Below are 112,850 nucleotides of genomic sequence, written 5' to 3'. Positions count from 1 at the left end.
AAATGAAAGAGTGGCCACGGCACTTAATTAGCCATCGCAAAGCCATCTTTATAGTCAGCCCCAGAGCCAAGTGTGACGCTCTGGAGCTGACTATAAAAAAGGATAAAGCCCCACAGGGGACTTTATCCTTTTTATTGATTTGTCTCATCTTTTAGTTTCTTTTCATTTTTGCCTGATATTCACTGAATGGAAGAGCCTTATTCAGTACATGTTTTTACTTGTATACCTCATATGTTTTAAAATGTCCATGTCATCATGCATTTCTTTTTACACAAATGTATACTATTTTATGTACATAAAAACAAATCAGAGATCTAATTATGTAAATTTGTCATTTGTGTATTTATGGAATCACTCTCCAGTGACTTTTTTTGTTGTTGTTCCGTGTTTTTTTTTTTCTCTTCGGTAAAACTTTATATTTTTCACTTTTTTTGTTGATTTGAATCTGTTTTCTTGCATCAAATAATTTGCTTGTTGATTTTTAAAAGCAATAGCATGCAGAAAATGGTATATAGCACAATCGTATATATGTTGTTTAAAATCAGTGATGGGAAATATCAAACACTTCTGTCGATAAATAGCCGTAATATAATTTGTCAGAGGGTTTACAACCACAGTACCGTGTCCAGACGTGCATGTTATGTGCAGATGCATAAGAGCATGTAGACAGGTACGAACACACACACAGACACACACTCTCTCTCTCTCTATCTCCTGCAAACACATACGCACACACATATGCACACACACACACACACACACACACACACACACTCTCTCTTTGCACCCTTGTTACACTTCAGAGCCAAGGTTAATTGTGTTCTCCACCGAATCGACCTGTTAACCTCCTGCTGATTAATGAGGTTACAAATTCACCACCGAGATGATCTCACTAACAAGCTGGGCCCACTGCCTCTATTTGTGCAAACACACACACACACACACACACACACACACACATACACACACACACACACACACACACAGATATAGGAGAGGATGAAAGCAATTATCAATTCAAATGTTCTATGCAATGACTCATTTTGAACCTGGAAGTGATTCTGCCTAAAACAGTTTATTATCATCACTGTATTCACAAGAAAAACAACAAAATTATGAACTAAAATAGTAAAAAAAAAAAAAAAAAAAAAACTAAAAAAAAAAAAGGTCATGAAAATGTTTTTACTTAGCAGCTTGTCTGTATGGATTTGAATATTGAATATTGAACTAGTTTTTATTTTCGTGGCATGTTTTGACCCCTCACTCCCCACACCAGGGGACTCGTTGCCAAAGGGTAAACTGTGTAGACTGTCGGTTTTTTGAATGTCCACCATCATGTTGCTTTGAAGCATGGGTTTGCTTGGCTTTGTCTGGCTGTTTGTAAGCCCTCATTCAGTTTTTGTGCGTTTTTTGGCTGACCTGGGCTCCTCAGTGTTTGGCTTGCAGTGACTGTCCGTGCTGCTATAAAAACCTGTGATACAGATGGTCAGCACTTCTCATTAATACTTGTCAATGTACATATTGGGTGTCAGTATAACCTGTGGGGTGAATGGAATGCTTCTATTGGATATTTCATCGTTGATTAAACCACTCAGCAGCCAAGCCATCGGAAAGGTGCATGATTAGAAATTATATTCTTGGAAGTTGTACCTGAATTTAAAAAAAAAAAAAAAAACATAAGAGAGGTAAGGCATGATTTCACCAAGGTTTGCCTAACGGACCTTGACTTTCACAGGCCAATGTAGAGAACATTGATGAGTAAAAATGTTCAGCCAGTCATTCACAAATCAGGGCATGTCATTTTGAAAGCACAAGCCTGACTGGTAGCACTTGCTGCTCGATGAAACGCAGAATCATGGAGGTTGCGTAACAGCGCCTCTGACTGAACCGTGTAAGATCTATATCAAAAACAAGAGGCGGAGATGCTATCTGGTCGATATGAGGTGCACGAGACAAAACAGCCTTCGGTGCAGCCGTGCAATTGACAGAAAGGCAGACAGACACACATTCTTACTGTAAATACGACTTCATTCTTCTGTACAGCTTTTGAGTTTTGAGTACGGCTGTCATGTGCATCCCTATGCCGTATTTGCTGCCAACTTTTGTTCATAAAAAAAAAACATTTATTACCACAATAATGAAGATGATGATGAAACTAATGATGATGATGATGATTATTATTATTATTATTATTATTATTATTATTGCATAAGCATAGTGTATGTGGCTGACTTGTATTGACTGTTTACAACAGTGGAACAAAACTCGTATTCAAAAACATATCCAGTCCGTGTATAGTTTCTATACATATTGTGTTTGTAAAACAAGCAGAAAGAACCTCCTCAGCAACTGCAGAGTAGAACGCCTTTGCCAGATGATCAGGAGGTCTTTGAGCTGATGGTTGTGATCTGCAAGGTGATGAGCAGCGGGTGAAAAAATTAAAACAAAACATCTGGAAAAATGTCATTCACTGTTGTAAGTGCAATGGGCAAAACGTCAGTCGTGTATCCATTGTGAAACCTTGTGTTCTATTCAGTGTATTCCTGTAAACAGATAGAGTAAATTTTGGTGCATCATGTCAAGTAATGTGATTAATAAAAATATTGACCCTGCAATTTCCAAACAGAGAGAAGAATAAAAAGAAAAGGAATATATTGTGGTTATTGTCCTCGGTCTCTGTGTGTGTGTGTGTGTGTGTGTGTGTGTGTGTGTGTGTGTGTGTGTGTGTGTGTGTGTGTGTGTGTGTGTGTGTGTGTGTGTGTGTGTGTGTGTGTGTGTGTGTGTGTGTGTGTGTGTCACCTTCTTTGAGATAAGATAAAGAGTATAAGACCTCGAAGCCAACGAGACTGTTCGGATAAGACCAGGCTTTACTCGCTGAAGCAGTGATGAGTTATGCCAGTGTGTGGGTGGTGGAGAGGCAGGAGCAGCGAGAGAAGTGTGTGCCAATGCATAGAGAGAGATGGAGGTGTGAGTGTATGAGAAGGTGTGACTGAGTCTGCATGTTTGTATCAGGAATAAAGAGAGAGAACCGAATTAATATGTACTGCTGATATCTATCTATCCTATCTCTAATCTATTTACAGATACAGCTGCAACTGGAATTGCCGAAGGGTCCATAAATGATTTAAGTCACACTGTAAGATATAATGAAGCAGTAACTTTGACACTCTTAACAGAATTTGATTTATTGCCGAGTAGGATTCCACATACAAGGAATTTGCTTTGGTGTATTGGTGCATTACATAAACATAGTTCCAAGTTTTCAAAATTCAAGAAAAAAAAAAAAAGAAGGAAGGAAATATATATATATATATATATATATATATATATATATATATATATATATTTAAAATCCTTACCTATGGTAATGCTAAGAGCTGTTTGGTACAGCACATTTTGATTCACTACATCTTATTAAAAATGTTGCACTGAACTCGACCAGTTTGAGCCATCTCTATCATTCAATTTAGGTGACAGATTTAGGTAACTTTATACAAAACATAAAAGTCTAACAAAGGTTAAATAATAATTTTTAAAACCATGCTCTACCAAAGTGTTAATTTGTCCTTTTATGGTAATGCTAAGATAATAATTTCACAATTTTTATAAAATAAAAAAGGGTGAATATTTATTGTTGTTAATACTATACATTTTATGTTATTCCAGCATATAAACCAGCAGAATTCAGATATATAGCTCAGGAAACTTTGTTTACTTAAGTTACTTAAACTTAGAAAGATTGATGAAATTAAAGCTGGCATTTTAAAGTTGCAACAACTTCACAAATTGAAGTAAATACAACTAAATTTTAAGTAAACTTAACCATTAGATATAAAGTAAAGATTAATTAAGATTATTAGTGATATTTATTCAGGTTTTTCAAGGTAATCGATCCTAGATTTATTTCTTTTTTGTATAATCAGCATGTCAGATTTTACAGAGTAGGCTCACTTCCTTTAAACTCCTTTTCATTGTCAATCTTGTGGTCTTTTCGGGGCTTTTTAGCCCCAACTGACGCTGACTCCAGTGAGGTAATTTGTCAGATTTAATGCAGATCCTTGTGGAGCCATAAATGGCTTCAGACAACTTTTCTTTTTTTTCACATTGGCGGTAGTGGACCTGTTTGATGTGTATTATCTGTGGACTGTCTGCAAGTGTGCATCACTATCCCCATTTGTACAGTTCATCACGGCTCACCACTCTTTATGGCACCAGAGTTTTTACTTTGCATTTAAATGTAGCCATTTACCAAGATGTATAGACATTTAGGTGTTAGGTGTGGTTAGATGACCAATTGTATATCCCAGATATTTATTTTAAAAGAAAACTGAAACCTTTACTTGTGGGGCGTTATGAACGATCATATATCACACAAATTAAGGTGTTTAAGTATCTGAAACCTGAGAAAATTTGCTTGATTTCTTTCAAATCATGGGAGGAAGGCAATGGGCACAGAAAGAAGAAATGATCAAAATATTAGCAAGAAATTAATAAAAAAAGTACACACAAATACCTGAGAAGTAGAATGAATGAATGAATAAATGAATGAATGAATAAATAAATAAATAAATAAATGAGTGAATGAGTGATTTTTAAACAAGGAAATCTCCTGCAAAAGTGCTTGAAAAATATTATAATTTTTTTTTGCCTAGATATTCTCTTGCTTTTGAAAAAATAATCTACTAAGTCTGAACATGAGAAACTGGCTTGTCTACTATGTGCCATGTGCTTCCTCAGTGGTTGCTTCATTATATATAGATCTGTGTATTCTTATGTTTTACATTCACGCTGACACAGCAAAGCAGCTCTGGTATCAACTTACCAGCAGACTGTGTCCACAGGTTTCTGTATTGTGCTTGAACTTGTGGCACAGAGCGGAGCGCTGCTCTGCTGTAACAGAGATGAATGAGCCATCAGGTTACTATGAAACCACAGCTCCTCCTGCCGCTCCTCCCTCCACAGAGCAGAGCACGACAGTCACATCTGCAGATCTTGGCTGCCCTCATCTGGGTAGGAACAGAAATGGAAGAAAAGTAGACCAAATCATTTTTATCTTTACAAAACAAAAAGCCAGTAAAGTTACAGTCTACATCTTTATCTATCCAGGCACATCTTTGTCTATCCAGACACACTTTCAGGGAATTTAATGAGAAAGTATTAGTATATTTTTTGGTGAGAAATGTCCCACACGCACCCGTCTTCATCCCAGCAGCACAGAAGATTTATACAATCAGCACAGTTTCAAGGTACCAAGATAAGTGTCACCAACTCAGTGTCTGAGCAAATATCCTACCTTCTCTTGTTATGATAACGGCCAGAAAAGTGTTTTTCAAGAACATTATGATGTCACAGGAAAGTTGACCTTTGACCTATTGGATATAAATTGTCATCACTTCATCTTTTTATTCTTTTACACATTTATGTGAAATTTTGTCAAAATTAACGTGTGAATTCTCAAGTTATGACCATAAAGTGTTTTATAAGGTCACATTGACACTTTGAGTACCAAATTCTTATCAGTTCATCCTTCGGTCCAAGTGGACATTTCTGCCACATTTGAAGAAATTCCCGAAAGATCTTGTGTAGGCTGACTCACCCATGACTCACCCATGACTCACCCATGACTCAGTCCATGATCAGCCCCAACCTCTTGGTCTGGAAGCAGAAGCCCTAATTGAGGTGATAATTTAGCATCGGGGGCTTAGCCCAGATATTTTTTTTTTTTGATAAAAAAAACAGGAATGTTTTCTGGAAAAAAATAAATAAATAAATAAATAAAAAGTTTTCTTTTTTTTTCTTTTAATTTTTTGGTGTCTTTTTTCCCTAAACCTTTGGTTTTTTTTCTTTAATTTTTTTCTCTAAATCTTTTTGGCATTTTTTTTTCTCTAAAACCTTAAAAAGTGAAATTGTCATAGGATTTCAATTTTTCTGACAGTCATTGAACAGATCAAACTTTTTTTCACAAACTTGACATGGTCACAAGTCACCTGCGCTTCATTCAGAATGGACCTACTACCCACTTTTGGACCGCTAGTTGGGAGCCACTGTCCTAGGCGTCCCTGAAATACTGAAATTATCAGAAGGGGATGAAAGTGAAGTCATAGTGACCTCAACCTTTGACCTCCAAAGTCTTATCACTTCATTCTTGAGTCTAAGCGGATGTTTGAGCCAAATTTTAAGAAAGTCCCTCAGGGTGTTTCTGAGATAATGTTCTCATGAGAATGTGAATGATGATGCTTTCAGCTGTTAAACGTCACATTTTATACTGTTATTGTAGCAAAATGAGTCAAAGAGTGAAACAAAGTGAGCTCTTTCTACCTGTTCATCAAAAGTAAAGACTCTCCCAAAATGTTTTGCAGCTGAAATCATGTTGGTTCGCAAAATCTCAAACTGAAACAAGATAAAGTGTTTGGCTGATGATGGGGTGGAGATGCCTTGGTGAATAATATCTACGCATTCAGTCATTTGCTTTTACTAGTCAATTATATATATAGTATATAAGCATATTGTCAGAATGGCAAAAGGAGAAAATATCTCTCAATAAATGGAAGAATGTAAATGCAAAACAGGATGACAGTGAATTTTAAGCGCTGCGTCCTTGATGCTAATCCTGAATCTGAAGTGGTCAATTATAATTGCATGCTCTACATATTCGAAGACTACACTAAGATGTGAAAGGATTAAACTGAACTTTCGCCCGATTCTGCAGCTAAAGGAAGGTCACTGGTTTCTTTAATGAGGTCGGTGTCTGTAATACGATCTTTTGATTCATAAAAGCTTGAAACATCTCAAAAGCCTCAGATATGAGCAGAGTCTCGGAGAGGAGAACGTGTCTTTTGGGGATTTAAAAGATATAAATTCTTTTTTTTTACATGTGAGGTTGAACTGTGAGTAACAAAATGGAAAGTGTCAGTGTTGAGAGAGTGACTGACCCTGCTGTACCGTAACCAATTTATCCTTTGATGAGGATGATCGTGATATAGGTCCACAAAGGTTAAAACACCACTAAAATTTCTCTATTAGCTGATATGACCTGTCAATGAAAGTGTCGTGAAGCTGTAAGTGCTCAATCTCTGCTCTAACTGGGATTTATTGTCAGACCCAGCAGCCAAATCTACAGCGCTGGTGTCTAACCTTTTTCTAATGGAGAGTATTAAACACCATAAAGATATATATATATAAAACTGCTGAGCGACCCTCCTCATACACTGGTGGAGGTCACTTACTGACTCCAGGCTGTATTACTTAAAGGAATACACGCCCCCACCCCAAATTATTAATTATATATCAGTTACTCACCTCACGTTATGTATAATTTGTGAGGAAAATTTTTGATGAATTGAAATCATTGGGGTCCAACAATAGCAAAACTATATCATAACATCTGTTTACAAACTCTCACACAACTGGTGCCGTATAGTCAGTGGTGAAATGGAACTATGTACATTTACTCAAATACTGTACATATGTACAAATTTAAGGTACTTGTACTTTACTTGAGTTTATTCTTTTCGTGCCACTTTACACTTCTACTGTGCTACATTTATCTGACAGCTTTAGTTACTTCACAAATTCAGATTTTTGCATAAAAAGCATTTGATGGGTTTATAAAATATCTTTTAATATAAATTAAATTACCAAAGATTTTACAAAAGAACAGCTGCAACAGTTGTTCATTAATCAATCAGTCAATTAACAGAAAATTAACTGCTAATCATTTTTGATAAACATTTAAGTCTTTCTCTATTTTTAAAATTATTTCAAGTTTTAGGGGGTGTCATCTTCAATTTTGTAAATAATTTTGAGGGTTTTAGTCGATTAATCATTTTGCTGATACACTTAGAATTATTTGGCAACATTTTTTAAGGAATATATTTGTTATTTTTCAGATACAAGAGAAAAAATTACATGAAAAATTACTAGCTAAAATTAAGAAAATAAAAATAGTGGTTATTATATCCCTGCCCAACCCCATACTTACTTGCTTCACTTAAGTAACATTTTCAATGCAGGACATTAACTTATAGCAGAGTATTTCTACAGTTTGGTATAAGTATTTTACTTAAATAAAGAATCTGAATGCTTTGTCCACCAATGAATATGATCCAAGAATTGAGCATTCGAGTGGATAAATGAGACTTAATGACTAAATGAGATTATTTTGCACTGGTTGTGTGAGAGTTTGTTAACAGATGTTTTGATGTCGTTTCACTGCAGTTGAATACGGTCCCCCTTTACTTCAATTAATCAAGAACTCTCCTTTTTTGGATTCTTCGCTCACTGTGGAGGTATGCAAGAAAAACAACATTCACAAATTCAGTGTAACACCAGGTGATTACTTGATATGCAGCTGGTCATTTGGGGGTGAAGTATTCCTCTAATAGGCATTTTTCTGTTTGTGTTTTGTCTTTGGCAGCAGCGATCTCTGAGCCGTTTCCCCCCTCCCACTGCAGAGCAGGTGAATGCTTATATACAGCAGCTGATTAATGGTTTGTCATTACCGTCCTCAGTTATATGTCACTTGACCTGATCGTCCTCTTATTAAGGGCATAAATGTAAATCATTAAACCATAATTGGGATGCTTGCATTCATCCATTTCCTGAAAGTTGTGAGGGGAGCCTCAGCCTCTGAGGAATAACTGCTTATTTCCATCAGCGATGACCTCAGAGGAGCATTTTGTGACTCAACCTGGAGTGATGGGAAATGTGCCACACAGAGGTAGAGGAACTGTAGAGGCAGAGAGTGACCAGAAGCAAAGACCGCTCATTCTGAAAAATTAATTATTAGCAATCTGTCATTGCTGCAGCCAAAGCGTGTGTGCACATTACCGTAATTGAGCCTATTTCTTAAGATTAAGCTGATTCTGAAGGGAAACTGGCTTCTTGGGTTTTCCTCCTTTGCCTGTCACTCACAACCTTAATCTGCTTAGTTGCCAGTCCTACAGACTGCATAATCAATACACTACACTTCAATAATTAAACCATCCCTCCCCAGGCCTTTATGCTTTCTAAAGGGCTCGTCTGTTTGATCACTGCTGTCTCACCTCAAAAAAGATGAAACCTGAAATCACTGTCATGACTCAGAAAAAGAAAAATAACCTGATTCAGTGATTTCACATATCAAACAGGTTTTTAACTTCAGCTACTTGTGATTGTCCTTGTGAGCTCAGTTTAGAGCTGTTAGGCTACTTTATCCCTTAATGTGAGCCTATACCTGTACACCTGCTGGCAACAGAAAACAATGTGGTTTCAGTGGTAATTTAAAAATAATCTAGATTTATGCATGACACCCTGCTGAAAAAACATCAACTAGTACTTCTTGACCAGTTTGTTTGACCAGCTCAGGGTATGTTTTCACATAACTATTGGTGGTTGAGCTGGTCACACCAGCTTGTGGTGATTGTCCATTGACTTTTCTGTAAAACTGAAGCCAAATAAACAGCCTTGAAATAACAGTGTCATGAGGGGGAAGTATGAAAAGCAAAGGGCATAAATCAGTTCCTGTTATGGGATATGCATAAAGATAAATGACAGACTGGCCACACCAGCATGTCTGGACTTTGGCCCACCCAGCTAACCCATCAAAGACCAGCAAGAACTGGGTCAAGACCATCTAAAACCACCATCGACTGGCTAAAACCAACTAAAACCAGCTACCGGCATAAGTTGTTTTTTAAGCTGTTTTTTTTCCCAGCAGTGATAAAACACTGTTGGTTGATCTGTGTATTTTCTTTCCATTCTGGATTGTCTGCCCCGCCCTGATCAGTTTCACCTGTTGCCGCTCCTTCTGCTCAGTGACTCCCTCTATATACCAGCTGAGGGCTTCTGTTCCTGGTCAGTTTGTTGTTTGTGTTTATTCCAATGAGTGCTAGTTTCAGTTTGTGCTAGAGTTTAGATTTTTCCAGGTGTTTATATTCCTGGGATTGGGATCTACCTGTTACATGCCCGCCTTGAAGCTCCCGTTTGTAAACACTTTTTCCTAATCCAGCTTTTGAACTCTTCATGCTGCCTTATCAGAATAAGATAAAAATTACAGAAAAAAATCAAACAGCTTAGGTGGAATGTAACTCAGTGCATTTACTCAAGTACTTTAGTATAAGTTTAAGGTACTTGTACTTTATTTGAGTATTTTATTTTCATGTCATTTCAGACATTTAACTGACCACTTAAGTTACTTTACAAATTAAGCATTATGTATAAAAAAAACAACATAAATTACATAATTTACATAATTTTAAGGGTTTTGGGATGTTTTTTCTGGGGTTTTTTAAATGAATTTTTAATTTTCTGGACGTTTTTTTTTAAAAAAAAAAAAAACAAACAACAAATTTATATAAGTTTGGTGGTTTTTAGGTGTTTTTTGTCGAATCATTTTTTTCTAATGATTTTAAGGGTAAGATTTTTCTACATTAGGTACTTGATTCTTGATACTTCAAGTATATTTTTCTGATTATACTTACTTTTACTCAAGAAACATTTTCAGTGCAGGACTTTTACTTGTAGCAGAGTATTTTCCACCACTGCCTGTTATTGGGATCTCATCATGGAAATGTAGGTAGAACACAGAGGAAATAAGTATTCAATCAACTGGAGCAAACAAGGGCTTCTTATTTCTTCTCTTTCCTGTTCATATATTGTATGTGTGCAAGAGCAAAGAAAGAGGGACTCTGCGTGTTTGTGTTCAGGACGCAGAAATGCTGATGCCTCTCCTTTGGGCCCTGTCAAGCACACTTAGTGTCAGTGTTTACAATGCAAAATGGGAGAAAGTCCCTGTAATTCCAGGCGGCCTGAAGGCAGGCGGGAGCAGGAGGAAGCCAGGAGCCAGGGGGACATTGTTTTAGTTTTGGAAAAGCCTGCAGAGCTGTCTGTTCAAACACTTCTGAAGGACGTACTCACCTCATGGTGAAGTCACAGTGTGTGAAGTCACGAGTTTAGATTGATTCACGCTGCGACAGAAGTGCCTCTGTCAGAGCCGCTCACTATGGGAAACCTCAGGCTAATGTGATTTATAATGTTGAGCCGCCACATTCTGTTATAAAAGACACCAGAGTACGTCACGGCTTTACTTTGCTGGTTGTGTCATTTCTCCTCCAACTGTTTGACGTAAAACCACAGACCACCGGTCTCAGTTCAGCTCACACTTCAAACTAGATGGAATAGTTTGACATTTTGGGGAAATGCGCTTACTCACTTTCTTGGCAAAAGCTGGATGAGAAGACTACTCTCGTATCTATAGGCCTATTGCTGTACTATAACCGCCCCCCCCATCATTTACACAACAGTGTGTAACAAAAATCAAGTATACAATTTAATATATACAAACAAAACAGTAACAAAAAGCAAGGGGGATATTACATTAGATAAAAATATTATAAGGCATACAAATATCAAAGTGCCTTTAGTGCCTTTTTGTAAGTTGAATCAGTGAGTACTTTCATATAAAATTTAATAAAATCAGAAAACTGGCGATGTTGTTTTTCATTGTTAAACTTACATTTATGTATGAGGTGCTTTGGTAAAATCATTAATAAATTAATTGGAAAATGTGCATTGCCTTCTTTTTGGGGGTAATTTAGAAAGCCAAATACCAAAATAATCCCATAATAATTTCCTAAAATTATTGTTTGTTGTAAATTTTTAAAGATATGGTCCATGATGTATCTGCAAATGTCCTTCTAGTATTTCTTAGTGTAAGACCAATGCCAAAAAGGTGTAAAACAAGAGTGTTCATCACAAAAAGAGCAGTTTTGTATATATATATGTATATGTACCTCCACCATGATCTTGCCATCCAGCTCCCTGCAAGAAAGCAAGTCTCTCCATTTGGTGCGTGCTTTTATTTCATCTGTCTCTGCACACTTGATCCAGTTTAATGCAAGCGGTGTTGGAGGTAATTCTGTTTCTGCTGTTCAGCCAATAAGAATTAAGTGGATCAGATGTGCAAGAGTTGTGAAGGAGGAAGAAATTAGCCTACAGGATAGATGACAGATGAAGATAAAAAGAATTTTATTTCCCCCAGCGTTCGGCCTGTCAGGCACACAAATCCCCTCCCTTCCTTGTTGGGATTAGCAGAGTCCTGTCGCTTGGTATTATTTAACCTACAGCATTAAATAAAAATGGTTTCATAAGGGTCAGTGCTGGACCCAGCAAACAGGGTGCACTAGGCAAGTTTCAACTGCCGTTGTTGTTATTACTAATATGTGCAGTGAAAATTTTGTGTTATGATTTAGGAAAGATGTTCTATGCTTTTAATAATTTATATTCTCCTTTATAACTGTTTTTCTTTCTTTTTTAAAAAATAATTCCTGTGTTTTATTTGATCATGGCTCTGTTTTTTCTGTCTTTGTGGAGCACTGTGCTATTGTTATTATTATTATTAACAACATTATCATAATTATTGTGTTTATTAGTAGAACAAGAGCAAATGAGGAATCAGCATAAATAACAAAAATAACAAACAATAACAGAACAAGGTATGTGCAAATTTCTTGTTGTCTTATTGTCACAATTTTTTTTCTGTGCTCGGGATGGCTTTTGCCTTTTCATTTTCAGTTACTCTGATGCTCTCCTAATTTGTTCTCCACGATTTCTCTTTTTTTTTCTTTCAAGTGCAAAAAAATGATATAATTAAGGATGCAGGATATTTGATGTTTTGCTGACATCCGATATATAATGACTCATTTGGCTGATAACTGATAAAGATATTGATATACACAGTTTTTTAGTGATTATCAAATCTCTTCTGTAGTGGATGAATATCATATCATGCATACTCTTACTGTGATGGCCCGCCAGCAGATGGAGACATAAAATACAGTGCTTTTCCATATTTGTCATATTCATTCATTGTGCAAAATCAGAAAAATACTTCAACCTATGGCTGATGTTTTGTACCTGTTCACTTTGCCAAAAATTAAAACATTTCAGTTTGTGATATTGGTAGAAATCAGCATGTTGGCTGATTCTGCAATTTCATTTTAAAGCCAATATCTCCTGATGTGGATATTGATGTGCAGATATTGTTATGCATCCCCCCCATAGACTGTATATAAAGATGGAGAACATGACAGCTCCCCCAAAGTGTAACATTTCAATCTCGATCGCCCCCTGGTGTCTGTCTGCAGTATAGGTCATAAAGCCCGTCCCTCCATGTTACCGAATGGGACACAGGCCGAACTAAAAACTAAAAGTACACAAAGGAAGTTCTCATCAGCATGATGATTGTTCAAGTGTTGTTATGATAGGTTTGGTTTTAGTGAGCTAATTATATAAAAGGGGATTTTTCTGCCATGATTGACAGCTGCAACAGCCAATTCATGTGCTCGCATCCAACGTCGCTGTTTGCTTTTGGTCAGAAGGGTGTTTTGGCGGGAACTACCCTACCGCAGACATCACTACTGTGCAGACTCTGGCTCACAATGACATCACCATTGCAAGATGGCAACGCCCCTATCTTGGATATTTTAACCTCACTTAAGCATGGGGGGGTCGTGGGGGCGACCCCTAATTTTTTTTTTTTTTTAAAGATTATTTTTTGGGCTTTTATTGCCTTCAATCGACAGGACAGTGTGAGCGTGAAAATGGTAGAGAGAGAGGTGGAGACATGCAGCAAAAGGCTGAGGCCAGACTCAAACCCACGGCCGTTGCGGCGAGGATGCAGCCTCTGTACATGGGGCGCCGCTCTATCCACTGAGCCACCAGGCACCCCAATCCATCTCTATATACAGTCTATGATCCCACCATATAATAATAATAATGATAATAATAATGGGGGCTGGGGGCATAAATGTCAGTCACCTATAGAAAGGTCCGCCACTGATGTTGGCAGTTTACAGTGTGGGAGAGAGAGCTGCCTAACAGTCAAGACTAAGGGTAAAAAATGCTCTCATTAAAAAAGCACTGCTTTTGGCTCTACTCACAGATTTGACTGCTGATCCAAGCCACACATCTAATTTAGAAATAGGTCCACCTCCTCTGAAATGTACAGTAACTACAGTATTTCCGGTCACTTGTAAACCTCGGTGATTGATGGAAAACAAAATCCAACAAGATCTCGAATTAAAAACTAAAAAAAAAATCTTCAACTAATGTGAGCGACCGCGGCCAATGATCATCGTTCAGTACCAAGATGATGTGAAATTCAGTGCAGGCCGCTCACCGCATCTCATCCGCCCATCCCCTCCTGCCAGCTGCCACTTGCAGTAGTGGTGATGCTGCTCCCTGGTGTGTAGAGGAGGAGAGAGAGCGTGTCCGCTGCCCAATGACAGCGCAGGATGCTGAGAGAGGCTGCTGGGGTGAATGGAGGCGACAAGATGCCGTCTAAAGCGGCGAAGGAGAGGAATTAACATCGATCAAGGTACATTTTCATCTTTTATTCTGCACCCACTTCATCCGCGTGGCGTTATCGAACTAATGACACGTGCGTCCTGTCGTTTTCGCGTTTTGTGCGCGATCTGGCGGAATTAGGAACCGGCTATGTGCGTTTAAAAAAAAAAACCAAAAAACATTCGTTGATTGCATGAACACAGTCAATCACTTGATAACCTGTGAGTCTGCATTTAAAATCGAGACTATTTAAGCAGCGCCGTATTTCAAAATAAAAGGTTTTCAGTCGACTAATGTTTCATTGGTGTGTTCAGGTGCTCGACGCAAACCACGCCGGAGCTATCGAAAATGTAGGCCCAATGAGCTGTCAATTGCTCGGTCGTGCTTCCTATGCTGCATCAACTAACTGAACCTGCACATCAGCCTGCAGACATTATGATAAACATTTGAATTGAAAACCGAAGCCTGTGTGGTAAGGATAAACATCGTGTTATCCCAGTCATTTTTGCATTCACCAGCCATTTCTAAGCCGGCTCGAGATCCCGGAGGATGATCAGGCCATTTGGACTCGCACATTTACATTTTCTCATCCAATCAACCAACCATGGAAGTCAGTGGGAAGCACGGGGGCGTTAATACTGTGTAGTAGAATACGTGATGAGGAGGCTGCATGTGTTGCTCAAGTAGCACTGCACCGCACTGAAGGAGCTTCTTTTCACATTCAATTCCTTTATTATTAACCCATTGTAAAGGCTATTTATAGCAAAAAAATGTCCTTTATCCGCCCCAGACATGCGCTCTGACCTCAAAAGCACGTCCTCGCAGTCAAAGATTCCTGCTTTTTAGTCTTATTCAGTGCAGCTTTGAGGAGGAACAAAATGCCTGCATGCTGGCTTCAAAATGTCACGATCGCCTCGTAGAAAAAGGGTCTCCCTGACCCCACAGATACACTCATCATCGCCTGTGGTGAAATCTTTCTGTCAGAACATCTGTATCCTCCCCGCTGTTAACACATCACTGATCTTTGAATTGCCAGTCATAATTTCTTCAGAGGTCTGTGCTGGCATTTGCTGAAAGGTTTTCAGGTCCTGGTGTCTGTAATTGCTCAGTAATACCTGGGCAGTGTGGCAATGACGTCAGCTCAGAAATGGAAGTGACAGCATGGCCACGTGTGTCAAAAATCTGCATGAAAAAGACCATATATTAAACTGTAACAGCCTTAAGTGGTTATTCATAGTGTATTTATGCATCTTCTGTTTGTTGTAAAGATAAATGCATAGCAGTAGCCGATGAAGTATTCAGATCCATTACTTAAATAAAAGTACTATTGACACCCTGTGAAAATTCTCTGTTACAAGTAAAGGTCAAGCACAAGTAAATATAATCATTAAAATGTACTAAAGTGTTAAAAGTACAAGTAAAAAACAGAAAAACAAACAAACTATTATTAAAAGAATTATTTAAAAAGACACTAAAAAACATCCCGAAGCCAAAATTATATATATAAAAAAGGAGAAAAAATACACCCAAAACTTCAAAATAAAAACTAGAATAAAACATTAAAAAACTCAATATTAGAAAAAAAATTTGAAATGTCACCCTAAAAGTCAAAATTATTCAATATAGGAGAAAAAAAACCCATACCTCCCCTCAAAATTATAAACAAAATTGAAAATACTTAAAATCATTTAAAAAAAGAAAAAGACTTAAATGTTTATCAAAATAATTGGCAATTAATTTTTTGTCAATCGTCTAATTGATTAATCAACTCGTCATTGCAGCTGTACTCGATTTTATTAAAACAAATTTTAGAAACTCTTATGTTTTTTTATGTCACATAAATGTAGTGAAGGAAAAAGTACAACATTTCTCTCTGAAATGTGGTGAAGTAAATGTATAAAGTGACATGAAAATAAAATACTCAAGTAAAGTTCAAGTACCTCAAATTAATACTGAAGTACAGCACTTGAGTAAATGTACTTACAGTCCACCACTGCTGTATCGTGGGGGTGGGGTGAAGGATTATTGGCCTTCTCAGCTGGAATCCCTGGCGGCACTCAAGTATTATCACTGTTTCTGCAATAATATGATACTCTGTTATTGCACTTGGGTCATTTCCCTCTGCACAGCCCACTGAGAGATGTGCCTTTTGGTGCTGTGTTTATTTGTGAGTGTGTGTGTGGGGGGCGGGAATCCGTCACCGTATTTTGTTTTTGATTGGATATAAAGTGGTGTACAACATTCCAGGGATTTGAGATTTCTACAAAACTTATTCATCATTTGACTTAAATGTTCATTATACGTATACTTGCAGATAGAATTAGTCAATTGATTTATTAGTCAATCAACAAAACGATGCATATTTAAGCCATGTATCAAACAAAACACCAAAGATTCATTGATATCAGCATCTAAAATGAGAGGATGTACAGTTTGTTCTCTGTTTTATATTGTTGTAATCTGAAAATCTTTCGGTTTCTGACTGCCAAGGACAGTAACATCATTTCAGTATGCAAAATTGGATATTTTTTCTATTATCTGCACTAAATAATGAATAGACTAATTAAAAAAAAACCAAACAAACCAACAAACAGCCTAATACTGAACACTTGATCAAACCCATCAGTATTCTCAAACTACTGCAAATTAATCTTGTCACATATTGAACATCAATAGATAGATTAGATTAGATAGATTAGATTAGATAATAGATTTCGAGGTAATGTACTGAGGTCAGAAATTCTAGCTCCTCACAACACTACTGTAAAGATGAAAGCAATCACTGTGAAATGTGTGACTGTGGCACTCCTATGTTAAAGACTGTGTGCAGCATTTAATTTAAGATGTTTGTTCAGTGTGATTATTTTTGAGGTATACGTCTGTAGTGTTAAGCATTTCTTTCAAGCAGTGTTTTCCTCCATTTGGCATATGTAATCAGGATTTTTTTAAAGTGAATATTCCTGGCATACAGTATTATTAAATAGCTGACAGTGAAGATTGGCAGGAAACATGATGAGCGAGGGGGAGGACATGCAACAAAAATGGAGCTGGAATCAAAGCATGGAAGTTGCGTTCACATGGCACATGTCCCAGATCACTGGCTCATCAGCGCGGCACAGTTGGCATAATTTTTAAAAACTTTTCCACACATCACATTACATAGTTTTCCTGTAATTCACAAATACAACGGCAGCTTTGCATAAGACAATCACAGCTGAAGTTGAATACCAGAGTGTCAGCTTTAGTAAGATGGCTGACAAACTTTTTATATAGAAGTGTTCAAGTTAAGATAAGCAACTTAAAGGGATAGTTTATTTCAAAATTATGAATACAAATTTGTCCTCCCACCTGTCGTAGAGATCGTACAGATGTCCGCCCTGTCTTGAATACAATGGAACTATATGGCACTCGGCTTGTGGTGCTGAAAGAGCCAAAAAAACATTTTGTGACCCGCTTACCCAAGATAATCCACAGACCTTGTTGTGAGCAGTTTCATGTGAAACAATTTTCTTTCAACAGAACTACAACCGCCAACAATATCACTGCACAGAAGGAAGTGTGCATCAATTGCTAGCTCTCTAACATTACAGGTCTGCTGAAAAGGACGACATTAATGTTTACATCTCCACTGTCATGAGCACAAGTCTCTCATCCATGAGTAGATGCATGCTTACTTTTACACTGTGATACAGCTGGTGGGTGTAGTAAAGAGAAAATAGTTCCTACACTTACACCAAAACAGTCCAGATTGATAAATAACTACAGGTAAAAATATGTATTATTTTTAATTTTGTGGTGAAATGTCCCAGTAAAGAGTTACAAACAAGCCAGAAAATTGCTGACTGAATCACGATAACAACATTTAAGATGTGGAAAAAGTCTAAAAAATTATAACAGCATATGCCAAAAAAACAACTCTAAGAGAAACAGTGATTACATGTAGATCCTAACAACCTCTGACTGAAAGATGCTTCACAGGACGTTTTGCTTTACGCCGCAAACCACAGTCAGGCCTCAAAAATGAGTTGAATCATCCACACTAACAGTTTCACCAAAAAACAAACACGCTGAGCCTCAACAGACTAGACATACAGCAGGTCAGTTCTAATTTATTACAAGATGTTTTTGTTGTTTTTCTCTTCTGCCTAATGCTGAATGCTGTTTTTGCTCTTAAAACATTTCCTGACCAGACTTCACAGACCGGCTGTAGCAGGCTGACCACTGTAGATAAGAGCTGCAGTGTTTGTTGTTGCATATGTCTGCATATTTAAATTGTGAGTTTAATTTGCCAGTGTCTCTCAGAGGGACAAAGATGAAAAAAGGAGCCTTTTAACAAATTGTGGTTGATTTGCTCTTTATATTAGTTCATTTCCATCCTATTTGTAGACACCTTTTGCTTAGTATTACTAACAGAGATGACGGTGTGCTGTCTGACCTCCTGTGCCAGGCTGCAGTGACAGCCGCCCCCCCGCCCAGTGTTTCCACACAGATGATGCTTCAGTGAGTCCTGCCATCCAAAATCTCACTGGATTTCAGGAGACCTGTTGACACATGGTTTTCTGTGCCATGCCATTTCATCCGTCCCTCAAAAGAAAAAGAAAAACTTTGGATTGTTAGAAAGAGAGCTCGTATAAAGCCTGTCATATCACCTTGGCACTGCCGCAAAACTCACCATCTACATCCGACCACCGTTTTTTTGAAAACTCATGTCCCCGTTATACGTCAGAAGACTGAGGTGCTTTATCTCCGTTAGTCCAGGCATTGTCACCATGGCAACTGGGTCTGAGCAGCAAGTGTCACCAGAGGAGAGAAAGTACCGTAGTTCGCTTTGATGGAAGAGTCTAATTTTTTGTCTCACAGACGGTCCGGTGTTATTCATCACCAGACAGCCTGTGACATTAACAACCGTCTCTCAGCGTCTTTGTTGTTAAACGCCTCTCTGTATTTTACCCCAAAAGATATCTACCATAATGTAATAATGACCATTATGTGTCATCTCGAGCTTAAATATATCATAGACTGTGATATATCTTGTGCTATATTGAAGCTGGAGGTGGTATGAATCGGCAAAACCATTATTACCACATTAAAAATTAAGCCCCCCCCCCCATATCCCTCTCTCCTTGTTAGCCAGCAAGCTCTGTGGTATTTAAATTTCCTTTGATTTATGCAATTTTAATTAAAATTGTGGCTGGAAAATCTATACAGCATATTGTGAATTGCACAACATCAGTGGTTATAAAATCATTGCACGTCCCTTGTCTGTTTTAAATTGTAGGTTTTATGTGTTTATGAGACAATACAATCCAGCAGAGGATTGTTTAATGTCACATGCCATGGGCCTGATTATGTTAGCTGTCTTTTATAATTGAGTTGGGGACATTGTATTGATTTGTATTGTTGGATTCAACACAGTGGTGTATGGCGGTGTACTCTGGTGCTCTTTATAGAGTAACAGCTGCTGTGTTTCTGTGTATTTGTGATAGCCTGTAGTCTATCAGTGTGGTTCAGCCGTGTTATTACAGTAATAAACATGGTATGAAAACATCACTCTGTTCTCTACAGAAAATATAAGAAGAGCTGATCAAGTAGAGCCAAATATCACACTCACTTAAGTGCTACTTTGGTCTTAACAGCAGAATCATTGCTTGTTATTTTTTCCTTTTAGAAACTAATAAACACAAATCTAAAAAAAAACCAAACAAACATAAAAAAAACCTGTAGCATTTGAAATAATAAACCCAGACTTTTTGTGGGAGATTATTTTGTCATTAGGCTACCTCAGTTTTCCTCACAAATATCATCTGTGGTTATTAAAATAAAACAAAACGAAATAAGGTAAAATAAAACAAAAGAGTTTGGTCCACGCATATAATATAGTCAGTCAGTCAGTCATTTTCTGTAACCGCTTATCCTCGTAAGGGTCGCGGGGGGGCTGGAGCCAATCCCAGCTGTCATCGGGCGGAAGGCGGGGTACACCCTGGACAGTTCGCCAGACTATGCATATAATATAAAATATGTAAAATTTATATTTCACAAAAGAGAGAAGCGGGGGTTAGAAGAGGAAATATTAAAAGTATACTAAATATTTTTTAAAAATGCATAAAATATAAATACAAAAGGCATTTTTTTTTTCAATAGAATTATGTCAGTGTTTCAAGTAAAACAAGTACTAAAATAACTGAACTGGTTCGTAAAAGAAAACAATAAAGTTGTAAGTGTGTAATAAGTATGAAACCATTAAAAAAAAAGTTTGGCTTAGGTCAGGTTTAGACAAGCGGAAACACATTTCAACGAGGAAACAGTTTTTGACACAACACGGAGCCGCAGTGAGCCTGAGCACCGCATTTTAAAGCGCTGTCCACTTAGAGGAGCTGAAATGTTAATGTCTGCGTTGTAAATGTGGATGATTTAATTATTTTCTCAGCTGTCTTTGCTGACAAACAGCCGGCTAACCGCGTTAGCATGCAAAAACACCGTATCGACTGCCCACCCTCCGGTCTCCACCGGTTAGCTAACGTTAGCCTTGGTCGCTCCGACCTGCGCACCACACGGGGATGGTGAGAGCTAGGCTAGCTAGCACCGGTGCTAATTTGGCGATTACAGCCGGAAATGCCGTCCGAGTGTCGGGGCAGCGTTGATGCCGCAACATGCTGGCAACCCTTCTGTGTCCTCCATAGGTAGCCCCGGTGAGTACGCGACTTTATGTTGAACTATGCTAACGGGACTAACATGGTCAACTGTCAAAACTGTTGTCGGCGGTTAACCAGTTAACAGTTAACGGTTGATATCCCGACTTCATGGGTATCATAATTTAGAGTAATTTAAAATAATTCACTATCTTGTATGAGAACAGACAGATCTGATATACCTGATCAGGTACTTTATACATATTTATCTGGGTAATGCAGCTGCACAATGCACACTTTAAATATTATAAAATTATTAAAATCAATCCATTGTATATGCTTGATGATGTAATGTAGCTTTACAATACGATACAAGAAAAATGTACGCACCCAAAAAGTTTCTGGTTTGTTTTTCATTGTATTTTTTTTTACAAAATAAAGTAAACAAAATAAAAATATTTTTATAAGGCTCATATAACAATTTAACTTACTGCTGCATTTGTATTTTACAACAAAACTATTAAAAAAACCTGAAACATTTCTTCAGAAATTGCTCTCAAATCCACTTAGTGTAGCATGTAAAAAAAAACCGTACAGAACACTATAATTAAGTAATATCACAATTACACTTGAAAGTAGTGTTATAGCTTAACCTAAACATTCCCAGTCACAATAACAGAAATTTGGCCTATTACAGCATTATAGTAAAACTAGTTCACTAAGAATGAACCACAAAAATGTCAATTTTACTTAAAGTGGTGTTGTAGCTTAAGTTGAACGTAAAAAAAAGAAATTCATTATTTCAATAAAACCTGAATATCTGCTACAAATTGAGCTCTCCGTTTACAACACCTGTGTGACGGGTACATAAACAAGGCATCAGGCCGGATGTGTGCTCAAAATAACCAATCCTGATCAACTGATACTTCCAATCTGATCGAGACATCCCTATCTGATATAAGATAACAATATTTTATTGTGTGTTCTAATGATTAATAAGCCAGTGTACTGTGTGGTTATGAAGCTGTTTTCCATGCCTGTATTAGCAACATTAATGGGATGTAGATACATTTTGGCTAGTGGGAAATCCAGGATGATGCTGGGAAATTTCTGTGGGCCATTTGAAAAAAAGAGCCACATAAAAAATGACAGTTTGTCAGTATGCTGATTTTGACTAATACAGCCTTAAAACTAACACAGCTATCTATTTCCTCACCTGTAGCATCTTTCAGGTCATATCTGTTTGTTTTACCTTGTAGTACCGTTTGTATTTAATGAAAGTGTATGCATTTCTCTCTGTCTTTCATCTGACACACACAAACATCATCTAACAGGTGCTTCTCTCCCGTTTCCTCAGATCTGACTTTGAAGTACTCCCCCCATTAAGACATGAAATAAATCACCCATGTGCGCTTCAGAGGGTCAGAGCAGTCTCATTTCAGCGTGCTCCTGTTAAGGACCCTCTGGTGGCTACACCGCCGATTCACAGGACATGTACGGCAGTGCCAGAGCTGTAGGGCATATAGAGAGCAGCCCCGCACGGTCCCCGCGCCTGCCAAGGTCCCCCAGACTGGGCCATCGGAGGGCCAACAGCGGGGGCGGGGGTGGTGCGGGGGGAAAGACGCTCTCCATGGAGAACATCCAGTCACTCAACGCTGCCTATGCTACGTCGGGGCCCATGTACCTGAGTGACCACGAGGGCGTGGGCTCCACTGCCACCTACCCAAAAGGCACTATGACTCTGGGTCGCGCCACCAGCCGGGCCATGTACGGGGGCCGCGTCACAGCCATGGGCAGCAGTCCCAACATTGCTTCAGTGGGGCTGCCCCATGCTGACCTTCTGTCTTACAGTGACCTGGGCTCCCTCTCCATGCTGCACCACCACCACCACCACCAGGGGGTGCCCTCCGCTCTGCTGAGGCAGGCGGTGCGGGGCAGTGGTGGGGAGCTGCTGGAGATGCAAGCCCAGCTCAGGGATATGCAGAGGGAGAATGAGCTGCTGCGCCGAGAGCTCGACCTCAAGGACAGTAAGTTGGGGTCCTCCACCAACAGCATCAAGAGCTTCTGGAGTCCTGAGCTGAAGAAGGAGAGGATAATGAGGAAAGAGGAGGCGGCTCGCACATCAATCCTTAAAGAGCAGATGAGAGTCACTCATGAGGAGAACCAGGTGAGAGCAGCCCCCTCAACTGTCATAATCTACTCAGTACTGCACTGAATTTCAGCCTGCTGTCTTTCTACTTTCCTCTTTGATCTGCGTGTCTCTGCTTTCCATTCTCTTGTCTGCAATAGACCACTGTCACGCTCACTCCAAGAGTTCAGAGAAATATGCAGTCAGTCATGTTTTTCAGTACTTGTGGAAACCTTTCTGGAAAGAGTTCTTTGTGCACATAAATATTTAACACGCACTCTCCTCACATAGTACTCCAGTACGGAATCAATGTCAGAGAGACCACTTGAGCCACAGGAAATACAAAACCCTGCAATAATCTAGTTTTTGAAACATGAGCTGATACACTGAGCATTATGCAGTATATGAAAACATTTTATATTTCATAACTTTGACAATGAAAACTCATTCTTAGTTATTTAATAATTAGGTAAAAAGCCCGATGACACTGCCAGCAGATGAATTCTGTATGCAGCCACAATTTTATTATTTTTTTCTAAGGTTATTATCAGATTGGCACAAGAGTGTGAGATGTCAAAAGGTGTTTTTCTTGCTTCAGTGTGGGGGTGTAGTCATGGCCCAGTTAAATCAGTACTTGACAACAGTAGGCACAAGGCCCAGAGACAAATGTCAAGGATGCTTAAACACTCTCCCTCTCTCTTGCCATTTCCTCTGTCTTCCCTTTACTTACTTTGACTTTGATCATCTCTCACTGCCGACCTCTGTTCATCTAGCCTTCAGTTTTATATTTTCAGATACATAACAGTCTGTTTTTTGATTGCTAAATGTAGAAATTAGCAACTAAACTCTTATTTTTAATCACCTAATTGCCCCTTGTGTATTTTTCTTACAGCCAAGAGAAAATACTATAAATGGAAATAATAAACATATGAAAACAAACAAACATTACTTACAGCACTTACATTTAATAATAGTTTCTGTTTACAGACAGAACTTTGGTTTTGTTTGATATTTCAGCTGCAAGGAAAACTGCATGACACACAAGAGTAGATTGTGGAAGAGGTCAGCGTATTGCTTGACTAGCTAGGTGTTTTTGAGGCAGTTCTGTGGCATGATGCAGCGGATTGTGCGACCACCCGAGCAACATAAAGGCTGAATTTTGCCAGCTGGTTGTGGTCTTCGTGGCAGTCTGTCTGCGTTTCCGTCAGTCTGGTTGAATGATGCTGTCAGACGCTGAGCAGCCAGTGGACCACTCATTACTCAACACTGTTCACCCTTCAAGGTCACAGCAGGATACCATGAGTGTGACCCTTAAATGAGACTGTCTTTGTGCATGTCTGCCTGCATTTGTGCGCGCCAATGTTCCCATTTAAAACGAATCATTCGTGACTTACCTGATTTGACTGGAGGTTAAAGAGGCTGCAGTTTGCCACTCATCCCTGAAGCAGTGCCATGCTGCTGAGGGGAAGGATGTGGAGCGCTCTGCCTCGCAGTTTTACCTGCTGGTGATCCCTAGAGCAAAGCCAGAGGCACTTTGATTCTTTTATATCCTTATGATTCATGAAAATGTAAAGGGGACAGTGTTTGGGAGTAAGGCTAGGTGAAATGTAGAAAATCAAATATCACAATATTTTTTACCAGATACCTTTATATCGCTATTGCGATGACCTTGTAGGTTGACTATTGGTCAGGGTTCCCGCGTATCCTTAAAAAATCTGAAAAGGCATTGAATTTATTAATCTAAAAATAAGGCCTTAATTGGTATTAAAATTACTTAAATTCTTAAAAATGCTCAGACACTGGATTAAGAATTTTATGAATCGTTCTGACGTTGCATTGTAAAATTTCAAAATAATTGGTAACATGTCTTTTTTGTTAAATAATTTAATAACTTCCTCTTTCTAAATTTGTCATGATGGGAATCCAAGCAGCTGAATCTCACAAAAACACAAAACCGCAAAGAAAATCAGACAGAAGTGCCAGATATTTCCCTCTTCACTTGGTAAACCCAAAAGATACTTTTATGATAATATAATATATTAATTGTCTTCCATGAGTTTCGCTGAAAAAAGGTTGTTTTTTTCCTTCAACATTTGATGCATATAATCTACCTTTTTCACTGGACCAAAGACGTTTCACATTTTATGTCATGCTAAACATTTGGGGGGAAAGAAAAATTGTTGTTCAATTTTGATGATGAGAAAATTTGGCTTAAAATTAATTAAAGTGGCAATAAAAAAAGTCTGAAATCTATCTTGCTTTAAGCTGCAGGAATCCTGTTTTTGCTTTCACAAAATATTTGCACAATGAGATTTTTGACAAATAATCCTCAGTAATGTTGATGTAATGATTAAGCAGCTAAAGACTAGGGCTGCAACTTGAATCTGTTGATTATTTTCCTGATTAAATGATTAGTGTTTGGTCACAAAAAAAAGTCATAAAATGGTGAAAAATGTCGTTCAGTGTTCCCCAAAGCCCAAGATGATGTTCTCAAATTTCTTGTTTTGTCTAAACCGAAAGATATCAGTTTGCTGTAATGGAAGAATAGAGAAACCAAAAAATATTTTAATTTAAGAGGCTGGAATCTGTTTTTCCGAGGAAGTACTCAAACTGATCAATGATCAATTATGAAATTATTCATTAAATTAGTTACCACTTGATTATTAGTTGCAGCCCAAGTAAAGGCAAATAATAACAATCTAGTAAATTCATAAAAAATGTACACAATTTTATTGTAATACAGCCTTTAAAACCAGGAAAAGACAATACTTACAATACTGCAATATCAAATATCTAAGATGATGATGAAGATGATGATTATATTGATATATTGCCAAGACCCATTTGGGAGGAGAATGTGCCGGTTTGAGCTAAAGCAGCACTGCCACTGACAGCGCCCGAGCCATTCATCATTTCACTTATTCCTTATGCTTGGTACGATTAAATACTCAGCGTGACTCCTTGTTTATATTTTTAGCCTGCCTTCACACTCTGTAGGAGCTGAATGTGTCCGGCAGAATATGAAAGCTGTACAGTGTGGGCTTTCATGCCTTTTGTGCTCGATACAAAGAAAAGACTTTTTTCTTTTCATAGTCAGCCTGTCGTGTCCATCATTGTACGCTCTGACTCCGCATTGAATGATATTTTTATCCCTCCTGGTTGGGTTCATTAATGAAGTATGTCGGCTAATAAAAGGCAGATGTGCCTTGTTACTATAATTGGGATTTTCTATCATGATTTCTGGGCTGTGAGGCGTCCTTACGTAAGTGTATACTTACGGTGGGATGGTTTGAGAGGCTGAGTGAGGAGCAAATTGCCTCTTTAATAATGGAGTAATTTCGGGCCAATCATTACATCTGGCTTGCACCCTTTGCAATTGCATCAGGTGCCTTAGGTCTCTATTAGCTTGAGCAAATGCTGTGCATTATTTATTTTGTGAAAAATAAGATCTGGGAATATTTGATTCTTTTTTACCATGTCTTAGGAAAAGAAGAAAGCCATTCAGGCATTAGTTTGTCTTCCATGTGTTTTGTAAAGCAAAGACTCTACTGTGAGTGAAATACCAGCCGTAGCCTGCAGAGCTTCAATCAAGACAGTCGATGGTCATGACTAGAGGTAATGATTAGCCCAGGACTATTTTGTGAGGCGCATTTTTAATGTACTGCGTAACCAGCTCCGGCTGTTATAACGTTAATCCGTTTGAGTCGAATTCAGCAGAATGTTTTGTCGTGCTGAAGCTGGACGAGAGCTGCTGGAGGCAAGTGTGTGAGCTAGAGCGGACCATATCTGACTCAGTCATGACCACTGCTGCTCAGCCACCCAGTCAGCCCTTATCAACGCAATCCCCAAAATGGAGGCTGAGCTTCCCATATCACACTGCCCTGTCTGTGCATGGATACCATGTAACCAGACATAACATGTTTTGTTTTTTTTCCCCCACTGCGAGCTACCAATTGTTACATGTTACAGAGCAGTGTGTGAACATGCGCAGCTTAGATTGTCACTGCTAAATTGGCACCAGATTTCGGTAATGACACAAAAAGAGATTTTTTTTTTGTTAAAATAAACATAACCATGTGTTAAAATATTATATTAAAAATATATATTAATACTGAAATGTAAGTTTTCTACATAACAGTGTGCAGGTGTGGTTTGCAGAAACGTACAATGCCAACATTCTGCTGATTGTGTTGCAATAAATGTGCATGTGGATGCATATAGTACATTATGTTTGTGTATGTGTACGGGGATGTTTGCATTTGTGATTAGAGGTTTCTTCCCTTTGTAGTTGCAGCAGCTGGTAATGTGTGCAGAGGTTTAGTCATCACCGCCAGTCTGTGTTCTGTGTGGGAGAGGTATAGTCACAATTAGTCGTTTGCACGTATGATTCATGTATACGGTGATGCAGCAGGTGTGAACCCCACACACTGTACACTGCGTCAGTGTGTTGAGTTAATATTAAGCTCTGCTCAGGCACATATACGTGATGAGCAAAGGTATTGATGTTTTTAGCCATTTCATGAGCTCAAGTTGACACAGGAAGTATCATGTGAGTCAAAAGAGCTCATGGATTCTTCCTGTGGCAACCACCTCCCCCAGTGTCAGCACATAAGATGGCTGCTGCGTCATCCAGAGGACAAGAAGGTGAAGAAATGAGGAGTCTCTCAACATTTACAGCAGGGAAACATTTACAGAGAGTGAGGCTGGTGAGATTAAGATGGGAGTGGAGGATGGAAGAACAAAGCTAAGGGGATAAGACATGTTACAGTCTGCTGGTGTCTTTTTCTCCAGAACAGCACGGCTTTAGATTAGATCAGAGCAGTGTCAACAGTGCAAAAATGTCCATCTCAAGTGAGAATCCAATAATAAGGATGTATTCTCTAAAAAGAATTGGACAAAACAATTAATTCCACTCTTTTCCACTGAAATTTTACTTCTTTGTACGGGGGACTGTGGCTCAAGAAGTATTCCACTCTGCAGTATTGTAGTACTCAAAATCGGTCTGGGTCTTGTGACCACTTTTTGAAGGTCTTGTCTTGGAATTGGCTGCACTTTTGCTCAGTCTTGTCTCATTCTTAGACAAAGAGGACTAGATTTTTTCAAGACCATAAATGCAGGTATATCACCAAATTTGGGGGCTGGTGTGTTTCCTTGCACCACTTTTCCTTCTTCTCATCCTCCTTTTAGTCTGTCATCATGCATGACAGGTTCGGCAAGCCGAGTCCCTTGGTGCACCACGTATGCACGGCGATTTATGGTGATGCAGCACGCAGATGATTATTAGCACTCTCCACTGCATGTTACAAACATCGCTCCCACTGCTGGGGAGGCAGAGGCAAACACTGCCATTTCCCATCCTTCTCTCACATATGCGCTCTCCCTCTCTCTCTCTCTCTCTCTCTCTCTCTCTCTCTCTCTATCTCTATCTCTATCTCTCTCTATCTCTCTCTCTATCTCTCTATCTCTCTCTATCTCTCTCTTTTCCTCTTGATTCACTCCATTACAGCTCCAGCCAAAATGCCATTTAAGCACAAGACAGTTCACCACATGTTCATTTAAAAATAATAAATAAATAAATGTTAAATTGGTGAGAACTTGACCAGATTCAAGCCAGAGGGAAAAGTGAGAAGTTGCAGTCCTGCCTGGCCTGAACCCGGCGAGTTGGGTCAGGCCTAATCGAGCTCCATCAGAGAATCACACCTCTAGGTAGTCCACTAGTTTCAGGTTTGGCAGTTTGATCCTTGGCACCTCGTGTCCACATATCAAAGATAGTTTTCTATGCTCGCTGACATTTTATAGGTAGAAAAAGAATAAGTGAAGCAATCTGATTTATATCTTTGTAACTAGTAGACAAGATATGCAGCAATGATAGAGTGAAAGAAGTGATGCTGTAAAAAAAGGAAAAGTGCTCTGACAAGATGGGTATAGTTGTTACTGATGGCTTAGTGTATCTTGCCTGATGTTTGCAGTATTAAACTCCACATACATGCATGTAGCAGCTGATGAAGGATCACTGCTTTTTCTCTACATCGCATGGTTTAGGGCTCTAAGTGACTCTCCGTTGTCCCACTTTATGCACACAAATAGGAAGAAAGCATTGCTTAAACCAAAGAGTGTATCCCAAGCATTATTTTGAATCAAAACTGAGAATGAGAATGGTTTTGTAATTTGAAAGGGCATTAAATTCGTTGACATCACTGTAGATGAACGTCCACCTTTATATCTGTTTGAATGGTTTATTGATTGCCTGCAATGGCAGGCTGGCTGTCTGGCTTTCATGCAAAATCCCTGTGAAATTATACAGCTTCACTTCATTACTGAGAGGCTGTGTATCATTTTTGCATCAGTGTGAAGCCAAAGATTTAATACATAATAAACCACAGAGCTTAGAACATATGCTACAGCCTAACAGATGTTCCAGTGCATGTGCAGCTGTCCAGTATTGTCCTCTTCCAGTTGATGATATACTGTATACAGAAGGTTGCTATCCCTCTTCTTTAAATTGGATCTTATCCTATCGGATTCTTGATGGATAGTTAAAAATTTTACAAAAATTAAAGGAGCAGAACTATAGATGTATCGACTTTCAACAAAACAAAATGTGTAAACAAGCCACTGAGAGGCAAACAGATGAACTTTCCTCCGGTTGCATATTCTGTGCTTGAAATAAACCAGTGTCCAGTGTGTAGTATCGCTTTGGATTTGGCGATCCATTTATTCTCAGTGTCACATTTGGCTTCTCACCATAACACAGATAGGCAACAGAATTATCAATCATTCAAACCATTATTCAATTCAGCAAACTTCTCATTTCTTTATTTTATGTGTGTGTTTGTGTGTGTGTGTGTGTGTGTGTGTGTGTGTGTCCCTTTTTGTGATTCTTGTAAACTTTTAGACCTAGCACAAATAATGATTTAGTTTCAGTTTCGCTGCATGCGTCCAGCGTTTTGCTTGTCTGTCTGTGTGAAGCAGCAGAAGGCTCTGCACTCAGAGAGTGTGGTGCAGTGCATAAACGAACTGTATATAAATAACTCTCCTAATGAAGTCATGACAAATATATACACAAGTACATGAATATGTGGGTAACGTGGTAAACAGGCTTTATGTGTAATAGCAGTAGAGCTTCTTTTTTGAAGAAAAAGTATACCTTTCCTAGATATGTATACTCAAAGTGCAGAGAGCCTATTTTTTGAGCAATATTTTCATAATGTTATTATAGTAAAATGTATTATCATAAGTGTTATTGGTTAGATTTTGCAACCTTTAGAGACGTGTGTGTGTATACTTCATATTATCATTTATTTTACAGTGACACTCAGTAAAGTAAAGGAAGAATGCATGGGGTCTTTGGCTTTATCAAACTAAACAATGATCCAGGATTGTCATTTAACAGAAGAGTGGGATGTTCTGTTAAATGAGGAGAACTATCTGTGCAGGCACATTTTTTACTCCTAAGATGATAAACAGGAATATGAATAAAATATTTTAAATGGCCCTCTGAACACTGGCTGAACACTTGTAAACACTGTTAAAAAAACATGATTCGTAATTTAGTGTCACTGAACTCATGTTGTCCTTACTCAGATTTCTGTCTTCTCCACGATCTGTACTTTTCTTTTCGCTGATTGTAGAGGAATAAATGCCACGTCTGCTGGCGTGCTGTGTAATTGTATATTGTCAGCCATCACGACATACAACACAGAGATTAGGAATGTAGTGAGCAGTAGGTTGCTCCGACTCAGCACTTTGGAGCTGTCCATCTGTCAGATACAAACACCCACTCTCTCTCAACACATACATATGCTCTATAGCGCACATATAGCTGCTCGTGCCTGTGCCACCTGTTAAAAGAACTGCATGTCACTAGCTTCAAGTATCAATCTATGTACAAAATAGCTTAGGGGTTTCAGTTGGTTGGTTACTTCACCACTTTGTTTTAGACTGAAGTATCTCAAAAACTATTAGATTAATTTCCAGGAATTTTAGTCTAGATGTTTATGATCCCCAGAGGATGAAGCCTGCTGACCTGGTGGTTGACAGTTTTGTTTCTTAGTGAGATATCTTAACAACCAATGGATTGATTGCTATTCTTTCAGACATTCAGAGTACCCAGAGGACTCCTGGTGACTTTCGTCATTAAAGACTGCAGATTTCTTTCTTTAGCTCCTCTATGAGGTATGCATTTATGGTTTCAAGAGAAATGCCTCAACTATAGGATGATTTCTCAGGAGTTTTAGGACAGAATGCATGATGATCATGATGTGTCAGCTGTACTTTTTGTTAATGGGAACATTTGTGACTAAGTGATACAACCTGCAAGTATCTAAGTGGGTGGTATAATTAGAGCGGGGTGAATTCTCTAAATGCTAAAGAAAGGTGCTTCAGTGCTTCCTCTCTGGTCTCCTTTGCCATAAGATTGACTGGCACATCCTTTACATGGGGAAAGGAGATTGTGCTGTCTTGCAATTCCTTACAGTAGCAACATTTAAAGCAATGCACCGTTCGGCTGTTCATAAAAATAAAGTCATATTTTTCACTGGGCTGTAGCCCGCATCAAACAACATTGTTCCATTGCACAAGGCAAAGTTTCTAAGATAACAATAATATTGATAATAATAATCTTTATAGAACACTTTTCAGAATCCACATTTCAATGTTTTTCACAAAGGCAACAAATTAAAACAGACAAGTAAAAAAAATCATCAGGTATATTTTAAAAAAAAAACATATTTATAAAAAAGAAAAACAGCAAAAATATTTTGATTTGTAATGACAGAAAAGATGTGCTTTTAGTCATCTATCTTCAGAATATTGTAGTTTCACCAGGGCAGACCCATGTCAGTAACATCCGCCGTCACATATCCTTAATCTTGTTAATTTACAGTTTTACCCAGGTGACAAAACAAACACTGTGAAAGATCTAACCTGAAATATACCTTTGCATGTGTAATTAACTTGCATGTAAGCACATAAAGCTTTTTGGCATTTTTAGAGAGGTTTTGGTCAAAAATGACTGAATCCAATTTCTTGTCTATTGTAGCTCTCCAAAGGATTTTGTGTTTCTGCACAGAAGGATTTATGACAGCCAGTTACCCCTGGCTGCCCCAGGTGTCAGTTAGAGAGCGTTGCACTGTAGCTCACCATCTCTCCCTGACTCTGTGAAACCTCTGGAAGCTCATTTTCAGGATATGCAGCGAAAGAGAAGCCTTCTCTTGAGGTATGATGACCACAACGCAAATATCCGCTGAGTCATGACTGACTCCCAGGAACTGGTACAGTTCTGCCGTAGACGTTGGGAGAAACAGCCATACAGTCATTTTAACCCACAGTGCAATTATGCAAATGGAGTCACTGGGCTGCTTCCTGCAGTTTAGTTCCAAGACGGCAGGTTATTGATCAGGGCAGAGAAAGGGAGTACTGATGAGGAGGGGAGAGAGAGCAGTGTCAGGTGAGGTTAGAGAGAGAAGTTATGAGAAGAGAGAAAAAGGTTTTGTTTTAACAGTTTGAATATTGCTCTGGGCCTTATTGAATGCATTAAGTAAAAGCAGTGTAGCAACAAATCAATATTTGCTGGGTTTCATTTCTTAAAGGCTCCAAAGATATGGCCAGCGAACCAGAACCGGCCCACCAAATGAACCAATCTGGCCCACTGGATGACTTTGCTTACCTAATATTGATGTACTTATGAAGGCTAAGAGGTGCCAGTTTTTAGTTTAACACTGAGTACTATGCTATAATAACAAGAATCAATGTTTAATTTTTTAAACACATCATTTTTTAAATATAGGCCAAGAACAAATGGGATGGTCATTCATGGTAATGGTAAAACAGAGGAAAAAAACAAAATTACAAATCATTTACTGTAGTTTCAATCATTTACTGTTACTTTAGTATACCAACATTTATCAATTTGTTACCATGGAATCGGTAGTATTACCAGCACTAGCATTATTTCCACGCCTATTTACCAATACAGTACTTTGAAAACTTTATGAAAATGACACTGACTTAATTTCTTTCACCAAATATATAGTGGACTAACATTAAAGATTTGGTATTAACAGCATCTTAAAAAGATGTAAATTATTGTCGTAGCATCACTACTTTTACCATAAAAGGCCAGCTCAACAATTTGGTAAAACATGGTTTTGGTGAAAAATCACACTTACGATTTCTTTTTCACCGTATATATAATGGATAACACTAAATGTGTCTTTTAACAACAGTGAATGAAGTTCATTTATATCTTAGCAAATAGTCAATTTTAATTTCATTAGTGTAGTTTCAATTCCTTTACCATAGAAGGCCAAATCAACTGTTCAGTAGAGCATGCTTTTAAAAAATTATTTTACCCTTGTGCAATTTTTATGAACCACTACTCATAAAGAAAAGCAGTCATTCCTATATTATTTATTCCTGCATGTATTTATTTATGGTTAAGAAGAGGTAATTTAAGGTATTTCCTATCCATAGTAGGATTTATATTTTATTTTATTAAGGGCTATTCCATGTGTATGAGGAAGAAGACCTCTGTATTTGAACTTATTTGCCAGTAAAAAAAAAAAAAAAAAAAAAAAGGACAGTGTACAGATCTTTTTTTTAATGTAAATTATATAAGTATAGTAAGTATATAGGTATATATAAATGAAAGTAGCAATGTCAATGTGTAAATGAATAAGACTACTTTAGTGTAAAGTCTGAGATGTAATAGCAGGTTTCTGTTGCCGGACCAAATGGCACTGACTCACATAAGGGAGTGTGACCAAAACTGTTGAAGATGGCAGCAGGCCTGCAGTTACCAGAAAAAATGATCAGCTCCTTTTGATAACACAAACACTGCCCCCCGATGGTGGGAAGAGCTCATGCTTCACGTGCTTAGAGTATCCTATGTGTTCTGTTTAAAGTGAGTCAACAAGGAATGTAAAATGGTTGATTTTTATCTTTCAGTCATGTTGATTAAAGCACAGATTTTTTTTTCATAATGCTTTACTAATACCGTCCATACATTTTCTTGATTGGTTGTTGGTCTGTAATTGTCAGAAAAATTGTCATCACAGTATTCCAAAGCCCAAGTTGACATCTTTAAGTGTCTTTTTTTGGCAGGCCAACAATTGAGAACCAAAAGATATTCAATTTAAAATCACATAAGCAAAAATAGCAAATATTTATGTTTGAGAGGCTGGAACAACAAATGCATATTTTTACACTGTACACCATTTTTGCTTGAATAATGAAATAATCAGTTCAGTAAAATAAGTGGCAGATTTATTTACTGCCAGTCATCTTACTGATTAATCAAGTTATCATTTCATTTAAGTTTTAGCTCCTCAATAAATTAATTTAAACACTAGTAATACCTCATCTTATCATTACCTGATCACTGCTAAACTACCACAACATTATTTGTACTGCTACTACCACTAGACTAGCACTTTGAATTACGGCTAGGTCATTATTATATTGCTATTGTGATATGAGATATTATGAGATATTAGATTTTGGATATCATAATATTGAAAGGCTGCATCACAATAAAGTGTGTCATTTCCTGAACTTACCACCCAACCACACTGTTTTGCTGTTGTTGTTGTTTATCATATATTTGCTAATTATTTATTCAAATTTCATAGTGTAAATATTTTGTGACCAGTACCAGTAGTCAACACTACAGTATCGTCACAATATCAATATTTGGTCAAAAATATTTTGATACTGGATTTTCTCTGTATTGTCAAGTCCTTCTTAAAATATCCCTATGGTTCACAGAGAACTTGACAAAAAAGCTGTTAAATTTGCCGTCCTTACAGAAGGACCTGAAACTGTCTGAGCTGATCACTGTGGGGGAATTTAATCACTTTTAAATAGTAAAGAAAATAGAGCTCTTGGTCAATGTGACTGCTACTCTAATGTTAACTGAAATTGATAATTGCACATTTTTATGTATTTGATTGTTCTGCTTTGCATTTTAACTCACTCAAAGGTTGTGCTCACTCTTTGTATTGTGTGATAGGTGTATTTGTTTGTATTTATTGTTGTAACTATGTGTTAAGCTGCCCTCTTAGCCAGATCACTCTTGGAAAAGAGATTTTAAATCTCAATGAGTCTTTTACATGGTTAAATAAAGGATATGTAAATGACAGAATAAAACCAAACCAGACTTTTAAATAAATAACACTACTATTTATATAAATAAATATTAGACCCATCTAAGATCCGTGAATGTAAAATCATTGTGGTTGATTTGAACCAATATTACAGCCATTTTAAAATCTGTTTTTTAAATCTCTTTCCAGAAAGGTAATCTCAACAAGTCATTTTTTTCTGTCTGTATGTTATGATTATGATTGAGTGCTTAAGGCTGATAAACAGACAGCCAGACCGACTGATGGGCGTCTCTCATTTGAAATCTCTGGCCGGTTTGTGTTGATCATCCGTCTCTGTTGCATCATGCTCTGACGCTCTGTTTTTACCATACATTTGTTTTTCTGTTCATTCTGCCCATGCTCTGCAGCTGCTGGATGCCAGGAGAACCAAGGTTTGTCCCTATGTTTGCACCACGTGTTGTGTGCACAACATAGAGTCACCTTCAGTGTGGCGTGTTTTTCCAGACACCTGGCAATCCCTTTGCACCATTGCAACCTTTTCTCCTCTAAACCTCAGAACAAAGTGAATTATTTCCAACAGCTCACCCTGTTCCCTTCTCCTGTGAACCCTCATATGTTCCCTTATGAACACTGTAAAACTATAAAGAATTATTAGTTTTTTCAATTGTGTTAATGCAAACGTGTCTGGTGCTCCATCCCCCTGTAGTACCACAAACCTTACAACCCCAAACTGCCTGTAAAGTCTTAGAATCTGTTTCCTCTCCTCTAAATCCTGATTGGGCCATTTTCTGGACATAGACTGATCTCTCTCTAGAGGCATCTGCTGGAGGGAAACGCTAACAGGCAACACCAAGCCTGAGTCATCTGTGACAGAAACTCGGCCCTAAACCCAGAACCAACACCCCTGCACAGACAGAAATACAGTACGGAGTGTGTTTTATTTTATTTTATTCTGGACACACAAATTCACAAATGACCATGGTATCAGCACATTAGAATAAGAATAACCACTCATTCTTTTCATAGATGATGCTCAATTAGCGCACAGACCCCTTTTCATTATAGTCTCTGAGGTTTAAAGAGCAATATTTGTATAGAGGCCTGACAGCAAAGACCCCCTCTGCACTGTAGGGAAGCAGCAGGGCGGTCTTCTGCTTGATTAGCACATTAACAACCCTTGTAAATTCTGCTCGTGTGTCGAAAAACAGAACAACCTACATTAATAAATTAATAGGTTTGACAGCTGTAATTTATTTCAAGAATTATTCTTTTTTTTTTTTTTAAAAAAAGCTTACTGTGATTCCAAAGGACTCAAATTTGATTCTTCTTCCAGAATAAAGAAAAAAAAATCTTCCTCTCTCACATTTTTCCTTAAATAAGCCAAACTGTCTTTGCGCTATACATATTTGTGGATGTCTAAAGTTTGGTAAGTGATATGCTCCCCCTGTTTGACCTGCTATAGCACACAGAACTGTGTGCAACAGCAATTCAGAAGAGTGTTTGTATGTTGTTACCCTCATGTGTAGTGTTGTCATGAAAAACATTTTGTGTGTTTATTCCTAAAATTAATTTTAATAATTGTTGAGTCTCTCTTTCAGCATCTCCAGATGACCATCCAGGCTCTGCAGGATGAGCTGCGCACACAGCGAGACCTGAACCACCTGCTGCAGCAGGAGAGCGGCAACCGCTCCGCCTCCGACCACTTCACCACCATCGAGCTGACGGAGGAGAACTTCCGTCGGCTGCAGGCCGAACACGACAGGCAGGCCAAGGAGCTCTTCTTGCTGAGAAAAACCCTTGAGGAGATGGAGCTGAGGATCGAGACCCAGAAACAGACGCTGGGTGCCAGGGACGAGTCCATCAAGAAGCTGCTGGAGATGCTGCAGAGTAAAGGGCTGCCCCCGGGGCCGGGCAGGGCGTCTGAGGAGGAGGAGCAGGAGAGAGCGAGGCGCATTGCTGAGGCAGAAGCCCAACTCGGACACCTGGAGGTCATTCTGGATCAAAAGGAGAAGGAGAACATCCATCTGCGAGAGGTACTTTGAATGTGTTGATATTAGAACTGCAATGATTAATCGATTAGTTGCCAACTGTTGTTGTCAATCACTAATTTGAAGTTATCGTTTAAAATATGGTCAAAATTTTCTTATTCGGGCTTCAAAAATATGAATATCTTCTGGTTTCTTTATTCCTCTTTGACAGTAATCTTAATATCTTTGGGTTGTGGACGCAACAAGAAATTTGAAAACGTCATCTTGGGGCTTTGATTACCATTTTTCTCCATTTTCTGACATGTTATAGACCAAACAAGTAACTTATTTATCAAGAAGCTAATCGGCAGATTAATCAGCAGTTTTAGTTTATATTGAATATATTGGATTCACTGCACAGGAGTGAAAATCAACTGTTTTTTTTAGTTTGTGTCACTAGAGGGCAGTGCCAAGTCTCTCATAATCAATATACTCTGTTATGCAGCATATATTGTGGCATATTGATTATGTAATGAAAAAACCTGAAAACTGCAGAGCCCAGCACTTGCACTAAACACTTTATATGTGTAAAGATAAACTTTATATGCGTGTTTTTGATGTGGGTTTATTTTAGTTGTGTAATCCTGCGTTCAGTGGAGATTACAATAGATTCTGCTGCACTAGTGCCACATAATATATATTATTGTATCTTTTTTGAAAGGAACTGCACAGAAGAAATCAGCTGCATCAGGATCCAAGCAAAACCAAGGCCCTTCAGACCATCATCGAGATGAAAGTAAGAGCCTGATTCGCATTATACAGCCTGACCATAGGCTCACACAGCAGTCACTATTAAAAAAAACAATCTTTAAGTAATTATTCTTAAAATGAATACTTCATGTCATAATTAATATGTTGTCAGTTTGTTTTATCAAGCTACAATTTTTATATGAAGATTTAGACTATACAAACAAACATACTAATCATGGAGAGTCTGTCTAAAACAAGGGGCCCAGTTAATCTTAACCCCAGTTAATCAAACTTTATCTGGATCAAAATTATCCAGATTTGGGAATCCAATGTTTTGCCATCCAGAATCAGCTAATCCATCTTACTTACCTGTTTTTCAAAGCGACATTAGACTAGATCAGTCTGATCCAGATGCAGTTTTTTCAAGATTACCAAATCCAGATTACCAGTGATCTAAATGGGGTCCATTTCAACAAGTAGGCTATTAACTATGTAAAGAACACAGACATTTTATCTGAAGTGACAGAAAAAACCTACAATAAAAAATACAAACATCCCCTTCCATTTTTAATTTCTGTTAACAGTGAGACCCCTCGTCTAATCTATATAGCTATATCTGTAACTATCCATACATACATACAGTGTACATACATACATACACAAATCATGGAAATTATGGATTATGGATATTTTGAACTTTTGATTGCATAATTTTTATTAATATAAAGTGATTAATGAAAATTACATTCAAATGAAACACATTTTGATATTTTTCCCTTTTTGGTGACAAAATCGTTTATTATTTTTCTGTACTGTACTGAAAGACTTAATAGGTAGCATAATGTCCTCTTTATCTACTTTATTACAGTAACACTTAAACAAATCAGTACAAAATATAAATACCTGTGTATATACTACATGATTATATGGACCAGTTTAAAAGTTCTATTACACACTGGAATCAGGAGAATCCAGATTTTTTTTTTTTTTAATCAAGGTCAGGTACTCCAATCCCACTAAAAAGTTTTGACCAACACAAACTGCTTTCTGTGATCTAATCTGATTTCAAAATCCTTTTTTTTCTTATTTTAAACAACCCATTTTTAAGATTTGATCCAATCTGATAGCTGAAATCCAATCAGATTACTTTTGAACAACTGGGCCCAGATGTCATAAGACAGATGTTTTGTTAATATGTTTATGTCACATGACATTTCCAGGCCTTGTATTATGTACACTGCTGCATGTGTAAACAGAGGCTCACACTGCTGTGTGTTCCACTGAATCTATTGTTGTTATTGTGATCATCAGCAGCTGAGTCATTAGTAAACACACTGACACATCTCTCTCTCTCTCTCTCACACACACACACACACACACACACACACACACACACACACACACACACAGACACACTGTGTCTGCTCACAAAGCAGTTGTGTAAACATCAATAAGAATCAATATTTCTGTTCAACATTACAGCTGTTGTGGCTCGCTGTAGAGGTGCAGCAGCCGGTCATGCCAAGCTGCCTCACACTTGTTTCATGACCAGCGATGGTGTGTTTAATTTCAATAATTCTTCAGCATCACAGACAGCAGGTCCATCATTTCAGCTTAATTTTGCGCAGATGAGAAATGTTGAAAATTGCAGGGTTTTGTTTAAAACTTTCACTCAAAAGTTCTTTAAGACATCATATATGTCAAGCTGAATTATAGCAAAATGTGTATCAAATGATGCACTAGAAATTAGATATTTTCAATTGGATATAAGCTGGTTGTGCAGGTCTAAATATGGCATCTTGGATTTGAGTAATTCACCCATGATATAACAGAAGAGAACAAATATGTATGGCATGTTTTATGTAACTTTAGAGCTTTAGGGGAAACTTAAGGGACATTTAAATATAGGACAAATATTCATAATATTTAAAAAAATATTTAAGAGTATAGTATGCAGTTTTAGGGACCCCACCCATAAATCACCATCAAGTGTGATTGCCTTCAGCTAAAGCAAATGACATTTTACATAAATCCTTATTACATTGTTTAAAACTGATGCAGCTGTAAAATGCAAATATATGACATGCAAATATGCTTATATAAAAATGTCTACTCAGATCAGCACTTGTTGTGCGGCCGTACCGTACAACAAGTGTTGTACCGCTGTAGACTCCACCAGCCTCACTGCAGAGGCCTGACATCACTTCCTCAAAATAAATCATGACATCATCGCTGAGCTGACACAGCCCCTCTCACTCGGCTGGATCGGCGCTGTGCAGGCCCCAGCCTTCCCCCGATGCGGTCATGTGACATCTGTGCTCTGGGATCCTGTTGATATGCGTACAGAGCGAGGGGAAGACCCGCCTCCTCCTCCTCCTCCTCCTCCTCCTCCTCCCTCTCCCCCTCCTCCTACTGTGCCGTGCAGGAAGACCCTGCATCTCTCCCCTCTCCTCTCTCCCTCTGCTGTGTTGATGCTGATGCTGAAGCACGAATAATCCTCCCTCCCTGTCTCCCCTACATCCCTCCCGCCCTCTCCTCCTCACTCACCAGAGACAGTGCACGGTATATAGCCTGCCTGCTGCTACCATGGAAACAGGTGTGGTTGTTTATGACAGCGATAGGCCAGTATGCAGGGAGATAGATCGAAAGAGAGACACACAGAGGCAGGGAAAGAGAGATAAAGAGCAAGATTTACTGACCAGGTCGATGTGCCAGTGTTACATGTGGATGGAATAAAATCTCCCTCCTTTTGAAGGTACGCTGTCTTGTATCTATTGCGCCGATGTTAGTTCATTGATGTTCATCTCGTAACATGAAGACTGACGAGAGATGCAGTGGCAGGGCGAAGTGCATGTACATGTGCAGCGCTCATGCATTAACTGCTCAGATCCTTCACGTTTAGTCTATCATTCCTCATTACGATACATTTCCCATGTTCCTCTGCAGCGGGCTGTGACTGACCCTGCTAACGGCCACAAGTTCATAAGTTCAGAGCCACTAGGAGGAGAGAAGGAGAGACACAAAAAGAGAGAAAGACAGGAAGAAACAAGGTTGCTCTATGCTCTGCTGGAGAGGGAGATGGACCATGGCTAATCTTGAAGACGTTGTATTATTTATTTAAAAAGCCGTGAAGCTAAAGCTGCACTCACAGTCGCAGTCCAGAGACTGGATTCTGCATTGATCTGCAAGCAACTACAGCAAAAGCTACGGCTTATTACTTTTCTTCCTCTCCCTCCACACGTTTCTCTCTGGGTCCTGGCTGATCTCTCCGTGCTGGATGTGTGCTCAATATTTCCCAATGGTGATTAGTCCTCTGAGCCGCTGCAAAGAGCTGGGTAGAAAGCTTCTGATTTCACCGACAGATACTGCAGTTGCTCTCAGCTACACCAGAGAGCTTCTTCCAGTCTCTCTTTATCATGCTGCATCCCTCTCTCTCTCCCACTTTTTTAAGCCTCTATATCTTTTTTGTCAGTCTTTCTGTCTGTTCTGGACTCTTGCCTCTAGCTCAGGTTCATTTTGCAGCATGCAACTTGTGGACATGCCAGTCCAGCATTTGAGGTGTGTCTCCTCTGCATGTTTGTGTGCAGGACACCAAAATTGCCTCTCTGGAGCGCAACATTCGGGATCTGGAGGATGAGATCCAAATGCTGAAGGCGAACGGCTTACTGAACACAGAGGACAGAGAGGAGGAGATCAAACAGATGGAGGTCTACAAGAACCACTCTAAGTTTATGAAGACCAAGGTAGATACCGTCTGCACTGTGCACGAAATACTGTGAAAACATGACATGATTGAGTGGTTCGCGGACAGAACTTTGCAGAAAGGAGAATACCAAAGAAAGCTGACGTGTCTCTTAAATTAGCTGCTTTAGAATTTAGTGTCATCAGCAAAGTGTCCTGTTGGCAACTATCTGAGAGGCGCTGCTGCTGCTTTTTAAAGAGCTCAGTGTCAAGAATAGCCAAAAAAAGGCAAATTCAGCAAGTGCATGCTGTGGCATAATAAAATACTTAACTTTTCTTCTTTAATTATGTATGCAAGCTATGTTATTCTGCTGCCAACAGATAATTGTGATTTATGTTATGTTCAAAGAGTGAGCTCAGTGAGAGTGATAGATTCATTTTAAATAAACTGATTTCACCTGCTTTATGTGGTGTGTTTCTATCTGCCCATGCTCCATGATGACATGATAACTTGTGTTTTAGTTGTTAGAGCTACACTGCAAAGACGCCAGCCGAGCTACCTGAAATCTGTGATCGTTTCCAGGTGTATTTGTCCGTGCGCTCTCATATGTCTCTCCGGAGCTTTGACTCTGTGTTTACATACCGCTCCTCTCGTTAGTCGACCAGGCGTACATCAGCCACAGTTTTGTTATTCTATTTTTAGAGCTCTTTTCATCAATCATGAATAGAGATGATGTATAATATATGATGAATGCAGGGGAGTCAGTCCCAAATGCATTTTTAATGAGGGAGCGCGTTGATGAAAATAGTGCAAAAGCCGTGCTGACTGCTGGAGCTTGGCGTTCAGTAAAAAGAGGCTTTCTGCTCTTTATCTGTGTCTCACACACACACACACACACACAGTAATGGTGAAACATTACATTGCTTATGTAAAATGGTTATTTTACATGTCTGCAGATTGACCAGCTGAAGCAGGAGTTGTCAAAGAAGGAGTCGGAGCTGCTGGCTCTGCAGACAAAACTAGAGACCCTCAACAACCAGAACTCAGACTGCAAACAGCATATCGAGGTGCTCAAAGAGTCTCTCACTGCCAAGGAGCAACGTGCTGCCATCTTGCAAACAGAGGTAATGGGGAAAAAAAACTTAACTTGTTTGTACACATATAGTAAATCAAACCTAACAATACACTGCCTCACAAACATTTTCATACTCTGAGCCAAACTGAGCAAATAATAGGCTCGCCCTGAGCCTGAGGCTTATTACTGTAAGTCATATCAGCACTTTATTTACTTTGGGATTTCAAACTAACTGTGACTCGGGGCACCACTAAAGAAATGTAATGCTCAGTGTACTGTCACAGCACATCTAATAAACATCCAAAACATCAAATAGCTACACGAGGAAATAAATAACAGTGGGCGCATTACGTTTACTTTTATGCACAAACTGAAGATTATCACCACGCTAATAAATGCTCGCTCAGCACTGGTAGTCCTTTGCAGCTGCATGGAGATTAAGTTAAGTTGGGTAACTACTTAAAAGCTGACACCATAACGGTTTTAGGTCTGCAAATTGTGTGTGTCTAATAACTCAATTTTACTTAGCTACAGTCAAGTCCACATTATGTAAGATTTTTATTTTTCATTTCTATTTATTGAGGTTCCTGTAACAATTACATATACTCCCAGTTCCTAATGTATTCTGAAGCAATTTTTTCGTTATCTTTGAGCTACCTTAAAGATATACTGTGCAGTATATAAAAAAAACAACAACAACAATGTACAGACTCATACAGAAGAATTCACTCTAGAACCCACTAGAACTGTTATTTGAAGTATTTTTCTTCAGAGACTCTACCCTCTGCCCGTGTTTTCTTCTTATCTTCTGTGTATGGGACATTTAATGGTGTGTTCCCCTTTACAGCGCTCATTTTAAGTCAGCGCTTTATAAAAAGGGAGCGACCAGGTGCCGATTGTGATATAGTGACCCAAAACACAAAACTAGAGTGAATCTTGGGTCGGCTCTAACTTTCACTTTCATTGGCGAGTGTGTTATAAACAGTCATTACCTTTAATAACACACAAAAACAGGTGTCATACAAGACAAAACAAAACACAAGACCAAGATATGCGGTAGCCAGTTCCAGTGGTAGTAATTAGATGAAACAGAGTCCTATCCATGTGGGTCCCTGAAAGACTGGTTGGCATATCTTAATAAATTCCTCGACATTCTCCAGATCTTTTATTCAAGTAGACTCACTACAGTGTGTGTTTTTGGCGGCTTCAGGTGGATGCTCTACGCCTGCGTCTGGAGGAGAAAGAGTCCTTCCTGAACAAAAAAACCAAGCAGCTGCAGGACCTCACAGAGGAGAAGGGCACTCTCGCAGGAGAAATCAGGGACATGAAGGACATGCTGGAGGTCAAAGAACGGAAGATCAATGTCCTGCAGAAGAAGGTGAGGATCAGAATTGAAAACCTCGTTATTTAAGATGTATGACGGGATGAAAAGAGGTTTAAATTTAAACGGTAGGAATACCAATGGGGGGTAAATGTTGGAAATCTTTCGCTAACTGCTCTCTGAGTTATTGTTACATTATTTATCAGTTACATCGAACTATGGTGAGTAGGCAGAGGTCTGTGTTGGCGTACTCCAGCTGTTATTTGAAATGAGCGATGAGTGGAGCGCTTTGTGTCGTCACGCTCTTGTGTCCTGAACTAAACCAGTCACTCTGTGAAAATACAAAGCAGAGTGGATACTCTCTCCATTAAGAGTGAGAGAGTCTCTGTTGCTCTCAGGGGGAAAGTGTCCATAGAAAGACAAGCAAGAAGATATTTCTGCCCCACTGGATCTTGTGTGTGTGTGTGTGTGTGCGCTATAAATACTCTCAGAGTGTTACTCCCTCTCTCACCCATTCCCGTTGCTTTATCTCTCTCCTGTCTTGTTCTCTCACACCTCCTCTCCCTCATCCATCCACTTTTCTCTCTCTTTCTCATCTCTCATGATTTCTGAATCTTTGTTTTCTCCTGATGTGGTTATTTAGTTTGGTTTCTCTGTTGTGTGTCAGTCATATACTGTAGTATATTAGATCACAGCATTTATTTTACTGTCTATAAGTAGTTTTGGTTTTACATTAGTTTTAATGCACCATTTATATTTTCTCACAGATGGCAGCTTGGTTTATATTCTGTTCTCCTCTTTAATCTACTTCTCAAACTCTTTTTTTCTTATGTGTTTCTTGAAATGGAAATGCTTGGTTGTAAAGCCTTAGCACATTTCAAACCATGAACATGACGTTGTCTGTGGATGGTGTTAATCTTCAAAGACTTTTGTAATCTGCAAGTCCAGCTACACCAACTTTAAATTCTTCTCCCTGCTTCTCTGCTTTTTTCCCATCCTCCTGTTTTCCTCCTCCTCCTCTTTGTGTCAGATTGAGAACCTGCAGGAGCAGTTGCGAGACAAAGACAAGCAGCTGGGGAACCTGAAGGACAGAGTCAAGTCTCTGCAGACCGACTCCAGTAACACAGACACCGCCCTTGCCACCCTGGAGGAAGCTCTGTCAGAGAAGGTATGGAAAAACACTGTAGCATCAGTGAGGAAGCAGTGAGAGTTCACGGTTTGGGATGTGAGCAGCTGGTTGACTAAAAAATGTTTCCTCTTTGGGTGGTCATTATACGAGAGCATACAGTCGGTGACTGTCCCGCTCACACCAATTAGTATGATTTTTTATTTATTTATTTATTTTTTCCTCCTTTGGACAGAGAAGTGTTAGCAGTATGCTAACCACGGTAAGCCAGCTGCTGGTGGTTGCTTCATGCTTATGTACTGTACATGACTGGTATCAATCTTCTCATCTGACTCTCACCAAGTAAGCTAATAAGCATATTTCTCAAAATGTTCCTTTTTGTAGAAGATAAAATAATCATTCTTGTTTGATCACACTGGCAAATTTAAGCTTTCTGTTTATGACATTTCATAAAACGTACAGTAAAGCTTTTACCTCTAAAGCTGCTCTTAAAGCTTACTCTTGCGCTCTTACTGTACACGCTGCAAGTCACTTTAGAAATGTGTCTTTCTACTCACAGTTTAGCGTAGAGACTTTTTAAACTCCTAAGTTGACTCTTCAGAACATTCTTTAGGGATAATTCTTCTAATGCTGTTTTTGCATGTATGTGTTTCAGGAGAGGATTATTGAGCGCTTAAAGGACCAAAGGGAGAGAGAAGACAGAGAACGTCTGGAAGAAGTGGATTCCTATAAGAAGGAGAACAAGGATCTGAAGGAGAAGGTCAACAGCCTGCAGATAGAATTAACAGAGAAAGAGGTCAGTGAATATGCATGGAGCAAAGATATTTTCTTTATTGTGTGAGGGTGTATGAGGTGTGTCCACTTGGCTGCATATTGTAAACATGCTGCGTCTTTATGTTTCTCTACTCGGCTGCACTGTACAGCAGTGGTTCCCTACTGGTCCAACCACTAGGTCGTGATTTCTCCTTTGTCATAAGTTTGAGGTCCACACAAAAGATAAATTACGACAGTTTCATTTCACAAAATGTGAACAACACGTGAGCTTAGAACACAATGAAATAAAACATAGTGCAAGAATTACTTGCAGTTACTTGAAACTTTATGATCAGAAACATAAAAATGCTGCAAAGGCACAACATGCTAACCCTTTGAAACATGAACAAAGTGGCCGTATTCCTTTCAAGAACATGCGAAGAAAGCAAAGAGCAACTTTAAAAGAACTGACCCAAAAATTGCCAAGAACTAAAGGTTCCAAGAAATTTCCTGAAAATAAGCAAAAAAAGAAAAGTAAAGACATACTTTGAAATATATAATTATAATAATATAATTTTTGTTTTTTTGACAGTTTTCCGCAGTTTTTGATTAGCTTCTAGTGATTCTCTCTCTTTTACTAATTTTTTGCAATTTGCGGAACATTTCTTGCCAAAGTTGCTCGTTGCGTTTTTTTCCATGTTTTCGAAGGAAATGAAACCAATTTGCTCAGGTTTCAAATTTTTTAAATACTTGTGAGAGGTGACTGAATGCAGCACATACAAACTAATATAAGTCCAGGTTTTAAAGGGTTGATAGGTCATATAATATTGAGAACAGGGAAATAAAATAGTTGCTATACTGGAAAAAAAACAGGTTTGTGTGATAAATGAGGCCCTTAACAAAGTCTGTACTTTTTTTACAAGCCTCACACGAGTCACATATGGTCCATTCAGAATGGACCTGTGACCCACTTTTGGACTGCAACCCATCAGTTAGGAACCACTGGTGTACATCATATATTTTACCTCTTTTTGCTGAAGCTTCAGGCACTTTGGCCTGTTGGGTCTCCTGGTTTGAGCCTGTGCTAACTGTCTGTGCTGTCTGTCCTCCTGCAGTCCAGTCTCATCGATCTAAAGGAACATGCTTCATCCCTGGCGTCCTCTGGCCTAAAGAAAGACTCAAAGCTCAAGTCACTAGAGATTGCCATTGAGCAGAAAAAAGAGGAGTGTAGTAAGTTGGAGACGCAGTTGCAGAAGGTAGGCTTGCTTTTCACATAATTACTCATCAGACTAATGTGTAGTTTTGCATTTGATTTTAGGAAACAGGTCATTTAACCTAGGTTATTTATCTTTAGATGTAAATAATTCACAAATTGTACATCAATTATTAATTTTTTTTCTACAAGATTTTTTTTACATAAGTTATGGAGTATTCTTCATTTTAACCCCTCCTTTTTCTTTAGTTTGGACTCACAGCTCATCATTCTATCAACACTTTTGTTGCAGTTAAAGATAAAGAAATCTGCAGTCCCAGTTCAGGACTAAAAAAGCTCCAAAGTTTAGTAAACCTAACATAATACCACAGCAGTCTATGGTGGGAAATGCATGGTCATAATCTAATCTAATCTAATTTACCATTAGTTACAATAAACACTGACTTCATAATTAATATCCCACAAACATTTTTAAGTTATATTTATGGGTGTTTCAGAAATAACACAACATATTAAGATAGAAAAGTCTATACTCATTAAAAATACATACAATAAAACCCTGCAATTTTGTTGTAGCTGTAATGCTCATTAGTATTACGTTATCTTTATGCATTACAACATTCTCTTTTCAAGTTCTTAGCAAACATCTTAGTTACTTTCAAATTCTCCCCAAAGCTTTTAAAACATTTAGGAGTTTGTTTTAAAAGCTCCAACTGTGTCTGACTGCGTCAGTGCTTTTTCAGCCAGTTACAATACAGTATGTAGCCTGAAAAGAGTATGAAGGGATTATTTTTTTTATTTGCACCTGACAGTCTTAACTAAATGAAAAAGGGCAGACAGGCAACCCAGTAAAGAAAATAACAGATGTCATTTCTATAAGATTTTCCAAGATCTTTTTCAAATTTTAGGGCAGCAAAGGCAATGGAAAATTCATCCATATACATCTAATCAAAAATACAGAGAAGACATGTAAGCATCTCTGCTTTTGGTCTGTACCAAAAGTAGCCCTTATGCCCTATAAAAAACATAGAATATATACATATATATGTGTGTGTATATATCTATATCTATATATCTATATATCTATCTGTCAGTGTTGACACGTTAATCGCGATGCTGGGTCCATACATAGCGCGTAATTTTTTTGCCGGCCGTCATTCCTGTCTTTTAGAGGCTGTACCGGGCTGAGTTTTAAAGCAAGAGTGATGATACCGGTAACATTATAAAATAAGATCTAAGGAATCTAGCAGTACCAACAATGTCATGCTAATTTCTTAGAAAGAGGGGTAAATAACACTCAAAAGTTAGGCTAAATTTTTGTCAATGGAAAACCAGAATTTTCACAGGGGTCCCTTGATCTATGACCACAAAATAACGTGAAGGATGTCTTAGAGACATGCCGACTTTATGCTAGTCCCATGTGTTTTTTTTTAGAACTGGTTTACCTTATCAACATGGACCTCTTAACTGTTTTGAAATTGAAATGCATAATAATGGAATAACTGAAAACCCATAATCCTTCATTAAGGTAATTCCTGTTTTGTAATATTATTGCAATCCGGACTGAACCAGAAACGTGAACCTGCCTTATATAAAACACAGTTAATTAGTATAATGGCCATCATCATGCTTTCTTTCCTGTTACGGGCTGCACTGCTTTGTTAGGTCGCTGCAGAGAGCAGACAGTCCATTAAATACCTCCCTCCGCCTCCTCCATAATCCACAGACTGTCCCCGTGTCTGTTTTTCCACATTTGTCCGTGATGTGTTGCCCTTGACCTGTAACAACATGTGCTGTACTGAGACGATGTTACTGCTTTGTCAAACATGTATTGTAACATGTCTGATCCTGCTGTTCTCTCCTTTGGCTCAAATGAATCCTAACACTTGCTCTCCCGCCCCGCTCCCATCGTCAACCCCTCCGTTTGCAATATAGCAAGCTGAGCAGCTATTCAGTCACATGAACAATCCTGTAAGTCCCTCTCTTTAGCTCTCTGAGGCACATATTGAAAGCATGAGGACCACTGATAACTTCTTTGAAACATGCTAGAAGGTGATCATGCCAGACCCCCCAGCACAGGTTCTGCTTTCACCCACCGAGCCACCCAGATGCATGTTGCTCATCGCACTGTACTGATAAAATGAGCTTTATATTGCACTCAGAGTCCTGTGCAGCGTTCTCATTCTGCAACAGTTTGTGTTTGTGACACTGGTGCTACACATACAGCGTTTAAAGTTCACTTTATTTGGTCAGTTGGAATTATACAGTACCGATATATCTAGTTATTTTGAACAATTTCAATTGTGGCTCAGGAGTTGGTTTATCTATAATTCCTTTGTTTAACCCTTTGAAACGTGGATCAGCATCAATTTTCTTGCGCTGTGTTCAGATGCCTTTCATAAGTATTTAAATCTTTCAACCCTGAGCAAATGGGTTTGATTTCTCTCAAAAACATGATATAGAGGCAAAGAGCAACTTAGCAAGAAATGTCCCTAAAATTGCAAGAAATTAGTAGATTTAGAGAAAAAAATTTAAAGCTAGGGGAAAATGTCAGTGTCCATTCCACTATAATTATAATTATCATAATTATGTATTTAAAATGTCAGATTTGACAGAATTATTATTATTGCTTAAGCACTTTTTTCAGGTCATTTTCTTAGCCATTTTTAACTTTCCTTTTTTTTGGCAGTTTTTTAGGTATATAAGAAGGAAAAGTTTGTGTTTATTTTAAAGGTTTATCAAGCAGGAACTATTGGTTACAGTTTGTAAACAAAACATTCATGCTTGGCCCTCCCTCTCACAAAATGTACATACACTGAAAGATTCTGTGTGATTGTAGAAATGTTAACGTCACCTAACCGTCCAACAGAAAACAGGCCAACTCTGCGTTGCTCACCAAAAGAAGTCTAAGCCAGCCCAGTTTCACTTTTTTATGGAACAATCTTTGTCTGCCTGGTGTTTTACTTGGCTTTATTTGCGTTCTTTCAGTGCTGTGTATGCAAACACAGCAAAACAAAGAGAAAATAAGAAAATACAGGCAGGGGGCAGAGTCTCTACAGATAAATATACCAATAGTTCCCTACTGGTCCAGCCACTGGGTCCAGATTTCTCCTTAGTCATTAGTTCTAGGTCGGCAAATAAGAGAAATTACGACATATTCAAATTAATTTGACAAAATGTAAATAACACGTGGGCTTAAAAGACAATGAAGAAAAACATATTGTAAGAATAAAGTTCAATTAGTTATTTTTTTGCATTTGAAGACATTGAGGGCTTAGCCTGGACCACTGCAGAAAAACAAAATCACCAGAATTAAAAAAAAAATTTTAAAATCCCACAGGCCTGTAGGTTTAAAACATTTTTGTCGATTTCTCTTTTTTTTTTATTTTGTCATTTGAAGTTTTTGGTGATGTTTTTTCCCCTTTTAACATTTTTGGTGCTTTAAAAAAAAACATTGGCTTTATTTAAAAATTCTTTTACCTTTTTTCTTTAAATTTTTTTGAGGCAATGTTTTTCTTTTTCTTCCTTTATTTTGGTGCAATATTTCTGGGTTTTTTTTGTCACTTAAAACTTTTGGCAATGTTTTTTTCCTTTAAACTTTTGGTTCTTTTTAAACTTTTTCCTTAAATGGCATGCCATGTCATGCCAAAATGAAACTATTTATCACATCCAGACACTTTAAAAACAAAACTCATTGTTGGATTTTCAAATTTACAGTGGTCCTTGAACACATCATGTGGGATGGCTCAAGAAAAAATATTTTTAGCTTTGGGTAGGGTTAAAAAAAACAAAAAAACAGCCACATAATACCAATAAGAGGGCAATAAAATAGTTATTGTTCTGTAAAAAAAAAAAAACGCAGTTCAAAATAATAGCTCTGTACTACAAGTTCACTGTACTTCAAAATAAGGTGTGTTTTTCACAAACAAGACATGGTTGCAAGTCACTTGCAGTCCATTTAGAATAGACTGTAAACCCAGTTTTGGACCTCGACCCACCAGTTGGGAAGCACTGAAACACACCATCCCACACTTCTAGTGGGTCATAAGTGATGACTTAAAGGGATTGCATCTGTATGAGTCTACATTGTTATTCAGGAAAGTCCTGCATAATATATCTTCTAACAGTTTTCATGGATGCACTGATTAAACTTTTTAGATCTGATATCAACAATTGAAATTTTTTAACTTGTATAAGTGACACATTTTATGGAGCTCGGTCAAACCACAGGGTAAGATGCAGTTATCCTGAGGTCATTTTTTTCCATGATACTTTTCTGCTTTTATAAATAAATATAATATCACAGAAACAGGGGACAAATCAATATAGAAAGACATCTGGAAAATATTGTTAATACAACAGCCATTATAAGGTGTTCCTGAAACCCTCAAATGCATCATCAAAACCCACCTTTAGCATAACACTCAAATTAAAATCCATGTTTAAACCGACAGGCTGAGTGGAGCCTTACCTGCGTGTCCAATTAAGTTATTTTGACAAAGTATTTTTGATATTCATTGATTAGTGGATCTAAGAAAACTTAATGTATATTTCACAATTTGAATCATTGGGTAAAAATCTCCCACAAGTTACGTCCTAACATCGCTCCTCATGCTTAAAATATGAATCTTGCTGTTAGCTGACAGACTTTTTATTGGTCCCTGTTGCTTCTGTTTCTCCATTCTTTTGACTGACAATCACAAAGACTGTGCAGCTTCGTTGGGTTTGCATGACCTGGTCGACCTTGTTGCATGTTGTCACTGTCAGTGTTGCCACGCTTTTCTCTCGTCTCAGTGTGGTGCGGTTAGCTGAGGTATCGGCCGTGGTTGGAGATCACTGCAGTGTTTTGGTGGATGCTCTCTGGCTCTGTGCGACTCTTGCACTTTTGCGACCTGTGTGGACATGTGTGGCTGCATATTGTCTCAAGGGTGATGTGTACCGCTGTAATGAACTTCATGGAGAGTTACAAACTGTTGCAATTATAGTGAGATTAGTCCATATTGAGCAATAAGCAGAGGTCTGATTAGTTTGTGACAGATAACCAAAGAGCTGGATCATGATTTAGCATTTCACTGCCACTGATTTGTTTTTGATTGTTAAAGTGCTGCACACATGCACACACAAATACACAGTCTTGCATTCTGCATACTCACCAAGTGTGCAAAGTGAATGGGAGTCTCAGAGGGCTGTTAAATGGAGCTAAATAATAGCTCTGTTAAAGCTAATGAGCCAGCACCAGTAATGATGCCCTTGTCTACAACATTGTATTCAGCTTGAGTCATTCAGAAAGAGAGAGAGAGAGCAAGGGGAGTAGTTAATATAACACTCTGATGGACTGCAATGTGCTGTATGTATCTCTCTTCCATGGGCAGTAAATCACTCTGTGCTGCATGGTTGTGTTAGTGTTATAATGTTAACTGAGTGTATCTCTGGGTGTGTGCATGTGTGCATGTTTGTTTGTTTACGTCTTCCCCCTGGCATGTGGATGCAGAAGGCCCATGAGGTGGAGCAGCAGTCTGGCCCAAGAGGGAACCCAGAGTACGTGGACCGGGTGAAGCTGCTGGAGAAGGAGGTGAGCTACTACAAGGATGAGGCCAACAAGGCACAGACGGAGGTGGAGAGACTCCTGGACATCCTGCGAGAGGTGGAGACAGAAAAGAATGACAAGGACAAGAAGATCGCCGAGTTGGAAAGGTAATCATTTCTTACTGTCTAGACAACGTAAAGTATTCAAAGACATCTTACCGGTGTTTCTGTGGCTAGTCCATGAACGATTACAATTACAATTTTTGGCATTTTAAAAATTGTCACCGCTTTCCAGATGAACTTTAGTTCAGAGAAGATCGGGTTCAGAGATTTTTTTACATTAACCTGTTACCTAATAACATTGCCAATATATTTTGACATCAGTTTACATGCTGCAGCCATACAGTTTTGGTTTCATCTGCTGAACTTTGTTAAATTTGGTCTCCCAGGTTTCAGCCTGTCTGTGAGCATCACAAACAGAATCCCTTTCATGTCCAGATCAATCTCCGAACCATCAGCTAACAGTCTGCCTCGGTCTGACAACGATAAAGCCAATATTTCGAGCTAATCTGGTGTATCCAGCAGATATACAGTGGAGCTGTCAGTGGGCAGAAAAACCGACCCCTGTGTGTCAAAGCCTGAACCTGGCCTGTCTGACATCATCACAGAAAACACTGAGGCCAACCCGACCCCCTCAAAAAGCACTAGTCGGCTTCTGAATCACATGACACACTGTCTGTGTGGCGGCACAAGCCACCTCCAAACCAAATGTTATTTTGTAATTTGGGTGAACTGACCATTTTGTGTCATTTTCGTTGACTGTACATTATGTTACCATTCATTCTGGAATTTCAAGGTTTAAAGTTCAAATTGTAAATAGTCCTTTGTCAACTTTAAAGTGCTCTGTTCTATGTTCGTCATTTTCTAAGTGAACTTCCATGTGTGTTTGTATGGTGCACTGTCATTGTCTGGTTGTAATGTGACGTTTTGAGTTTGTGTCATCCGTTGCACTGGGCCCAGTTGTGGACTCGTTTATCACATTCAAAAATGCACCTTTGGATGCACCATAGCTGCAGCTTCATGCTGAGATACACCCAGGAGGCTCTTTGTAAAAGTTGTGACGCTATGTTAGATGTGAAATTAGAACACAAAGTGCCACTCAGTCACTCCCTTAATGGAGGAGGTCAAACTGATTCAGCTAATGGACCATATAAATAAGGCTGGTGGCCTCATCAGCTCTTGGCTCACCTCTCAGTGCTGTACGTAGTCCAGAGTGTCCGCACAGGAAGCAGCTTTTGGCTTCAGTTCAGCTGATGGAGGAGAACATCGTCATTCACCTGGACTGGAATTTAAAGTGATTGGATGGACTGCATGAGAACGACACATGAGCACTGTCTGCCAATGACAGCCCCTCGCCCCTGCCACTTAAGAGTCCCACTCCCACCACTCAGTGTTAGAATATATTTTTTCCTCCCAGTTATTGACATTTTGTTTCTGTGTCATGCTAATTTATTAGTGGTGTTTGATTAATTGAGTGTTCTTGTCCTTTTTTTGCCATTTTACCCACTTTTTTCTGTCCCTTTCCTCTTTCTATCTTCCGTTTCATGCCCACCTGTCTCTCTCTTCGCCCTCTGCCATTGATCATTTTCAACGTTGGTCTCAAACCTCCTTTTCCCAAAATTCTTTGTTGAATCCGATTCTTTTTTTTTTAAAACCTATTCTCCATCTCCCATGCAACTCCTTTTCTGTTGTGCCCCCTCGACACCAGCCCCCCTTCCTCTGCCCCTCGCCCCACCCCTCGTCCCGGTGGCAGAGCTCCCCCTGACCCGCTCCCTTCTGTGTCCGCTGCCCCCCAGCAGATAGGGGGCATGGTGTGGGATTTCCTGGGAAAGTGAGTGCTCTGCCCTGGCACTTCAGCTCGGCTGCGTGGTTAAAGTCTCCGACTGCGACTGCTGCAACTGCATCTGGTTTCACCTGTGTGGCCGGAGTCTGCCTGCTGTCCGAAAGATTCACACATCTTTGTATCAGAGTGACAGGTTTTTAGTCTGTAATGTTTTGCTGTGCCTGTACACATGATACAAAGATCCCTGGATTCATTTTTGTTTTTATTTCTTCAGCATGTGTTTGCTCAGTGGTATGTGCCATGAATGGTTTTTGATCAGCGTGTGGGTGGGTGTGTGTGAGAGAGACTTTACGCTGCATGATTTTTATTTCAAACTGCATGTGGTATTAAAAGCCATCTTTGTCTGTACTTATGACAGAAAGGGGAATTAGGTCAACATAGATTTTGTTGTCGCATTACATGGACAAATCAGCAAATTAAACATCACGCCATAGAGCAGGGATACTCAACTTGTTTTGCTTGGGGGCCACTCTTGCAAAATGACAGGAGGCCAGGGGCCAGTAGCAGCAGTCCCAACATATTTCTAGGATTTAAGGAGTTTTTAGGATGTTTTTCAAGGATTTTAGGACCGTGGGCCGTAAGTTGAGTATCACTGCCATTGAGTATGACCAGTTGCTCATTGGCTCAGACCTTGTATGTCTTAATAATGAAAATTAATATAAAGATCAAGCTTTGAAGTTTAAAGTAAAAACAGACAACTTTTTCAACTTTTCTCTCCCCAGCGTATTCAAATGGTTTTGTTGGCACTGCTATCACAAACCAACCAGATCGCCTTTTATTTTCTCAGAGCCCATTATTTCCACAGTTTATTTGCTTGTTCTACTGTCTCTAAATCGTCAGTCTCCCAGTCTTGAATTTGTTCCACTGTGTGCTGGATCGATCAGGCCTGATCCAAAACGGTTGTTTGATTTAAAACCATGGATGCTGAGGTGGATGAAGTAACACTGGGCATAGCAGATGCCTGCCCAGAAATACTAAGTGTAACTGTACAGCAGTCATTAGACCAAATAGTGATAACAAAACAAAAAACAAAACCGTAGTCTGTCATTGCTGTTGTTGTTTATGGTACATGCTCACTTCACAAAGTAACAGTGGGCATCTTTGAATTGAGGAGATGACGCCATTGTTTCCTGATTGCTCTGTTTTACTTGTCAACATAGATACAAAGTAGCTGGACGTAACCAAGATTCTTTTACTGCGTTGCATATTTCTTGGCCTCAAATGTGTCCAGGAACACGTTTTAGCTTACAGTACGGCTGCCATTTTTATGCTGCGTTTAAATGTAACTCATTAGCTCATAGTTACGACATGGGGAGTCGTGTAAAAGACATGCTTGACATGTCAAGAATTATGGAGGAATTTTCTCTGGTCATGTAGCACCAACCTGAAAAGTTTTTGCATCTTTGTACTGCATAGACGGCATAGTGTAACAGCCTTATGTATATCAGTGAAATACTTACTTAAAGCAAAAAACTTTTTTACTTTAAGATTTGAACCTCAGCCAAATCACAAGAACAAAACTTCAGGTCATCATTTTGCAATAAAACTCCAGGCGTGGTGTTTATTTGGGTGGGGTTAGATATTTAGTAAAAAGCAATACTCTAAATACTACACTAAATACTGCATGAAAAGCTGATTTCTTGATGTGTTTTGCCCAACTGCTCCTGCTTTTTTCATCCATTTTAGTTGACTATACTGTGCTTTTTGTCCCTCAGTGTCCTTTGTAAAGTCTTAGAGCACATAGACACTTGCAGACACACACACACGCACACTTTTTTGTGTCGTTTTGTGGCTGTTTGTTAAAGCTTATGTTGTAAGTTTCTGTCCGTAAAGCCGAGGCCTTCTCCTGCCATGAGCACGCTTCCCCTGCTCATTCCATCCACCCATCTGCCCACCTCACCCTGTCACCCTCACCCTCTTCTAATCCTCCCAGTAACATCACCTGACGGCCCCTCTCTCTTCCAGTGGTCTTTCCTGGTGCCCACCTTCCTGCTCTCCTTCCCACCCTGTCCCTTCCCCACCTCCACCCTGCCTAGCTTGCTCCACCAGACACTAAGGGAAATGATCAGGTCTGCATGAATAGAGCTGCTGTGCTCCAGGTCTACACGCGCTCTGTGAGTGAGGTGCTGTAGTAGGTAGGGTCCAGACTGAACCCTCCATCTTGAAGTGTGTCAGTCTAGTCGGGTCTCTTCTGTCTCAACAACCCCGCATCCATAACTAATTCTCTCACTAGCTCACTCCTCGTCTCGGTCAAACCACTGTCGGCTTCCCCTCCTTTTGCTCGGCACTCAGACCCGTCCTTCTTTTGCCCTGCTGACTCTTGCCTGTCTGACTGCATGTCTGCCACTCCCAGGCTTGGCAGCAGATGCACACGGTTCCATGTTTTCAGAAAAGGTGCATCCTGCATTAGCTCTGTCAGGCTGCAGAGCAGCGGCTGTCACAGGCGCCTCCGTAATCTCCCATGTTGTTTGACAATGAACACACTGTGATCTCCTCTGGGTCCTCTGTATTGTTCTTTTTTGTGGTTCTTGTTCTAATGTCTCCTTTTTTTTTTTTCTTTTTTTTCCTTTTTCCTTTGTGTGCTCTCGTCTGCTGCTTCCAATGTCTACTCCACTTGTTCCATCATCTCCTTCTCTTCCACCTCTTCCTATCCCCATCTACAGTCTAGCTCCCAGGTAAGTAATACCCCTCCCCCTCATTGTGGACCCATCTCTGCCTATATCCATCTCAACTCTGGTGCTTAACCCTTTGAAACCTGAAGTGACATCACTTTTCTTATGCTGCTTTCAGACACTTCACAATTATTTAAATGTTTGAACCCTGAGCAAATTGATGCAATTACTTTCAAAAACATGGGGAAAAAGGCAATGCAACTTGGTAGAAAATGTTCCACAAATTGCAAGAAATTAGTAGATTTTTAAGAAATTATTAAAAGAACTAAATCTTTCATTTAAGCTAGGATAAAATGTCAAGGGGAAAACAGTGAAAAACTATACTTATAATTATCATAATTATATTATTAATTATTATATGTATTTATTCAACTTTCTTTCTTTGTTCTGTTTTTTTCTCAATTCATTTTTTGGTAATTTTCTTGTACCTTGTACCAATTTCCTGCTAATTTTTTGAACAATTTATTCTTTCATTGCTCATTGCCTTGCTCCCATGTTTTTTGAAAGATGTCAAGCCAATTTGCTCAGGTTTTAAAGGGTTAAACCTGTGAGTCTTTTCAGCAATGTCAAGCTACCAGTTCATCTGTGTTGCTCATGTCTTGTTGCTGTCTTGGTGATCTCATGATCGGTACTATTTGAAACGAGATCCATTCAAAATGTACCTGACATGATTTTTTCTGTTACTTTGAACTTGTTCTTCTAGTTTTGTTTATTTTTTATTTTTTTGTTGTGAATATATTGTACTCTACTCACACATCTACTTACTTATTATTCACACATCTGTTTACTTCTTGATACGATTGCCTTAATGATGTATTTTTTTGCATTTCCTCATAGATTTACAAAAATGAAGCTGATTTAAGTAGATAAATAACAAGAACATACAATGTTATTCATATAGCACTCTTAACAATATTACATTTAGAAAAGGAAATATAGCCAGAGAAGACCAAAGAGCACATAGGAAGTATACAATAGAGTAAATGATATTAAAGGAATAAAAACTTTATGAATAAAACTATCAAACATTTTTAAAAGTTTTAATGGTTACAGCAACTGCAGAATGGAATTCAGAAAAATGACTGGTATGGAAATGCTCTTATTTTTTATTTTAAATATAATTTTACAGACAAGGAGTCAAAGACCTCACCAAGAAGGGTCCAAATATCAAACTGGGACCACAAGGGGACAAGAAGGGCTTAGGACAAGACCCTCGTAAAGACGGCTCCATGGACAGTACCCACCACTTAAAGGTGCGGATTTTCTCTTAAGCAAACGATCAGTTGCCAATTTGTTGCAGCCTTTATGAAGACAGCTTCTGGGGTTCTTCTCTTGGCCTCATGTTTTATTATTGTTAGTATTATTATTATAATTGTGGCATGACATCAAATGTAGCAGATTTCAAGTCAAATGAAGATGCACCAAATCATAAAACTTCTCTCAGGACACTTTTTATATAAAGCAGGTCAAGGCCACACTTTTTTTTTTTTAATTTACAGAAACCCACCAAAAGCAAGCACTTATTATTTAAAATCTTACTTTGTCAGCTCAGCATTCATTCTGTGAATACTACTATTGCATAGTAAAACAAAAATAGGTTCAAAGATAAGTCATGTTGTTTATTCCAATGTAGAAACCTTCTTATTTTATCTAGCTTTAGAAAAGTAACAGTGTTTTTAGGTAGCAGGATTAAAAATTAGTCATCCTCAACTTTTGTTGTGTTGTATGTTCTGAATAATGAAGACAGTTTGAAAACAATTAGATAAAAAACAATATGTGTGCTCTACAGTTGGCCAGAGCAGTAAAACCAACTATTTTTTTTACAATAAAAATTATTTTTATGGCTGTATGTAGTCAGAGATGTCCTCAAATAAAATGCATCAATTTATGTCAGAAATGATCTATTTCATTTTTATTTCCAGCAGCCCAAAAATATTTTGCCATTTTCCTCACAATTTAGTTGTATTTACTTTTAATTTATAAGGAATATTGATCATTTGTTTTATACTTAATTTAATGACTTCTATGAAATTTTCACGCTTTGCAAGTAGAGGGTTGGATTTGACCCTTTGGCTGACCAGTTGTGGCCTGCAGGCGATATGTTTTGACACACCTGCTTTACCCTTTGTTTTTCTTTGAAAAAGGATTTACAGATTTTTAGGTATTGTATAATCTCTACTGGCTTGAAAAATGAGCATATAGCTGCCATAAACAGAGCAAAAAAATCTTCCTGCGTAAGCAAGCCCCTGGACCTCTCTAGATTTGTCCCGAATGTTTACAGTGTTTGGCTCCGCCCCTGTTTTAGGACTATTGAATTAGACTGCCTTGGTTTGACCTAAATCTATTTACCAATAGTGTGGTTTAGTACTTTATTAATGAAACGTGATGAAACATGTAAAACGTGATGACTGTCTGTGTGTCTTATTTGCACATTTGGTTTGGATTCCCATATGATGCAGCTGGAGGAGCTGATGAACACGTTGGAAAGGACGAGACAGGAGCTGGATTCCACCAAGCAGCGTCTCTCCTCCACACAGCAGTCGCTGCAGGAGAGGGACGGCCACCTCACCAACATGAGACAGGAGCGCAGGAAACAGCTGGAGGAGATACTGGAGATGAAGTTAGTGCCATCATGACATTTTAAGTCTGCCTCGCAGAGGCAGCCCATTAGTTCACTTCTCTTTTGGTGCTTTCACACCTGTTGTTTGGTTCATTTGGTCCAGACCAAGGAGAAAAAAAAACGATACATTGTTGCATTTTAGTTCTTGTTTGCTTCCTGTTCGCACAGACTTTTGGCAGACAAACCAAAAGAAGTAAACATGAGGTTCTACTGCCTGACAGGGAACTCATTGATTGGACAGTTTTAGCGTTTGTCATCTTGCATCATCAGTGCATCATCAGGAGCCTCGTGGGGAAATCAAATGATGTGACTGACAGAAGTTCATGCAGCCCTGTGATGCTTCTAAAGTGTTTATATTGATGATCTTTGGTGTTGCATTGAGCTCATAGAGAAACAGCTGATTGTAAGCATTATTAGTCAATTAGACTGCAAATCAGTGGTATGTTATCAGGTCTGCTGCTGGCCATGTGGGTGCTCTCAGCATATTGCTTCATTGTTATGCTCACGGAATACAGAGGAAAATTCACAAAACTTAATAAACTCTGCATATATGTTCCACTACAGAAGAACCACAGAACAGGTTTTTTTAGCAGCTGCTGGAGGCTATGTTCTGATAGGCTCAAGTTTAGAAAAACTTAACTCAGCAGAGGCAACTGACTGTATTAATGACTGTAATAATAACTGTAATGGGCCTATTAATGTAAAAGAGCACTTGTGCTGCGCTGATGCACATGCCTGTAGCGGCGGCGCTGGACTTTATCAGGGTCAATTGTGAGACTGTGGATAGATTTCAAAATCCACAGATGGTTTTATTGTCAGTTTAGCTGTTGAAATCATGCTAAAATCACATTTCTTCTATCATAAAATCCTGTGGTTGGTTTATTTTCATTCACACCACAAACAAGCTGCACTGGAGTCCGTTTGGAAGCAGACCAGGACCCACCTTTTAAGACGGTCTTGGTTCAGTTGTGTGGTGTGCATAAGGGTTCGATTGACAGCTGTCACAGCAGCCCAAAAATACAGTAATTCTCCCTGGACTATAGACCAAAATAACAACTACTACTTTTTAAAGTTCTGGCCCAACAGTGAGTGTGAGCTGTGAGGCTGATTTTATGCCATCATACAGGAGAACAAAGCAGTCACATTTTTGAGTGACTTGACTTGTACCATTGATCATCTTATTTACCTATGCACCATCCCTAATCCGTAGAATATAAGTGCTGATGACATAATGTTGTTTTTCTTCTTCAGGCAACAAGCTCTGCTGGCAGCCATCAGTGAGAAAGATGCTAATATTGCACTGCTTGAACTGTCTGCCTCCAATAAAAAGAAGACCCAGGAGGAGGTGCTGGCCCTCAAGAGGGAGCGGGACAAACTGATGCACCAGCTCAAACAACACGTTAGTACTGCACAATGTCAAGGAAATGTCTGTCTGCACTGTAGCTGGTTGCCAGGGCAACGTTAATCAAAATGAAATATGTTGCTGCACAAGGCAACTAGCCATTTTTTCCATTTCATCCACAGGAGATAGTACATATGCATGGCAACTGATCCTCTTTGCTAGTTCAGTTTTTTCTCTAAAATCTGTCTCATTTTGCTGTGTGACTCAGCTGTTCAAGTCTCAAGTCATTTCGCACAAGTCCGAGTCAAGTTACACATTCTCACTTGCAAGTTGCAGGTCAACTGCAACTCTTTCAACTCGTTTCTGGCCATTAACATAACATTTCATTTAAGCTTTGATTGTTTACCATCAAAGCTGTGGTTATTTGCATAGCTGAGGTCAAAACCACTCAGTGCATAGGCCCAATAATGTAATATTCAAGGTGTGTTTACCAGGTCCAAACCTGAGTCTAAAATGTTTTTGCTTTCAAGCCTCAAGTCATGTCAGGTCTTCAAGGAGTCAAGTCTCAAGTAAGTAGTCTTGCAGCATCCAAGTCCAAGTCAAGTCTGAGGTCTTTAACTTGACTCTCACTTAAAATTAAAGGTGCTCGTATGAAATGTACACCAGGAATTCAGGCAGCGACAGTATGACCTCCTTGTGTCTTTGTAAGGTGCTCGTAGTTACAGAAATGATTCTCATAAATTCTAATCTTTACATGATGAAAGGAGAGTGGATTCATAGGAGAAATAGTGGTTACTCACAGACCCACATCAACAGTGTAACAGTGATAGACACTTAAATTTACAGTTGATGACTTCTATGAAAATAACTGTCATGTTTCCTGCAACTCTCACTACATGCTGAAAGAAGAACATTTGAAGGATAATCTTTGGAAAAAAAAATCATGTCCCTCCTCCCCTTCTTTCTGCTTCCAGTGGCATTTGCAAGAATCAGACCGCAGCACACCAAAAACAACCAATCAGCGTCAAGGAGTCTCTTTTGCAGCTGTCAATCATGTCAATCACTGCTATCTCTGTCATCAAACTAAGCAGCACTGATCAAATATCAATCACGATTCTGTTACTGCATTGTCTATTTCTGACCTCACATGTTTTCAGAAACATGTTTTAGTGTACTGTTTAGCTTTTAAATGAGAAAGTTTTTTAGTACCGCCCACTGGAAGGGTCACAAACTTTCTCATATCATTTTACAGCTAAACATTTGCCTAAAATATGTTTCAGAAGGCAATTGAGGCAAGAGATAGGCAATGCAGTCGCAGAAACTTGACTGATATGTCATTAGCGCTGCATAGACTGACAGTTTGACCACAGTTCACGAGCCATGACTGACATGATTGACAGCTGCGTTAGAGCCTCTCAGGTCTGATTGGTTGCGTTTGCTGACATGCAGTAATGCCATTAGAAGCATTACAAAGGTAGCGTAGCCTGAGGAGTATGATTCTTTTCAGCAAATATGAAAACAACATTTTGGGAAATAACACTCTCAGTGTTCAGATTGCTATCAGTTTTATTTACTTGGCAAGACAGTGAATCAGCGTATATACCAAAAATTTTAAACTTTTCCTTCAATTGTGTATTTTTTTAAGGCTGTCATATGATTATTTTAGTTATTATTTTAGCAGTTAATCAGAGAATTTCAATAGGTAATTACTATTAATGGCATTTTTCACATGTTTTTAATTCCGTTGTTCTGCATTTCAAAACAGTTATAAAGTCCATATTGAAAAGGTAAAATGATTCTTACTGGACTGTCTTAATTAGAAATCTAATGACAGCAAAAAAAAAAAAAAAAATGTTTTGGACATAAATAAAGTGGACATGCTTTTAAATGGGACACTCATGGGTACCCCTAGAACCTATCGTCATTCATACATCTTGAGGTCAGAGGTCAAGGGACCCCTGTCAAATGGCCATGCTGTTTTTCCATCGTGCCAAAATTTAGTCTAACTTTAAAGCGTTATTCAACCATCTTTCTGAGTAGCTAAGATGACATGGTACCAGTAGATTCCTCAGGTCCTCTGTTTCATGTGACACCAGTATCATAACTCTAGCTGTAAAACTCAGCCTCTTCAAGACAGGAATGTCAGCTGGCCATAAACATGATAAGAAAGAAATAAAAATAAAAATAAATTTAATGGTAAGTTGCAGCTCAAAGTGCTTCACAATAAAAAATACATCACCAGTTATTATCACCATCACAGATTATTTATGAACCCTAATTGCAATGCAGTTAATGTAATAACACTGTATTTTGGAAACAAAATCACAATGACCTTTTAAAATGACTACAAAGATGAAGCAACAGCTCAAGTCTGACAAAAAAGTATCAGCCTCAGTGTTACGTGACTGGTTATATCACTGTATTGCAGTAGTGTTCCTGTTTTTATGCCAACACACATATATTAAAAATATGTGCTCTGTCCAGTCATGAACTCATTTGATGTTCATTGTGAAGTAATAATGTTACATAACAGCATATCATCATGCACTAACCAGTTTCCTCTTTCTGCAGACACAAAGCAGAATGAAGCTGATAGCCGACAACTACGAAGACGAGCAATACCATCCACACGGTCCTCACCACCCCCAGCCGCAGCCCCCACACGCTCAGCCGCAGCCACAGCCGCAGTACCCGCACGCTCCCCACGCCCAGCAGACTCCTTATCCACACGCCATGCATCCACAACACCCGCAACACCCGCAGCACCCACAGGCCCCCCAACAGCACCCACACCCACAGCAGCCACAACCCCAGTACCCTCATCCGCAACACCCCCAGCACCCCCAGCAGCATGCTCAGCACCCCCAGCCACCTCCCCAACACCAACAGCACCCACGCCCCCCACAGCCCCAACACCCCCTCACCAACAGCACCCACAGCCTCCCCCACAGCACCCGCACGGACATCCCCCTCCGCAGCACCCTCACCAACAGCACCCACACGGCCCTCCCCAACAAGGACCCCACCCCCAACATCCACATCCCCAGCACCCTCAACACCCACAACACCCTCAGCACCCACAGCACCCGCACCACGCCCAGCATCCACGTCACCCATCGCCCCATCATCGCGGAGGGCCGGCCCGAGGACCCCCGCATGCTGGTCACCGTCCTGCCCAGGACCAGGTCAGATCTCAGCTGTGCTGTTTTAAAATCCAATTTACTGATCAAAGTGTAGCCCTGTGAAATCATAACCAAAAGCAGGACTGCAGCTACGTAGCACGTTACAGAAGCGCTCCAATGAAAGTCAAGTTTTTAATCTTGTTAACCAGGTTAAAAAATAGATACACTGCAACAACATATTATGAGTAAAATAGTTAGTCAGTGCCACAGGTGAGCATTTCTGTCTCGGAACTACACCAATGTCAGGTTTGAAAACATGGATTCATACAGCCAAGGTTTCATATGTCACCCCTGACACACCAAGCAGATGGTCAGTCGTTGGTCAAAGTCTGTCTCCCAAGTTTTTGTGGGTTGTCCCGCACCAGTAGAACTAATCAGACCTTGTCGGCCCTCAAAGAGATTTTTTTTTCCCGGCCCATAACCCTGCAACCCTGCAACTGGCTTAATATCGTCTTGAATCTGTCCTGCTGGTCTTCCAGATTTTCTTTTTGAATAATTAATATAGAAGACCCCCGCCTGCATCTATGGAGATTGATTTCCTCTCAGGCGGGACTCAGAGCACACATGCTAGTTGGCTATAGTCTTTGCAGCATGTTCAAGTGCAACTTTTTGCCTGAGACACGGGCGACGCAAAGCGAGGGCTCATGTTTTCTGCTACCGCTACATTTCTTACATTGTAGAGAGCGATGAGCAGAGTCAAAGGTGAGCAGGTACACTCCAGCTGCAGGCATATTGCATATTCAGTATTTCCTACATAATAAATGAGACAAAGGGTCAGACTAACATCCAAGCCATTTAATGACATATAGGGTTTTTTTTTCTCCACGGAAAATGCCTCTAAATAATTAATTTTAAATAACAGAGGTGAGATTTAGGGGTTTAGTCGATGCCAGGAGGCTTCAAAAATTCTTTGATACTTTTCCTTTGTTAATGTTTAAAATGCTTATTTTTCCGTGACCCTGCCTGCTGTGCCAGTGATGTCTTTTGATCAGCAGTTACTCCACTTTCTGTCTCCTCTCCTCCCTTTATGCACATCGCTGCTGTTTGCCTGTTTGCCATGCTCCCATTAACAGGATGACGACGAGGGCATTTGGGCATAATCTTTGCTGTGACAACCAAAGCTCTATTGTTGTTTTGAGGGGTGAGATATATTTAAGACTTTCCCACTTTATGATTATGCATTTCCTCTTTTGCCTACTCTGTGTGCCTTATATTTTTTTATCTCTCACGTTCAGATGATTCAGTCACTACTGGAGGAGCACAGCCATGCCATGATGTTGAAACACTACCCGACCAAACATTTATTACCTCCACTCAGTCAACACTCAGCAGTGGGACCTTTGTTTATTATCCGAGGGAGAGGAGGGGGCACTCAGGTGTGCAGGTCATGCAGGGAGACTGACAGCTGAGCAGGTAAATTTATTCCATATCAAGACACACACACTGTGTTATAGCACACAAAATGAATTTATTCAGTTAAAGGTCCAGTGTGTAGGATTTAGGGGGGATAAATATTAGCAGAAAGTGAATGTAACATAATGAGTATGTTTTCTTTAATGTATGAATGTATAACCTTAGAATAAGCCATTTACATGACTCGATTTTAACATTTTACTGATCACTTTTAAAACTCTGGGTTTAAAGCCTCCTGGCCCCAAGTTTCATAACAGAAATGTTGATTCCATATGAGCCAGTTCGCAGCCTTAGATCCTCAGATGAGCCCTTGTGGTCGTTCCAAAGTCGAGGTTTAAAACTAGAGGTGACCGTGCCTTTGTCATCAGGGCCCCTCGGCTTTTGAACGACCTGCGTGAGAAGATAAGGCTCAAAAATTCAGAGACATCTTTTAAAAAACTTCTTAAAATCCACTTTTATAGACTTGCTTTTATGTTATGTCATCTTCGTATTTATTTTTATTTGTGTTTTATTTGTTTTAATTCATTTTACCGTTGTTTTATAGCTGTTATTGCTCTTGTTTTTGGTCTATTTGTTTGTGTTATTTTATTTTGACGTTTCACCCTGCATCTTGCATTTTTTGTCCTCTTATTTTCATTTTATCCTAATTTTCCCCTAGCTTTGTGCCACTTGACTGTTTGACTTTCTGTTGTTCTTTTGTTTGTAAAAGCACTTCGCAAACTGTTTTTAAAAGTGCTATTATTGTGTGTTATTATTACTATTGTTATTATTAAATGCTTTATTATTATTCAAGACTATTCAACTTCCTGAACATCTTTATCCTAAGAAAGGTTAGCACACATTAGGAGGTTCTGGGCTAATTTTTAAGGTAAAACTGCTTCATTCAGTGTTTTTACTGGTTTTAATTACCTGGTTTGTTTGTTTTGGAGAGAGAGAGACTTTTGCAGATAGTTTGGCTCTTGGTAAAAACCTCATGAGCAATGAACACAGAGGGCAGTCTAACCTGGGGAAGTTTCAGCTGGTTGCAATCTGTCAGTCCTCACCGCTAGACGCCACTAAATCTCCCTAAATCTCTTCCACACAGTTCCTTTCATAAAAATACATTTCCAAACAGCGGCTCACACTGTGTTCTTCTTCATTTCCGGCTCAAGGTGACCTGGGACCTCTTTCTTTGTGTGAACAGGAGCAGACGTCATCCTCTCTTACCGCACCACATCACAGATCCGAGACTGAAGTGGGAGGACTGAGACGGATGTGGACGCCGATGGAGGGACAGATGTGCTCTGCTTCAGAGTCTGTGATCAACTTGGCACCCTGCGTCAGAGGTCTCCCAGAGGTCACCTCACCTGTCTGTCACCTGCTGAACGCTGCACCTCGTCAGGCCAACAACGCCCTCTTGATCCTCCCTGCAGAGATCTCACGACTGTCCGCCCGCCCAGTATTTGTTCCCTGTTCTCCTTCCCGTCATTGATTCGAGATCATGGTTGTCTTGCTGTCTGTTTCACCTGCCTGACTGACTCCTCTGGCTCTGGTTGGCTCTCCCATCTGACTCTGTCATGGTTTCTTGATCCTCACTGCCCTGCTGACCCACCTGGTGACATCTGACCCCTCTGCCTGGCTGTCATGACCCTCATGACTCTTCTGTAGTTTTAATCATCTGATCGTGTTGACGAGCGGTTTTACCTTTTGTGGCACACGGTGACCTCTTTTCTACCTTTATACATGTCCACACACACACACCTCTAGAGAAGCTCGCGTTCAGCATTTCTAAAAGTGATGTTGTGTCTCTGTATTTGCTTTTCCCACACACAAGAGGCCAGATGCATAAATGATGTGTGCGCACAAAAACCATGCGTACGCCTTTTCCATCACATAAATTGGTATTTCAAAAGGTAGAAAGTGTGATGAGAATGAGCGAACTTCACACACTGTTCACACCAGGTGTGCACAAAGTTTTAGGTGAGATAGCTGCGGGTCATATCATAAGGACGAGGTTAGATAGATGTTGAGAGATTTTTTTTTCTTTTTTTGGTTGTTAGCCAATTTTTACTGTTTGTGTTAGTGTTTTTAAGCTTACAAGGCATTTTATAAAATGTCAAAGTCTCATTTTTAAACTTACTTTTAAATGATTTATTTTGAATTTCATAATTATTTTATTTGCATTATTTTTAATGATCGTTGACTGCTATTGTTGTGAAGCACTTTATAAAGTCAGTGTGAGCTCTATGAATGAATCATTGATCATCCTTTAATAATAATAATGGTTGAGATTTTTCCGTGATCATGGTTTGAAGAAATGTATTGACTGATAGCTACGCTCCAAATATCTACAGCTGTTTGTACATTTCATTAGGTTTAAATGTATGCATATTTTTTGAGAGACAGACTGTCTGCGAGGCGTCACTACAGTCTATCAGTCACATACACGCGTCGATCTTCCGCAGCTCCAACCTCTCGTCAAAATATGGTCGCTTCTGGCGCCAAAAAAACAAGGTGGCGACCTGGAGGCTTTTAAACAGGAGTTGACAAAGCGCTTTTATACAGTCAATGTGTTTCTCATTGATGGTCGAATGAAATGTAGACGGGCACAAGTATCGATATGCAAACGGATGTTTAAGAATGTTTTTACATCCACATTTATAGCACTGTGGGTGTGGGACTGGGGGTCATGCATGTGCGCCCACAGCTACAGTGATATTTATTTATTGATGTAAATTATTTTATAGGACTTTTTGCCTCTATTTTAGCACTGCTGAAGAGTGACAAGAAAAGGGGGAGGGAGGTGTAGCATGCAGCAAAGGAATCAAACCCAGGCTGCTGCAAAGGCTTATGTTGGGTGTGGCTTTATAAAACTGACAAAAAAGAATGCATATTTCTGCCTTTGTGCGTACTCACTGTTTAAGCCCTGAATCTACACAGAGTTTTATGCATCTGGCCTCAGATTTGAGTGATTTCAGTTTTTATGTTGTCATTCTTGTTGGTAAAAGGACGAGCATCGAGCTCACTGTTAGTACGCCTTTAGCCTTGCCTGCAGCATCGGGGGGTCTCCTTGGCTGCACGAGCAGGGCCCTCCAGCCTCGAGGCTGCAGGTGCCAACGGTGTTTCTCTTCATGTTACCTCATTTTAATCAAAAGTAGTCAAAAAAAATCAATCTATGCAGATGTCAATATAGAGTGAGTGCATTTTTATTTCCCCATCCTAACTCAAATTTCTCAATCGAAGTGTAATTAACCATCCAATCAGAGCGGCCAAGAGAGCGGTCAGAAAAGATTCATACGTCCACTTATTTTGAGTTTCCGAGACTATGCACCTATGCACCTCCTCCGTGTTGCAGGAATTTTTACTAATGGTGCTTCTGCTGGTGCTCAAACTAAATGGTGTCAGAAGACCTGGTCAAGAGCATCTTTTAGTCCTTTTACAGTCGAGGGACTCGATCCCAAAATGGGCTTCACAAACGACTGTAAAAGACTGCTTTGTACATACGATTTGACCTGAGGGGGCTATGTGAGCAACAATCACTTTGAGACCCAAACAGGGTTGATAACCCTCCATGAATACTGCTACTATAAATACATTATAGATGACAAAGTGGAGGATGTTCAATAGATGTTTTCCCTGCAGGTCTGTTTGTACCATTGACAGCCCAGTCTCTGACCTACAGTATGCTCCTGCTTCCCTCTCCCTTGTATTTCTCCTCTTCCAGCAGTAGTCTGTGTGACCTCCCCCGAACATAGTGACTTGTTTTCTCCTTCTCAACAAGGTGGCCTGTGCCTCGTAAAAACTGTACACATATATGATAGATATGCATATATTATACATATAGAGAGAAATCTATAGTGTGTCTATACGTGGTCAGAAAATCGTTTCAAACTGACAAGATAATATATGTTTTCTTCTTCATGGTTATTTTTCTAACTGGCTGGAGGTCGGAGAGCGATGTCTTATTTCGAGTGTTGAGTGGTGTGATTTTCCTCTGATTTGTGCATTGTGAGAAAACCCCTCAGCAGCAAGTAACATTCCCTGTCTGAAAACACAGGACAGCCCGAAAAAGAAGAAAAAAAAAGAGCTTTTATGGGAAATAGAGATATCCAAATCTATGTAGAAGTGTAGAAAAGATGACATTATTACATTCCTTTCTTCGGTGTGAAAACATTTGAACACCACTTGGCCTGTGGTGGAAAAAAAGACTGAATTTTGCAGCTCACTAAAGTAGCAATGAGATTACGTCTGCTGCACTCAGCAGTCAGAAACTTGCACTTGTGAGTGAGGACTATCATGTTTAACATCCAAGTGGAGGTTTGAGTGACTCTGTCGGGATGCATTTTCTTTTGTCGTAGTCGTCGTCTTGTAAACAGAAGTGGTGACATATACGTGACAGCTGATTAAGTAGAAACACACATTGTTGAAGTTATAGTGGAAAATTTGAATTAGACTGTTACAATCCCCTCTCCCTCCCCTCATGGTGCCCGTGTGTCTCACGTATATGGCCAAGTGTCGAGTGTTGTATATAAGCGTCTCTCCATCTCACCCATCTTCCACAAAGCTGAGGTGCATCGCCTCTCACGTGTCCGCTTTCACATGTGAACCTTTACAGCTCCCGTCACTGACCAAGAATCAACACATTGTGTGAAACTTTTGTGTTTGTGTTTACAAACGTTACCAGAAAGGTTCTGATGTGGATTTTTTTTTTAAAAAATCAAAAATAAAGGGAAGACAATGCAAACAGACAGAGGAGCAAAAATCCTCTCACTTCACCATCAGGGGGGCGGAGTACGAATCCTCCATTTTCAGGTCCTTATCTACTGAATACTTGAAGTAGGGGGTTCTCCTACCATGAAATACCATATATGACTCACATGGTAGAAAACATGAAACATTTCAATTGTGCCCATGCATGCTGATTTTTACATAATGTGCCAACTGGAAGCGATGATGTAAGGATAATCTCCTGTTCTCTATGCAGAGCGATTTCTTAACCGTTGTGTCAAAAAAATAAAAAGGTTTAGGAGTCAGAGGCTCAGAGAGGCTGGGGCTGGTTTTCTGGGCTTAGACGAAATCCTGACTGTGAATGACTGACACACAGTGGTGGACAGTAACAAAGTACATTTACTTAAAGTACAGTTTTTTAGTAACAGTACTTAATTGAGTATTTTCTCTCTCTTGCTCTCATTTCTTATTATGTTTGTTTTTAAGTCAGCGTATGATTTTTGTTTCTTTTACAAAATGCAAAAGTCCAAAAACGGTGATCATACAGTACTGCGTGTGGTATGTGTCGCATGGGCATTTGGCGCATGCACTACTCAGATAGGGCAGCTCATTGGTGGAGACAGGTTGAGAGGAGAGGACATTAGCAGGCGCTTGTATTTGGTTATCACTGTCGTTGGGCGCAAACCTATCTCAAAAAACAAGCTTTTTAAATACATTTCATTGGTTGAGAAATGATAAAGCCCACTGATAGATGTAGAGGGGGACCAATGGAATTAGTTTTATTTAAAAAAAAAAGAAAGAAAATAGTGCAATGTGGAGATGTAAGGTTTGCACCCGACGATGTTATGCGATGTTAGTAATGCTACGGCAGCAGATGCTAAAGATTCCCCACCAGATCGCCCATAAAAACCTCGAGATGAAGAATTATTACTATAGTTTTACATGTTTCCTCTGTTTGCTGCGCATTAACTAACTCACGGCATGTCGAGGTGTGTGAACATTTGCTTAATTCTAGATTATTATGTTAAACAAAGAAACAAAGTTACTTTTTGTTGATTTAACCGTGAAGTTTATATTTTTTACTCAGCATTTTCAGTTTAGCTGTGGATTCACCATTGCGTTGAGATATATATATTTTAAGTATTTTGAATACTTATAAGTAATTTGAAAAGCAAATACTCGAGTACTTTAACTCAAGTAATCATTTGACTCAGCAACATTCACTTATATTGGAATCATATTTGACCAGGAGTATCTATACTTTGACTCAAGTAATGGAGTTGTGTACTTTGTCCACCACTGCTGACGTCGCTCTCAGTGTGAGGTGGAGACGAGAAGTCGAGTCTGGGCCTAGAAGCAGCCCTGCAGAACGACTCGAAGGCCTGTAGATTCACCAGTGATTCTCAAAAAGCCTTCGGGAGAAATAGAAGTATGAAAAAGCCTGACGTACATTTTCACTTTATGGTTGTATATTTTCTTTTACTGTATGTCGCTAAAAACTTTGGATTAAACAAATCACTGTGACCAATGCCAGAAACATTTTTTTTGTTTTGACACAACAAATATTGTGTTTACTTTTTTATTCTTCATTTATTTTGTATTTAAGTTAGCTTTATATTTTCTATTGTTTCCGCTTCTTGATTATGCCAGTTTGAGACTGTACTATTTGTATAAGTAAATGTTTCGAGCTGTACAGTAAAGACCTAGGAACAAGTTAAATGTGAGTGTCCAGCATGCTGAATGATTACTTGTGTGAACGTGAGCTAATCTCCCATGATGCATCATTCCTCATTCATTACTTGCATCTGCATCGTGACGGTGTGACGTTGTGTTTGAGAGTGATGTGTGTCTCACTTACTGTGTCCCCTTAGTAGACAGCCTGTGCAGTTTTGTGAGAGTGCAGCATGTTTCTGGGGTTGCTTGTATAAATGTACTCAGAAAAGAGAGACGTGTGTGTGTGTGTGTGTGTGTGTGTAAGCTGCTTTTATGGGTGTGTGTGTGTGTGTATGTATGTATGTGTGTGTTATGAATGCATAAGAGAAAAATATATTTAAAAAAACTTTATCAGAGGAAGTCCCTAGAGAAAAAAAAAAGCGAGATTGAGTCAAAGTTTTGAATGAAGCATGGATACTCTGTGATGTTTTCTGTTTTTTAAACATAGGAGGCTGTCCTCAGTGCCCCAGTTTGCTATTGTATGTGCTGTATCAGAATATTACTATTGAGTGTTGGCCAGCTTGTTTATATCCATCAAATAAAGGTGACTTTCTTTCTGTCTCCGTTTGTGATTGTTTTTTTTACTTTACTCTAAAGTTAAAATCAGTCCATCTGATTTGTTAATTTAAGTATTTTCTAGTACTAATACAATAACAGTGTGCAGTTTGAGAAATATGTCACTCACAAAATAACTGTTGGTATATCAGTGTGCATTTGTTAAAAAAAAACAAACAAAAAAAAACTGGTTATTCTCCACCCTCCAGAATAAACTTCTACACTCCTTTTGCTCAGCTCCGTGAATTTTAGAATTATATCTAAAAACAGTGCAGCAAGAAAGAATCATGATCAATCCCAGCCATTGAAAATATATATTTTTTTAAACTTTGTCTAGAGTCAGTCAGTCGGCACAGAAAGAAGCTGCAATGAGATTTGATTTGTCAAAAAAAAAACATAAACACAAATATAAGGGAGGAAATGTTCTTTTTACTTTCTGTACACTGACATTTATTTACAGTTAGATACATTTAGTATTTTATGAAATCTGTCCTAAAACATAATAAAGCTTGAGAGTTTTGCATTATTTTCATGGTTGCTCAGCGGTTCAGGTCAGTTCAGTTAAAAGGTTGCTATGAGAATTTCTCGCACAGATAGAGAAGTGTGACACATACACATCTCTCTAGCTTCATATCAATAACTTACATCACACATAATTCAAGTAAACGCACAACATTCACCTGCTGTGCCTTGCTGAACAACGGCACATGAAATGTTGTTTCTCAACACTTTGGAGCTTTATTTTCCTTTCAGGAAACTGTCTAACAATCGGTCTCCCCTGTCAGAGAGCCAGTACCCTGCCATGGCCGCCACCGCTCCCATGAATACAGATGTGTAGACCAAATCTCCCTTTGCAGCCAGTGTGGCCAGAGCACACAGCACCACCCCGAAGAGCATCTGCTGCAGCACCTCAACCTCGTCATCCTGGATATCCTCAAACAAACCTTTCTCCTGAACGTCTGCACAGGGGAGATAAACATGTGAGAGACTGCAGTAAGGTTACTTGTGTGTGTGTGTGTGTGTGTGTGTGTGTGTGTGTGTGTGTGTGTGTGTGTGTGTGTGTGTGTGTGTGTGTGTGTGGGAAAGCATTCAAATGTAACTATGTGCTACATTGTACACAACACAAACTGTACATAAATAAAAACATATATATAAATGTGAACCTAAAGCCGCAGCCATGAGCATTTGGCTCCAGTTATTGACAAGTTTTATTTTTGTTATTGTCAGACTCGCTTTCAGACTGTACTTCAGGTAAGTCTGTCTCCCTTTTTTGGGTTGCTTTGCTGGACTCCTCACATGCATCTGCATCTGTGGAACAGGTAACAGGAACTTTTTCTTTCTCTTTAACCCAGAACTCCTCAGTGACCCGAGTTTTGTAATAACAACAAAGCAAACTCCATCCATTAATGACGACTGTCAAAATACAGTTGAAAGCTTGAGACAAATCCCGTGTGTGGACCTTGAGTTAAGTTTTACCAAACTACTTTTTACAAGGTCAAGAATAAACTTCTACACTCCTTTTGCTCAGCTCCGTGAATTTTAGAATTATATCTAAAAAACAGTGCAGCAAAAAAGAATCATGATCAATCCCAGCCATTGAAAATATATTTTTTTTTAAAAACTTTGTCTAGAGTCAGTCAGTCGGCACAGAAAGAAACTGCAATGAGATTTGATTTGTCAAAAAAAAAACAAAAAAAAAACGCAAATATAAGGGAGGAAATGTTCTTTTTTACTTTCTGTACACTGACATTTATTTACAGTTAGATACATTTAGTATTTTATGAAATCTGTCCTAAAACATAATAAAACTTGAGAGTTTTGCATTATTTTCATGGTTGCTCAGCGGTTCAGGTCAGTTCAGTTAAAAGGTTGCTATGAGAATTTCTCGCACAGATAGAGAAGTGTGACGCTTATACACATCTCTCTAGCTTCATATCAATAACTTACATCACACATAATTCAAGTAAACGCACAACATTCACCTGCTGTGCCTTGCTGAACAACGGCACATGAAATGTTGTTTCTCAACACTTTGGAGCTTTATTTTCCTTTCAGGAAACTGTCTAACAATCGGTCTCCCCTGTCAGAAAGCCAGTACCCTGCCATGGCCGCCACCGCTCCCATGAATACAGATGTGTAGACCAAATCTCCCTTTGCAGCCAGTGTGGCCAGAGCACACAGCACCACCCCGAAGAGCATCTGCTGCAGCACCTCAACCTCGTCATCCTGGATATCCTCAAAACAAACCTTTCTCCTGAACGTCTGCACAGGGGAGATAAACATGTGAGAGACTGCAGTAAGGTTATTGTGTGTGTGTGTGTGTGTGTGTGTGTGTGTGTGTGTGTGTGTGTGTGTGTGTGTGTGTGTGTGTGTGTGTGTGTGTGGCTCACGAGGGCTGCTGCTTCTTTACACAGACACCGTCCTTATGGATGAATCCTTCAGCGCAGTCGCAGCGGAAAGAGCCCTCTGTGTTAGTACAAATCTCATCCAGGACCATGACAGGCGAGTACTCTGTCACTGCATTCATCTATATCTGAGGATGAATAAAAAACAAGTGTATGATCTCATCTCATCAGAGACTTATAGACTGCTGCAGCTCCTTAAGAGCATTTCATGAATGTATGCTGATGAGATAATTCTGTTAAAAAATTAGCTTTGATTACCCAAACACTTGGACCCCGTCAGTGTGTACCCAGAGGCACATTTCCTGCAGCGTGCTGGTCCACTACCCATACAGCCCGCACAGGCCGAGTCACAGTCTGAGGAAGGAGTCACCCATTTTAATTTCTTTTTTTACGATACAATAGGCCACAAGCAAAGTTTCTCTTATTTTTGCTTGTGTCCACAAGTTGTTCTTCTTTTGTTAGTAACCAGTGATTGTTTTTTGGGTTCACCAATGTTTCCTTATTTTTTCTCCTCTCTTAATTAAGAGAGTATTTTTCGAGTTGTTGAGACCACAATAAGAGAAAAATGCCTCACTTTCACAGGCTACAAAATTATTGCCCAACACACACACACACAAAAATAAGTTTTATGTTTGAGGAATGTTTAAAAATTGCATGAATATCATTTAATCAAAATTACTGTGTGTCTCTGTGCAGACCAGAGCTGGAATGTAACTAAATATATTCACTCAAGTACTGTACTTATACTATTAACTGTATGTATCAAATTGTAATTGTAATTGTTGCTTTTTTCTCTATTTAAAATTTTTAATGAAATATACTTAAATCTTTGTGCACGCATACTTTAATACATTCCCCTGAAATACATTTACTTTGTGTGTTTTCCACCTGTTTTTCTGACACACCTGCTCTGTATTAGTCTCGTCTCGGTGTTCTCTACCACACCCTTGTTGTCCCTCTTTTGGCCGTGTCCTCTCCAGCTGTGTCTTGTTCTTGTGATTAGTTTTCTGTGTGTATACCTGTGTCTCCTCCACTTGTCTTTTGTCAGTTTGTCTGTGTTCATCACTGTATTCATGGTGTGGTTCCCTGCTCCGTTTCCCATGTTCCTGGATGGATTTATCCTTTGTTCATCATGACATCCTGGTTTGTTTTCAGTTTAGTTTTGGTTCTTCTTTATTTTGGATTTTGAGTTACACGCCTACCTGTTTTGGATATGTTTTTTTTTCAGTTGCATTAACCAATTAAACCTATACAAACTGGCTTGATTTCTTTCAAAAAAAAGGGAAGAAGGCAGTGAGCAACTTAACAAGAAATGACCCAAAAAATTGCCAAAAAAGTACAAAATTTACAGGACAATGAAATTGACCTGCATAAAAGTGCTAGAAAACTGAAGGAATATATATACTCAGGTCGCCTGATACATTTTATTGGGTCCTAAAATGGAATTAAAATCCATACAGCAGGTAGACACATTTTAATTTATTTGCAGTGAGTAGAATCAGAAGGTGTAGACACATATTCAACGAAGTTAATGTTTTGTCAGGGCTGGTTTTTTTTCTTCAGCTGCAGATGAATAATTTGTTACCTGTTTTAGTGCACACTGCAGACATATTATTGCAATTTAAGCAATAAAAATGTTGACTTTTTAAAAAAGGAAACCAATTAATTGTTCATTTAAGAGACCTGTCAAATTTCCCCTTTTTATATTATAATGCTCTTAAATAAAGTGACAGTAATGTCATAAAAATATGCTGAGCATTTATATGTCTTATCCAATTACTTGATTAATTGCTATTAATAACTGATAGAATACTGGATAGCTGCAGTAGCAATATCAATAGCTGCATACCTAATATAACAATTATTTTCCTTTCATATTTGTCAGTTTCTTGCTTACTGTCTTTTTCAACATGTTTTGAAAAGAAATCAAACAGAGTAGATTTTGAAACTTTATTTGCTTGTGAAATGCTTATGAATGCAGCACAGGAAAACTAGATGTTGATACAGGTTTCAAAGGGTTAAAGCTCGCCTATTGTTAAAACCACCAGCCTGCATGTGGGCCCTCATTTTGAACTGAAACAAAAGTCTAAAACCTAATAATTGGTATTTTTCACTTTTTTCTGACACCTTTATGCTTAGCTATTTTCCCTTTTATTTAATTCCTACTGCTACACATAAATTATGTCTTTAACACCAGTTTTCACCACTGACCTCTGCACTGAAAGGAGCCGTCTGTGTTGAAGCAGTAGCTGTTTGCAGGACAGACGCCCAGTTCAGTGTCGCACTCATCAACATCTAAAACAGACCAGAACATATAAACATTTAGAGCATTAGTTCGCTTGTCTTTTTCTGTTCATTGCATGTGATTGTAAGCTCTGTAATCAGTACCTACACAGGTGTTGTTATGAAGCATCCATCCTGCTCTGCACTCCTCACACTGGTTGTTTTGGGAACACTTTGTGCAGGCATCTGGACAGCTGTGCACCTGGGCAGCCAAAAGACAACACAGCCACGCAGCCTGCAGCGAGCTCCTGTGAAATGTCCCGACTCCCATCTGTCCCATCAGGTCCACAAGAAAAAAAAGCTGTTCATCTTGTCCAAAATGTCACATCCAGGTTTGTTTATAGATGTTTGGAAGTTGAGATCATAAAAAAAAAACTAGGAACAGATTTTCTGGCAAAATGAAGTATATGAGGGATAAAAAAAGCTTCACTTTTGGGATGATCCCAAAATATAGTTTAGTTTATATCCCGTAATTTTTGAATAATAAGCTGCTGATTATTCTGGTGATCAAGGCACAAAGTTTCAGAGGCACTACTTTATGGAACTAGGTTTGGAAAGTAACTAAGTACATTTACTCAAGTTAGGGGGCAGCGAGGTTGGTTGGAACAAGGGAACAGCTGGGACTGTGACAATGACATCTAACAAAAACTTTTTTGGTTCTCTTGTCATTTTTCTACCCCATACTGTTTTTAGTTATACCGTACATAAAAGTCATATTCTGGTCTATCAGTTCGTGCTAACTGTCTGAATTTCTGTCAGCACAGGAGCCCAAAGTGTGTCTGCTCTCCCTGGGACAGTTAGGACAGTATTGTTTATAGTTCCTGCCTTGTGACAAATCAACAAAAAGTAGACAAAAACAAGACAAAGGCTTTCCCTTATTGAATAAGACCCACTGTGAAGTAATTAACTTAATGTTTACTCAAATGGCAGAAGTCAGAAACCATTTTATCCCCCCCTCAAAATACCCTGTGCTGCATAGGGAAATATAGTAATTTCACACAAAAAAGTGTGAACAAATAATATTGTAAATATAAGGTCCTCAAATTTAGACTACAAACTATTATTATTATTATTATTATTTATTATTATTATTATTATTCAGGTACTTCACTGTAGTACTATATATATATATATTTGTGTTTATTTTTATCCCAGAACAAGGTGTCCAACCCATCCCACAGAGGCCGATATTTGGGAAAATACACTCATGTCACAAATGTAACACGTAACAAAATTGTGCCTTTCACTTTTGGGTTGGGCTTGATTATTTGTTAGCAGACACCCAAATCTGTTCAGGTATCTTATTATTGTCATAACAGTGTAAGTAATCTGAGAGTAAAGTTATTGTGTGGATACAAAAGTGTCCCAACCAACCCCACTCTCCCCTACTATGCCTAATTACCATTTTCAGGTACTTCACTGTAGTACTTTAATTTCCTGCAACTACATGTAAGAGACATAATATTGTACTTTTACTAAACAGTAACTCCAGTTTCAGTTTTAAATACAAACCTATAATAATTATCACGAATAATATTGCATTGTCATAGGTCAAATTACCACAGAATATATACTAATATATATATACTAATAATTAATAACTCGATCAACCATCTATCAAATTACTGCTTTGCATGCTTAATATAACACTCTGAAATGAGTACTTTTCCATTTTAAAACACTTTTTTTTCTGGTAATGCTTCTGTACTTTTACACAAGTAAAACACACCAATCGTTGAAATGCGCATCACAGCAAACACAAGACTTGAGCTGAGGGTTTTATTTACCTTCTCTCTGTTTATTCCTCTGAGTCTGAACTTTGTCAAAGTTTAAACGCAGTGAGCTGAGACGCACTTGTCTTACTTCAGCACATTGGTGTGTTTGATTACATAAAATAAACCGGACATCCCGCGCGAGCGGTGCATGCAGCACCCTCACAGCACCGCTCCTCCGGCATGTAATAAAGTTATTAACAAGCGCTTCTCTGTGTCCTTAAACTGACACTAGATGGCACCAATAAAATCCACCGCTCCTCAGACAGCTGGCCAATCACAGTCCGAGATCCGCCAGGCACAAAAATAAACCCATTTATTTATAGACAAGTGCTGACAGAGCTACAGCACATGAATATAATTAGTCTAAGAGATTTTAGGTTAAACATTTTGAAGTTTAAAGGAAGAATCTGGTCATATATATGTATATATCACTATCAACAAATCAAAAATAAAGACCACAATAAACAATGAAATAATGTAAAAAATAAGTACACTCTGATATTTCTGTGCCATAGACAAGGTTCTCTTAAAATTGTTAAAAACATTTCAACATTATATTCAAAACAATTTGTGTCCAACAGACACTCTCCTTTTTTTTCTTAACAAGACTTTCAGTGATTTTTTAGTAGTAGTCCCCAACTGGTACAATATTTTGTTAGCCAAAAACTACAGTGTCCTGACCAATTGCCAACATTTTTAAAGAAAACAGGCATCTTCTTAAAATTTTGAGAATTTTTTTCCTTTTAAATTTCTGGGTAATTTTTCCAAACATTTGCCAAATTTTCTTTTTTTTTGGGTGATTTTTTTTCTTTAAAAAGCCGAAAATGTTTATGCACGTCCAATCCACAGCTGAAAATAGACCCCAACTGATACACTATTTTAGTAAAATTAGCTAAAGACTATAGTGTCCTGACCAGCAGAAGATCATTGTTTGGTAAATGTTGACATGGCTGTGTTCACCCCTGGCAAAATGCAGCAAAATATTTCTTTAATTAGAAACAGCGGTCCCTTCAACACTGTGTTGCGTTACTGTGCGCACATCTTTTAATACTGCAAGGTTTGTTACGTATAACTCATAGGAGCCTTATTAGCTTTGGAAAACTTACGTTAACTTGCCAAGGTTAGTGAGAAGGCATTGCTCAAAGCTCATTGCACATCATTTCACAATGTGTCAAGGAAACATGCTGTTCAGCCTGAAATTGTAGCAAAACAGCACCATTTTGAGATTGAACGTGGCCGTGGGTTGGGGCTAAAAACTCAGGGAAAACAGGGAAATGAGGTTGGAAAGTACTGAGAAATGGATTGTTGGTCATTTCATGGTATTTCGATTGGCGGAGTCTCACCACGCAGGGCTGCACACAGTGAAACTGAGTGGAGAGATGAAGACAAAAGCACAGAGAGAGAGAGAGGAGAGATCAGTCAGTCAGCACATTATATGTCTCCATGACTGATCTCTTATTGTCTTGTGCGGTATCCTCACTTTGTAGTTGTCACAAGATACAGTAGAACACAAGACCATGATCAACCTACTGCCACCCTCTGGAAAACCAAGGTAAACAATGACATTTTTAACAGTACATTAGACTGATGGATCTGGGGGGGCCCCAAAAGACTGCTCGCCTGGAGCCCCCAAATGGCTAAGTTCGCCACTGGTTTAAGGTCAGCACATAAGAGATATTATTTATTTATACATATTTATTTTCATTTGACAAAATGTAAACAATACAACAACACGTGGGCTTAAAACACAATGAAGTAGAGCATATTGCAAGAATAAAGTGCAATTAGTTCAAACCAGAGATGTTTCTAGCATTAGAAGACATTAAGGGCTTTCTTTAAAATTTCCAACATTTTTAAAGAAAAGAGGTATGTTTTCATTAAAAAAAACAACAGTTATTAAAGTTAAACAGTTATTTTCTTTTTTTAAATTTTGGCTTTTTTTCCTTTTAAATTTTGGGGTATTAAAAAAACAAAAACATTTGTCATTTTTTTTTCTTTAAATATTTTCAGGTGATATTTATTTATGAATTTATTTTCTAAGTAATTTTTTGTCAATTGTTTTCAATTTTTAATGACAACATGACTTCCAAAATGTGTAGGCTCACCAAAAAACAATCACAAAAAATGACCCCATATATCAAAGCAAAAAACTTTCAAAACAGAACTTATCATTGAATTTTCAAATTTCAGATGGCCCTCATCACCACATCATGTGGGACAAACACATGCATTTTCCCTGGGTCACTGAGGTAGGCTCAACGACAATTTGTGTAAAAGAAAAAAAAAGACAGTTCTTCACAAACTCGATATGGTTGCGAGTCACTTTAGGTCCATTCAAAATGGGCCTGTGACCCACCAGTTGGGAACCAGTGTTGTGGAGCAATGCAGACACAAAATAGTGGGTCCAGTAGTATTCAAGACTAGCTGCAGACAGACAGATGAACATACACATAGTGCACCAATCATACATGATCCCTGCCAGGCGTAATAACAATAAAGATCACTGCCAGCCAGCCTACTATAACGGCCAGTTTATTTCATCCACAGTTTGAACGAACGCTTCCTTCATATGCACGGAGCAGCAATAACAAGAATAATTTACATGCGCTTCAAAGGCTTTGTCTCCAAGTTTTCCTCATCTCCAACATATTTACAGTGTGAGTTCTTGTTTAGTCCCTTTTCAGTCTTTATTCTCCATCCATCTGGAGGATTCCACTTCCACCCTGTCCATGTCCTGCCTGACACCGTCCTCGTCCCTCCCACAGTGAGCTCGCACAGGAAAGCCTGAGTCTGAGAGGGAAGCTGGAACAGGGGCAGCCCCTGAAGCAGCTCTGGTAGACTCCTGTCACTGGTCGGATGGGAGTCAAAGTTCACCAGAAGAAAACGTTCTCCGGCTCTGCCCACCTGCTTGTTGGCATGGATGAGGCACAGCGAGGCCGTGAACATGTCAGAGTAAGGTGAGCAAATCTGAGGGAGACCCCTGTCTTCTCCCTTCGTTTTGATAACCTCTTTGCTCCGGAGGGTCCACTCCTCTGCTCTCTCCAAGGCTTTGCGAGTCAGGGCGAGCACAACTCGGCCGCCCTGGCTGTTCAGCTCCAGTAGCTGGGAGTGCAGCCATGGCAGAGGCCCCATAGTGCACTGCTCCTTTCTTGTCCACTGGTCCACAGACACACTGAAGCCCTGGTTACGAAGCTGGAGGCCGAGTCGACACACTGACTCCGAAACAACATCATCCACATCTGGGGGGCTCAGCAGCACCACGTGACCCTTTCTGCCAACTTCAGAACAACAATGTCAATCATGATTTCAAGATTTTTATTTTTTTTTTTATCTTTTTAGTATTACAAGAAAATACTCACTTTTTACTAAGCCGCCGTGCCGACAGCTCCATACCCATTCTATAAAAGTCAGAAAATTAAAAGAAAATATATGAGGGCTTCGCAAAAATACACTTCAATTCAGCGCCACAAGTAAATGATTCCTTTACCTTGATTCTCTCAAAGAGGGCCATAAGCAATTTAGCAAATGACCAAAAATGAGCAAACTGACAAGTTAGGCTTATAAGATTACCTGAAAATTAGCACAATTTTCTTTTCCTTTTTTTTTTTAGATAATTTTCCAGTGATACTCTCTCTCACTACCTAAAGATTTGCCTATAAATGTTGAATGAATGAATGCATTTGAGGCAAGAAATAGTCAATGCAGTGACAGAATCTTGATTCATTTTTGATCAGCACTGACTCGTTTGATGGTATGACCGCAGTTCATAAGCAGTAACAAACAGCTGCATTAGAGACTCCATTGATTCATTGTTTTCCAGATTATCTGTCTCATGTCCTACTGTCTGCATGTAGTGACAATTTCAACAAATTTCACAAAAAGTTATCTTTATAAAACTTTCCGCCTATAGCTGTAATGCGAAAAAAAAGGAAAAAAGAGTAAGACTCACTCTTGACAAAGTCACAAAGGAGATAAACTATGAGCACAGTCAAGCACAACAGCAGTATGACACCAACAACCAGGAGACTCCACCGGTGCCTGTCAGCTGCAGGCAGAACAAACAAAAACGATAAACAAAAAACCCCAAACATTTATTTAAGAATTAGCTGATCATTTTTGTAATAATAAACGGTGTCAGAACTCACAGTTTGTGAAACAGACTGGATCTCGGTCATCTCCCATTCCCTGTACTTTTACCTACACAAATGGATAAACATAAAAAAGTTACTCAACGAAAGTCATAAAATATATTATACTGTATACAACTCACAGGAAGACAGCTGCAAATACTTTACCATCACACATGGTGAGAGCTGAAGGTCAATGTTTTCAAACACCCCTGTTATTTCCTGAAAAGGACACAATTGAAAATCTACAGTCAGTCTTACACAGTCATGATGTGCAGCTAGGCATCATTCAAACCCACAAAAATTATTTTTTTTCATAAAAACAGAAATTGCAAAGATTTGCAATGATGAATGTCAATTTAAAATTTGAGAATTTCTTTTTACATTTTGCACAAGACATCTAGGATATTTCCATTTGATTTAATGGTGCAGCCATAAAAAATCTGTATAAACATTAAATAGCTTCATTTAACCCATTGAAACCTGAGAAAGTTGTCTTGATTTCTTTCATGGGAAAGAAACATGGGAATAAGGCAATGAGTAACGTAGGAGGAAATGACCCAGAAATTAACAAGAAATTATTTAAGTAACTTTAATACTTAAATCATTAAGTACAAGAAAATTACCTGAAAATTAGATAAGGACAACAAAAAAACCCACCTAAAATAAAAACGAAAACAAACAAACAAAAATAAAGACGAAGGAGAAAAAACAAATAAGGCTAAAAAAGACCTGGAAAAAGTGTTAAAAAATCTTTAATAATTCTGCAACATCATTTTTAAAATTGAATTATGCTAATTATAAATCTAGATTTTTTTTTTTTAGCTTTTTTCTTTTTTTCCTTAAATATTTTTTCCTTGCTTTTTAAAAAAATATTTTCTAAATCCACTTATTAAAAATATATATATTTTCTTTATTATTTTGCAGTTTGCAGGACATTTCTTGCCATGCTGCGCATTGCCCGTTTCCCATGTTTTGGAAAGAAATCAAACCAATTCGCTCAGTGGTCAAAACAGGTTAAGGGTTGAGACAGAATATGTATTTGACATTGTCAGATGTGGTGGAATAATATGATTTTCCAAATTTTAAGCACTGTGGAATTAAAAGGGGAACTCCGTGGTTAACATGATAGGCAACAAGGCTCAGTAATAAAGGTTCTTACCCACAGTCCCTTGTTGTTTTGTGTCCATGTGCCACTCCCCAGCTGCTGCCTGAAGCCCTTCATCTCCCTGCAGCTGTTCTCTTTGACGCAGGGCCACACTTCACCCTCCAGCCTGCAGGGGGCAGACAGGTTCCAGGACAGCATGCTCTGCCGGTTGTGCATTTGACCTCGGCTCAGAGACACTGACACATTCTGCCACACGTTATTTTTGAGGAAAGCTGCGATGGACACAAGGTAAATATCAGCATACCAAAGGTAAACTGCCAACACTTCATCCTGTAAACTGACACTTGATGATTTAGACTACTCACATGTGTTCACGAAGGGGCAGCTTAGAGTGCGTCTCGACCTCTGACCATCCTCATCCCACACCTATAAACACACACACACACACACACACACACACACACACAGACACACACACACACACATACACACACTTAAGTGTTCATATCCTTAACTTATGTAATGTTTATAATAATACACCATTAAAATACTCTGTTACTAGTAAAAGTCCTGTGTTGAAAATGGTACTTAAGTAAAGTAAGTATAATCAGGAAAATTTACTTTGGAATGAAAAGAGCCCAATGCAGAGAAATCTTTAAAAAATTCAGAAAACACCCCAAACCTCAAACCTCAATATATATATATATATATATATATATATATATATATATATATATATATAAATATATATAAACACACCACCAAAACTCAAAATTATTAAAAAAAGATGAAAAAAGTCAAAATGATGAAAAATAGAAAATATTTTCAAAACTTAAACTTATAGAAAAAAAAACACACCTCCCAAAACTCAAAATTCTCAATAAATAAAAATAAGAAAACATAAAAAATAAAAATTTTAAATAAAATTGAAAACAACAACCCCCAAAAGAAAGACTTTTAAATGTTCAGCAAAAGAGTCGGCAATTCATTTTTTTGTGAATTGACTGATTAATCAACTAATTGTTGCAGCAGTGCTTGTATAAACTATTTGGTAGTTTAATTTATAACAAACATACTTGATAAGCCCTTCTTATTTTTTTTTATGCAAAAATCCTAATTTGTAAAGTAACTAACACTGTCAGATAAATGTAATTAAGTAAAAAGTTCAATATGTCCCTCTGAAATATAGTGGAGTAAAAGTATAAAGTCAAAAAAAATACTCAAGTACCTTGAATACATACTTGAGTACAGTACCTTAGTAAATGTGCTAAGTTACATTCCACCACTGTGTATCAGTCATATCGGTCTTTATAGACACAACACTGTTGATGAGGTAGTAAGCAATCATGACGATACCTGGAGACACATGCAGGGAGTCACAGAGTTCAGTGGGATGGTCATCCTGTTCCATTTCTGCAAAGTAAAATTAAAAAAAAAGTTTTTTGCATGCACAATATTGGATTGGATGTGATCAAGTCTCCTGTGTAGTGGCATTAACATCATATAATGCATACTCTTATCATGATGGCCAGTGCAGATGGACACATAAGATGCAATTCTTTCAATGTAATTAATATTCATTCATTGTGCAAAATAAGAAAAACAATTCAACCTAGGGTTGATGTTTTGTACATGTTGACTTTATCAGTTAAATAAAAAAAAAAAAATCTGTCATATAGGCAGAAATCGCAGATTCTGATATTTCTTTTTTAAGCCAATATCTGCTGATTATTTGCTCCAATATTAGTGTACATCCTTAATAAATGCTTAACATTTTGTTTGAGGATAATAAAATGAATGTATTTCAATTTTGGAATGTTGATTGGATAAAAAAAGCAATAAGTACTGTATATGGCAGCTTGGGTTTTTTGGATTTTGTGATTGTATTTTTTTTTAAACTTTGAATGCATTGCTTTTTTTGTAGGTTGTTGTAGTGCTACTTTTACATATGCAAAAAGGCAAAAAAAAACCAAAACTCCATTGATAAATGTGAATGCCACCAAAATTAGGCGCTTATATACAACATTGACCTGACATATTCCATTTCTCTCGTACTGGACGCACACAGAGGGGAGGCTTTCATTCCTGCCAGCAAACTGCAGCTCCACCCGATTCATCTCTGTATTAATTACGCTGCTGAATCTGGGCACTGAAAAGAGGAAAGAAAAAAAAATCCAGTCCAGGTCCCCAAAGACAAATACAGAAACAAAACCAACATGTGTATTGTGGAGATTATTTACCACGACACTCTTGTACACGTTCCTGCAGCTTCGGGCACACTGTTGACAAATAACACAGAATGAATGTGTCACTACTTGAAGCAGCCAGATATGACCTCAACAGGTAGTTAAAGACCAAACTTTACCTTCATCTAGAGAGGGAGCAACAATTTCTTGACTTAGATGTGACTGTTTAGCGGAATAAACCATCACATGACTGCTGAAGGAAACCCCCGCGGGCTCACTGATCACAATGGAAAACTGTAAAAGTGACACACAAACATTAGTAACATTTCCAATGCAGGACTTTTACTTGAAACAGAGTATTTTCAAAGTACTGTATTAGTACTTTTTTAAGTAAAAGATGTGAATACTTTGCCCACCACTGCCATATTGACATTACAGACTTTATATTCCAGTACAGGGAGGACACAGTACCTTTGGCTGGTTTTGCTGAGTAAGAGCTGTGTGATTAACCATAAACTCCACCTTCTTGCATGTGGGCATGCACGAAATTGCACCGTAACACACTGTCACAGACGCTGTTGCAACACAGAAAAGGTGCGGCTCAGGAAACTGTTGAAATAGTCATGATGAACTAACGTGTAACAACAGCACTCAAACTCCACACTTAAAAGGCCATACCAGTGTTTTCTCATGTTTAAACTAACTTTGAACTGAGTATGTTTAACGTACATTGTAAATATGTGCATGTATTTTACTGACAAAACAAAACATAGGGTTTTACTGTGACCCATTTACTCCACTAGATTTAAGCTGATCTCAGTAAAACATTTAAGCCAGTTTTGTATTTTTGATCAAAATAAGTGTGATAGTGGGGCGGCATAACTCAATACATCATAACAATTGTTCAATTTGTGATAAAAAGCACCAAATTTGGCAGACATGATTATGGATACATTAGAAACGAATCTGGGCATCGGGCCATCACAAACTCTGACCCTTGTTGCCGTGGCAACCATTTCTCAAAATGACTGCCAGCGGTTGGTAAACTTTCTTATCTGGTTCGATCCACATGCAATATGGACATAATCTAGATCCTAGTAACCCTGAGAAGCAAATAAAATACTCGCTAACAATTCTGTGGACATTTATAAAATAATTGGTCATTTCACTATATTGTATTTTCATTATATTATGCCGTGAATCAGTAAAGATTGTTCTAATATTTTGGTGGATACCAGAGCAAGTGTGGCACAGATTTTTTTTATATCTATTGGCCAAGTTATTTATGTGTTATTCATGTATGCACTTTATTTTGCATGTTTACAGACACCTCCATTTAATTTTTAAGCATTTCTATTTTGAGTAATAAAGGCATGAGATTACCTGTGGGTACACAAGCTGTGAGCTCTCACTGTATTCTTCAATTGGCAACTAGCACCTAATACCAGTAACACCACTGAAGACCAGCCAACTCACTGGTTGGCTTGCCATCATTCTGTAAAAGCACTTTTACAAGTTTTACATGTCATTTTTACATGTCTATATTGTTGTGTTATTGTGGGGTTATTGTGCCTTGTTACGATGCTTGAGTAAATGGCAGTGCTAGGTACTGTAAAAGAGTACATTAGTATATTACATACGCCAAAGTACACTACATTTATACAGGAAATACTGCATTCTGATAGATATTTGACACTGATAGGTTAGGTACGGCACCTATCAGAATGACCTCCGCCACATTTAACTACATTTACACAGGAAGCATTCCACTCTGATAGACATTTGTAACTGAAAGAATGAACTCCACCACCTGACAAAATGACCTATGCCTCCTTTAACTACATATATAGGTAATTAGTATATTCTGATAGATATTTGCAGCTGACAGAATAACCTACTGAACCTATCAGAATGACTTCCGTCACATTTAACTGCATTTATACAGGAAATACTACATTCTGATAGACATTTGTAGCTGACAAAATAACCTACGTCAACTACCAGAATGACCTACACCATATTTAACTACATCTATGAAGGAAGTAGTACATTCTGATAGATATTTGTAGCTGACAGACTGACCGACTTTAAATGGAAATAGTGAATGAATATTTGTCATTGAGAGACATATTATTATTTTGAGATGAGGGTGATTTTGTCAATATATTTTGTATTGTTATATTGTTCCACTTAAATGCAGTTGGCAGTTAGCATCTAATACCAGTAATAATAATAATAATACCTAATAACAACAATAATAGATAGATAGATGGATATTTGTGTTCTTTAAGTTACAGTATCTTAGTGCTTTCAAGGAAATGTTGACATGGCAGAAATGAAGCAACCATTTACACAAATATACCAAACTACAGGTAATTTTACAGTATCCTTGCCAACACTTTACTCAGTTAATCTTCCAGTAAATACTTCCTAACATCCCACAACACGTCCCACAACAGATCACTATCAAATCTTGGATGTCGTTCAAAATAGTTTCTCCTATTAATCACCATGTGAAAACCATTTGATAAAGTATGTGCACGTTGTTTTTTGTGTTACTTAGATGGTGTGAGAAACACTTAAAGGAGCAGTGCGTGGGATTTAGTGGCATCAAGCTGAGGACTGAAGATTGCAACCAGCTGAAACTTGTCCTGTGTGCAAAGCATGGACTGGAGATTAGAATCCCTCAGTGTTCATGGTTCAGGAGGTTTTTACTCGGAGCGGTAATAACCACAGAGGTCCCTTCCTTTCCAAAACAAACTTGGGTATGTAAGCCCCTTGAAATCTTGATTGACAACTGTTTATTAGACTGTGTTAAGACACCTTTTACAAGCATTTAAACTTTTGAACCCTGAGCAAATTTATTCTTTTTTTTTTTTCAAACACATTGGGAAAAAAGTAATCAATAACTTGGCATGGAATGTCCCACTAACTGCTAAAACAATTGGTGAAAAATGGCAAGAAAATGACCTAAAGATTAGCTTTAAAAAGAGAGAGAGTGAGAATCATAAAATAAATATCAAATAACTAGGGAAAATATCAAGAAAAAGATGTGTATAATTATTATTATTGTTATATATTTGAAATAAGGTTATAACTCACCTGTTAATATTTAATTAAGGCTTTAAGTTACAAATAAGTACAGAGCCGCTTAAAGTGACAGGCTGTCTGCTGATAATGTCCTTGGCTTCTCAGTCAAATTAACCTCTTGCTCCTTCACATCTACACCCATTCACCCAAATCCCAAGATGTTGATCCCCGAAGTGCCAAACTCACTTCAAAACAGCAGTTCACAAACCAGTGGATGACCTCATGGTAGCTACACCCATTCTTTTCTATTATCTAAAACGGCCACTACAGTCAGACAAATTATTTTTAAAAATTGTGGTTTACTTTGGGAGAGGGTTGATAGTGATGCAAAGGCTAATTAATGGATTTAAACAACTGGTATGGTCCTTTAAGAGCAACTTTTAAAGTGAAAGGGGGCTGCATGTAGCCATACCTTTTGGATTCCTCTCCATCTCCTTAGTATAATCCTCTTCATCATGCCCAGAGTGGCCTTCATCCTCCATGTCTTTGTCCAGTATGATGTTAATCTCTGCTTCTATCACCAGACATAAAACACACGGCGCCTGGTCCCTGCAGCAGAGCTTGAAATATGGAGTCAGGTTTTGGATATCCACGGCGCTATTCCCCGCCACAATAAGAGGTATCGCATCCTTCATGGTGCAATCAGAGAGACCCTAAAAGGATCCAAAATTCATCACATTTTTACTGAATGGTAAATATTTGCTGTTCTGGGGGCCATGTTGTGATTGAGGTAGGTCTATATTTATTGTGACAAATTTGGCAGATGGTTATGTCCCTGTGTCTGCTTAATTAAATGTTTGAGAATAAAACACTTTATCTGTGGAAATGGAAATGGACACATTAGAGCCGGCTACACCAGCGCTAAAAGGAAATTAAAAGTGTAATTTGTCAACAAAACCAGTATGTATCATACTGCGACACAGGAAATGTGTGCTTCAGTGTATCCCAGCAGTGTTAATTCTCCAGTACCTGCAAGCAAATGACTCCATCGCTGTCATATCTAACAATCTCCGGACCACAGGCGCACATGCGTAGAGTCAGTAAAATGCAAAAAATGAACCATCCAGACAGGAACATTTTGGCTGAGGACTGAAATTTCCGAAAATGGTCCTACAGCATTTTTGTCCAAACAGCTATCTCCAGGAGGGGCATGAGAACCTTGTTAAACAAGTTCAGTGTCTTCGTCCTCATCGTGACTTCAGGCTCGAGATTAACTTGAAGATAAGTTAAAACTGCATGCTGAGACAATCGAGCCAAGATATTAGAGTTTGGCTGATGGGTTTCACTTCGTTTTTGGCCTGAGGAGGAAAAGACATAAATTACTACAGTTATAAGCAGTTGCGTCACACGTTCCTTGTGAATGAAACTTTACCGTTGCTATTTTTTCTCTTTTAAACACAAACAGGCTTTAACTGCTTTCTGGTGTATGATTAACTTGATTTGTAAAGTTCACAGATCCTTTAAAATGACTGTTACTTTGTAAGATCTGTGTTGATTTTACAAAAAAAAAAGAAATCTATGAAACTGATAGCCTTGAAAAATGTAAGTATATATAATTATTAGTCTTAATTTATGTTTACTTCATATCTAATTGAGTTGACTTAAAACAGTTATATTTTCTTAGTTTTGTGAAGTTGTTGAAACTTAAAAATGGTGAGATTAATTAAATTAATCTTTCTAAATTTTAACAAGTTCAGTAAATCAAGTATACTGTGCTATATGTTTGTATTCTGCCGGTGTAAACTAGTGAATCATATAAGCAAATTATTGAACATGTTTAGAAAACAGAACCAGATCTCCAAACTTCATTTTTGGCAAAATTGTCATGATCAAGTGAAGTCAGACAAACTTGGTTTACTGAAATTACTAACACTAAGAAGGAACAAGGTAATTTCACTTGTCATTTTTAAGTTGAAACAGTTTCGCAAAAATTAAGTAAATATATCTAAATTTCAAGTAAACTTAACAATTAGATATAAAGTCTCCACAACTTAAGATTTATAGTTGTAGTTACTTACATTTTTTAAGGTGTTTCCAAAATATTTAAAACTTTTAAAGTGTATAGTCGCTACTTAAAACAAGCATTTAACAAGCAAACAGTGCTGCGACATATAATAAAACAAGAGTATAACAATGTAACATCAGAAATGATATCAAATTACTCCTTTTAACACATAAAAATACTATCTAGGTTACTTACTGTTTTTAATAATCCACTCCAAGTAAGTCTATCCTCAGATCAGCTGTTTACGTGTTCAAAGTTTCCTAGAAGTGTTTGAGTAATGTGAAAATCTAACTACACAGCACGTCCCTGTCCTGAGTCACACCTCCCTCCCTCCCTCTCTCTTTCTCTCACTCTCTGTCTGTTTGTCTATCTCTGATTTAGTCTTAACACAGTCCGCCGCCACGTCAAACGCACATAACTCTGAAACTTCCTTCTCTGGCTTTTTCATTACAGTGTAACCAGCACCGCCTAGGTGGGTCAAAGTCCAAAACTATTATTTTCATCAGAGCAAGACTCCACCCTGAACACTTTGTTAAAGTAGCTTCATACACAGCGCTGCTTTTTAAACATAGTTAGGTCTTAATTGCTGGTTTGTTGTGCTTTGCTTTGTTATGTAAATTTGGCAAACAACCTTCCTTTCTCGCTGACTGTGCCGTGATAAACAAGTTTATTACCTTGCTCAAAAGAATCCACATACCTTTGGACTGCAGTTCACTGAGGGCAATCCCATGACACACATGACACACAGCTCCTGCAGCAGCAGCTTGACCGGTTTTACCGCATTATGTTGAACTATACACAAACCCCATGTCAGATTATCCCTCTCTAGAAATGTATCCAAACCAGAGTGAAAAATCAACAATAGCCTACTGTGTACTTTGTACATCAGTATGGGAGAGTTACTTTGTAAAAACAAAGGTGCACAGAATATTTACTTAAGCTCTGTATTCACTGCAAGTGTGACTGTGAGGTGCTGAAGCTTTCCATTTTTTTCAGTGCTGCGAAGTAATTAAGTTCATTTAGTACAAATTTGAGATACTTGTACTTTCTGGAACAATTTCTTCTAATGCCACTTTGCAATGTTACCCTATTACGTTTCAGAGGGAAATATTGGCCTCCTACTTTACTACAAATTAAACATTTAACTTACTTTACAAATTAAGATTGCAAAGATGCAAACAATAGAGTAAAAGCCCACTGCTTTCACCTTCTGTTTTCATCATGCATAAACATGCATATGCAGGGTTGCAGCGTAGTTTTGCTGCATTTTTTAATCTACAAAGCAAGGTTAAGGCCTGCTCTGGTGCTAACTTGGCAAACAAAAATTGCAGCAATGATATATCACTTGACCAAGAGTCACTGTTAATCTATAATGTAATTAAAGTATAATCTCTTGGTATACATTATAATGTCTTTAAGTGTGTATTATGTGTCATGGCCAGGCCATGTTGATAGATAAGCTTAACAACTAAAATGCTCACTTTGACCTCCTCAAAGATTTAACTGTCAAATCTTCCCTGCCTCCAAACAATCCAAGTGCCAGGATAAATGTTGACATTTAACATTTCTGCAAACAACTGTTATGTAACAACTGAATGTCTTTATGTAATGCAATATGTTAAAAATGTTGTGTTTCTACAATGCTGTGGTTAACGTAGTTATGTCTCTGCACAATAATAACTTGTTTATGGTTAGGTAAAGATCTGTTTTTGCTTAAAATACCTTTGTATAATATGCTGTGTTGCTAAAAAACAACCAGTTTTAAATAAAACTTTTAAATAAAAATAAATAAAATAAAATCATAGGCCTATTGTGATTATTTTGGTGCAATTGTCACATTTTACTTTCATTGAAAAAAATATAAAGATTTAAGTGATTTTTGCTGGGGTCTATGCCAAACAAGCATCTTCCAGTGAACCTGGAATATGATTTGTAGGCTCTCTGTAGCACCACAATGCTTCTTTTATTATGGCATGTTGGGACACATTTTAACTTCATCAAAAAAGTGCAGTTGCTAGAATTTGGATATTGCACCTAGCCATGGTGCAATTTTGATAATATTGTGCAGCATTGTTATTCACAGATTTGGATGGTGTGTCTGAACATCCAACCTGTGGTGGAAGGTAATCGAATTATTACAAATTTGTACAAATTAAGTACAAATTTGTACTTTTTACAAGTATTCTACTTTTATTTAAATAAACAAATTAATAAAATAAGAGTTTAAAAAATATAATGTTTTGCTATAAATTAAACTACACAACCTTTTATAGTACAGCCAAAACAATTTGTCAATTCATCATTTTGCCGATAGAATTACAATTAATTGGCATGACATGACAAAATGAGTAGCTAAAATTAAGAATATAAAAACAGTGACCATTATATCCTTCCCCAACCCTTACCAGCCCCTTATTAGCAACTATTTTTGATCAACATTAAAGTACTTTTCTAATTTATTTTAAATATTTCGATTTTTTTTTTTTATTGTTTTTTATTTTGTCACTTTTCCATATTGGTTCCTTCCACTTTTGATATTTGTTCCTGATAATACCTACTTACTTTACTTAAGTAACATTTTCAATGCAGCATTTTGCCTTGTAACAGAATATTTCTACATTTTGTTTATACTTATAATTAAATCAAGGACCTGAATATTTTATTTCACCATTGCTTCCAACCTCTAGGGGCCTCCATCCTGTCTTTATTTTTTCTTTTTCTGATTTTTTAAATTTATTTATTTATTTCATTAAATCAAATAAAGAAGTTGTGTGTTCAAATACAAATCGATTAATGGAAATTTATTTTATTTGAAAAAAAAAAAAAATCTTGTTTTGGGGGCTGTGCGGATGATGACGATGAGTCAGGTGAGCGGGGGAGTTTGAATGGCGGAAACGCAGCGAAGGTTTGACGGTAGTGTTGACGGATGGCGTTAAGGAACAAAAACACGGATTAAACGGTGGAGCAGCAGGGCAGCAACGCGAAAGGCTGTTACGGCAAAATACAGCAGACAGAAAATTTACTTTCGAAAAGTATATACGGTACATAACGGTACCGTGTCGGCTTGTTTTCCCCCAAAAGTCGTCGAGAGAGTAGCTTAGCTAGGACGATGCTAACATTGCTAGCCAAGAGGAGTAACCGTCACCTAGCAGCAGCCGCTAGTTCAGCTGTCTCACCTCGACTTGAACCGGACCAGCAGCATCCAGGAGGACCCGAGCACACCTCCGGTATGAGCCCGACACCGAGGCGGAGGCGGCCGCCCTGCAGCCCAACAATGACCCCCGAGGCTGGTGGCACCCGGTGGCAGGTAGGCAGACCCATAATTTCACTGTTACTTTTAACCTATTTATCTGATTCAATCATATTTTTGGCTAACTATTCAAGAAGCAAACAAACAGCTGTTAGCGCTTTAAATACTTAAAACAAGGTTTCCACTGTCATAAAATCCTGGAAAAGTTATGAAATAAGTAAAAATATTAGAGTTTTGGAAAAGTCATTGAATTTTGCTCCCTTTGAAACCCGAGCAAAGTGGATTGATCTTTTTCAAAAATGGGAGAAATCCATCAAGCAACTTATGAGAGAAAGTGAGCCAAAAACTTTTAACAGATTAGTAAAAAGTAGGAGAAAATTTCCTGAACATAAGCCAAAAAAGGAAAGAAAATAAAAAAGAAAACTATTAGAAACAAGGACATGATCTGAATCTTGTAATTTTAAATATATTATTCTGATTTTTTTTCCCTAGCTTATTTTTAATAGAACTTTTTAAAGTTATTGAAATTTGCAGAACATTTGTTTAGCATTACACCATAAAAACTAATACAATCTAGAGAATAGAAGAATGCTGTTTGTTCTGATATTTTTCACATTGTGTGTTTGTGTGTTGTTTGTGTGATAGATTGATGGAAAAATGTGAATTGTAAAACTGAATTGGAGGAATTAGGGCAGTATGCACTTGCATATGCCATGAAGTTACATAGGCCTACTGTAGTCTAATGCGTTTACATCATTGCCGTTGGCCAAATAAAGTATTTACATATTCTCAAGAAAGTTTTCTCAATTTACACCTCAATCATGAGGTGAGCTGAGCTGAACATTGTGTTCATTACAGTTAGACAACATGGTTTTGTGGCCCGGGGCCTCTGCATTCCTAGTCCATGCCTGCTTACAGAGTTGTGTACAGAGAACAGCATACTGCTCAAGATCAACAAAACCAAAATAGGATTGGGCAATATAGCTTTTTTGTGCAGCATAAAGGGACTTCAACTTGTATTTTGTTGTGCAATGATAATAAATGAACCTTGAACCTATTATCAACTCTGTACATTCAGGCCATTTTGGAACATGCACTGAGGGCTGTTGTGCTGCAGGTCAAATACAACTATAAATTCTCAATTTAGTTTTTTTTCTTATAATTTTTGAGAATTCTTAACATTGACAGATTTTTCCAAACAAATGAAACATTTGGCAAATTGTTTTGGTGAATATTAACTAAGTTGATAAAAGACAACCACAGATCTGGGATACTGTTACTCATTGTAGTAACAGGAAGTCTTTTTACCACAATGAGTCAGTGTTGGTCTCAGTTTTCTTTAATTCCATCTTTGCAAGTGATTCATCATAGTTCCCAGTTAAAGTTGTGTAACAGTGAAATCATCCAGGCGTCTCTGCAGGGCAGACTCAGCAGACGTGAGCCAGCAATCCAGTGTCGGATGTGAGCCAATACTGTAGTCAACAGCATTGGACCTACAAAAGAAAGACAAAAGCAGTCATATATCTTTGTGTTGAGTAATACTAATAATCATAAAACAGCTTTATATTTTAAACCAACTAATATGCACCTTGTAACGTCAGTCTCCTGGTCTTTTATCTTAAGTTTGGTTGAAGGACTTTGTTGCACCTCCTCATAAACTGCTGGTTTTAGAGCTGGACACACAGAGGACAAACAATCAAGCAATGACACTGTAAAGCTGGCACGCCAGAGACAAAGCAAAAACTATTTGTCTTAGTGAAGTATTTTCCAGCAACCACCGGAGTGCAAACGTTGATTCATTATATTGATAAATCATACAAATAATTCTTTTCACCCACCTAAAATTCCCTCAATGTTGTTGTCCGATGGCTTCTGTCTTAAAACGGGCCAGAGGAATGATTTACCATCGTTCACATGAATTAAGATGACCATGCGTGTGTCTCCAGCTGCAATGTCTATTTCCTTCTGCCGCCTAATCGCTGTCAAACTGGAAAAATATAGACTTTGTTTTAATTTTCATTAGGACTTTTTAAAGGCCCTGCACACTTCACACACAGTTTCACTTATCTTGGCTGGTGACAGCTCTGCTCTGGTAAAAGAGAAGGTAAACTGGTAACATTTTTCCCACCCAACAGGAAGTTGTTGATTAGACACAGTCTGCACGCTTAAATACACTCCTGAGGAGAGTTCTGATGATGCAGAATAATTAATATTATCTCTGTTAGGGATGTCAGTTCCAGTTGAATTTACTTTAGAAATACAGACACTCATTACTGGCAACTAGCCGGGTAATTTTTGAAGGAGAAAAAAAAGATGTGAAATATGAAACAACAACAACAGCATTTTAAAGCGCTATCTATTTAGAGGCGGTGAAATTTTCATGTTTTATGAGGTAAATAGTTAAACACTCACTAAGTTAGCAACCCTGCCTGTACTTACACTGCTAATGGTAGTAACAGGGAGCTAACAGTGATAGTCAACATTGCTAAAGGGGATTTCACTGCACATAATTGAGCCACTTACTCTTTGGGGCAAGCAGGGGCTGTGATTGGAGGGTGGGCCCAATGTTTCCACAACAACACTGTCTGGTTTGCATGGCAATATTTGCGGCAATTAACCATTTCACCACCTTCTATTAGACCAAAGTGGGGTGAGGTGCAGTAAACTGAAGAATACCACAATTAACCTGAAGACTGACACATAACTGGTCAAAAATAGTTTTTGGTGGTTAACAGTTCACTGTTGACGTCCCCAGTCTGTGTGGTTGTACAGTGGGTGTGCAGGGCCTAAGGCATCACTTCACATAACAATTTACAAAAGTTTATAATGGTAAATATTAACAAATGATGTGGGATGTTTGTGGCCACCCCTGGTGTTTTTACTCTCAGTGCTCTATTTGTAAAGACATACGATTATAGGACACACTTACTTTAAAGGAAGAGTTTGATATTTTAGGAAATATGCTGAATCTCAATCTATGCCTGTGTCATTTTCTGTACACCTGCTACAACCAGCAGCTAGTAGCTTAGCAGTGAAGAAGAAGAAGAAGCAGTGAACAAAACTTGGTTCAAAGAAACCTGACACACCAAGCTGACAGTTTGCAGTAGGTCAATGTCAGGCTGTTGGTGAGGGTGTCAACCTAGTTTTTGCAGTGTGTCCTGCTCCATTGGCACTAATTGGCCCTTTTCCCTTTTTTCAGCTGATTCAGCATGTTGAATTGGTGCCGGAGATGGCTGAGACCATCGGTCTAAGGGGGCATGAGATCAAATTTGTTTCATGTGGTTATGTTATTTCTTTTAGTCATTGACATCTCAAGAAAAATTATACTTTATTGTTTGTGTCAATGTTCTTTAATGCACAGTAAAATCCTTTCTTCTTTCATCATCTAGTTGTGTTGTTAATGTGCTAACTGGCTAACCAGCATCTTGAAACCACCCTGCTGGTCTTTCAGTTTCCCTTTTTGAATGATTGCAGGCTTCTGCCACTTGCTGGTATGGGGAGTTATTCCCTCTCACACAAGCTGAGAATAGAGTAAGCGATTGGCTGTACTCTTTGCAGTGTGCTCAGTTTAACTTTTTGACTGAGACACAGGTGACATGAGGCGACGCAACAGTCAGCCGTATCGCCACTAGGTCTTTGATGCTGTTTTGGTGTCACTGGGCACAAAATCCATCTACCAGCAACTCTAAAGGTCATGTTGTATCCCATATGTATATCTGGGAAAAAATAAAGGTGATGGTCATGCAAAGTCACCCTCCAGATGTGATGAGATCCTGTCCAGTGTGTCGTGTCAGTGTTTGTCCCTCTCGTACAGTGATTTCATTGGTATCCACCTCAACATGCAGGTCTGTCTTGAAGTGGATGACAATCTTTTTAAAGCCTCCATAAAGTGCTGCATCAAGCTCGCCATTCACAGTCAGCTCTGATACAAAAGAAAACAAATGCAACTCAACACCACATTTATACAGCACATGTACACAGATCCTACACTTTGGTAAAAGTACCAACAAAACAATGAATAAATCACTATGTCAGAACAAAAAGTCCTTCATTTAAAATCCCACTTCAGTAAAAGCACTGAAGTATTATCATTAAATTGTACTTGAAATATCAAAAGTAAAAGTGTTGTACTGTAGCCCAGTGGTACCCAGTGAATGGGTCAGGGCAATTATTTGCACAAAGTTGCATTCTATTTTTTTTTAATTCTTTTTTTAAAACTCTCTTTGTCTTTGCTTTTTTTGTGAAAAAAAAGCCCCAACAAGACAGTAATTCTTTGTTTGTGGTCACAAGCCATAAAGGTTGGGAGTTACAGGTTTCATTTTTAGTAATGAATTGTGTGTAATTCACACAGGTTTTTAATGTTTTAACTGTAACAGTCAAATAAATGCAGTGGAGTAAAATGTTCTATATGTCTATGCAAAATGTAAGTAGATTTACAAGATCGCAAATACTCAAGCAAAGGAAAACTACTTTCTAATTTTTCACCGCTGACAGCTAAGAAAAAAGTATATGTTCATACAAATGATATAATTTACATAAGGAGGGCAAAGAATAAGGATTTTCTATCACACATAGATAGCAAAAGGCAAAATAATAGAGGTTTAATGATAAGGCTGTTAAGGAATTTAAGAAAAGTAGTGATTTCACAAAAAGGAACATTACTGACCCCTCATGGGATGATGAAGCAGTTTAAGGCGAATGTCTCCAGTGACATCAAAGCACAGAGGAAGAGACTGGTTCTCAGTTTTGATCAAAAACCTATGAAGAATAGGGGCTACAGAGGAACAGAGTTTGATGAAAATCTTGGCTTTCGTGAGGTGCTGAAATGTATAATTTTCATTTACAAGGTGAAGGCATGCCTGTACTTGTGTAATGTTGACATAGAGAATAAAAGACACCTTCTATTATGTTCTCATATTCACAAGATTTAAGAACATTTCAGAAGCCAATCACAAGTATTTAAAATTCAAAAGCCAAAAAATCATAAAAAAAGCTATGAGCAACTTGGCAAGAAATGTTTAACAAATTGTGAGAAAAATTGTAGATTTAGATTATTGTTTTTAAAAGCAAGAGAAAATGTCTAGAAAGGGGAAAAAAAGAAATGATTGGGGAAAACTATATTTCTTACCATCATAAGTATATATTTAAAGTGTTAAAAATATTTTTTAAGCATTTTTAAAGTCATCTTGTATTTTTTTCAAGCTTTTTTTTTTTTTTTTTTTTAAATATTTTTTACTAATTTACAGGTAATTTACTTATATTTTTTAATTTTCTTGATATTTTAGGGCGACTTCTTTAGTTGCTCATTATCTACTTCCTATGTTTTTGAAAAAAGTCAAGCTGATTTGTTCAGGTTTATATTTGGTAAGGTATTCTTAAGCAACAGAAAAACAACAATTTACTACAAACCATGCTGTGAATTATATCTATGAGATACTCTACCGTTAGTTGTTCTTATTGGCTCAATCATGGTGGGATACTCTTCAAACAATTTCTTATCGTCCCAATCTGTGAATACATTTCCGCGAATTCTGTTAAATACATCTACATAACAAAGCTTTGGAGGATATTGCATTAATTGAAAAAGAGATTATATTAATTGACAACATGCTATGCCCCCTCAACTCAGCTTCAAAACAAACCTTCAAATATGTGTTATTCTAATCCTCACTAGATAGCCACAGGCTTAATCTAACATAAAGTAGTATTGTAAATTAAAATGAAACATGCTGTGTGATTATTTTTTTCATATGGCTTCCATCTATACGTTATTTAACCAAAGAAATCAGGTGGTTATTTATAAAAAAGTTTACATTTGGACTCAAAAAAAAAAAAAATGAAATCCATCAGTGGCCACATATTCCAATATAAAAATATTCCACCTACTAGTAATATTTTGCAAAAGATCTTTATTTGTATAACATATTTGGCTATTTGATATTTCCTTTTATAACTGATTGTCTTGTCATTGTGTGTCTTGATACAAATGCAAAAAATTCCTATTCACTTTTCCATCATTGGAAGGACTATAGACTATATATAAAGATGCACGACACACCCCCACTTACTCCCACTATGCTGAAGTGAGGTTAAAATATCTGGGACACAGGCGTTGCCATCTTGCGAGTATGATGTCATTGAGAGCCCGCATCTGGGCAATAGCGTTATCTGTGATAGGGGGTTCCTGCTGAAACACCCGTCAATCATGAGCAGGTCCATGAATGCGAGCGCACAGATTGGCTGTGATGGCTGCCCATCATGGTGGAAAAGCCCCCTTTTGTATAATAATTTAATAACTCATTAAAACCGAACTTATCATAAAAACAAACACTTGAACCATCACCAGGGGGATGAGAACTACCTTCAATGACAGACACTGTCTTTGGGAAAAATGCATTTGGCGTGTATTTTGAGTTTTTAGTTTGGCCTGTGTCCATTCACTAACATTGAGGGTCGGGCCTTAGGACCTGTACTGCAGTCAGACACCAGGGGACGATCGAGAAAGAAAAGCCTCACTTTCAGGGCGCTGTCATGTCGTCCGTGTTTACATACAGTCTATGAGAAGGCCGGATTTAGAGAATTGTTCAGCCTCGTAAGAGGTATGTCCTGCCTGAATGCTTGTTAATCACATGGGCGGTCAATATCATAATAACAAAATCAAAAGGATAAATCAGAAATGCAAAAGGAAGTTTACCTGCATCATACAATGGACCATAATCGAAGCTTGAAAATACTGATGATGGAAAATCAACAGTGAGATTTAAGAATTTAACATGTTATCACCTTGTACATTGTATATCTTTTACAGCAAAATACACATTTGTTACACATACAAATACAGTACTATGTAGAAATCTTTAAAACCTTTCTCTATTATGTTATATTATACAGTATATAGGTATAACATACACACACTGTGGTGTTGTCATAATAAAAACAGTGCTCACGTGAACCTATGTCATACCTCTGGTGAAAACCTTAGGTGCTGTAAAAAGACACTTCACACAATTCAATCTGAAATAGTCATCATTTGTAAATTAGCATGCAGTCTGCAATGTGTGTCTTCTGGAAATGTATATTGTCAAATTGCCTTTATAGAAGACACATGTTAAAAAAGGAGGTGGACACTCGTGGTTTTGCATTGTTTGTTTTGTTAAAAGTTCTGCTACTTACCATTAAACGCACTGGTCCATGTCCCAGTATATCCAACAGAAGGCAGCCCTGCCAGTGGTGTTTCACCTTCCTTTGGTTTATGGAGAACGTCTGTGGTCTCCCCATGAGGCTTGGTAACCACCATGGATGTGAGTGGAGTCACAAAACTGTACTTTAGCGACAGCTCCAAGGCCTCTTTTTTCACATTCTCCTTCTCAGGCCCGGATAACAGCAGCCTGTGTGCCACATATGTCTTAAACATGACAACTGACATGACGGTGAAGTATGATGAAGTTATTGAAAAGCAAATTTCTTCTTTTGATACTTTTTGGTTGTATCAAGAGAAGCCGTACATCAACTTCGACATTGAGTGTAGGGGAAGCACATGCTCACATGTTAATCCATTTACTCTTACTAACTTTTCTATTTTGTAAATAAGCGCTGAAAATGATGAGAAAGATGGTAAACATCACACTCACTCTTTCTCCAGAAGCTGTTTGACGGTAAGGTAGGCCCAAACTCTTTGGATGCGTCTGTCAGACACTGTTCCAGTTGACTCCACGGTGGTGTTTGTTTCAGAAAACGTCACCTTTCTATTCCTCTGTCACAGGCCAAAGGAATTATGTCAGTAAACACACACACAGGCATGAAGGACAAACCTTTGAGAGCATTACGTGCAATGTGGAGTGATCTTTACCGAAATAGCTACAACTTGTGGAGTGAAAGTTTCAATGTCGTTGTCAGTTATCTGACCAGCCACCACAATCTCAGAGCCGTTATAATACTGGCTGAAGTTAGTCTTGGTTAGATTGGTCCCACCATTGTAGATCATTGTCACATCTGTCAACAGAGGAGTGGCCACCTCTTTATAGAAACCCTATTGACACACAGTATGGACACTGCATTAATGTTTAGTCTCACCATAGCCAACCATGATCTACTTCATCTATGGAAATGAAGCAAATCACACACACCGTAAACAGAGTATTTATATTGTTAGCAAGTGACTTCAAATACCTTTAGCTGTAAATCAGCATCAGAGTCTTCATAAATCCGTCGTGCCTCACCGTTGTTCTGCAGCGACATTTTCTCAAGAAACTCAAAATTGACATCAAAACCAAAACCAAGACAGTAGAGTGGAAAGTTCTCTGCAATAGCCCCTCTGACATTTGACTGGATTACTTCAAGGTTTGTCACCCCTGCAGAGACACGAGACATACTGTTTAAAAAGACAAATTCCCTCACAGTACAATCAAGCTACGAACCTGTGATTAGTAAAAGTTACAGTGTGTACATAAACACATTTTATATACTTAAAGGTCCAGTATGTAGGATTTAGGGGAATATTTGCAGCAATGGAATATAATTTAAGTTTTCTTCAGTGTATGGTCACCTGAAAATAGGAATCACTGTGATCATTTATCATTTAGTTACCTTAGAATGAGCCCTTCACATCTACAAAGAGAGTGGGTCCTCATTTATGAAGATTGCCTTGTTGCATCGCCATGTGTCTGCGGTAGCCCACAACGGACAAACCAAACACTGGCTCTAGATATGGCTATTTGCATTTTCACATAGGCCACCATAGGTAGCTGCCCCTCTGCGATTAGCGCTTCAGAAAAAACCTGATTTTTGTTTATATATTTTTAAGTGATACTGCTTTGTTCATTCTTTAAATAACCAGGTATTTTGGATAGGAAGAGACCTCTGCTGCTAATTCAGTTATAAAATAAAACCTCCAGAACAGCGATCACTGAAGAAATTAATAGGGAGAAGTCTCACCTGGTTGCATCTGAAATCCTCACCACTAGATGCCACTAAATCACCCTAAATTTTAATCACACAATTCCTGTGATTGTAAAGAAAGCTGACAGTCTTCTGTTTTAAAAGTCCATTATTGTCAGAGTCTCACAATGTGGTGGTGGAGGTTCTGTAGCTTGTTGACAGGAGATGGTATTGAGAAACGACTGCTGTCAGATCATTTAAAAATGATGGACTTTGCCTTTAGAGTATTTGTGCATGTGTTTGTGAAGATGTGTGTTTTATTGTAACCTGAGGTTGGGTCTCCATCGGTGAGAAGTATAAGGATAGACGCTGACCCCTCTCTGGGATGTGCATTCAGCATATGTGCTCCTGCCAACACGGCTTTGTTAATGTCGGTGGCTGAAATGAAATTTAAAAAAAGTTTTATTACTGCCTGTCATGGTAGCTATGTCCATTATTTGGTTTAGTGTGTGTAAAGAAAGTGAAGAGCTGGAAAAATCATGATGCTAATCTGGGACTGGTAAACACACTATGTATTCCGTCACTGTTGGAGCAGTGAAAACAAGACAAAACATCCCACCACCAAGGAGTTCTCAAAGTGCAGCTGCACATGCAAATTTAAAGAGGGCAACTGCCAACTGATGCCTGATTTCATTCATCATCCAGTAAGACAAGAACGGCCAGAAACACTCATGCTGTCAATTAATGAATGCACAAAAAACTGCAACAATTCCAGCAAAACAAAGAGAGCCTACAGGGATTTATATTTGAGCAGCTAGGAAACCCTTAGTCCTGTCACTGTGTTAAAGAAATGCCTATTGTTGCTACAGTCCAGTCCACCAGCCTTATTTCTTCATCCAAAGCGGACGATATAACTTTAGGTATACTAGAGTCCATGGGGGTAAACTTGTGGTTGGCTCCATGTTGCCACAGGTTTGAAAGCAGCTGACCCCTTCTGGTTTACTCAAAATTCATTTTTTGCTGAATGTCGCTGAAGAACTAATTTGCTTGGCAGAAGAATTAGTTCTTGTTATCAATTAGTTGTTGCAGTTTTTGTTGCTGTGTGTTTATTTTATGAAACATTACCAGGTACATGTAGTAACCATTTTTTAAAAGCAAAAAAACAGTAAAGGATGTGATTTAAGAAAAGCTAAGGGGGTGTCAAGCCTTACAATGTCCTTTGGCTTTTGTAAAATCATTGTAAACCACAGCCAACCTTGGCTTATTGCGTAGTTAAAAAATCCTTACCTCCTTTATCTTGAATACCCTGTGCAAATGTCTTGGCACTCTCCAGGTTCTTCTTGTTGGCCTGAACGAGTTCTCGTTTCCAGTGAAAAATATTGGCATCAAAAGTGATCAGACCAAAGTAGTCATCCTCTGCCAGGTCATTCAAGATGTGGATTAAGGCTATTCGGGTCTGGCAAAAAAATCATTCAAACATTAAAACTTTTATACAAGTAAGAAACCATGTAATATTATGTATTTCATGTATTCTCAAATTGCGAATTCAATAAACTTGTGAAGTGAATTGTAGACATAATTAACTGACAAACTTAAAAAGAGTCTGGTGCTGGAGATGCAATCTGTCATAAATACACACTCCTCAAATACTGTACCTGGTGTATTTTTCTGCCATGCATTGAGCCACTTTGATCAATAAGGAAGACTACATTTTTTGGGATGCGGACAAGACTAGATGGAGCAAAGTGATGAATGAAGTAACCATCTGATGTCTTTGGGGCAGAAAGAAAAAGTTTGATTGGTAAGAAAGCTTGTTTAAAAGACAGGGAAAGATAAAATATCCGTTTGAGTGCGTACAGTATATTTAATTTATGATAGTATTATTTATATGAATTACATTTATAAATATCAAGATATTATATTTATTATATTTTTTTTATTTTAAAATAATTTAATTTAATTTTAACAATGCTAACAAACCATAAAGAGTATACAAGAAATGAACTCTTGCTTTACCTTGATGTCTCCCAATGAGGTGTCCCTGTTGACATCATAAACAATAACCAGATCGCCATTCATACCCTGCTGTCCACAGCTGTCACACGTTTTCTGTTGGTCCTCTGTTGGGTAGAAATACACCCATGCCTAAAAAACAGGATGAATCAGGTTACAGATTCTTAATCGACACAGAACTTGATGGTCAAAAATATGAGTCCCCTGTCTTGTAAAAATTGATTAGATTCAACTTAAGTGTCTCTGCAGTGTTGAGCACTACTGCTACAACAAGATGCACTTTGACATTAAAGCAGAAAGCTTAAACTGTTGTAAAAGTGCATATAGATGTATTGTATCTAAAAATTAAAGAATAATATCAACTCTAGGTTCATGCTGGACAGAGAAGTGCCTTGATATTTCAATTGTTGGCAGGAGTCGCCTGGCTGTTCACACCTCAAGTACATTTCTTTGCGCTGGTCAGCAACAATTCTTCCTCTTTGCTCTTTTCTAATCACACAGAGAGCTCTGTCTCTGCTTGCTTGTGTGTCTCTGGCTGTGTGTCTGTGTGTCTTGAGTGTGTTTGTGCGTCTTTGTGTGCTCTCTGTATGTGTCTGCTTCTCTCTCTCTCTGTTTAGACACAACTGACAAGCATTGTTGATACACTGGATGCATGTTTTATCATATTATATTGTATATCATATCTAATATATCCTTTATGTCATTCATAATGGAGTATTTAGTATGTTTTCCCTCCAGATTTACTCGTGGGTCTCAGAAAAAATATACCAGATGCAGAAACTATAGTTGCAGATTGTGAGCCTGCTGCAGAGCGTGTGGCAGTGTGTGAATGGTCTGATGGCTCAATATGGGTGCTGAAAGTAAGCAGCTGGCGCTCCATGGAAAATCAGCATGCTTCGTATATTTAAAAAGTAACTGAATTGAATAGACATATTTGAATCCCTGCATGCCGTACCTGTTTGTCTGCATGGGTTTTGGTGATGGCATTAGTCAGGGTGCCGGTGCTTAGTCCTCCTTTAACCTCGACGAAATTGATGCCTGCTTTCTCATCAATGTACACATCAACCTGGCATTGACAATAAAATTAGTTAAAATAGTTTTAAGTTCTGACAATGAAAGATCTTTCCACCCCAGAATTGTTTTCCTGAGTAGATACCAACAGGAACGACACACCTTGAAGTCTTTGACAGGCTGCATGGGTCGAGCATGGATTTGTAGCTCGTACTTGCCGAGCCTGCGTTTCAGCAGTTCCTCATACGTGAGTTCAAATGTGACCTTTTTGTGGGCAGCCACGTTCACAGAGGTCTTAAATTCTTCGAGGGTTCTCCCTACAGAACTGCAAAAGACACAATAATTGTCTACATAAAGCACTCCTTCCCCCTTCTGACTTATGACCACTTAAAATGAAACAATGTCTACCTATTCCCAACTATCACATTGCCAGTAATTTGAAAGAAAAGGTAACCATTTAAGAAAGTCCTGAAAAGATAAGACATAATTTTGTGCAACAAAGAATGTTCTATTTCTTCTCCCTTGTCCTGGAGGACGCTTATTGCTCTTGTACAAAATATGACAAAAAACAATCTGATTAAGACCTGGCAATGAACTGATCCATTGTTCCATGTACCTGACGATCCCAGCGCTTTGGCCACGGGACACAGCCTCAGTGTACTGCTGTTGAGCTTTCTCTTTACCTTTCACAACACCATCGTACACTTGGCCATCTATGAACCTAAAAAACATTAAGGAAAAGTCTTCATTTGTGTACACACTCCATGATTTATTTTAATAAATCTTTAATGTAAAATTCTTTAAGTGCAGATTCCTGTAAATATTATTTTTGCTTTACACACATTCTGAATTTACTGATGAAGGCGTTCTTGGGAATGCGGACTTGGAATTCTATTTCCTTTGACTCGTTCATACGATTTGCCACACGGCTTGAGATGACAGTGGTTGCATAACGACTGCTCACTGTGGAGTTGATGTGAAAGCTGTAGATGTCCCAGTTGTCCTGAACAAATAGAGGGGGAGGAACATTTCACAATAGAATAAATACCTTGGTTGTTCCCTTTGGCTGATGACCAGCTGACCAAAGATCAGTGAAAAACTAAGCATTTGTGATTGGCATCAATGAAAAGTCATTGGTCTTACAACAGAAACACCCTGTTCTTGTTATTTTTTATCCAGTCTTTTAATTTCACATGCTGCAATACTCCTTAATCTTAACCCCAGAATTGAATGATTAACTCCTTGGTTACACCAGCTTTAGTTGAATACCCTAATGTGCAATTAGATTTCTGGCCTACCAACATAAGTAAAACATTCACACACAAAAAATGATGTTTTTATCAGGATACTGTATTGATTAATTACAATTATTCCTTGGTGGTTCACCGTAACCTAACCCAAACCAAAGACCAACTCTTACCTAAAATTGAAAGGTGTGACTTTGTCCTCACAACAAAAATGATCCAAGTACACACACACACACACACACACACACACACACACACACACACACCTGCATGCATACATATGATCCAAGGTGCACGTAAGCAGGCATATGTGGTCTTTTTGTTGATATCACGTGTAGTTGTCCAGCAGATGATATTCTGAATTAATTAATTCATAAATACCTTACTAATTACCTTAATATTGTGTTACCTATAAAATTAATTGCAAAGACAAATTTGTCTTGACTAGATTATCAGTGTCTTACAGATTATGTCCCTGCCCCCTCAGAGCGTACGGCACATCCATGGCAGTCACGGTCATCGACCATGTGAGCACTCAGAGTCATGGTGTGGCGGCTGGACCACACAGTGTGAGCACATAAATTGTGAGCTTCGGCTTTTCATAGCAGACAGTTTACATGTACAGTGGGAGTTGGAATTAAATGACATTATTTTTAAAACAGGCTCGAATTGTACGGTGTATGCTGAACTATAGCGTTGTGGGCGTGGTTAGGCGATGGCTTCACAGATCAAGTTTTCAAGGAATCCCTTCAACACAAAGGGTGAAAAGCCAGTAGGTCACTGAGGGAAAGATGCTTTGATACAAAACAATCAACACCAGAACACCAGATATCTGTTGATTTATCAGCTATGCAATATAGAATAGATGAAGTTTCCTTGCCTTGAGGTGGTCCATCCTGTAGGTTTTGTGACCTTACCTTGTTTGGTAATGTGCTAACTAAAGCCAGCAGCAGCCCCAAGAGGCTTATTCTAACCACAGCTCTCTCCATGATGGCTCCCACCAGAGTGCAACCCAGGCAGCAGCTGAAACTGTCTTTTAACTCAAACAGACATGGACAACATGAATGTGTACATAATTTTTTTTAAAAGGGCAAACTCCTCTTTCTCTTGCTCCTGTTTCAACAACTCACTCATGTGCACACCCACGTGCAAAAACGCATTACTGTCATTGGTGTAGCACAGCGGGACTGCACTGAAAACAACACTAAGTATAGACAGAATATGCTTCCATGTACATGCTTTATGTGCTTGACGATCCAATCATCACTAATGTGTATTTCATGCAAGAGAGCCAGTGAAAAAAAAAGGAGCCTGACATGGCTGGTAGTAAGGTGGGGAGGGGTGCTAGTCTTAAGCTGTGTTTCCATCAAAAGCTTTCAGTATAGTACCTTTGGAACACCTGAAAGAGGCACCCAGACCCTAAATCTGTGTAGTGTTTCTACTGCAGACAGCAAATACTCTTACATGTGGGCGGGTCGTTGTCACTTGCTGCTCCGTCCTGCAGCACTTGCTGTATTTCCTTGTTCACTGGTATGCACGGGTTTAGTACAGCATGAATACACCAAACTGGGATCTGATCTGCAAAACATAAATTCATTTTATAGTTAGAGTTAACTCATGTATTTAAAGTTTCTCACAGTATGAGGAGTGGTTAAACCAGCTGCATTTCGACCTTGAGCACAGATTGTTGATTCTCTACTGACTAGTCAATGGACTGCAGCGTTTTTAGCTCTGCCTTTTAGTACTGGATCTGTGTGCTAGGTGATTCTGCTGGCCAGTTTGGGCCCTCTTGTGTTAAGTTTGTATGTTCTCCCCGTGTCATTGTGGATTTCCTTTGGGTCCCCCAGCTTCCTCCCCCAGCCAAAGATGTGTTAGGTTATTATAATTAATAATTTCCTGTATGGGGTGAATGTGAGCATAAATGTCTCTGTCTGTAAGCTCTGTGATTGACTGGCGACCCTCACAAGGGTGTACGACTTTGTCAAATGATAGCGTAGTCAGCTCAAACCCCCCGAGACCCTGTAAAGAATACGTGAATTGATGTTTGTTATTGGACAGGATGAGCTTCAGTTTAAGAGAAAGCTTTTCATTGGCTCCCTCTAGTGCCTACAGACAGACATGCAAAATTATTAATTACTTGTGTTTCATCATGCCTCACATTATTAGTATTTAATATTTAAAAAAAACCCAACATTATGTATCAAACCTAAAACATCCCAAAACCCCTAGCGGAGAATAATTTTAATTACATGGACACAAAAAAAACTGTTCTCAAAGGACCTAAATGTATAACTTTCACAAATATATTATGCAGTGGTATCAAACAATAAAAATGCAATAAAATGTATCTAATACTATATATGCTTTTCATTTGCATACTTAATCATTACTTTCAACATGTAAATCTTTCCGTTTGTTTTTCAGTCGACAGAATCAACAAGGTAAAAGGTGTGTTTGTGTTTTGGTACCCAGAGGTGTCAATAGTTGCAATGGGCTCAGATGTTTTCGATATTTTCCATCTTTCTAATGTGCTGACTTTAAAGGGCTGGAATCTGAACCTACTGCAGTTTCCATCCTTCCATATTTTTACAAAATCAGTTTTAAAAAAGTAATATAATGTTAAATCCCCAAGAGTGTAACAAGTGTATGATTTTCTGTCTTACAGCATCTACATTTGTTGCACAGCTCGTCACACACAGCCGGACATTACTGATCTGTTTGCCCCTGATGTCAAAGAGCATCATTATCATCGCCATCATCCTCAAGAACCCCAAAGAAAAAAGTCACAGGAATGGTGAGCTGGCTCTGCTTACACACTTGTTTATGTTGCTGTCATACTTAATATACAGTATGTATAATTAGCACATTCATAAACAAGTTGTCTCCAAAAGAGCAGGTATGTCTATCATGTTGAGCAAGTTTTTTTGAAACTCTTATTTTATTAAATTTTTTTTAAAGAAGCAAGCGTACAAATTATAACATAGCAGAACACTACATGACTGGACATAAATAATAAAATAAAATAAAATAAAATAAAATAAAATAAAATAAAATAAAATAAAAATAAAATAAAGGGCGGCATTGCACTTGCATAACATTGTAATTCTTTTCTGTGAATTGTCAAGAGGGAAAAGTCAGTACAAGTGGTAGTGAAGGAGATCTAACAAATGTTACAAAGGTCCTCAGCTGGATTCAAAGTGGGGTCATGGTGGTTTAACATTCTGTTGTAGCAGCCGCCACTGGTACAGTTCTACGACAGTTGCAAATTTGCATATATCTGATTTCATGTACCACTATTGTTAAGTGCACTGTTAAAGTGTCTGTCTGTCTGTGTGTGTGTTTGTGTGTATGTGTGTGTGTGTGTGTGTGTTTCAGTTCCCCTGTTTTGAAAAGTACAAATAACATAATGTTTAAATAGTCCATCACAAGTATCGGGAGCTCTTTATTCAAAATCCTACTAAAGTAAAGAAAGTAAGAAGTAGCTCTTTAAGTTCATTAATTACATTTAGACTAGTCCAGTGTTTTGGAATCCAGGGTTCTATTCGTTCTTGGAAACTCGGTAAAAGATACTTTTTGATATGCTACAGCTGACGTACAACAGAAACGAGAGGGAACAAATGTGCTGCATGTAAGTCTGTTTCCCAAGATAAAGGGTAACCCCCCCCCGAGTGGTTATCTTTTTTTTCTTGGGCAACAGTCAAAACCAACAGTGACACTGTATATATGTATATATGTAGGTTTGTTGGTGTGCATGTGTGTGTGTGTGTGTTGTGTGTGTGTGTGTGTGTGTGTGTGTGTGTGTGTGTGTGTGTGTTTGAGCATATGCATGCGTGCGTGCACGTGCCCCGCTCAATTGGTTTCTATTGGTCCCAAAGAAAAGACTGGTTGAGTTGGTCTCAGTGGCCACTCCTCACAGAAACCCATTATAGTCACCTTCATCTTGGAGAAGGACCGGTGTTTTCTTTCAGAAACTGTCAAGAGGAGGAAGCACTTACACAGCTCAAGGTAAATTGTGCATCTTCCATGTTTGTTTTTGGCTAATTTTAAGTTACAGTTTAGCTCATGCTTTACCTTTGTTTAAGGTATTCATGGGAATCTCTAAATTTGTTATTTATGCAGTTGAATGTTTTACTTTTACTGCACTTAGACATGGAGATGTGTAATTTAAGGCAACAAATTAGCAAGGACATATTACAGTAAACTGTAAATGTTAGATGTATCCCTGTACATTGGTTAGTTTTCTTGCGTACCACTACCACCAAGTCAATGCCATTGTTTGGTGTTTCTGCATCTGTTATTTACAATAATTTAATCAGGCGTTAAAATAATTTACGTTCCAGGTTCCATTCATGAAAAATAAGAAAACAGGTTGTCACTGGAGATTAAAATCACAAAACTCATGTTGACTAAATATAAGCAACATATTGAAAAGTAAAAAAGTAAGAACCTTATTGTGATAGAATCACTTGTTTGAAATGTGATCTTGTTTTTATGTCATTAGCCAAGCTAGTTGCTCCAAAATCAAAATATTTCCCAGACATTCATTACCCAGCAGACAAATTCTACTGACTCTGGTGATTTCCTGACTTTTTGTCTAATGCCATTATACTTTACCCCCCATACTTTGGTTTATGACCAAATACCAGCAACGCTTATTTCCAGCTGTAGGTCTGCTTTGGTGGTAATTTGTAACTGTTAGCACACTAACAAACTAAACTAAGATAGAGTATATTAGCATGCTCAGGTGAGCATTTAGCTCAAATTACT

At 38.4% G+C, this 112,850-nt stretch overlaps 4 protein-coding genes across 4 annotated transcripts; 1 reads left to right on the top strand and 3 right to left on the bottom strand.

The window, feature by feature from the left end:
- The first annotated feature begins 14,281 nt into the window (after positions 1 to 14,281).
- On the top strand, positions 14,282 to 67,719 carry erc2 (ELKS/RAB6-interacting/CAST family member 2). Its single transcript, XM_042495993.1, is given in 20 exon segments — positions 14,282 to 14,356; positions 22,312 to 23,121; positions 36,785 to 37,219; positions 37,875 to 37,949; positions 41,491 to 41,646; positions 42,542 to 42,709; positions 43,871 to 44,038; positions 45,012 to 45,149; positions 45,763 to 45,903; positions 46,976 to 47,116; positions 49,009 to 49,044; positions 52,565 to 52,767; positions 58,304 to 58,427; positions 59,634 to 59,794; positions 61,046 to 61,193; positions 63,708 to 64,064; positions 64,067 to 64,321; positions 65,392 to 65,459; positions 65,554 to 65,731; positions 66,883 to 67,719. Coding segments are annotated over 17 exon segments (3,408 nt in total). The 5' UTR covers positions 14,282 to 14,356; positions 22,312 to 22,446; the 3' UTR covers positions 65,419 to 65,459; positions 65,554 to 65,731; positions 66,883 to 67,719.
- A 5,725-nt stretch (positions 67,720 to 73,444) lies between these two features.
- On the bottom strand, positions 73,445 to 79,253 carry LOC121949187 (protein disulfide isomerase Creld1). Its single transcript, XM_042494810.1, is given in 8 exon segments — positions 73,445 to 73,657; positions 73,991 to 73,997; positions 75,097 to 75,197; positions 75,199 to 75,239; positions 75,370 to 75,465; positions 77,323 to 77,406; positions 77,500 to 77,665; positions 79,182 to 79,253. Coding segments are annotated over 7 exon segments (708 nt in total). The 5' UTR covers positions 79,182 to 79,253.
- A 2,092-nt stretch (positions 79,254 to 81,345) lies between these two features.
- On the bottom strand, positions 81,346 to 92,140 carry il17rc (interleukin 17 receptor C). Its single transcript, XM_042494002.1, has 15 exons — positions 91,881 to 92,140; positions 90,650 to 90,978; positions 90,093 to 90,333; positions 87,062 to 87,165; positions 86,770 to 86,884; positions 86,645 to 86,683; positions 86,435 to 86,553; positions 85,761 to 85,817; positions 84,770 to 84,830; positions 84,459 to 84,676; positions 83,465 to 83,518; positions 83,315 to 83,366; positions 83,119 to 83,214; positions 82,529 to 82,567; positions 81,346 to 82,447 (listed from the first exon to the last, which is right to left on the bottom strand). The coding sequence occupies exons 2-15, from the start codon at positions 90,755 to 90,757 to the stop codon at positions 81,768 to 81,770; spliced, it is 1,983 nt and encodes a 660-aa protein (XP_042349936.1). The 5' UTR covers positions 90,758 to 90,978; positions 91,881 to 92,140; the 3' UTR covers positions 81,346 to 81,767.
- Positions 92,141 to 96,258: 4,118 nt separating this feature from the next.
- LOC121958588 (inter-alpha-trypsin inhibitor heavy chain H3-like) lies at positions 96,259 to 109,111 on the bottom strand. The gene is made up of 20 exons (XM_042507621.1): positions 109,001 to 109,111; positions 107,679 to 107,839; positions 107,453 to 107,557; positions 106,999 to 107,161; positions 106,781 to 106,891; positions 105,829 to 105,957; positions 105,468 to 105,584; positions 105,100 to 105,268; positions 104,140 to 104,250; positions 103,105 to 103,286; positions 102,785 to 102,964; positions 102,567 to 102,688; positions 102,109 to 102,323; positions 101,630 to 101,668; positions 100,378 to 100,443; positions 99,602 to 99,709; positions 98,689 to 98,857; positions 96,774 to 96,922; positions 96,524 to 96,608; positions 96,259 to 96,428 (listed from the first exon to the last, which is right to left on the bottom strand). Exons 1-20 carry the CDS (start codon positions 109,070 to 109,072, stop codon positions 96,314 to 96,316), a joined length of 2,568 nt encoding a protein of 855 aa, XP_042363555.1. The 5' UTR covers positions 109,073 to 109,111; the 3' UTR covers positions 96,259 to 96,313.
- Positions 109,112 to 112,850: the final 3,739 nt, after the last annotated feature.

This window comes from Plectropomus leopardus, chromosome 2 (genome assembly GCF_008729295.1).
Source record: "Plectropomus leopardus isolate mb chromosome 2, YSFRI_Pleo_2.0, whole genome shotgun sequence".
NCBI lineage: Eukaryota > Metazoa > Chordata > Actinopteri > Perciformes > Serranidae > Plectropomus > Plectropomus leopardus.
Note: the sequence above shows the minus strand (reverse complement) of the source record. Positions and strands in the feature narration are given on the sequence as shown.

Excerpts from the sequence above, each read along its gene's own strand:
- il17rc (XM_042494002.1), bottom strand. The coding sequence starts at position 90,757 with ATGTTCCTGTCTGGATGGTTCATTTTTTGCATTTTACTGACTCTACGC. Across the intron at positions 84,831-85,760 it reads CTCCCTGCATGTGTCTCCAG|GTGTGGGATGAGGATGGTCA; the intron begins GTATCGTCATGA and ends GTGTGTTTATAG. Across the intron at positions 84,677-84,769 it reads CTGCCCCTTCGTGAACACAT|CTTTCCTCAAAAATAACGTG; the intron begins GTGAGTAGTCTA and ends TGTCCATCGCAG.
- LOC121958588 (XM_042507621.1), bottom strand. The coding sequence starts at position 109,072 with ATGGAGAGAGCTGTGGTTAGAATAAGCCTCTTGGGGCTGCTGCTGGCT. Across the intron at positions 107,162-107,452 it reads CAAAGCGCTGGGATCGTCAG|TTCTGTAGGGAGAACCCTCG; the intron begins GTACATGGAACA and ends TGTCTTTTGCAG. Across the intron at positions 105,269-105,467 it reads ATGGCAGAAAAATACACCAG|ACCCGAATAGCCTTAATCCA; the intron begins GTACAGTATTTG and ends TTTTTTTGCCAG.